Here is a 144,179-nt window from a genome sequence, read left to right as displayed (position 1 = left end):
TAGCAAGTATAAGGCAGAGAATAATGGCTCCCATTGAGGTCATTGAAAAAAGTAATACATTTTTCTTAATGTCTCAAAGATGGAAAAATTATGTGCCTTAAAGCTTAGTGTCAGAGGAAATCTGAAATCCAGAAAAAAGATTTTTGAGACTTCTCAAAGAACAAGCAAATGCACAGTTCTGCTGACTATTGCTGGCTGTGGGTGGTAATACTAATGAAGCATGATTGGCTGACCTTGGTCACAGCATAGCTGGAAACCCAGGAAAGATGCACAATGAAATAGAGCAGTGATGAGTTTGTTGTCCTAGAAGTTGCAGAGGATGCAGTAGACTCTCCTGTGTCAGGTTGTGTCGCTGGGAAGAAAGAAAAGACCAGAGCGGAGCAGGAACACAAATCTTTATTCATGCAGACACCCCAGAAATGGGTGAGAGCTGGGTGGTTTAGGCCATGTGGAGCTAGCAAAAGGGCTGCCTCCCACTATGCCTAACAGTCCTTCTCTGGGTTGCCTAAGAGAGGAAAAAAGCAAGAGAGAGAAAGGTGGAATCAGGAGGGCTTTTATGGGAGAATTTCTGGAAGTGGCAAGTCGGGACAGGATTGGCTAGAAAAGGGGGTGGAGAAAACAAGCCACTCTGGGAAGGTAGAAAGCTTCCATAGCAATTGTTGCTAGGGTTGCAGCTCTCCCGGGAATGGGCGATACCCTGAGGGGGCAACTGTGGTGTATATCTGTAAATAAAACCTGCATGGAAATATAATGTTTTGTGGGCCCTGCCAATGTTCTACCACATCTACACAATATCCCAACACTCCTGCCTCCTGTAGGCTCTGCTTCTGCCACCATGACATGTGACCTACCTCACCCAGTCACACTCTGTTCCTGTAGAGATATTTTTTAAAAGCGTTGTCTTTTTTTTTTTATTTATATTTATTTTCCCTTTTGTTGTCCTTGTTGTTTAACACTGTTGTGGATGTTGATGTTGTTGTTGTTGGATAGGACAGAAATGGAGAGAGGAGGGGAAGACAGAGAGGGGGATAGAAAGACAGACACCTGCAGACCTGCTTCACTGCTTGTGAAACAACTCCCCGGTAGGTGGGGAGCCGGGGGCCAGAACTGGGGTCCTTATGCTGGTCCTTGCGATTTGCACCAAGTATGCTTAACCTGCTGTGCCACTGCCTGACTCCCCAAAACATTATCTTATAAGAGTTTGTATCATTCTGGAATATGTGGAGTGAGGTTAGGACTCAGGACCTCACATAGACAAGACTGCATTTTGTTAGCTCTGCTATCTTCCTAACTATCACTCTGTAAGACCTTCTTACAGTGTGGTGTGGGAACCCAAACACAACTAGCTTGTGGCAGCCAGCAGCCAGCAAAGCCTGTTAGAGATGAGAGTAGTTTCAATACTAACTAGAAATAGAGGATCTTGAGAAACTTGTCTTCAGTGTTCCCAAACCTTATTGTGCACATATATCTCCACCAGGTCTGGGGTGGAGCCTGTGGGTTAGCATTTCTAATTTGTGATGATAAAATTTTGCTCTCACATGCACACCTAAGGCAATACGGATGCAGACATAGAATGATGGACTAGAAGTGGAGTCAAGATGGTGACTTGGAGACGGCACCTGGTGTGAGCTCTGAAAAATATGCAGCTTTCAACCTGGTACTCACAGGAGAGGGAAGTTATTTCTGACCATCAGTGGTAAGGGAGAGCAGGGGTGGACAGGGTGACATAAAAAAAGAGTCCTATAACCCACTCTTGGGCTGGCAGACAGAGGTTAAAAGGACAAAGGAAAGGAAAATCCTTGGCTTGACTATTTCTGAATTCACTTGCTGGGCTAGCTTTGCAGCCGGGAGACAGATGACCAGGGACTCACGGCTGAGCTAGGAAGCAGTATCTCTTTATTCATGTGGAACGCAGCACAATATAAGCTATCTCTAATCACAATCTTGTCCTTATATATCCTGGGGCTGCCAGTGCAGATCAGCTTATAGGCTCTTTCCAGAGCCTGATAGAGAAGAAGTCCTGGTGAAGTGCTTCTGATGATTCTGGTGACAGAGCAGCTATATATATACTTGTCAAGTAGGGTGGAAACAGGATGTGAAATAGAGAGGGTGGAGCAAAAAGAGATTGGTGGAAATCAGGGTGTGACAAGGAGGGGGGCAGAGCAAAAAGAGAGTATGAACCAGCGGGATTAAACCAATGCCCTGGAGGCATGGCGGTGCTTAGTTAACAGTGGTTTATGTAAACAGAATACAGTGTTAAGCAGGCGGGATTAAACCAATGAAACAGAAGGGATCTCAGAAGCAGAATTTAGAAGCATACCAACATTCACTGTGCCCCCTCTCCCCAAAACCAGCCCCCACAGGCTGGCCAATTGCTCCTAGCAGGCTTCCTGTGTAGCTACTTTCTTTACCAAGATTCCTAGCCCAGCAGGGGTAGGGTGTCATTCCAAGCCTTTTTCTTTTTCTTTTTCTCTTTCTTTTTCTTTTTGAAGAGGACTGGAACTCTATTTGATTGACAGAATACCTGACTAATCATGGCTTCAGCTCTGCTTGGGAAAAACTAACTGGAGCCTTTCTTTCTTTCTTTCTTTCTTTCTTTCTTTCTTTCTTTCTTTCTTTCATATATACTTCTTATAATTGGTTGTCTTTGCTTTGCTTTCTTTAGTAAGGGCACCAGACTGTGTGCAGACAGTATGTAGTAGTCCAAGCTGCAGATTGATTTTAAGTGTTTTTTACTTTATTTGATTTTATTATTACTTTTATTATATACACGTGTCTTTTTCCTCCTACTCAGGTTGAACAAAATTAACTGTTGTTGCTTATTCCATCACAAGTATTTTCTCAGACCACAGTGGAGTAAAGCTAATATTCAACAGCATAGAGAAAAGTACTAAAAGTCATAAAATTTGGAATCTCAACAATAGCTGGAGAGGTTGTGCAGACAAAGGAACCCTTCTGCAGTGCTGGCGGTAATGTAAATTGGTTCAACCTCTGTGGATAGCAGTCTGAAGAACTCTTACAAGGTTAGACATGGACCTTCCATATGACCCAGTAATTCCTTTCCTAGGGATATACGCCTCTGACTCCATAATGCACAACCAAAAAGAAATGTGTACACCTATGTTCATAGCAGCACAATTCATAATAGCTAAATCCTGGAAGCAACTCAGGTGCCCAACAACAGATGAATGGCTGAGAAAGCTGTGGTATATATACACAATGGAATATTACGCAGCTATGAAGAACAATGAATCCACCTTCTCTGACTCATCTTGGAGCAAGAAGCAATTATGTTAAGTTAGCTATGTCAGAAAGACAAAGATAAGTATGGGATGATCCCACCTATAAACTGAAGTTGAGAAAGAATAACAGAAAGGGAAACTCAAAGCAGAATTTGACTGAGTGTGGAGGGTGTTGTCAGTGTTTCCTTTTTATAAATAAAAATTATATAAAATAAAAGAATGATGGACTAATCCTCTATGGGATTTTGGGGTGACACCAATGAGTTGGCCACCTTATTCAAGTATTCATGCACTGGGTTTAGAGAAGAGACTTTTGATGGTAAGACTAGAATTCCATCAACCTGTTCCTGTTCATCACAGCTGTAGTGATTTCTTTGATTCTTCTGTTCATACTGACATCTTCCCTATCAGTCCTCCCTTGCTTTCTTTAGTGATTGTGCTGCATGGAGGTCCTCTGCTCTTTAATCCTTCAGAGCATGAGTGCAGGGTTTTACAATGTCTGACTAAGCAGATATAATGAATTTTCAGTATAAGAGATATGAATGCTTTATTTTAGTGACAACCACACATTGATCCTAACAATTCAGTACATAGAATCTCAGGAGATAAGAGTGCGGGAAAATGGTGGACTGAGAAGCTGCTAACAGCGAGTGCTCCGATCGCATCGTCGGAAACGGTAGGATTTTCTGCCTTTAGCAGGCCAGTCAATAAGGGGTGACACCAAAGAGGTGATTATAATTTAATTTGGGTTAAGAATTAGAGTAAAGGTGACATGGACTAGCGGGGCTCCAGACTTCCCAGGCGCCGGACAAGGCGAGTGCGCCGGGCATTGTCCTCCGCCCGAGAAGGCGGCTCCTCCGCCGGTTGCAGAGCGGGGCGGGCAGAGGACCCGGAGAGAGCACTTTAGCTCGGGGGCTTTCTCTTGGGAGTCTCCAGGGTCCACCGCGACCCTGAGGGCGGATCCAAAGACTTCTTGAGTATAGCTCTCATTGGATCAAAGGACTTGGAGCTAGTTTCCATTTTCGAGAAATCCTTTAAAAAAGTCTGGAGGGGGGGGTTTCCCGGAAGCTGCTAGCCTCTGAGCTCCGAATGCACTCACCTGGAGACAATAAGATTTTCTGCCTTTAGCAGGCCAGCCAATAAGGTGTCCTTAGACACCAAGGAGGCTACTATAACTTAATTTGGGTTAAGAATTAAAGTAGGGAAAAAAATTCTTTTTTTTTCCTTTTAATTTTCAAGCATACATCCTTCCCGCCACCCCTCCCCCCCATAAGCAGTCCCTGGGACCAGTTACTAGCAGGATACCCCATACCACCAAACAGGGTTTTTTTTTTTTTTTTTTTTAACTCACTGATACGCATTTGGGAAGTTCTTTACACTGCTCTTTAATTACAACTCTTCTTCTTATCTTCTCCCTTTTCTCTCTCTTATCTCTCTCTCTCTTTTTTTTTTCCTTTAATCTTGTCATACACTTCTTTCTTCTCTGCCTTTCTGAATTTGTGAATTACTTTGGGGAAGAAATATGACTCAGAGTGGACTCTCTATGTGTGTATCTCTGCTCTAGTTCCCTTTCCCCTTTTGTTACACCTAGAATATAAACTGTATAGTAGATTTGCATAACTGTCTATTCTTGCTGTCCTCTCTTTCTTTTCTCTTTCTTCACCGGGATTTGGTTACTATTTTTTCACGGACTGGAGAAATTGTTTGGCTAACTGGTAACGATTAAACTACTTCAATACTTACTTCAGTTGCTACTGTAATTCCGGAGGTTGGTGAGAGCAATTGTCGTAAAGGTATTTAGTACAGTGTTACTTGTACGCAAGACACAACAACTGAGGAACAACAGAGCATAAAAAAAAGAGAAACACATAAATAAAAAAAATGGGTAGATTAAAAACAAATAAAACTGCTACTCCAATGAATGAAGACAAGAGCCCAGAAGAAACCACAAATCAGTCAGAAGTAACCATAGATAAGAAAAGTATGCAAGCAATAATAAACTTATTAATCACAGAAATGAAAACAACACTGGAGGAAAGGAATGGCAGTATTAGGGAAACAACAGTTGAGACCCCCAAGGAAAATACTGATTATCTTGAGGCAATTAGAGAACTGAAAGCTGAAATAGCTGTAATGAAGAAAGAAGCTGAGGCAAGGGAAAGCAGACTAACAGAAGCAGAAAACAGAATTAGTCAGACAAAGGATGAGTTAGAGAAAACTAAGAAAGAGGTGAAAGAGCTTAAAAAGAGATTGAGAGACACTGAAAACAACAACAGAGACATATGGGATGACCTCAAAAGAAGTAACATTCGTATAATTGGCCTGCCAGAGGAAGAAAGAGAGGAAGGGGAAGCAAACATTCTAGAGGAAATAATAGAAGAAAACTTCCCAGACCTGAATAACAGAAAGGATATCAAGGTTCAAGAGGCCCAGAGAGTACCAAACAGAATCAACCCAGACCTGAAGACACCAAGACACATCATAGTCACAATGAGAAGAAGTAAGGATAAAGAAAGGATCCTAAAGGCTGAAAGAGAGAAACAAAAAGTCACATACAAGGGAAAACCCATAAGACTATCTGCAGATTTCTCCACTCAAACTCTAAAAGCCAGAAGGGAGTGGCAAGATATCTATCGAACCCTGAATGAAAAAGGGTTTCAACCAAGGATAATATATCCTGCTAGACTTTCATTCAAGCTAGATGAAGGGATCAAAACCTTCTTAGACAAACAACAGTTAAAGGAGGCAACCATCACCAAGCCGGCCCTGAAAGAGGTACTAAAAGACCTCTTATAAACAAGAACATCACTATAATACTTGCAATATATCAGAGCAAACAGTTTTTTAGAACAATGGCACTACAATACATTAAATCCATAATATCAATAAATGTCAATGGCTTAAACTCACCCATAAAAAAGGCACAGGGTGGGGGGATGGATCAGAAAACATAACCCAACCATATGCTGCTTGCAAGAATCCCATCTGTCACAACAAGATAAACACAGACTTAAAGTGAAAGGATGGAAAACTATCATACAGGCTAACGGTCCACAAAAAAGGGCAGGAACAGCCATTCTCATCTCAGACACGATAGATTTTAAATTAAATAAAGAAATAAAAGATAGGCAAGGACATTACATAATGATTAGAGGATCAATCAGCCAAGAAGACTTAACAATTATTGACATCTATGCACCCAACGAGGGACCATCTAAATACATTAAGCATCTACTGAAAGAATTTCAAAAGTACATCAATAGTAATACAATAATAGTGGGAGACTTCAATACCCCACTCTCACACTTAGACAGATCTACAAAGCAGAGAACCAATAAAGATCCAAGAGAATTGAATGAAGAGATTGACAGACTAGACCTCTTGGACATTTTCAGACTCCTCCACCCCAAAAAACTGGAATACACCTTCTTTTCAAACCCACATAACACATACTCAAGGATAGACCACATGTTAGGCCACAATGACAGCATCAATAAATTCAAGAGCATTGAAATCATCCCAAGTATCTTCTCAGACCACAGTGGAGTAAAACTAACATTTAACAACAAACGGAAAATTATTAAAAGACATAGAATTTGGAAACTAAACAACATGCTCCTTAAGAACCACTGGGTCAGAGACTCACTCAAACAGGAAATTCAAATGTTCCTGGAAACTAATGAAAATGAAGACACAACCTATCAAAATATTTGGGACACAGCTAAAGCAGTACTGAGAGGGAAATTTATAGCCATACAATCACATATTAAACACCAAGAAGAAGCCCAAATGAACGACCTTACTGCACACCTCAAGGACCTAGAGGAAGAGGAACAAAGGAACCCTAAAGCAACCAGAAGGACAGAAATCACTAAAGTTAGAGCAGAAATAAACAACATCGAAAATAAAAGAACCATACAAAAGATCAATGAAGCCAAATGTTGGTTCTTCGAAATATTAAACAAAATTGACAAACCCCTAGCCAGACTCACCAAACAAAAAAGAGAGAAGACTCAAATTAATAGAATTGTAAACGATGCAGGAGATATCACAACTGACACCACAGAAATCCAGAGAATCCTGCAAAACTTCTATAAAGAACTATATGCCACCAAGCTAGAGAATCTGGAAGAAATGGAACAATTCCTAGAAACCTATGCACTTCCAAAACTGAACCAAGAAGAACTACAAAATCTAAATGCACCAATCACAGACAAAGAAATTGAAACCGTTATTAAGAATCTCCCCAACAACAAAAGTCCTGGACCAGATGGCTTCACAAACGAATTCTACAAAACTTTCAGGAAACAGTTAATACCCATACTTCTTAAGCTATTCCATAAGATTGAAGAAACAGGAATACTCCCTTCCACCTTTTATGAAGCCAACATCACCCTGATACCAAAAGCTGATAGGGACAGAACAAAAAAGGAAAACTACAGACCAATATCGCTGATGAACATAGATGCCAAAATATTAAACAAGATCTTGGCCAACCGGATACAGCAACACATCAAAAAGATTGTTCATCATGACCAAGTGGGATTCATCCCAGGAATGCAAGGCTGGTTCAACATCTGTAAGTCAATCAATGTCATTCAACACATCAATAAAAGCAAAGCCAAAAACCACATGATTATCTCAATAGATGCAGAGAAAGCCTTTGACAAAATCCAACACCCATTCATGCTCAAAACTCTACAAAAAATGGGAGTAGATGGGAAATTCCTCAAGATAGTGGAGTCTATATATAGCAAACCTACAGCCAACATAATACTCAATGGACAGTGTTGTTAAATTTTCGGAAGGCTCTGGCCGGGCTGGCTTGTAAGTAAGTTGCAGCCAGCTGCCTGTGGGACTCTAGGCCATTCCCCGCCCCCATGCAATTGCCCGTCGAGGCAAGTAGCCCCCCAGAGGCAAGAAATGTTTTTTTTTTTCAGATATGGCCCCCTCAGGCCTTCCCTTGGCAACATGCTGGTTTTTGTTACATATGTTTCTGTTCACCCCACACCCTTGATACTATAGTCATTTAGTTAAAAAGAAAAGGGGGAATTGTCGTATGCTTTACATTGGTTTGTTCGAGCCCTCCCCCGCCAAGAGAATTGGATGAGTCCTGTTAATTTCGCGGGCCTGCTTGGCCCTGCCCCAAGGAACCCCGGGAGAGGGTTCCTGAGTTCGAGAGTTGGAGAGTTCCTGAGTTCCTGAGTTCGAGAGTTTCAGAGTTACAGAGTAAGAGAGAGTTCCACAGTGGAAGAGTTTCAGGGGGTTCCCCAGTATGAGAGTTCCAGAGTTCCAGAGTTGGAAAGTTCCTGAGTTCCAGAGTAAGAGAGAGTGCTTGCGCCGCCGCAAAGAGACAGCAGAGTTCTGTTTGGTGATTAGTTTGTCTTATTTTATGAATCGTTGTTCCTGAATAAAGAAATAAAGCTTCCCTGCCCAGCCGTTGTTTCCACGTCTCAGTTACCCACCTGTGAAGCTAGACCAGCCCGGCCAGCAAGAGCCTCCGAAAATTTAACAACAGGACAGAAGCTAAAAGCATTCCCCCTCAGATCGGGGACTAGACAGGGCTGTCCACTGTCACCATTACTCTTCAACATAGTATTGGAAGTTCTTGCCATAGCAATCAGGCAAGAGAAAGAAATCAAAGGGATACAGATTGGAAGGGAAGAAATCAAGCTCTCACTATTTGTAGATGCTATGATAGTATACATAGAAAGACCTAAAGAATCCAGTAGAAAATTACTGGAAGTTATTAGGCAATATAGCAAGGTATCAGGCTACAAAATCTATGTACAAAAATCAGTGGCATTTCTTTATGCAAACACTAAATCTGAAGAAGAAGACATCCAGAAATCACTACCATTTACTGTTTCAGCAAAATCAATCAAATACCTAGGAATAAAGTTGACCAAAGAAGTGAAAGACTTGTATACTGAAAACTATGAGTCGCTACTCAAGGAAATAGAAACTGATACCAAGAAATGGAAAGATATCCCATGCTCATGGATTGGAAGAATAAATATCATCAAAATGAATATTCTCCCCAGAGCCATATACAAGTTTAATGCAATACCCATCAAAGTTCCACCAAGCTTGTTTAAGAGAATAGAACAAACACTAGAATCGTTTATCTGGAACATGAAAACACCTAGAATTGCCAAAACCATCTTAAGGAAAAGAAACAGAAATGGAGGCATCACACTCCCAGACCTTAAACAATATTATAAAGCCATCATCATCAAAACAGCATGGTACTGGAACAAAAATAGGCATACAGACCAGTGGAACAGAATTGAAAGCCCAGAAGTAAATCCCAACACCTATGGGCATCTAATCTTTGATAAGGGGGCACAAAGGATTAAATGGAAAAAGGAGGCTCTCTTCAATAAATGGTGCTGGGAAAACTGGGTTGAAACATGCAGAAGAATGAAATTGAACCACTTTATCTCACCAGAAACAAAAATCAACTCCAAATGGATCAAAGACCTAGATGTCAGACCAGAAACAATCAAATACTTAGAAGAAAACATTGGTAAAACACTTTCCCACATACACCTCAAGGACATCTTTGATGAATCAAACCCAATTGCAAGGAAGACTAAAGCAGAAACAAACCAATGGGACTACATCAAATTGAAAAGCTTCTGCACATCCAAAGAAACTATTAAACAGAGAGACCCCTCACAGAATGGGAGAAGATCTTCACATGCCAGACATCAGACAAGAAACTAATCACCAAAATATATAAAGAGCTCAGCAAACTTAGCCGCAAAAAAGCAAATGACCCCATCCAAAAATGGGCAGAGGAAATGAACAAAACATTCACCACAGAGGAGATACAAAAGGCTAACAAACATATGAAAAACTGCTCTAGGTCACTGATCGTCAGAGAAATGCAAATTAAGACAACACTAAGAAACCATCTCACTCCTGTAAGAATGGCATACATCAAAAAGGACAGCAGCAACAAATGCTGGAGAGGATGTGGGGACAGAGGAACCCTTTTACATTGCTGGTGGCAATGTAAATTGGTACAGCCTCTGTGGAGAGCAGTCTGGAAAACTCTCAGAAGACTAGACATGGACCTTCCATATGACCCAGTAATTCCTCTCCTGGGGTTATACCCCAAGGACTCCATAACACCCAACCAAAAAGAGGTGTGTACTCCTATGTTCATAGCAGCACAATTCATAATAGCTAAAACCTGGATGCAACCCAGGTGCCCAACAACAGATGAGTGGCTGAGAAAGCTGTGGTATATATACACAATGGAATACTATGCAGCTATCAAGAACAATGAACCCACCTTCTCTGACCCATCTTGGACAGAGCTAGAAGGAATTATGTTAAGTGAACTAAGTCAGAAAGATAAAGATGAGTATGGGATGATCCCACTCATCAACAGAAGCTGACTAAGAAGATCTGAAAGGGAAACTAAAAGCAGAACCTGATCAAATTGTAAGTAGGGCACCAAAGTAAAAACCCAGTGGTGAGGGGTAGACATGTAGCTTCCTGGGACAGTGGGGGGTGGGAGTGGGCGGGAGGGATAGGTCACAGCCCTTTGGTGGTGGGAATGGTGTTTATGTATACTCCTAGCAAAATGTAGACATATAAATCAGTAGTTAATTAATATGAGAGGGGGAAATCAATTGTATGTCTCAAAGTTTCTCAAAAGACAAACCGAATCTTTTTAATATATAGGCTGTGTATTTGATATGCGGACTCTCTCAAAAGCCTAGACCAAGTAGATTAGAAGCATCCAATAGCACAGCTATATACAAGATACTGGGTACTGTACAGCAAACCATAACAAAGGGACTTTTTAAAGTTAACCCAATTAACAAATAAAGTGATGATAATATTAACTATCGATTGTCTTTTTGAACCCTAAGACAGCAGGAACCTCACATCTTTACTATAGAGCCCCTACTTCCCCCAGTCCTGGAACCCTTGGATAGGGCCCACTTTCCCGTATGCATCTCCCAATCCAAACCAAATAATATTGCATCCGCCGATCACAACCTAACCAAAGCAACGATTGCCACCTCAATATGCTTCACCTCAGACTGTATCCAGAGACTTCACGTGTGGAATGACAACCCTTCATCTTCATTACTCGGGTGAGATCTTTCCTTTTATCGTACACTCTAATTTCATCTTAGGTAGTTCACTTTCTAACAAAGTCCCATAACCTAGATATACACCAGTTTCTGTGAGAGAGAGCATATGTTCACACATATCCATAAACTACTGCAAAATATATACCTGAAAGCAGAAGTACACTAGAGTTTGCAGTGAGTACCTCCCTAACACTTCCTCTCCACTATTCCAAGCTTGGGATCCATGATTGCTCAACAAATTGTTTGGCCTCATATGTTAACTCTCTTTTCAATCACCAAGTTCCAGATGCCACCTGGATGCTGGCTAGGCTTCCCTGGATTGAAGACCCCACCAATGTGTCCTGGAGCTCAGCTTCCCCAGAGACACACCTTACTAGGGAAAGAGAGAGGCAGACTGGGAGTATGGACCGACCAGTCAACGCCCATGTTCAGCGGGGAAGCAGTTACAGAAGCCAGACCTTCTACCTTCTGCAACCCACAATGACCCTGTGTCCATGCTCCCAGAGGGCTAGAGAACGGGAAAGCTACCATGGGAGGGGGGGGCTTATGGGGATTGGGTGGTGGGAATTGTGTGGAGTTGTACCCCTTCTACCTTATGTTTTTGTTCACTAATCCTTTCTTAAATAAAAAATTAAAAAAAAAAAGAATCTCAGGAAAGCACAAACTTGTATGCCCCACAATTTCCCTTTGATTAATCCCTGTTTCTTTTTTTGGTAGACATTAAGTGAATTTGTCTGCTAAATTTGTGAATGCTTTTTTAAGTATTTGAAATCCTCATGCATGTAGAATTTGTGTTCTGCGGTTTCACAAAGATTATAATAGAAACATTTTTTTCTTTTAAAAAATTTTTAAAAATATTTACTTATTTTCCCTTTTGTTGCCCTTATTGTTTTATTGTTGTAGATATTAACGCCATCATTGTTGGATAGGACAGAGAAATGGAGAGAGGAAGGGAAGACAGAGAAGAGGAAAGAAAGACACCTGCAGACCTGCTGCACAGCCTGTGAAGGGACCCCCCTGCAGGTGGGGAGCCGGGGGCTTAAACTGGTATCCTTATGCCGGTCCTTGAGCTTTATGCCACCTGCGCTTAACCTGCTGCGCTACCGCCTGACTCCCAGCATTTTTTAAAGTAATCCAGAATCTACAGATTCAGTAGATGTTTATTATATGTGTCAGAATTCTAGGCTGTGAGTGCAAATCTTCTGTGCTTCAAATGAACACCTTAAAATAATCACAAAAATCTACCCCTGTCACTGTCGTCAACATCACTTTTGAGTTCCAAGTACTTGCTGTTTAAGTTTTACTTCATGTCATGCAGTCTCAATATTAAAACAAGAGACAGCACATTGTAAATAATTCTTAATTTACAATGGTGAAAACTGGTCTAGATCACTTAGCAGTCTACACGGAGAAAGCAAACCTGTACTTTCTCCTATTCCCTGACAGTTCTGCTATTTAGTAATTGACAATCTTCTGTTATTGACTGCTTTATGTAGAAAGTTTTATTTTAACATCTCTGTCTTAGTTTCCTGGGGAGCAAAACCTCTGCATTACATGAGTTCTGTATTTCCTAAACTGCCCTGTATAGAACTATTTACCTAGGGAAGAAGAGATTTAATGAAGCAATTGACCAGGTTCAAAAACTAAGACAGTGATCTTACCTTATTGTGCCTTAAATGGACACTACTCACCCTGCCTCCTGCCACAGTTTCATTGACCGGTTGGCCTTCTAGAAATGAAAATACCACTCTCAGCAATTTAACATCATATTAGCTTTCAAACACATGGGAATCGCAGAGAATACATGCTCTATTTTAAACCACTGCATTGATTCACTGCATTTTGAATTCCTGCTGCATTGTGAGCAGTTTGTAAGAAGTGTAACATTCAGAACACATTTTACTTTCTTTTTTAAAAAAGTATTTATTTATTTATTCCCTTTTGTTGCCTTGTTATTTTTTATTGTTTTGGTTATAATTGTTGTTGTTATTGATGTCATCATTGTTTGATAGGGGAGAGAGAAATGGAGAGAGAAGGAAAAAACAGAGTGAGGTAGAGAAAGATAGACACTTGCAGACGTGCTTCACTGCCTTGAAGCAACTCCCCTGCAGATGGGGAGCTGGGGACTTGAACCGGGGTCCTTATGGCGGTCTTTGAGCTTTGCGCCACCCCCACTTAACCTGCTGTGCTACCACTTGACTCCCCACATTTTACTTTCTATGTGCCAAAGCAATTCTGATCACTCTAGTGTGGTTCTTGGGGCCTTTGCTCCAGGCTAATTGTCAATGACAAAAGCAGTATCTTTCTCACAGCCACTCAGGGAGAACACTGCACAGCGTGTTTTAGATTCACTTCTGGAAGATGTTGTTTAGGGTGGTCTGGTGGATTCTCTGGGGATTGATAAAATACAGGCAGAGTAAAAGGAACCCTGGAGAAACTGAGAGAAATCATCAGGTGCATGTCATGAAGACAATTGCTTTTGATCTTATTCCAGCTATCTTATTGGGTTGAAGGAAGATTATTTCACTTGTTATTGATAAAGCTGGGCAGAGGAGAAAGTGCACCAGTATGTAGGCTTGGCTGAGTTCCATTGCATTGTGAGCATCTTTGCCAACACCTGAGAAACCTTGCCAATAGAAAAAGGTTGGTATTAGTTAGCACAGCCATATGCTTTCATTACAAAGATAACTGATGCTTTTTGTAATACCCAGAGGAACTATAAGATCAAGAAATACTTTTTTAATCATAATGTAAAATTAAATTGGAATCTTTATAATCTTGATATACTTTTGTGATCAGTGAAAATTGCTTACACATATATCCATGCATTAATTCTCTAGTGAATAGGAGTCTGTATTTCTTTTTAAAAAATATTCATTTCATGTGAGTAAGGACAAAGAGACCAACTATTGCTCTGGCATATGAAGTATAGTGGATTGAACCTGGAGACTGAGGTATGCAAGTCCTGCCCTCTACTGTTACATTTCTTTGTATGACAAGAACATTTAGACACCCATCAGTGAAAAGTCTTCTAAGGAAGCAACATGTCTGCCATTGCAGGCATAGGTCTGAGTCAGTGTTTTGTTGTCTGTGCCTGATTTCATGATGATTTGATTTTTAATATTCATTTATTTATTTATTCCCTTTTGTTGCCCTTGTTGTTTTATTGTTTTAGTTATTATTATTGTTGTTATTGATGCCATTGTTGTTAGATAGGACAGGGAGAAATGGAGAGAGGAGGGGAAGACAGAGAGGGGGAGAGAAAGACACCTGCAGACCTACTTCACTGCCTGTGAAGCGACTCCACCTGTAGGTGGGGAGTCAACTCTCTAACCAACCAGGATCCTTATGCGGTTCCTTTCGCTGTGCGCTACCCGTGCTTAACCCGCTGCACTACCATCAGACTTTCGATGATTTGATTTTAAGCTTCACATTTCTGACTCTTGACATTCATTCTATCTTTACTTTTCCCCAAAATTATGTTCTTCAAATTTGTGATGAAACAAATTTCTTTTATTTATCTAATTACTTATTATTATTATTATTGCCACTGGGGTTGTCACTGGGGCTCAGTCCCTGCACAGTGAATCTACCACTCCTGGTGATCAGTTTTTTCTTCCTTCCTTCCTTCCTTCCTTCCTTCCTTCCTTCCTTCCTTCCTTCCTTCCTTCTCTTTCTTTCTTTCTTTCTCTCTTTCTTTTTTAATTAATTGTTCAGAGAGATAATGAGAGGAAAGAGGGGATTGAGAGGGGAGGAGAGAGACACCTGCTACTCTGATCATCCTCCCATAGCAAGGCCTGGAGGAAGAGGGAGCCATTTGCTTGGGATCTCAGAGTATGGTTAAAAGAAAGGCTGTGTGTATAAGCAGATATGTATTTTGGGACAGGAGGGGGGAAATCCCAGAACTAAATATCAAGGGGAATGTTGTAATGCTAGAAAAGTTTTTTCAATTGTATATTCATCATAAGGGTTTGGCATTGGAATCAGAGAGGGCATAGAAGTCATAAGGGTGTAGGGATCTGAGAAAGGTATACTGGAAGGTGGTCTAAGGAGCAGGTTAGGATCCTGGTTGTACTGTCTTTGTCATAAACATTCAGATTAGTGATTTTGTAGCTAGACATCAGCCATAAGCAATACATAAATGCACTGATATGTCTGTATTTCAATAACTGTTATTTACAAAAACAACATGCAGTTGGATTTAGCCTAGTAATAGTAAGAGGTTTCAAAACTTTCTGATTTTGATAAAATAGTTTGTTGTTGAAAGCATGTTGGAACCTCTATGTTGATGGGGTGAGATTATGCTTTGCTTGATAATCCCCAAATTCCAATAACTAGAGGTCTTTGTCATAAGTCATCTTTTTTTTCTTTTTCTTTCCCTCAGCAGAAAATGCTGCTGACCCCTATGAATGATGAAGACCATCTATGGGCTTGATGTCCCATCTGGGGGGCCTCTTTCTGTCTTTTTCTTTACTGTCTTCTATTTATTTGTCTTAGATCTCTATGTCCCTCTGCAAAAATTATTTATCTTATATAATCAAAGCTTGCTGGGCTCCTAATCCCGAACTACTGCATTAAAATATCAGAGGATAAATCGAGTTTAGAAAACTGGTAAAAATCATTGTAGGTGGTTCTTATGAGCAGACAGTAAAAAAAAATTACAGCTCTCTGAGGATGGCTGATTTCCAGAGGTTTTGGATTTAAAATTTAGAGAGTTTGATGCCTGGTAGCAGAAACATGTTACAAATTTTGATCACAGAAACATTCATTCCAAATTAAAATACCATATTAAAAATTAGAGAGAAAAATTCATGGCAGAAAATAGAAGTCACATGAATTCTGGAAGTTAGATTCTTGCCAAATTACGTGAATGGTAAGAAGGGAGTGAGTCAGGGAATACTATTACCTATTTAATTGTGGGTCCAAATATTTCAGAGCTGCTATTCCCAAGTCAAGAAACACAAAATCAAACCAAGCAAGCAAGCAAGCAAACAAACAAACAAAAAACAATACAGAAACAACTGCAATATAATCTTTTAAGGACAAAATAAAGCAACTATACAAAACAATAGCTTCTAAATACTGTCTAAAAATTCAAATCATTTTACACACCAGCTCTTTCAGATCTATCTTTTTTAATTTTTATTTATAAAAAGGAAACACTGGAAAAAAAACCACAGGATAAGAGGGGTACAACTCCACCCAATTCCCACCACCAGAACTCCATATCCTATACCATCCCCTCTCCTGATAGCTTTCTATTCTTTATCCCTCTGGGAGAGATATAATGACTCTAGCGTCATTATGAGGTGCAGAAGATGGAAGGTTTGGCTTCTGTAATAGTTTCCCTATTGAACAAGGGTGTTGGCAGGTTGATCCATACTCCCAGCCTGTCTCTCTTTCTTTCTAGTGGGGCAGGCTCTAAGGGACCGGAGCTCCAGGACACATCAGTGGGGTCATCTGTCTAGGGAAGTACAGTTGGCATCACGTTAGCATCTGGAACCTGGTGACTGAAGAAAGAGTTAACATATACAGCCAAACAAATTGTTGACTAATCATGAACCTAAAAGCTGGACGAGTTCAGATGAAGAGTTGGGGGAGTGGTCTCCGTTTTGTAGATAGTTAGCAAGCCTATTTTAGTTATATTCCAAAGGGCCCATGACTATATTATCTTTTTTTTTCCTTAGCCTGACATCTGATATGCAGATGGACCCAGGTTATTATCTGGGGAGATGATGTCATGGCTGGAAAAAGGACCAGAAACCTGGATCAGGGAAGAGAGTAGCTCCCAAATATGGCTAACATTTTCATGTCATTAATTACTGCTCATTTTGTCTTTTACCATTGTCTTTTTGAAGATATTCTCATATTTTTTAAAATTGTCATTCAGTAGGCAATTTTACATATTTTAAGCAATACACTAGAACCATTTTTAAGCAAATATATATACATGTCATTAAAAGTATAAGTTTTATGTGGAAAGCAGTCTGTAGAATTCTCAGAATGCTAGAAATGGACCTACCTATGATCTGGAAATTCCTCTCTCAGGGGTATATTTTAATAAAACAAACATAGCTATCCAGAGATCTATATACACTTATATTTATAACAGCACAATTTCTAATAGCTCAATCTTAGAAGCAACCCAAGTATCCAACATCAGGTTAGTAGCTAAGAAAATTGTGATATATATACACAATGGAATATCATTCAGCTGTTAAGGATGATGGAATCATCTTTTTCACCTCATCTAAAATGGAGCTTGAAGGAATCATATTAAATGAAATAATCCAAATAAGAGAAGGATCAATATTGTATAGTCTCATTCATAAGCAGAACTTAAGGAATAAGAACACAAAGGTAAAATACCCAGCAAAACTTGGACTGTCCACTGGTATATTGCATCAAAACAAAAGACATGGGGAAGAAGGGGAGAGGCTGAGGGTTGGGGGAAATCTGGGGTCCTGGTGCATGATGTTGGAGAAGGGCCTAAATTGGAGGCAAGTGCGTTTTGCAGACAGGGGAGGTAAGAAATTGTACCCATACTCCCAGAGGGTTAAAGAATAAGAAAGTTATCAAGGGGGGGGGATGAAATATAGAGTTCTGGTGGTGGGAATTGTGTGGAGTGTACCCCTATTATCCTATGGTTTTGTCAGTGTTTATTTTTTATAAATAAAAAAAGAAAAGAAATTGTACCCGTGTCAATAGCTGTATTGTAAAGTATTAACTGCTCCCCCCAATAAAATGATAAAAATTATAAGTTTACTATAGGCATACTATATAGATTGAAAAAATGCTATGCCTAAGGAAAGGGTAGACTTCTAAGATTAATGCTTGTATTATACTTATGTCATTTCTTGAGCATTTAAGAAATATATGTTTTGTTACATGGATGAATGTTGACTATATTAAAATACCTTTTGAAAAAATGGATAGGCTATTTTACTGATAGGTTCAGGATGATATAAGAGTTATTTAAACTTCCTAGATATTGGTCCAGGAAGTGTACTGTTGTCTAGAGAAGACTAGATTTTTCAGTGTGAAATGAAAACTTCATTTAACAAGTTTCCCTCATGTGTTTTGATGTTTGATGATCCTTTCTTTTCTTATTTATTTGAAATTTCTTTTTTTTTCTTTTGTTTCTTATCAATAATGAGAATGCAATTCTAAAGATAATTGTGCTTTTGGGTACCTCTCAAAATAAAATGGAAGCAGGATACTTCCAAGTATCAAGACTAAGAACTGCATATGGCCCAATACAGCTTAAGAATAATGTTGTCAATCATTTTCCTTAAAGTCTAGCTGATAAGCGGCTGACAGATTCAGGTTTAAATCCAATGTTATGTTTGTGCCTTCGTTTTATGACATTGTATCTATGAATGCTGTTGAAATTCTTTCCAATTTACTTTTTTTTTTTTTTTTTTTTGCCTCCAGGGTTATCGCTGGGGCTCAGTGTCTGCACTAGAAATTCACTGCTCCTGGAGGCTACTTTTTTCCTTTTGTTGCCCTTGTTGTTTATTATTGTTGTTATTATTATTGTTGTTATTGCTGCAGTTGTTGTTGGGTAGGGCAGAGAGAAATGTAGAGAGGAGGGGAAGACAGAGAGAGATAGAGAAAGATAGACTTTACTTCTGTCACTTGTGAAGTGACACCCCTGCAGGTACGGAACTGGGGGCTCAACTGGGATCCTTAGGATGGTCTTTGTGCCATGTGCTCTTAACCCATGGTGCTAACACCCAGCCCCCTCCAATTTACATTTTAATAGATCTCTTTTAAGTTTAATATTTTCTCCCTTCCTTACTTCTTTCCTTCCTTCCTTCCTTCCTTCCTTCCTTCCTTTTTCTTCCTGTTAATTTACATTTATTTGCATAGTTATGTGTTTTAAGTTCTTTTTCTTTTCATTTCTTTTATTATTATTATTATTTATAAAAAGGAAGCATTGACAGCCTTCCTTTATTTCTTTTCCCCTCCAGTATTATGGTTGAGGCTTGGTGCTGGCATGATGAATCCACTGTTCCTGGTGGCCACTTTTTTTCCATTTTGTTGGACAGGACAGAGAGAAATTAAGAGGGGAGAGGGAAAAACAGATGGAGAAAGAAAGATAGACACCTGCACATCTGCTTCACCACTTGTAAAGTGTCCCCTCTGTAGGTAGAGAGCAGGAAGTTTGAACCCTGATTCTGTACTTTTTACTGTGTGTGCTTAACCAGGTTTAACACATATATACACATCTGTGTATATCTATGTTCATAGCAGCACAATTTGTAATAACCAAAATCCAGAAGCACCCCAGGTGTCCATCAACAGATGAGTGACTGACAAAGTTGTGCCATATATATATATATATATATATATATATATATATATATATATATATACAACAGAATACTACCTAGCTATTAAAAATGATGAATTCACCTTCTTCACCTCTTGGATGGAGCTGAAGGAAGCACGATAAGTGAGATAAGCTAGAAAGAGGATGAATGTGGGATGATCTTGCTCGTAGGAGTTGAGAAATGGGAACAGAAATGGAAATACAAAGCAGAACATGGACTGGGTTTGGTGTATTGCACTAAAGTAAAGGACCTGGTGGAGGTGGTGGTGGTGGTGGTAGTGGTGTGTGTGTGTGTGTGTGTGTGTGTGTGTGTATGTGTGTGTGTGTGTGTGTGTGTGTGTGTGTGTATGGGTGTTGGTATGTTTCATATTGGTTTGCTCCCCTTCCCCCCAACCTCTGAGAGAATTGGTTTGGCCCTTGCTAGTTTCACGCCTGGCTTTCTCCCCGCCCTCTATGCTAAGGAGGTCCAGAGTCCCAGCAGCAACCGGGGAGGGAGAATGATGGAGAAGCACATGGTGTGGTGATTTGCCAGTTCGAGAATAAAGACTAAATTGCAGCTTCTCAGCCCAGCTGTGTGTCCTCGAGTCTCTGTCTCTGTCTACTGCCGCGTCGCTAGCCCGGCCTGCTGGAGCCCCCGAACTTAACAACAAATAAATTCCAGTGCTTTAAATTTTTCCATCATCTTTTTTACCCATCCAGTTATCATAGTAAATAAGTAATTCATGTAACTACTACACTATGGGAGATGTCGTTAGGGGAAAAAAATATACCAAGTCCTATGGAAACTGAAAATGGAGTAGAATTCCTCTTTGAAGTACATTGAATACTCATATAACAATTCTTACATATGGGAGGTGTTTCATTTCCTGGAGCACAATAGTGTTATGCGGAAAACTGAGAAATTTTAGATATGTATCAACGTCTGTACTAGCTATCAACTATAAACCATTAATCCCCCCCCCCAAAAGAAAACCAACAAAATACCTAGATTTTACTTTTACAATCATTTGGAAAAAATGAATTTTTACCCAGGGAAACCCCTAAAATATCACATATGTCCTTCACTACCCTCCCTGGTTCAGATGTGGGTCTCAGACTCTAGAAAGTTCTCGGGATTACAATGGAATCTTAAAAGCTCTGCTATTATTGCATTAGGAGCTATATTGTACCTACTCGAGGTATGTATTTAACACTATAGGTGAAAATGTTGTCTATCTCTTTGAAGAAACTGCCTAACAAATAGGTCCAGAATTAGTCATCAGTGAACACCATATATGTATATCTTTTTCTGGCTAGACTTGCAGTTTTGGTCATTTTTAACATAAGTCTCTACTCCAAACTTCTTCAAGTTATTTGGGAAAAACTAACTTACTTATGCTCATTATACAGACTGCTTGTCATATTAGAACTGTTTATTCTGGGCAATGGAGATAACAAAGTAAAGTCCTAGGTTGAATCCCTGAAGGCACTGTTGAGAAATGGTCTGGCCTGAAAAACATAACATTAATTGTAACAATTTTTAAATTCTATTTAATGGAATCACAAGGACGGAATGTTGGTATGCTTTAGGAAAGAGAAGCATTGGGCACACATACATATTTTATGCCCAAGCACAGGCACAAAAGTGACATTGATTATTAGAAAAAGAGATCCAGATAGTGATACATCGTCATACAGAAATAACAGTTAAGAATGTATAGATATAGAGATAGAGTTATCTAGATTATGATGGAAAAAATCTTGGTGTGAGGCCAGGTGGTGGCACAACTGGTTGAGTGCACATATTATACTGTGCAAGAACCTGGGCTTAAGCCTCCGGTCACCACCTGCAGAGGGGAGCTTCATTAATTGATGAGGCAGTGAAAAAGATCTTATTAAAGTATGTCTAATGTCAGAGTATTAGAAAAGTGACTTTTTAAAATAGAAAGGACAAGAAAATATGAAACTGGGGACTGGGCATAACACTCTATTGTGTTCCAGGAAATGAAACACCCCCCTCGCCACCCCACCACCAGGTCTTTTACTTTGGTTCAATACACCAAGCCCAGTCCAAGTTCTGCTTTGTATTTCCCTTTCTGTTCTTATTTCTCAGCTCCTATGAGCGAGATCATCCCACTTTCATCCTCTTTCTAGTTTATCTCACTTAACATGATTCTTTTAAGTTCCATCCAAGATGAGATGAAAAAGGTGAATTCATCATTTTTAATAGCAGGGTAGTATTCCATTGTGTATATATACCACAACTTTGTCAGTCACTCATCTATTGATGGGCACCTGAGATGCTTCTGGGTTTTGGCTATTACAAATTGTGGGAAGCTGGGTGGTAGCATAGCAGGTTAAGCGCAAGGGCAGATGTAAGGATCCTGTTTTGAGCCCCCAGCTCCACACTTGTAGGAGGTCGCTTTGCAAGCGGTGAAGCAGGTCTACATGTGTCTTTTTCTCCTCCTGTCTTCCCCTCCTCTCTCCATTTCTCTCTGTCCTATCCAAAAAGAACAACAGCTATGACAACAGTAACAACTACAACAAGCAGACAACAAGGGCAACAAAATGGGAAAAATAGCCTCCAGGAGCAGTGGATTCGTAGTGCAGACATCAAACCCCGGCAATAACCCTGAAGGCAAAAATGAAAATATATAAACAAGTTGTGCTGCTATGAACATAGATATACACTGATGTGTATGGGTGTGTACTTGGGATATATCCTGTTGGTATGCATGAGACCCCTTCTGTTTCATTTGGTTTAAATCCCCCCTGCTTAACACTATTCTATTTACATAACCACTTCATTCTATTTACATAACCTCTGTTAACAAGCACCACCCTCCCTCCAGGGCATTGGTGGTTCAGTGATAGGATTCTCGCCTGCTCCGCCCCCTCCTTGTCACACTCTGATTTTCACCAGTCACTTTTCTCTCCACCCTCTCTATGTCACATCCTGTTTCCACCCTACTTGGCAAGTATATATAAAGACAGCATTGTGAGTTTTAGGGTACTTTAGTTTAGTTTAGCTTAGCTCAGCTTAGATTGTGCTGCGTCCTGCATGAATAAAGAGATACTGCCTACAGCTCAACCATGAGTCCCTGGTCGTCTGTTACCCGCCCGTGAAGCCAGCCCGGCGAAAACAACATAGCCCGGCGTAAACAACAATATCTCCAGAAGAGGAATTGCAGGTCCACTTCTAGCCTTCTGATAGTTTTCCAGACTGCTCTTTACAGGTGTGGGGCCGATTTACATTCACATCTGCTGGGATAGCCCGAGGGTGCTTCTTCCCGAGCAAGTGCTCTCTGGGTTGGAGAGAACTCAACTGGAGCCAACCTAGCCTGCTGCGTGGGAGAGGGATCAGGAACTCGTGCTGGGCTAGTGTAGCAGGAGAGAGACTCTGGGACTCTTGGAACCAGAAGGCAATCCCCAGTGTGTTCAAACAGAAGAGCAGCTGTATATATACTCACCAAGTAGGGTGGAAACAGGATGTGACATAGAGAGGGTGGAGTGAAGAGAATGGTGGAAATCAGGGTGTGTCTAGGAGAGGGGGAAGAGCAAAAAGGGAGTATGAACCAGTGGGGATTAAACCAATGCCCTGCAGGCAGGGCAGTTCCAGTGGTCATGTAAACAGACTGCAGGGTTAAGTAGGGGGAAGCTGGCGTACTGCCCAACACACATCAGTAGTGCAAGAAAGATTATTGTTTTGCTCCCCCCTACAACCTCTCCAACATTTGTTGATTTTATCCTTTCTGCTGTATGACATGAATGAAGTGGTGTCTCATTGTTGTCTTTATTTGCATTTTGTCATTGATCTGACAATCAATGACTTCGAGCATTTTTTAAATAATATATTTGTTGGTCTTTTGGAGGTCTTCTCTGATAAAAACTCTGTTCATAGACTCTTCTCATTTTTGGATGGGGTCATTCTGTTTGTTTCTGAGTTTGGTGAGATTTTTATATACTTTGGTTATTACCCTTTTGTCTGATGTGTGTCATATAAAGGTCTCCCATTCTGTAAAGTGTCTCTGCTTGGGTGGTAGATTCCTTTGCTGTTGGTTTTTTTCTTTTCCTTTTGCATTTTACTTAATTAATTAAATTTTCTTTTTTTATTAGTTATTCAATATTGACCTCCAAATTCATAAGATAATAGGGGTATAATTCCATAGGGTTCCCACCAGCATAGTTCTGTGTTCCATCTCCTCCACTGGAAATTACAGTAGTTCTCTCAACATCACTGATAAGGGCTAATTTTATAACTATTTATGTCTATCTATACCTATATTCCCCTTTTTTTTCCCAATGGTTCTGCCTTTACTTCCTTTCTAATTCACTGCTACATCTATTACTACTTCCAAGTGTCTTTGCTGTTTTCTCCTCTCCTCTCTCAGATGAGTGAAATACCTCTGGTGTTTTCCAGATTCATTTGCCTTTCACTGACTGTATAAAAATAAGATTCCTGGTGACAAATGCTTAGGATTCTGGTGGAATGAGGTTACAGTGCCCTCTGGTTTACTTTCTCTATTGTTTACCTGACTGGGAGTAAGGGCCAAAATTCTTTTTGTGAGGCAGAAGGTGGGAGTTCTGGATTCTGTAATTATTTCTTTACTGAACATGGGTATTGGCAGGTTGATCTATAACCGCATCCTGTTTCTATCTTTCTCTAGTTGGGTAGAACTCTGGTGATGTGAAGTTCCAAGAAACACTGGTGCAGTGACCTGCTCAGGAAAACCAGGATGGAAAATTATGATAGCTTCTGCAACTTGGTGGCTAAAGAAAAACAAAATGTTATTAAACAGGAACCAAAAAGTAGGAAAGAGAGAGAGAGCTGTAGCACTGCTTCACCACTTGCAAACATTTCCCTTTGCAGGTGGGGGCCATGGGCTGGAACCTGGGTCCTTGTGCATTGTAACATGTATATGCAACCAAGTTCACCATCACTTGACCGCCTTGTAGTCACTTCTTTATTTGACAAGATTAGATTTTCTCCAGTTGTTATAGTGTTGCGTGTCATTTTTTATATCCAAACCAGTATTAGGTTTATGGGGTCTGGCCTCATATTTAGGAGGAAATAGACCTAGGAATTTAATTTAAGCCTCAAGTTTTTCACATTTGCTTGTTTGGTAATTTTAATAAAGGTTGTAATTACTTCTTCACTGAACATGATTGTTGGCAGGTTGATCCATACCTCATTTTTTTTTTTTTCTGTCTTTCTAGTGAGGTAGGGCTCTGGAGATGTGAGGTTCCAGGAAGCACTGGTGAGGTGATCTGTTTGGGGAAGTCAGGATGGTATCATGATAGCATCTGCAACTTGGTGGCTGGAATACAGTAAGATGGAAAGCAGGTCAAAATGTTTACTAAACATGAACCAAAAAGTAGGAAAGAGAAGCTGACATATAGTTTTGGCCAATACATCTCATTGCCAGTTGTATAGTGTTCATTCTAAAGCTTATCAAGGTGTAACAATAATGCTGATGCTCTGTCAGAAAAGATTAAAAAAGACAAAAAAAAATATGCCTTATTTCCTTCTGTGGTATGTTGTTAAAATTCGGAGGCTCTAGCCGGCCAGGTAGCTTCACGGGCGGGTAACAGAGACGCAGAGACAACGGCTGGGCAGGGCAGCTGTAATTATTTATTCAGGAACAACAATTCATAAACTAAACCAAACTAATCACCAAACAGAACTCTGCTGTCTCTTTGCGGCGGTGCAAGTACTCTCTCTTACTCTTGAACTCAGGAACCCTCTCTCACTCTCGAACTCTGCAACTCTTCAACTCTCGAACTCTGAAACTCTTCCACTCTGGAACTCAGGAACCCTCTCTCGGGGTTCCTTGGGGCGGGGCCAAGCGGGCCCGTGAAATTAGCAGGACTGATCCAATTCTCTTGGCGGGGGAGAACTAGAACCCAATGTAAAGCATACAACAGTGGTAGGAAAGGAGGGTGTTTAGGCATAAATAATAAATACATGATTAGAGAATTTATGGTGCCTTCTTTAGGCATTCTACTAGCATGCCAGGCTTATTAGGTCAAAGTCTATTCAGGGAGGGCTATTAAGCACTTTTACTTTGAGGTATGAAATTGTTCTCTGCTTATGGATACATGTACACATGTAACCAATACTTTTTTTGTAAGCTCATGTGAAAGATAATGTTTAAATAAAGTAATAAAGTATTGTTTAACTGCACATTTTATACAGCTAGTAGCTACACATTGACAATTCATTAGCTACTTTACAAAAACACATTTCAGGTCATTAAAGCATTTCTAATTTAAATGTCTGGAGGGCTTTTACTCATCCCAGTAAGAGCTTAATTCTAGCATAAGATCATCTGGTTTCCTGGATGTGGATATCAGCTCTAGGAGTGTTGATCTCTGATATAGAAGAAGTGAAAGTTTGAGACTGAAGCCATTCTAAACTGGCTTAGAGTTTAGGATATTTGGAGTCTGTTTTTTGTACACAGGGACACTTAGGTGTCTCATTTTCTCATCTATAAAGTAGAGATATCACATGATTAATACCTTCATCACTGGGTGTTAGGAGAATTAATCAAAGCCAAAGATTTGTTATACATGAGATATAGTTAATACTCTGTCAGTGTTAGCTATTATTATTTAGGTTTTAGCTGGGTCAAATTAACACCTTACCATGAATACAGAAAAAAAAAAAAACACAAACAAACATGAGCCAGTGAGTCATATACATAAAAAAGTGACTTAAGGGAGTTATGTCCTGAGAATTTGAGAATTCCTGAAACTCCAGTGGGGAATGGGCAACTTTATAGGGTGTTTTTTTTTTAATATTTTATTTTATTTATTTATTCCCTTTTGTTGCCCTTGTTGTTTTATTGTTGTAGTTATTATTATTGTTGTCGTCCTTGTTGGATAGGACAGAGAGAAATGGAGAGAGGAGGGGAAGACAGAGAGGAGGAGAGAAAGATAGACACCTGCAGACCTGCTTCACCGCCTGTGAAGCGACTCCCCTGCAGGTGGGGAGCCGGGGTTCGAACCGGGATCCTTATGCCGGTCCTTGCGCTTTGCGCCACCTGCGCTTAACCCGCTGCGCTACAGCCCGACTCCCCTTTATAGGGTTTTTAAAGGTGAACTTGACAGGCCAAGTGATGGTACACCTGGTTGAGCATACATGTTACAATGTACAAGGGCCCAGGTTCTAGCCCCTGGTCCTAGTCCCCACCTGCAGGGGAAAAAATTCTTCATAAATGGTGAAGCAGTGCTGCAGGTCTCTCTTTCTCTTTTTTCTTCCCCTCTTCCTTTCCCTCTCCCTCTCCTTCTCCCTCTCTCTCTCTCCTAGCCCTTCTACCACCCTTTCCCTCTAAATTTCTCTCTGCTTGTCAAATAATAGAACGCTGGGTGGTAGCACAGCAGGTTAAGCGCACATGGCGCAAAGCACAAGGACAGGATCAAGGATCCCAGTTCAAGTCCCCAGGTCCCCACCTTTAGGGGGGTTGCTTCGCAATCTTTATCTCCCCCTCTCTGTCTCTCTCTATTTATTTCTGTTCTATCCAGCAACAACAAAAGCTATAACAGCAATAACAATCACAGGGGCAACAACAAGGGCAACAAAATGGGAAAAACAGCCTCCAGGAGCAGTGGATTTGTAGTGCTGGCACCTCACCCCAGTGATACCCTGGAGGCAAAAATTAAATTAATTAATTTAGAAAAGGCTAACTTGAATATCGCAAGTGACATTATGAATTTTGGTCAGAAAACTAGTGCTGTATCTGTTTTTTTTCTTTTATAGCTAAGAGTATGTAGTGTTATCAAGGACTATAAATTTTACAAATCCTTTTTTATTTTTAAAGGTAAAAAACCAGGGAAGTTGGAGAGGAGACTGATTTCATAATCCAAATGTGAAGTGATTATGTTGGGTCCTCACTCGGGGCCAGATTTTTAAGGTAGAGTGATAGATAGGTGAAAGCCAGTTTAAACATCTCAGAGGAAGGAGAATGTAGATATAACTTGCAGTTGGCATTTATTATTGGTTACTTTTTAATAAAAGACTTGATGCTTTTTTGCAATGTTTAGGTTGAGAGAATTTTTTATATGTAGAAACAGTTAAAACTGTTGGGTTGTCTGAAAAGTCATGACATTTTTTTTTGCAGAGAATATTAAGTGAATATAAGTGAATATTTGCTTAGTATCATGTACTTTCTCTTTAATTATCTTTTAAATAATTTTGTGGTATATGAAAAGCATTAGAAATATGACCTTCATGCGATGACTTGCTATAACATAGCAAACACTCTTTCACCTATCTCATATAGCACTTACTTTGATTTCTATCCCCCATCCTAGTCCATTCTCCTGCTATCCTTTGGAGATGCCTTTTAATTGTGTTTTTATCACCCACTAGCTCTTTTTCAAAAGCTATTTGTTTTTTTTTCAGTACCTTTATTTTATTTATTTATTTCTAACTTTTCATTTATAAAAAAGGAAACATTGACAAAACCATAGGATAAGAGGGGTACAAATCCACACAGTTCCTGCCACCAGATCTTCGTATCCCATCCCCTCCCTTGATAGCTTTCCTGTACTTTATCCCTCTGGGAGTATGGACCCAGGGTCATTATGGGGTGTAGAAGGTGGAAGGTCTGGCTTCTGTAATTGCTTCCCTGCTGAACATGGGTGTTGACAGGTCGATCCATACTCCCAGCCTGTCTTTCTCTTTCCCTAGCTGGAAGGGGCTCTGGGGAAGCAGGGCTTCAGGACACATTGGTGGGGTTGCCTGTCCAGGTAAGTCTGGTTGGTCATGGTAGCGTCTGGAACTTGGTGGCTGAAGAGAGTTAACATATAAAGCCAAAGAAGTTGTTGACTAGTCATGAACCTAAAATCTGGAATGGTGAAGAAGAGTTAGGGGCCTCTGTTTTGTAGATAGCTAGTAGGCCTATTTTAGTTAAATTTCAAAGGGCCTGTGGCTATACTAGTTTTTTATTTTTTCTTCCCCTGAGCCTGACATCTGATATGCAGGTGGATCCAAGTTATTGTCTAGGGAGATGATATCATGGCTGGAAAAAAGGACCAGAAAGCTGGATCAGGGAAGCAAGTAGCTCCCAAATATGGGAAAAGTGTATAAATATTGTTGACTGTAAATCCCATTGATTTGATCTGATCTAGAGTCAGGGATGCAGAGGTCACATAGGATCCTAAGCTGAATATTTGTTATTTTTTATTATTGATTTAATAATGATCAAAAAGATTTTAGGATAAGAGGGGTACAATTTCATACAATTCCCACCACCAGAGCCCCATATCCCATCACATCCATTGGAAGCTATCCTATTCTTTATCTCTCTGGGAGCATGGACCCAGGATTATTATGGGGTGCAGAAGGTTGAAGGTCTGGCTTCTGTAATTGCCTCTCCACTGGACATGGACAATGGCTTGTCAATCCATACTCCCAGCCTGTCTCTCTTTCCCTAATGAGGCAGGGCTCTGGAGAGGCAGGGTTCCAGGACACATTGGTGAGGTTGTTTGCCCAGGTAAGTCAGGTTACTGTCATGGTAGCTTCTGAAACTTGGTGACTAAAAAGCATTAAGATATAAAGCAGAACAAATTGTTTAATAATCAGAAACCTAAGGTGAGAATAAAGCAAGGTGAAATTTGGGGTCTCCATTTTGGAAAAAGCTATAAAGTTTATTTTAGGTATATTGTAAGGGACCCATGATTTTACTAATTTTTTCCTGAGTCCAATATGTTACACACATGTTTAACACACACACATGCACACACACACTATAGATTGAACTTTGTCCTCTCCCCCAAATTCACTAGGTAGAGTCCTCAATTTTAATGTCATGGGATTTATTTGAACATAGTCTTTTTAAAAAGATTTTATTTACTTAAGAAAGGTAGGAGAAAGGAAAGAATCAGACATCACTCTGTTACGTGTGCTGCTGGGGATTGAACTTGGAACATCATGCTTTTCTCACAGTGCTTTATCCACGTTGAGAAGCTAAAAATTAGTAATGAGAGGCTGAAAATTATGTTTTGATGAATTTAGTATGGAATGGCTTAAATATAGGCTATGAATTATATTTCTTTAAACCCAATTAATCTAACAAGTGTTTCATCTTCTCAAAATATGAATTTCTCAGGACATGCTATCAAGTCTTCAGATGTTTGTGTGGATCTGATTTTGAGAGTAAGGATCACTTGTATTATATGCTATTGCTCATGATATTCACTGGGTGCTGGGCACCACACTAAGCATATTATACAAGTTGACCCATTTGACTGTCTCAAAAATTCACCAAGTTATACAGCATTTATTGCAGAGGAAATGAACAGCAGTTGAGATGATGATGACTACATAAAAGTAACCAGTAGAGATGGGGTTTGGACCCACATCGTTATCCCACTGTGACTCCATTCCACAGTAACATTCTGGCCTAGTTTTGCATCCTTCTAGTTCTTAGTTTTAGGGCAAATTCCATGTACAGTGAGAACCTCAAGATTTTATCTGTAATAAGAAATCACATTGTATGACTCACTATGCTTACAACATAGCCTAATAGTTTCTGTGTAGTTTCTTCAATCCAGCAGACTTGGGTCCTTTCTTTATCTGTGAAATGCTACACAAACATAAGGAGCTATTATTAATTGGCTTGCCCTTTCTTATTCTTAGGTCTTTTGGTCTGGGACCAGTCAATTAGACTATTGGACTGTGAATCCTGAAGCTCCATTGCTTGTAATTCTGAGCCCTGGCTATTTGTACTTTCCCTGGCAATTACCCAAGACCCAGCCCTGCAAAGTTCAGTCACAGTGGACAGCTTTTCATTCAATTAAGTAGTCACCTATAGAAAGAGGGTAAGTGCATAATTCCACTTGGGGATTTATTTAAGGGATCTATACTCTCATGCTTTTAGGTTTAAACTAGTAAAAAAAAATTGTAAACAGAAATTCACTTTATAAATGCAGTACAGGTACATATTTAAGCATATATCTAGCTTAATTGTGATATATTCCTAAAAATAAGTATTCATGTTATGAAATATAGCTACACATTAAGATTGTGTACACTTAAATGTCATCACCACATGAAAAATCTCTTTTTCGTTATAATTTACTTTGATACTTAAATTTTCTGTATATGGATAGTTTTTTATGAATGAGTGACCAAATCAATCTAAAGTTATTTTGTACAGGAATATGTCCAATAAGTGAGTTTTATTTATGCTTTATTTATATATTAAATATAAACACACACACATTACTCTCTTGCACACAGTAAATGCATATTTATCTGATTCCTACTATCTAAGTCCCTACACCTTATGTCTCATTAACTAAAATAAGTACCTTGCTTTCTAAAAATGTAGTTGTTCATAATCTGAAATGTGTATTTATTCTCATGAAGGCCACTGATTGCCATTAGAGTGAAGCCTGTTAGAGTTTCTGTTTTCTACAGTTTTATTTATTTGTTTTGGTTTCCATTAAATACTGCTGTTTGAAAAATCTTTGACATCTGAATTGCATGGTTTCAGCAGATTTTAACTAGTCAGAAGAAAAACAGCTCATGTGTAAATTTTCTTAGTAAAGAAAATGTGGGAACACCAGCTTGGGGCACTTGAACTGGGAAAGCAAACCAAATGCTATTTAGTCTGGATATGTGTGTGGCAGGGAGGAGAAGGAGGGGATTAATGGCATACTCAGATGGATTATAAAAAGTGAAGCATTAAGTATTGGAAAGGTCTAGCAATCAGTGTTCAAAAGTAAAGTCGTCTCACTCTAAGCAGGCATGAGACCAGTCAGTGCTTGTGGGAGAGACCACCCAGGAGAAGCAGACAGAGGTTGTGGTAGCTCAGGGAGCTCAGCATTGCAAATGCACCGGAGGGGCTGTCTTCATGCCCTATGCCTTTGAAGGCTGAGATTTAGGTTTGGAGGTCCTCTTTGTCTGGGAGATATGCCCTACCACTACCCAGAATATTTTTGTGCCTGGATAGAAGAGAAAGCTTTGCATTTTATTCCCCTGTGATTATTTCCATCCCCCAGCAGAAACTGCATAAAGACTTAGAGACTGTGTCTGAAATAAGATGGACATGTTCTATTTAACTTTTCCAAGAAATAAAGAGGGGGCATAGTGATTATTAATTATTATTAACATTTATTTGAAAATACTGAATTGTTACAACTTACTGTAGTTACTGCACATAGTAATATAGATTATTAAAATTGCATGTTCTATATTAACCTTTAATATAGATGATGTATAATAATACTTGTCCATCAACAGACCATGTGTTATATGTATTGATATTGCATATGCTATCAATATCTTATATAGCTCAATATTGCCTATACTAATATACACATATGAACATGTAATTATAATTAATTGAGTTATTATAATTAACTATTAGTCTTATTTAATCATATTCATTATTGAATTTCTTTATTTAAGAAATCTTGATAAAGCAAAACAGAAAAAGATAGTTATACTTCAGATTTTTAAAAGTCACTTTATTGGAGGGAGGATTAATGGTTTAGAGAACAGTTGTTGGAACAACTTCTCATCCCTTTGTGATAGGTATCTACAAAGTACTCTCACACTCAGGTTAGTTCCTTTTTCTCATCTGGGCCGGTTCACCCCTCCTTAGGCAACCTGATGGTCTCTGGATCCTGGGAGGTCACCATATTGATGCCGAACTTAGTGCAGACATGCGATAGGCATAGCGCACTAAAGCCCAGAACTCCTGGGCTCAAGCGATCCTCCAGCCTCAGCCTCCCAAGTAGCTGAGACTACAGGCGTGCGCCACCATGCCTGGCGTTAACTCCTTTTCAACAACATGTACCAGAACACCAACCCTCCTGCCCCTCAACCCACTTCCCTTCTTTGCTTTGGTGCAAGTCATCAAATCTTAGCTGTGCTGTTCCTTTTTGTCTTTGTTTCTTAATCTCTGCTTACTTGTGAGATCAACTAGTAGTCATCCTCTTTTTTTGGTTTATCTCACTTAACACGATTCTTTAAAAAATCCATTCAAGATGAGGCAGAGGAGATGGCCTCATCATTCTTAACTGCTAAGTAGTATTCCATTGTGTATATAACCACAACTTTCTTAGCCACTCATCTGTCATTGGATACCTGGGATGCTATTTACTTTACTAATGGGTCCTTAGAGCTAGTGAAAGTAGTTAGAAGAAAAAAAAATGAGCTACACAGCTGAAATAATGACTCCAACAGCTATTGAAGATTATGTAGTGAGACAAATCATATCTAAACAAAAATATAAATAGATCATTAGATGTTATAAAATGATGTAGACATGTATTTGTAGATGCCTTCTGTCTTATAAGACAGTGCAAAATGGTGGAAAGGGCACAGAACTGAGAGCTCAGAAAACTTAACTCTAGGCCCTGACTGGGCAGCACCTGCTATAGGTCTTTGAATGTCAGACTCACTTCCCTGGCCTGTGTCAAGTTCAATGATACTAGAACCTCATCTAACAATATCTACTCTGTCCTTTGCCACAAACCTGGTACTATGTGTACATGTCAGATTTGTGGGTGGTTACTAGGTCATGGTTCTGTAATTACGACAATATAGGTCCTTTTTGTTTCATTTTGACACCTCTCTCTTTTTTTTTCCTTTTTCATTTTGCTCCTGAGCCTGAAATCTGATATGCCAGTGGATCCAAGTTGTTGTCTGGGGAGATGATGTCATGGCTGGGAAAAGGACCAGAAAGCTGGATCAGGGAAGAGAGTAGCTCCCTAATATGGGAAAGGAGTATAAATATTGTTGACTGAAAACTCTATCAATTTGATGTGATATGGGGCCCATATTCAGCTTAGGAGCCTGTGTGTCCTCTGCATCCCTGTAGATCTGAGCTCACATTCTGTGGTCATGAGTAGGAACATTCCATGCTGCCCCAATATCGATCCATCTTCCTCAGGTGTAGCATAGAGTATGTTGTCCATCCTCCTTTTGGAGGATGGAACATTCTCTACCATTGTTAATCCAAGTTGAGGGCAAGGTCCTGTGGGGGTCCCAAAAGGGGGTTATTTTGTTGTTACTGATAGAAGTGACAGGTAACAATGGAGAGAGGGATTTATTGGAGTTTTAGGCCCATCAGATCTGTTTGGAAATCTCAGCATTACCTGATTAGGGCCCCAGCTACAGAATGGCTTGATAGTGACTAAAGAGTCATCATTAAAGTATGCCAGTCTCTTGCCCTTATTCAGCTTTTGCAGTCCTTGCTTTGATAAGGTTAGCTTTGGAGTGAGTGAGAGAACTAGAATAGGAAGTAGGTGAGGAGGGTATCTAAGTCTAAGTAGACACTATTTCATTATGAGTTTGATACTAACTCACTATAGACTATTGTGTATTTTTGCTTTCAGGTATATATTTGGCCCTGATTTATGGATACATGTATACATATGCTCTATCTCATGGGACATGGTCTATATATAGGTTTTGGGACTTTGTTAGAAAGTGAACCTCCTGGAATGCAATTAGAGAATACCATGAAAGTTAAGGTCTCACCCGAGTAATGAGGATGAAGGGTTGGCATTCCATGCCTGACATCTTTGGACACAATCTGATGTGAAGCATGCTGAGGTGGTACTCGTTGCATTGATTAAGTTGGGATCAGTGGATAAAATATCATTTGTTATGACTTGAGAGAAGCATGCAGAAAAGTAAGTCCCATCCTAGAGGTTCCAGGACAGGGGAAAATATAGGCTCTATAGAGGAAGCAGGAGGTACCTGCTGTCTTAAGGTTCAAGAAGACAATAGATAGTTATTGCTATAATAACATTGTTTGGCAATTGGGTTAACTATGAAAAATCCATTTGTTAGGATTTGCTGTATCATACACACCATCACCATATTTTATGTCCTTTGACATTATTTGTATATAGTTATGTCACCTATTGCTTCTGTTCTCCCTGGACGAAGCTTTTAAGAGAGTCAACATATCAAAGACTCAGCCTATGTATTAAAAAGAGTCTGTGTTTTAAAAAGTTTGAGACATACAATCAGTTTTTCCCCTCTCATATTACTTAAGTAGAGATTTATATGACTGCAAATTAATAGGAGTGTACATAAACACCATTCCCACCACCAAAAGACTGTGTCCCATCCCCTCCCCTCTGGATTTCTTTGGTGTCATTTGTGATATCTCCTCTATCCTTTACAATACTACTTATTTGAGTCTTCTCCCCCTTTTTTAGTGAGTCTGTTAGGGGTTTGTCAATCTTGTTTAATTTTTGAAAGAATCAACATTTGATCTTTTATATGGTTCTCTTATTTTCGATGTTGTTTATTTATGCTCTAATTTTAATGATTTATGTCCTTTTGGTTGCTTTACTGTTCCTTTATTACTCTTCCTTTAAGTCCTTAAGGTGTGCAGTAAGATAGTTTATTTGAGCTTTTTCTTGTTTTTTCATATGTGATAGTATGGCTATGAGTTTCCTTCTCAGTACTGCTTTAGCTGTGTCCCAAATATTTTGATAGTTTGTGTCTTCATTTTTAATTTGTTTAGAGGAACATTTGAATTTCTTGCTTGAGTGTCTCTCTGACCCAGTGGTTCTTCAGCAGTATGTTGTTTAGTTTCCAAATTCTTTAACTTTTAGTAATTTTCTGTTTGTTATTAAATGTTACCTTTACTCCACTGTGGTCTTAGAAGATACTTGGGATGATTTCAATGCTCTTCAATTTGTTGATGCTTTCTTTGTGGGATAACATGTGGTCTATCCTTGAGGATGTGCTGTGTGGATTTGAAAAGAATGTGTATTTCCATAATTGGGGTGAAGAGCTCTGAAAATGTCCAGAAGGTCTAGTCTGTCCATCTCTTTATTTAATTCTCTTGTTTCTTTATTGATTATCTGCTTTGTTGATCTGTCTAAGTGTGAGAGTGGGTTGTTGAAGTATCCCACTATAATTGTATTACTACTGATGTATTTTTGTAGTTCTTTCAGTAGGTAGTTGATGTATTTAGATGGTCCCTAATTAGGTGCATAGATGATAATAATTTTTAAATCTTCTTGGTTGATTGATCCTCTAATCATTATGTAATGGTCTTGCCTATCTTTTATTACTTTATTTAATTTAAAGTCTATTGTATCAGAGATGAGAATGGCTGTTTCTGCCTTTTTTTTTTTTTGTGGTCCATTAGCCTGTATGATAGTTTTCCATCCTTTCACTTTAAGTCTGTGTTTGCCTTGTTGGGTCAGATAGGATTCTTGCAAGTAACATATGGTTGTGTTGTGTTTTCTGGTTCATCCTGCCACTCTGTGCCTTTCTATGGGTGAGTTTAAGCCATTGACATTTATTGATACTATGCATTTAATGTATTGTAGTGCCATTATTCAACAAATTTTTTCTTTGCTCTGATATATGGCAAGTATTATGGTGATGTTGTTGTTTATAAGAGGTCTTTTAGAACTTCTTTCAGGGCAGGCTTGGTAATGGTTACCTCCTTTAACTGTTGTCTGTCTGAGAAAGTTTTGATCCCACCACCTAGCTTGAATGAAAGTTTAGCAGGATATATTATCCTTTGTTGAAACCCTTTTTCATTGAGGGCTTGATAGATAGCTTGCCATTATCTTCTGGCTTTTAGAGTTTGAATAGAGAAGTCTGCTGATAATCTTATGGGTTTCCCCATGTATGTGACTTTTCCTTTTTCTCTTGAAGCTTTTAGGATCCTTTATTTATCTTTACTTCTTTTCATTGTAACTATGATGTGTCTTCATGTCTTCCGGTCTGGGTTGATTCTCTTTGGGACTCTCTGGGTCTCTGGAATCTTAATGTCCTTTTTGTTGTCTAGGTCTGGGAAGTTTTCTTTTATTATTTCCTCTGGAATGTTTACTTCCCCTTCCTCTCTTTCTTCCTCTGGCAGGCCAATCCTACTAATGTTACTTCTTTTGAGATCATCCCACATGACTCTGTTGTAGTTTTCTTTGTCTCTCAATCTCTTTTTGAGCTCTTTTCCCTCTTTCTTAGTTTTCTCTAGCTCATCCTCTGTCTGGATAATTCTGTTTTCTGCTTTCCCTTTCCTCAGCTTCTTTATTCAGTTCGGTTATATATTAGCTTGTGCTGCTAATTGACTTTTTAGTTCAACTGTCTCAGCTTTCAGTTCTCTAATTACCTCATGGTAGCTAGTATTTTTCTTTGAGGGTCTTATAGGTTGTGTCCCTAATTCTGATAGCCCTTTCCTCCATAGTTGTCTTCATTTCTGTGATTATTACGTCTACTCTTGCTTGCAAAATTTTCTTATCTATGGTTACTTATGACTGATTGGGAGTTTCTTCTGGGATCCTGTCTTGATTTATTGTGGTAGTAGTTTTATTTGCTCTTGATTTAACCATTTTTTAATTGATTTTTTTTTATTTTTCTGTTCTGTCATTCTTCAGTTGTTCTGTTTTGAGTACAAGCCACTCTGTACTAAATACCTTTATGACAAATGCAGTCACCAACCTCAGAAATTACAATAATAGTAACTGAAACAAGGATTGATGCAGTTTAACCAATACCAGTTAGCCAAACAACACCTCCAGTCCAAGAAAAAATAGCAACCAAATCCAAAAGAATATGCAAGAGACAGGAAAAAAAGGGAAAGCAAGAATAGACAATTATGCAAATATACTGCCCACTGTAAATTCTAGGGATAGCGAAAGAGAAAGGGAAGTAGAGAAGAGAGAGACACTCAGAGAGTCCACTCTGAGTCAGATTTCTTTCCCAAAATAATTCACAAATGACTATCAGTGAATTCAGAAATCAGAAGGAGGAAGGAAGAAAAAAAGACAAGAACAAGGAAATAAAAAGCAATTAAAGTGTTTTTTTTTTTTTTAATTAGCTAGGAGGAGGGAAAAAAGGGAGAGTTTATGGAAGAGGTACAATTAAACAAGTTCTTCTCACAATGAATAGGACACCCAGTCACCTAGCAGTGAAAAAAACAGTAACAGTTAATTGTGGTCAACTTGAAGGAGGAGGGAAAAGGGACACACACACACACACACACACACACACACACACATATATATATATATTAATAATAATAAAATAGAATAGAGTAAAAAACACTAATAGTCAGTTTGCAGTTTGGATGGCTCTGGATTGGCTCAGGCAGCCTGAGCAAAGACAGCCAATTGTAAGAAGTATCCAAAAAAAAAACAAATAACAAAAAAAAAAAAAAAGAAAAGAAAAAAAAAACACCTCCAGGTAGTTTTTGCCAGGCAGCAGTGAGGCTCTGATTGGCCATCTATTTTGTCACTCACATGGAGCCAGCCACTTAGATAAATAAGAGAAGGAAATCAAAAAGTAAAAGGATTGGAATGACACCCCTGGTGAGCCAGGAATCTTGGTAAAGAAAAAAGCTCAGCGGGAAGCCTGCTAGGAGTGGCTGTCCAGCCCCTGGGGTCTGGTTCTGGGGTGGGCAGGAAGGGTGAGCTTCAGAAATAATCAAAAGATTTCCTTTCTTTTCCCTCTGTTTTCTAACCCAATAGTGAACTATAGGACCTCTCCTTGGTGTCACACTTAGGACCCTTTATTCACCCTCCTGCTGAAGGCCCAGTATACTATTCAGTGAATCCTAGGTCATGAGCTGCTGCTTGTTGGAGCTCATGCCAGCAGCTGCCTCCAAGTCACCATCTTGGCTTCATTACCCAACACCTCTTTTTTATTCAACAAAAGCATCTATTATCATCTCTGAATAAGAGTTGTTTCTGATGAGAACTTACTTCATATTTTAAAGTAGTCACATAAAACCTATACAGGTTTCTCACTGCTGACTTTTACTCTCAATTCCAATGAGCCTCTTAGCTCTAAAAACTCTACATTTCTTTTCTTCTTTTTCTTTCTTATTTATTTTTTGTTTTGTTTTGTTCTTTTTGATAGAGACAAAGAAGGCAGAGAGAGTGAAAGAAATTGTAGCATGGAAACTTCCTTCAATGAGGTTGGGGCTGGGCTGGTTCACATGGCAAAACTGTGTAGTATCCAGCTGGGGTATTTCCTCAGTCCTGTCATTGTTGCTTTTAAATGGAACCTGTGCTCTTTTTATTATATAAAGTAAATATCTATTATTCAAAATTTATAGAAATAACTGCAAAATAAAAAAAATTGGCTGAATGGGGCATCTTTATCCACACATGAAAAGTAAAATAATTATTTAATTATTTGCAGATCAAAAACTGCAATATATGGGTTTCAGAAGGAGGAAGGTCTGGCTTCTGTAATTGCTTCCCTGCTGAACATGGTCATTGACTGGTCTATCTATACTCCCAGTAGGCCTCTCTCTTTCCCTAGTAGGGTGGGTCTCTGGGGAAGTGGAGCTCCAGTACACATTGGTGGGGTTGCCTGTCCAGGGAAGTCTGGTCAGCATTGTGCTGGCATCTGGAACCTGGTGGCTGAAAAGAGAGTTAACATAAAAAGCCAAACAAATTGTTGAACAATCATGGTTCTAAAGACTAGAATAATGCAGATGAAGTGTTGGGGGGTATTCCCTGCAGGCCCTTGTGTTCTTCTGCTTTCAGGTATGGGTCCATACTTCCAGAGAGATAGAGAATGGGAAAGCTATCAGGGGAGGGGATGGGATATGGAGATTGGGTGGTGGGAATTGTGTGGAACTGTACCCCTCTTATCCTATGGTTTTGTTAATGTCTCCTTTCTTAAATAAAAAAAAAACAAGAAAAAAAACTGTATTATATAAAGATGACTGTGGTGAAAGTGATGTCATAGGTTGAATATTTAAGAAAAAAATGGCCTCCAACTTCCTGGCCTACATGTAGACCAACTAAGTGGGGCCTCTGTAATTGTGTGAACATTCAATTTCCCTCCACATGAATAGAAAGATAAACTAGGCATAAAAGTTCTAGCCTTTACTAAGTGTTCTAAATTCTAAGTACTCTGAGTCATTTAGGCAGGCATCAGGAAATGCAAGCAGATTACCTGTGGTGCTGTTAAGACCCTGGATGGGAGCCCAGACCTCTGAGCTTGGTGGCTGCTTCCCTACAACATTGACTTTTGCTTGGTTGCTCCTCAAGTGAGAGTGTTAAGATTTTATGGCCTAACTCTGAAAGTGCTCTTTCACTCTTCAATTTAAATCATTCTCATTCTTAATAAAAACAATCATAATTCAATTTTATATGCCAGGCTTTCCTCCCACAATTGATAGAATCCAGTGGAGCTATTTCTTGTCTCACAGAACCATTTATTAACAACTGAATTACATACCACAGTGCCGAGGGCCTCTTTTATCCACCATGCAACATATTTTAATTATTACTTCAAGTTGCTACAGGAAAAGAGAATAAATGAAATGAACTTCTGATGTTAATTAAATAAAGACTGTGTGTTGGAACTTTAAAAGGAAAATCTAGTAATCTGACTACAAGAATGTTAAACAATCTAATGTATTTCTAATAAGTTCTTTCCCTCCATAAGATAACAAAGAGGAACAACTTAAGGTATAAAACAGATTTCTATCTAAAGTAAATTTATAAAAATGATGCAGTATCTTGGCATAAAATTATGCCTATCCTTAACAACCCCGTTATCACAGACTGTAAAATGCTCTAGAGTTTTATGTCATTTTAATAAATTATAATGTTATCCAAAATTTTATGTACATAATAGATAATGATCTCTCAATGATATTAAAACCTCTCCCTGGGTTTTATTTCTAGTTCCTGTACATACAATAAAACTAATGATACTTTGACAAAGGTACACTACTATTGTATGCTTTACTTTGTAAATTTCAAATCTCTTAAAACTTTATTATACTAGCATATCAAATTATCTTAAATCTTCAGTGGATCTATCTAATAGTTACAAATGTATGAAGTCTGAATTCATCAAGCTGGTTGGGTCCAGAAGGTAAAGAATCAGGAAACACTTGCTGCATTTGGTGGGATGAACAAAAGCATACCACTGAATCTTTTCAGATGGGATATAGTATTGTCAGTTGTACCCCATAGCTTTAATCATGTATCCCATGACCCTGGGTATTGTGTGCCTGGGTACAGTCCTGGCTATAGCTGGATTATATGGGTGGAGTAAAAATAAGGAGATACATCAGCAGGTCACATTAGAGTGGAAGCCAAGTCACTGATAAAGAAGTGAGATTCAGAGAAAGGATCAGGTTCAAGAGTAATTTTATTATTAATATGATCAATAGGGGGAGGATTGTTAAAAAAATATTCTACTGAGCTGTACGGAGACCAACAGTAGCTGGTATGGAGAACAGGGCAGTGCAGGTGCCGGTATTCCTGCTCCCGGCTTCCCCCACCCCATAAACTGCCCTGAATCTTTCTGCTGAGCCTCACTTCCTTCTGTCTAAACCTAAAACAATTTCCATTGGAGAAAGTGCAGTCCTGGTACCATGCTTTCCGATCAGCTTTATATAAGAATAAATGGCAAACAAATCAATAACTTCTGAACAAGTTGAATATGCAAATATTTGAAGTGGCGGTTATTAAAACTCGTAATTCAGTCTCTGCAGTCTGCCATGGTTTTTATTAAAGAAGTTTCTCAATTCCTCAGTCAGTGTATATATAATGTAATGGAGGTAATGATATTCATTGCTAGCTCTGAGAACATTCCCCTTCACTTGAAGGATATAAACATTGAATATTTATATTTTAAAGAAAGTGATGAGTTATGCTATATTACTTTTCAATAATTTTATATGAATTCAATAAGCAGATTATGAATATCATAAATCTCCACTTATTAAAATAATGACATCTGCTGGGCAAAGTGACAGGCCATTCAATCAAATAAAGAAAAATACCAATGTTTGATACATACAGCACCTGTTTATTGATCATTGGTTTCCATTTGTACTAGTATCTGTGGACCTAATTTTCTGAGCATCTATCTGAAGCACACAGGAGAGAGCAATGAACCAGTAAGCAGCCAGCCCACATTCACTGGGAACTGGAAGTGAGGCAGAGGGAAGAGATGGTGACAAAGGGTAAAGTGAATGATCAAGGATTGAGGAAACCTTGTTCACAGATGGAATTGTGCCTCTATGGGCCAAAGGCTAAGAGGTTGATTGTCCTCAGGAATCATTTTACTCCCACCTAATACCACTGCACTCTCACAATTTGGTTTATGTGTTGATGCTGTATCACAACATATTTCATTTCTTATGATTGTCTGATGAAGGTGTTGAGGGAAGTAGGGTAAAGGTATTTTATTTTTTTAACAAGCCATTTTTTTTAAATATTTGTAATTAGTAGTGACTCACATGATTATAAGATTACAGAGTAAAGTTCCACATAGCACCCACTGCCAAAGTTCTGTGCTCTTCATCCTTTCAGTGATAACTAATATAATTCTTACAAGGTCTTAGAGACAATTTATTTCTGGTTTTGTCTCCTTTTGTTTTGCTGGTTCATGTATTTCAGTTCTCTAGATTCTACATATAAATGAAACTATCCAGTAGTTGTCATTCATCTCTTTAATCACCTCCAGTTTATCCATTTTGTCCCAAGAACACTATATCAGCTTTTTATTGATTGTGGAGTAATATTTCATGGAGTACATATCCAAGAACCTCTTTATCCAGTCATTGGTTGATGGTCTTTAGTCTGCTTCCATCATTGACTATTGTGACTAATGCAGCTGTGAATTTATGCCCCTATAAACTAATGTTTTAATGTCCTCTGAATAAATTCCAGAAGATACTGTCACTGGATCATAATTTTTACTTGCTTAAGGACTCTCCATACAGTTTTTTCAAAGGAACTGCACCAGTTTGCATTACCACCAACAATGTAACAGAGTGTCTTTTTCTCCTCAGTTTTGCTAACACATGTCATTTCCTGGTTTGTTGATGTAAGCCATTTTCAAGGGTATGATATGGGATCTCAGTGTAGTTGTAACTTGAACTTCTCTAATGATAATAAGAGATGTGGAACATTTCTTCATATATTTGTTGTCCATGTGCATTTCTTCTTTTGAAAACTGTCTATCCATTTTTCCTCACACTCTTTTATTGGGCTATTTTTTTCTTGTTGAGCTCTATAAGTACTGCATAGATGATTGATATTAATCATTTCTGGGATGTGATGTGCAAATATCTTCTTCTAATTACTGGATTTCCCTGCTATTCTTACATAGTTTGCTTTCAATGTGTAGAAACCTTTTAGTTTAATGTAGTATCATTTATTTAATTTTGTTTTTATTTCACTTGCCTACAAGGTCAAGTCTTCAGATATATATTTGATGTTGAGATAATGTCTTAGTATATACAATTCACTCTATAACAGAACTGTTAAACATTTCAGACCATAGCACTGGCTGAAGGTATACTTTTAGTCCTTTGAGAAAAAGAGAGAGAGAGAGAGAAAGAAGGAACATCTTTTACTGTATTATTTGAATTTTATTCTATTTGGTAGCATCACTTAATATGAGATCTACTTTATTAACAAATTTTAAGTTTAAAATACAGTACTGTTAACATAGGCATCAGGTTGTACCTTAGAACTTACTCATGCTGTGTTATTGAAAGTTCACACCTGTTGAACATATTCCCGTTTTTTCCTCCTCTCAGCTGTTGGCAACCATCACTCTACTCTGCTTCTATTAACAAAAGGGTCCATAAAAAGTCTACTAAAATTTTTTAGATTACATACAAAAAGGATACATACCATATTTGTTTAGATTCATCTGACTTATTGCACATAGCATATGCCCTCAAATTAAATCCATTATGATTTTTCTTTATATATATATATATTCATATACATAGATAGATAACCCATTTCCCTTACACATGCATCTATAATAGTACTTCAATGTGGTGTAGCTTGAATCTGGGCTGTATGGATGGCAAGGCACAAATCCTGTCTCTAACCCCCAAAGGGGAAAAAAGCTTTTAATTTCACAGTAGTTGCCACCAATCCTTTATGGCAACTACTGTGATGGATTTAGTGCTGGGAAGTCCACTGGGGCTTCCCTAAGAGCTTTTACACTCGGTTGGATCTGGAAATCTACCTTACCCCAATATCCCATTTAGGTTTTAAGCTATAAAATTCCACTAAACCTGGGAATTCGCTTCCTCTGTAACATTTTGATAACCCCAAAGGGATCACCAGTCATCACATAACACGAACTTCTTTGTAGGAGATGAAAGCAAGAGAGGTGAAAAGATGTGCAGAACACCACAGACTGTGACAGCTTCCTAAGACAAAGTATCTGTAGAGGCTGTTTGTGGACTTAAATGGGAGAAGGTCAGTCCTTTCTGCTATTGGTAGCTGCAGTCTGCCACCAGCCATTGGTCATTTTAATTGCCTTATTTGCCTAGGAACATATCACAAAACACCCCATAACAGTTCTTTTTGTCCTGAGTAGGGTTGAACTTCCTGCCAGTAGAAATTATACTTTATCCAGGCTCACTAAAAAAAAAAATTGAATAAATAGGATTGTAAATTAAAGAGGAGATATCACAACAGACACCACAGAACTCCAAAGTATCATGAGAGATTTCTATGAACAACTATATGCCACCAAGCTAGAGATCTTGAAAGAAATGATTTCCTAGATACATACAAACTTCCAAAATTAAACAAAGAGGAACTAGAAAATATGAACAAGCCAATCACAGCCAAAGAAATTTAAACAGTTATCAAAAACTTTCCCAGTAAAAGTCCTGGAACAGATGTATTTCCAAATGAATTCTACAAAACCTTCAAGAAAAACTTACTTAATACCTCTACTTTTGAAGCTCTCTCAAATTATTGAAGACACAGGAATACTCCCTCCCAGCTTCTATGAAGCCAACATTATCCTGATATCAAAAGCAGACAGAGATATAACAACAACAGCAAAACTATAGACCAATATCTCTGATGAACATAAATGATAACAATGAACAAAATTCTAGCCAACCAGATACCGCAGTATATTAAAAAGATTGTTCATCATGACCAAGTGGAGTTCATCCCAGGGTTGCAAGGTTGGTTTAATATACATAAATCAATCAGTGTGATCCTCCACATCAATTAAAGCAAGGCCAAAAAAAAAAAAAAAAAAAGACATTGTATCTGATAGACTACATTTTTCTTCTTTCTTCTTGCTTCCTTTTCCTTCTTTCTTCTTCTTCCCCCTTTCGCCTCCCTTCCCTTACTCTCTCCCCTTCTCCTTCTTTCCCTTCTACTTCTCCTCCTTCTCCAATTTCTTCTTACCCTTACCTTCCCTGTTCCTCTCTTCCAGTAAGAATATGTTGTTCTTTTCAAGTAGAAAAAAAGTAATAAATATATTATCTCAGCCTATCTTTTACCATTTTTCTTTGTATCTGAAACTTCAGATAGAATGAAATCACTTGTTGCCTGTCTTCTTGAAACCTGGCAATCATATTTTTTGTCCTGTTTGTTGATTCAAGTTAAGAGACACCTTAGCAAACTGCTTTATTTTTTTAAAATATTTTTATTATCTTTATTTATTTATTGGATAGAGACAGCCATAAATTGAGAGGGAAGGGGGTGGTAAAGATGGGAGAGAGACAGAGAAACACCTGAAACACTGCTTCACCACTTGTGAAGTTTTCTCCCTGCAGGTGGGGACTAGGGGCTCAAACCCAGGTCGTTGTACATTATGACATGTGCTGTCAACCAGATGCACCACCCCTTGGAGCCCTACCAAACTGTTTCCTTAGCATTCTTTGATTTGGCAAAGAACTATACTATGTAGTTCATGTCCTGATAACTGAATAGCCTAATGATATTGATGCTGTAGTGATAACTCCTCAGAGGTCAGAATGCATACTCAATTGATCGAATTCATTTTTTTACTCTTTTAAGTAAATGTGACTTAGGTTGACAGGCATAATTTTTCAGTATAAAGAGAATTCAAGATAAGAGAATACTCTGAGTGGTTTGGGAATAATTTAACCTTGTAAATCTGATTTAACTGAATAGTCTTTGAAAACATTAAACAAACAGAATACTTTCTACTGGAGCTTTGCCTGAATTAAAGAGTGTAAGAAGTATTGACTTTGCAGAACTCAATAGAACTATTATTTGTGATTGAAAGCCAGATTAAATGTCTGGAGGACAGCCAAATACTGGGTTGTAAATATGTAAAGATCAGGAGTTAGAGAGAGCTCTCTTCTAATCACCTGCTGTTCCATTCAGTTCAACTGAATGTCCTCATTCTTCTTTCCCTCAGTTTCTCAATTTCTTTTTAGATGTAACCAACCAGTCTCCTTTTTCTGACAACTTGAGAAGAACAATGCTATCTTCAAAATTTTTCGATGAAAAGATGAAACAGCTCACAAATCTGCAAAGATTATCTTTTGGCTTCCTTTATCTAATTCCCTGATCTCATTACGGGGCTCTTAGGAATGTCTACCAGTGATTCTTCATTTTCTAATGTCTGGATTGCAAGAGGCAATTGTTAGCAGAAACTAAGCAAGGACTTAAAGTTAGAGACACTTTTCTTTTCAGAATACTAGTAAAGGCACACAACTAATCCTGCACTGAGAAAAAAAAAATGACACAAACAATGCTATTCTAGATATCTTTTCTTTGAAAAGCCAAATAGTTTTCCATTTTATTCTGTCCTTCAAAAGTGACTATCATTATAATTTTACAGGTAAACAGCACTTGTGGTGTGCTTTCTGACTTGTAAATTATACTTCATGTGTATTCTTTACCTTAATACTGGCTACAGTCCTTTTTATCACCCATTTTTAGCATTCCCATTTAACTTATGAGAAAACTAGAAGATAGGCTACTATAACTATTATCAAAAGTTCAAATTAATCTTTCTTATTCTTGGAGCTTTGTAACCCTTGTTCTCAACAAGTGCTGACTCACACTTAAAAGTCTAGGAACTTATTGTAAATGCTTAAGCATCTCAGAAGTTAGGCTTAAACTGAAGACTTCAAAATCTATTTTTTTCTTGTTTCAACTAGAGTAATGTTCAGCTATAGTCTATGGTGTTGCCTGGAGTTGCACTTGGGACCTCTTGTGCCTCAAGCGTGAAAGTTTGGTGTTATTAATGGTACTATCTCTTTAGCACCAAAAATTTTATTATCTAAGTGATCTTGCTTATAGTGGGAAATCTTTATTTTTTAAAAATAATATTTTATTTATTATTTGATAGAGATAGAGAAATTGAGAGGGGTGTGGGGAGATAGAAAGATGGAAAGAGAGAGACACACCTGCAGGCCTACTTCATCCCACATGAAGCTTTCATCCTGCAGGTGGGAACCAGATGATGAGACTGATGCACTATAATGTGCATTTAACCTGCTGCAATAACTCCTGGCCCCATAATCGGGAGTCTTTATCAGTTATGTTGAAATCAAACAAGCCAGATCAATTTACATAGATATTTCATCAAATCTGAAACATAATTTTTGATAGAATATTCTTTTTGGGGGGTTCAGGCAGTAGTGCACCAGATTAAGTGTACATAGTACAAAGCAAGAGGACACACACAAGGATAGCAGTGCTACCCCACCTGCAGGGGCAGTCACTTCACAATTGGTGAAGCAGGTCTGCAAGTGTTTTTCTTTCTCTCCCCCTATTTTCCCTTCCTCACTCAATTTCCCTCTGTCTTATCCAATAAAAATGGAAAAAATGGCATTATGAACAGTGGATTCTTAGTGCAGGTGCTTAATCCCAGGGATAACGCTGGAGAAAAAAATTGTTTTTTTTCCCTCTAAAGTAGTGGTTTACATGACCACACAACTACATAAGTATGATTCCCTGCCACACCCACCAGCGCAATCCTCTTCTTTCTTATCCTCCAAGAATAACCACCATAGTTGTCACAAAATCTTAGACAATCTGGCTATTTTCTTTTATTTTTTCTTTTCTTTTTTCTTTTCTTTTCTTTCCCTTTCTCTCTTTCTTTCTTTCTTTCTTTCTTTCTTTCCTTTTTTTTTTTTTTTCCTCCAGGGTTATTGCTGTGGCTTGGAGCTTGCACTGCACGACAAATCTACTACTCCTTGAAGCTATTTTGTTGCCCTTGTTATTTATCGTTATTATTACTGATGTTACTGAATAGGACAGAGAGAGAAATGCAGAGAGGAGGGGAAGACGGGGGGGGGCGGGGCGAAGATAGACACCTGTAGACCTTCTTCACTGCTTGTGAAGTTACCTCCTGCATGTGGGAAGCCGGAGGCTCGAACCGGTATCATTACGCTGGTCCTTGTGCTTTGCGCCGTGTACGCTTAACCCACTGGCCCCAATCTGGCTATTTTTTTCACAAGCTTATATGTTTTAACTCTTTATATTGCACATATATAAAAATCTAGTTGTCTTTCAGAAAAATGCAGGTCATTTGGTAACAGGTATAAACTATCACAATAAGAATGCTTAAGCACACAAAAAAAATGAAGGTTAAAATTCCTTGACTTCACCTCCACCATTTTTTAAAATGCAGAGCCGGGGGTCCTGATGGTGGTTCACCTTATTAAAGACAAGGACTTGGTTTCAAGTCTGTGGTCTCTATCTGCAAGAGGGAAAGCTTCACAGATGGTTAAGCGCTTCTGGTGTCTTACATTCTCTTCTATCTTCCTCTTCCCTCTCAATTTCTCTATGCAAAAAAAATTTCATACCTGAGGCTCCAGGGAACTCAGGTTCAGTCCCTAACACCATCATCAATTAGAGCTTTGGTAAAATAAAATAAAGAAGGAAAAAGTGGGAGGGGAAGAGAAAGAAAGGAAGATAGAGAAAAGGGATTATTATTGATATAGTTACCCTTATATTATCTACATGATCTGTGAGAAATTTATATCAATCTTATTAAAAATTTTGCAATGACTAGGTTGAGATGATAAAATTCATCTCAGGACAGTAACATTACATTTGAGAACCTATGGGCAGAGAGAATGAGTGTCCCAAACCTCTTGGGAAAGTGCTCAGAGGTTAGAGAGGCCATTATATGGATGTCACTTCCTGCTGTTGAAAACTCTCATTAGGAGGCTCACATACATGCTAAACAACCTGGAAGATAAGAGAAGCCTCTAGGGTATTCTACATATTGAAGCCCTTGTCAGCAACAACCATTTACTAATGCGAGTGAAGTGTTTTGGAGATGGAAGGGACTGTTACGGTAAGTGTCAGATGTTATTATTATAAAATTCCATGAGGACACTGCCAGAACATGTGCCTTGATATTCCATTTTTTCCCATGACTAATATATTTTTAATAAAAATGTTTTACTCCATTTAATAAAGAAAATATTATTATTACTTAGCAAAACCATAGGAGAACTGCTTCCTTTGAGCCAATTGTATTAGTTCAGCAACTTGAGAGATCTTTATCTACAGTGACTATTCAGCTAACTTTAGACTCTTTGTTTACAGAACCAGATAAACATTTTATTAGTGAACTAAGGTATGATTTGGAATTGTCTCAAGAAATTCTCTATCCAAAATGCAAACGATTCCATTGGTTTCATTCCAAATCTAATTTGCTGTTCAAAAAATTAAATATTTCTGTGTAGGGTGCTTGATTATTGACCAAAACATGTGCATGTTTGCATGCATTGTTTAGCATTTTGTAATTTTTCTCTAAAAAAATATTTTGTGTCTATATAAACTATGATTGTCTTTCAAAGAAGTCTTTTTTTTTTTTTTTGTAAAAGCTGCTAAGATCAACTTGAGTTCATTATCTTGAGATGAAAGAGTGTCAATAGATACCCAGAATAGATCTACCTTATGAATATTTTAGCAGATGTAAGGCAATTTGGTAGAGTAAGGAGTTAGAGTGATACATGTTTATGTCCACTTTGCAATGGGACTTTTCACAGAGATGGAATTCTGCTGTTTTCTGAGACTATAGTGGTTATTACAGGTTTTGTGTGGAATCAGGAACTTTATTAAGGTGATTTTGTGTATATGTAAATAGATGGAAGAGCAAGGGAGTAAGTTTGGTTGAGAAATCGATCATTTTCTCATATCATCCCTAGGAAAATCACTGGTTCTGGCAGACCTTCAACTCACATTCCCAAGTGATTTCTAATGACTAAAGTAACCTATGATCATATACTAAATGTTTGATGGCAAAAACACACAACTCGGGTAGGTATGTAACTAAACAGAGATCAGATTTCTATAATTACGTATAGTATCCCATCTTCTTTTTCCCATCTTCTTTTACAAACTGGGGTGTATAGGCTAAGATTGACCAAAGATAAATTATTTTTTTAAAAAAATCACAGAAACATTTTACTTTGCTTCCTTCCCATTCTTGTCCCTAAAAGTCCTAAGAGTGCTTCAAACTATTTTATATATCTATGTGATAAAATATGAATGAAAAAGGAAATTGCCAGCAAGCACAAGTATAAATAGATGACTAGGAGAGAAAGCATGCATGTGACTGGGTTTTCAACACTGTACGTTACTACTGTTTGTTTTTAAGTTGGTGTATAGCGAAAGGGGGCAAAAAACCATGACAAATGACAGTGTCAGATACACTGCAGAGAAGAATGTAAAGAAGTCAAGTGGTGGTTGTTTGTGTAGTCTCATGTTCACTAAAACCTGGCTCTGGTCTTGTATAGCATTCTGGATGGTCTAGTATTTCAGAAGTCAGCAACTGAAAACTTCATTTTGTCTTTTTGGTTTGATTTAAAAACATACTATATTATATTAGTTATGTCTATTTATTTTAGATAGAGGCACTGAGGAATTGAGAAGGAAGGGGGAGGTAGGAGAGAGAGAGAGAGAGAGAGAGAGAGAGAGAAAGATACACCCCTACAAGTGGGGACTAGGGCTTGAACCTGGGATGGTTTGGCTTTTAAGCAAGTCTGTGTTCCCAGTAGGGTGCACTTTCAATTCAAGTACATCCATCCTGAACCCATCCATCTCAAAGGTAAGCCAGATCCTTTCACAGAAGTGCTGTCCTGGGAATGTAAATTGGTACGGCCTCTGTGGAGAGCAGTCTGGAAAACTCTCAGAAGGTTAGACATGGACCTTCCATATGATCCAGTAATTCCTCTCCTGGGGTTATACCCCAAGGACTCCATAACACCCAACCAAAAAGAGGTATGTACTCCTATGTTATTGCAGCAGAATTCATAATAGCTAAAACCTGGGAAGCTACCCAGGTTCCCAACAACAGATGAGTGGCTGAGAAAGCTGTGGTATATATACACAATGGAATACTATGCAGCTATCAAGAACAATGAACCCATTTTCTCTGACCCATCTTGGACAGAGATAGAAGGAATTATGTTAAGTGAGCTAAGTCAGAAAGATAAAGATGAGTATGGGATGATCCCACTCATCAACAGAAGTTGACTAAGAAGCTCTGAAAGGGAAACTAAAATCAGGACCTGATCAAATTGTAAGTAGGGCACCAAAGTAAAAACCCTGTGGTGAGGGGTAGACATGCAGCTTCCTGGGACAGTGGGGGGTGGGAATGGGTGGGAGGGATGGGTCACAGTCTTTTGGTGGTGGGAATGGTGTTTATGTACACTCCTAGCAAAATGTAGACATATAAATCAGTAGTTAATCAATATGAGAGGGGGAAAATCAATTGTATGTCTCAAAGTTTTTCAAAACACAAACTGAATCTTTTTTAATATATAGGCTGTGTATTTGATATGCGGACTCTCTCAAAAGCCTAGACCAAGTAGATTAGAAGCATCCAATAGCACAGCTATATACAAGATACTGGATACTGTACTGCAAACCCTAACAAAAGGACTTTTCAAAGTTAACCCAATTACCAAAGAATGTGATGATAACAGTAACTATCCATTGTCTTTTTGAACCCTAAGACAGCAGGAACCTCACATCTCTACTATAGAGCCCCTACTTCCCCCAGTCCTGGAACCCGTGGATAGGGCCCACTTTCCCGTATGCCTCTCCCAATCCATACCAAATAATATTGTATCCGCCGATCACAACCTAATCAATGCAACAATTGCCACCTCAACATGCTTCACCTCAGACTGTGTCCAGAGACTTCATGTGTGGAATGACAACCCTTCAGCTTCATTACTCAGTTACAGTTTCATTACAGTTTCATTACAGTTTCTTGTCTGATGTATGGCATGTGAAGATCTTCTCCCATTCTGTGAGGGGTCTCTTTGTTTGTTTAATAGTTTCTTTGGATGTGTAGAAGCTTTTCAATTTGATGTAGTCCCATTGGTTTGTTTCTGATTTAGTCTTCCTTTCAATTGGGTTTGATTCATCAGAGATGTTCTTGAGGTGTAGGTAGGAAACTGTTTTACCAATGTTTTCCTCTAAGTATTTGATTATTTCTGGTCTGACATCTAGGTCTTTGATCCATTTGGAACTGATTTTTATTTCTGGTGAGATAAAGTGGTTCAATTTCATTCTTCTGCGTGTTACAACCCAGTTTTCCCAGCACCATTTATTGAAGAGAGCCTCCTTTTTCCATTTAATCCTTTGGGCCACCTTATCAAAGATTAGATGTCCATACGTGTGGGGATTTATTTCTGGGCTTTCAATTCTGTTCCACTGATCTGTGTGCCTATTTTTGTTCTAGTACCATGCTGTTTTGATGATGATGGCTTTATAATATAGTTGAAGGTCTGGGAGTGTGATGCCTCCATTTCTGTTTTCTTTCCTTAAGATTATTTTGGCAATTCTAGGTGTTTTCATGTTCCAGATAAACGATTCTAGTGTTTGTTCTATTCTCTTAAAGAAGCCTGGTGGAACTTTGATGGGTATTGCATTAAATTTGTATATGGCTCGGGGGGGGGGGGGATATTCATTTTGATGATATTTATTCTTCCAATCCATGAGCATGGGATATCTTTCCATTTCTTGGTATCAGTTTCCATTTCCTTGAGTAGCGACTCATAGTTTTCAGCATACAAGTCTTTCACTTCTTTGGTCAACTTTATTCCTAGGTATTTGATTGATTTTGCTGAAACAGTAAATGGGAGTGATTTCTGGATGTCTTCTTCTTCAGATTTAGTGTTTGCATAAAGAAATGCCACTGATTTTTGTACATTGATTTTGTAGCCTGATACTTTGCTATATTGCCTAATAAATTCCAGTAGTTTTCCGCTGGATTCTTTAGGTTTTTCTATGTATACTATCATATCATCTGCAAATAGTGAGAGCTTGACTTCTTCCCTTCCAATCTATAATCCTTTGATTCCTTTGTCTTGCCTGATTGCTATGGCAAGAACTTCCAATACTATGTTGAAGAGTAACGGTGACAGTGGACAGCCCTGTCTAGTCCCCGATCTGAGGGGGAATGCTTTCAGCTTCTTTCCATTGAGTATGATGTTGGCTGTAAGTTTGCTATATATATACTCCACCATCTTGAGGATTTTCACATCTATTCCCATTTTTTGTAGAGTTTTGATCATGAATGGGTGTTGGATTTTGTCAAAGCCTTTCTCTACATCTATTGAGATAATCATGTGGTTTTTGGCTTTGCTTTTATTGATGTGGTGATTGACATTGATTGACTTAACAGGTGTTGAACCAGCCTTGCATTCCTGGGATGAATCCCACTTGGTCGTGATGAACAATCTTTTTGATATGTTGCTGTATCCGGTTGGCCAAGATCTTGTTTAATATTTTGGCATCTAAGTTCATCAAAGATATTGGCCTGTAGTTTTACTTTTTTGTTCTGTCCCTATCAGCTTTTGGTATCAGGGTGATATTGGCTTCATAGAAGGTGGAAGGGAGTATTCCTGTTTCATCAATTTTATGGAAATGCTTCAGAAGTATGGGTACTAACTGTTTCCTGAAAGTTTTGTAGAATTCATTTGTAAAGCCATCTGGTCCAGGACTTTTGTTGTTGGGTAGGTTCTTAATAACGGTTTCAATTTCTTTGTCTGTGATTGATGCATTTAGATTTTGTAGTTCTTCTTGGTTCAGTTTTGGAAATGCATAGGTGTCTAGGAATTGTTCCATTTCTTCCAGATTCTCTAGCTTGGTGGCGTATAGTTCTTTATAGAAGTTTTGCAGGATTCTCTGGATTTCTGTGGAGTCAGTTGTGATATCTACTCCATCGTTTACGATTCTATTAATTTGAGTCTTCTCTCTTTTTTGTTTGGTGAATCTGGTTTGTCAATTTTGTTTAATCTTTCAAAGAACCAACATTTGACTTCATTGATCTTTTGTATGGTTCTTTTATTTTCGATGTTGTTTATTTCTGCTCTGACTTTAGTGATTTCTGTCCTTCTGGTTGCTTTAGGGTTCATTTGTTCCTCTTCCTCTAAGTCCTTGAGGTGTGCAGTAAGGTCGTTCATTTGAGCTTCTTCTTGGTGTTTAATATGTGATTGTATGGCTATAAGTTTCCCTCTCAGTACTGCTTTCGCTGTGTCCCAAATATTTTGATAGGTTGTGTCTTCATATTCATTTGTTTCCAGGAACATTTGAATTTCCTGCTTAAGTGAATCTCTAACCTAGTGGTTCTTAAGGAGTATGTTGTTTAGTTTCCAAAATCTGTGACTTTTAATAATTGTCTGTTTGTTGTTAAATGTTAGTTTTACTACACTGTGTTCTTAGAAGATACTTGGGATGATTTCAATGTTCTTGAATTTATTGATGCTGTCTTTGTTCCCTAACATGTGGTCTATCCTTGAATATGTGTTATGTGTATTTGAAAAGAAGGTGTATTCCAGTTTTTTCGGGTGAAGGACTCTGAAAATATCCAAGAGGTCTAGTCTGTCAATATCTTCATTCAATTCTCTTGTATCTTTGTTGGTTCTCTGCTTTGTTGATCTGTCTAAGTGTGAGAGGGGGATGTATTTAGATGGTCCCTCATTGGGTGCATAGATGTTAATGATTGTTAAGTCTTCTTGGTTGATTGATCCTCTAATCATTATGTAACGTCCTTGCCTATCTTTTATTACTTTATTTAATTTAAAATCTATCGTGTCTGAGGTGAGAATGGCTGTTCCTGTCCTTTTTTGTGGTCGTTAGGCTGTATGATAGTTTTCCATCCTTTCACATTAAATCTGTGTGTATCTTGTTGTGACAGATGGGATTCTTGCAAGCAGCATATGGTTGGATTATATTTTCTCATCCATCCCCCCACCCTGTGCCTTTTGATGGGTGAGTTTAAGCCATTGACACTTATTGATATTATGGATTTAATGTATTGTAGTGCCATTGTTCAAAAAAAATTTTTTTGTTTGTTCTGATATATTGCCAGTATTATAATGATGTTCTTCTTTATAAGAGGTCTTTTAGAACCTCTTTCATGGCTGGTTTGGTGATGGCTGCCTCCTTTAACTGTTGTTTGTCTAAGAAGGCTTTGATCCCTAGTTTTGATTCTAGTTTGAATGAAAACCTAGCAGGATATATTATCCTTGGTTGAAACCCTTTTTCATTCAGGGTTCGATAGATATCTTGCCATTCTCTTCTGGCTTTTAGAGTTTGAGTGGAGAAGTCTGCAGATAATCTTATGGGTTTTTCCTTGTATGTGACTTTTTGTTTTCTCTCTTGCAGCCTTTAGGATCCTTTCTTTATCCTTACTTCTTCTCATTGGACTATGATGTGTCTTGGTGTCTTCAGGTCTGGGTTGATTCTGTCTGGTACTCTCTGGGCCTCTTGAATCTTGATGTCTTCTCTCTTATTCAGTTCTGGGAAGTTTTATTCTATTATTTCCTCTAGAATGTTTGCTTCCCCTTCCTCTTTCTTCCTCTGGCAGGCCAATTATACGTATGTTACTTCTTTTGAGATCATCCCATATGTCTCTGTTGTTGTTTTCAGTGTCTCTCAATCTCTTTTTAAGCTCTTTCACCTCTTTCTTAGTTTTCTCTAACGCATCCTCTGTCTGACTTATTCTGTTTTCTGCTTCTGTTAGTCTGATTTCCCTTGCCTCAGCTTCTTTCTTCATTACAGCTATTTCAGCTTTCAGTTCTCTAATTGCCTCAAGATAATCAGTATTTTCTTTGGGGGTCTCAACTGTTGTTTCCCTAATACTGCCATTCCTTTCCTCCAATGTTGTTTTCATTTCTGTGATTAATAAGTTTATTATTGCTTGCATACTTTTTTATCTATGGTTACTTCTGGCTGATTTGTAGTTTCTTCTGGGCTCTTGTCTTCATTCATTGGAGGAGCAGTTTTATTTGTTTTTGATCTGCCCATTTTTTTATTAATGTGTTTCTTTTTTTATGCTCTGTTGTTCCTCAGCTGTTGTGTCTTGAGTACAACTATCACTGTACTAAATACCTTTATGACAATTGCACTCACCAACCTCAGGATTTACAGTAGTAACTGAAGCAAGTATTTAAGCAGTTTAATCACTATCAGTTAGCCAAACAATTTCTCCAGTCGAGCAGAGACACTCACAGTGAGAGTCCACACTGAGCCAGAATTCTTCCCCAAAATAATTCCCAAATGTGTATCAGTGAATTCAAAAAAGCACACTGTTTGGTGGTGTGGGTGCTGGGGCCTGTTGCTTTGGAGCTCTAGGATTAAGGAAGGAAGGATGACAAGAATGAGAAAAAGAAAAAAAAAAAGAAAGAGAGAGAGAAAAATGAAAAAGATAAGAAAAAATAGTCATAAAAAAGTTTTATTTATTTATTTATTTTTAATTATTTTATTAGCTATGTGGGGTGAGGTGGGGGGGGGTTGGCTACTTAGAAAGAAAAAAGGCCAGAGGTTTCAGAAGGGTATAGACTTAGAATGAATGATACTCCCTGGTGGGATAGGAATTTGGTAAAGACAGAAGCTCAGCAGGGGAGTCTGCTAGGAGCTGGTCCCCAGGGACTGGTTATGGGGGTGGTGGGGGAGTAGGTATGCTTAATAATTAAAAAAAATTATTTTCTCTTTTTTTATACTCTATTTCTTTTTTTATATTTATTTTATTTATTTATTCCCTTTTGTTGCCCTTATACTCTATTTCTTAACCCAAATTAAGTTATAGTCACCTCCTTGGTGTTATCGCTAGGACCCCTTATTGACTGGCCTACTAAAGACAGAAAATCCTACCATTTCCAGAAGATGTGGTCCGAGCTGAAGCCACTAGCAGCTTCTCAGTCCGCCATCTTCCGGGAACTCTGAATTTATCAGAAGTCTTACAAACTTGATCCCATTTAGGCTAGGGTGGGTGAAAAGTAGACTTAAAAATATATAATGATTTGAACACAATATAATTTAATTTAATTTATTTTCTAAATTTCTTATTATATTTATTTAGTGGATAGAGACAGCCAGAAATCAAGATGGAAGGGGGTGATAGAGAGGGAGAGAGACAGAGAGACACCTGCAGCCCTGCTTCACTACTTGCAAAGCATAGCCCCTGCAGGTGGGGATCGGGACTTAAATCTGGGTCCTTACACACTGTAACATGTCACTCAATCAGGTGCTCCACTAACTGGCTCCCTAATTTTATTTTTTGTTCACTGAATGCCTTTGTATATTTATCAATGAATCTAGAATGTGTCTGACCTATCATCTTCAATAAGTGGCTTCAAAATTGCTCTAGGTTTGTTTTCCTTCTACCTCCCTAGATGTGCATAATGGAGATAGTTATGGCTATTCCTATAGGCTTGTCAAGAAGGGCCACATTGTACTTCTATTCCCATTTTATGGATCAAAGTCATTTGTACAATCTACTGAACATACAGTAAAACAGGGTTTAGGACAAATTGATGAGGTCGTGGGAAATTGGTGATGCCAGGGAATTTGACATTATGGTAGTATCTGCAACTTAGTGGCTGACCTGAGACCTGTCTCACTGGGTGGGGATTGGGGTGAGACAGGTTGGTGGTAAAGGTTGACCTTTAGAAATCCATGTTCAGCCAAGGAGCCACTGTGGGGGCCACACTTTCCACCTTCTGTGCCCCATGGAGAAAATTGGTCCATGCTACCACAGGAATGAAAAGTTGGGAGGGCTTCTGGTGGAGGGGATGGGATGTGGAGCTCTGGTACTGGGAAACGTTGAGTTTTACCCCTCGTATCTTACAGTCTTGTCAGTCATGATTGAATCACTAATGAAAAAGAAAACATGGCTAGGGTCCAATTATATATTCAGAAGAGGAAGAATGTATGGTCTTGGATAACTAGAGAGATATTTACCAAATTATATTCCAGGCTTTTTTGAAAGAACCAATGAGTTTGTTTGGAAGAACCAATTTAACTCTTGGGAAACCTGCTGATAAATAGTGAGTGGTTTGTAAATGTTATCTATCATTATGTATACTCATAATATATCATTATGAATTAATAATATATTAATTATAATATATTATTCATAATATATTATTGAAGTAAGATTCATTTAAAGATATAAATTCTATTTAAAGATTTTATTTTATTTAATTTATTATTTTTAACTTATTTTTTGTTTAAGAAAGGATAAATTAACAAAACCATAGGGTAGGAGGAGTACAACTCCGCACAATTCCCACCACCAGATATCCATATCCCATCCCCTCCCCTGATAGTTTTCCCATTGTCTATCCCTATGGGAACATGGACCCAGGATCGTTGTGGGTTGCAGAAGGTGGAAGGTCTGGCTTCTGTAATTGCTTCCCCGCTGAACATGGACGTTGACTGGTTGGTCCATACTCCCAGTCTGCCTCTCTCTTTCCCTAGTAGGGTGGGTCTCTGGGGAAGCAGAGCTCCAGGACACATTGGTGGGGTGGTCTTCAGTCCAGGGAAGCCTGGCCGGCATCATGATGGCATCTGAAACCTGGTGGCTGAAAAGAGAGTTAACATACGAAGCCAAACAAATTGTTGAGCAATCATGGACCCAAAGCTTGGAATAGTGGAGAGGAAGTGTTAGGGAGGTATTCACTGCAAACTCTAGTGTACTTCTGCTTTCAGGTATATATTTTGCACTAGTTTACGGATACATATGAACATATGCTCTCTCTCACAGAACCTGGTCTATATCTAGATGTTGGGACTTTGTTAGAAAGTGATCCACCTGAGATGGAACTAGAGTATACTATGAAAGGAAAGGTCTCACCCGAGTAATGAAGCTGAAGGGTTGTCATTCCACACGTGAAGTCTCTGGACACAGTCTGACCTGAAGCTTGTTGAGGTGGCAATCGTTGCGTTGATTAGGTCGTGATCGGCAGATGCAATATTATTTGATATGGATTGGGAGTGGCATGCGGGAAAGTGGGCCCCACCCTTAGGTTCCAGGACTGGGGGAAATATAGGCTCTATTGTGGCAATGTGAGGTTCCTGCTGTCTTAGGGTTCAAAAAGACAATGGATAGTTAATGTTATCATCACATTATTTGGTAATTGGGTTAACTTTGAAAAGTCCTTTTGTTAGGGTTTGCTGTATAGTACCCAGTATCTGTATATAGCTGTGCCATAGGTTTCTTCTGATCTACTTGGTCTAGGCTTTTGAGAGAGTCCGCATATCAAATACACAACCTATATATTAAAAAGACTCAGTCTGTGTTTTAAAAACTTCGAGACATACAATTAATTTTCCCCCTCTCATATTAATTAACTAGTGATTTATATGACTACACTTTACTAGGAGTGTACATAAACATCATTCCCACCACCAAAAGACTGTGTCCCATCCCGCCCACCCACCCCCATCCCCACCCCCACCCCCCACCGGCCCAGGAACCTGCATGTCTACCCCTCAACACAGGGTTTTTACTTTGGTGCCCTACTTTCAATTTAGTCAGATCCTGCTTTTAGTTTCCCTTTCAGATCTTCTTTCTCAACTTCTTTTGATGAGTGGGATCATTTAAAGATTCATTTAAAGATATAAATTCATTTAAAGATATAAATTCTATTCAAAGATTTTAAATAGTGGTCCAGGAGGTGGCACAGTGGATAAAGCACTGGATTCTCAACCATGAGGTTCCCCAGTTCAATCCCCGGCAGCACATGTACCAGAGTGATGTCTGGTTCTCTCTCTTTCTCTGCCTATCTTTCTCATGAATAAATAAATAAATTCTTTCCCAAAAAGATTTTAAATATTTTAGACAAATATTTAAAGATTTTAATTCTATTAGACAAGTAAACATAGAGTCTGAAATAATAAAAATCCTAACATCTGCATGTTTAGTCCTAGTTTCCTAACAGATTTTCCCATCTCTATTTGATGTTTTCGGACTCCTTGTTGAAAATTAGAAGAACATAGGCATGGGGGATTATTTTTAGGCCTTCAAATCTTCTGCATGGTTCTGTTGGTCTCCTTTGGTTCCAGATTACAGTTTTAATCACAGTACTTCTACAGTATGTCTTGAAATCAGTAAGCTTGATTCCTCTATGCTTGCTCTTTTTTTCTTAGGATTGCTTTGGCAATCCTAGGAGTTTTCTGGCTCCAGGTAAACTTTTGTTCTAATCTGTTATAGAACTTTATTGGAAACTTGAGAAGGATTACATTTAATTTAATGACTTTGGGTAGAACAGTCATTTTGACATAGGTGGCAGAGAGTCTCTTGCAGACACTATACAGGAAAATAAGAGGTTTTACCTATGTGAATACAAGTATACTTAAAGTCAATCCCCCAATTAAAAAAAAAGCTAACAGCATGCAGCTGAAGGGAGAGGCTAATTGTGACTGAATTCAGTTTACTAAAGTCAGTTGTGTTTCCCACCCATCACTGCTAATGTGGAGCTGATATTTAAATAGTCTTTTGTGAAATCTATTTCTTGCAGGGCCTAGAATACATTGAAAAATATAGTTAACCATAAATAGATGCTATTAAGAGTAAACTTCCTTATATTTTTGGTTACTTTCTGAAATAGAGGGATGGTATTCATCTTTGATTAAACTAAAATAGGATTAGAAATATAGGATATCTCAGGGCCAGTGAAATAGCTCATTTGGATAGTGTACTTACTTTATCATGTTTATGGCCCAGGTTGGAGCCTGATTCTGCCTCACTAAAGAAAACTTGAATGTCTTTCTCCCTTTTTCTCTATCTTATCCCTGCTTATATTAAAAAAAAAGGGGGGGGAGGGGAGTTGGGTGGTAGAGCAGTGCGTTAAGCACACATGGCGCAAAGTGCAAGGACTAACATAAGGATCCTAGTTGGAGCCCTGGGCCCCCACCTGCAGGGGAGTTGCTTCACAGATGGTGATGCAGGTCTGCAGGTGTCTTTCTTTCCCCCTCTGTCTTCCTCTCCTCTCTCCATTTCTGTCTGTCCTATCTAACAACAAGGACATCAATAGCAACAACAAGGGCAACAAAAGGGAAAAGAAAAAAAAAAAGCAGGCTGTAACTGTACAAGCCCAGTGAAGAGAAAAAAATCTGTGTCTGTGGTAATAATGCTTAACATTACTTGTTTTGCTTTAAATGTGTTTTACACACTCCCTAGCACACAGTGAATTTACTCAGTAACCATTTAGTTCCTTTTCTTGCCATATTGTAATTTATGTTGTTCTGACATACAGCATACCAAGAAAAATACATGTTGGAAAAATTCTCCCCAAAGGCAGTGAACATTTTCCAACATACTATCAATCAGAGTAGGAGGCACTCCAGTCTTCACTCAGGCTTTTTACCTTGTTCATCATCTTTTGAGGTGACTCCTCTCTTTCTTGGGTGGAATGCAGACACTAGATTATGTATAGCACTGAGGTCCTTTATCCTTAGTTTCTAAGAAAGACAGCACCTGTATATTCTAGTTTGTGTCTGAATATTTTATAGGAACAACGGTCTTTATTGTGTTCTACATATGTATTATCATCTCAAGTTCTTGGTATATATTTTTGTTGACAAGGAAATATATGTTGGTGTGATTAAACTTGACAACTGTGTGAAAGCATGCTTTTCTTTGTCTTTTAGTCTTGTCATGTTTTAAATGCTCTCTCTGTTCTGCTGGAGTGCTTTTGTCTTTTCATGGCAAACATAGTGAACAATGAGTTTTAAGCACATGAAGTTTGTGTTAGAGTGTCTTGCCTGCTTAATCAACTGAGGGGGAGGTGAGTATAACAGGCCCTCTTATGAAAGGATACAGGATCTCCATTCAGTACTAAGCAGAACTTTTTGCAGTGCCCTTATTTATAATATTTCACCCCAGAATTTGAGGAAGAGTTAAGTGCTCTAGATGTGACACCTCTACTGAGATTATTAGGGTAATAAATTAATAGTATCCCTCATCACTCTGAGATTTTTAGATAAATTATTGGTATACATAATGATTTATATTAGGTGTGATCATGACTTTGGGCCATCCTTATATAGCATTATTTTATTTCCTAGAATTAACTTGAAAGAAATACATCTATTATTGAGTTTATAACTTTCAGTTATTACCAAAGTGATAAAGCAAGAATAGACAAGGTCCTTGAAAATCCATGAATCTTTATAAGTCATTCTTTTTTCTAAACCTTTAAGCATGTGAGGGATAATTATAAAGAAGAAAGCAAATCATCTTCCACTAAAGATGGAAAAAAATACACAAAATGATAAATGATGTTTCCCATAGATACAGTCAAGCCAGATATATAATTTGACACTTACACAGACCTTTTGAGTAGGCAGGACATGTCTCCATTGCAAAATTTGAAGTCCAAAGATGTCAAGTAGCAAACATGGAACTGACTTTATTTCTTGATCTTTACATCCAGAACAACTATTTATTCTGCCCTCCCTGCCTCAACTCCAGTATCACTATACTAAGGAAATGTTGATTTATAAGACTTTTTTTGGTCACAAGGGTATATACTTCCACATTTTTCCAAAATAGGTATTGGTACATTTCAGCCCCAACTAAACCACACATGTAGAATGCTAATCAGTACCAACTTGGTGTACCCTAGTAGTTACTATACTTCACAATACTGGTGTGAAAAATACTTTAAGTAAATTATTATTTTAACTTTCAGTATGAAAGAATAGTAGACATAACTTGGTATTATCTGAAAACATTATTTTAAAACAAGTAGGATCTTCATGATCTTTCAAGGCATTTTTCCTGGCACACAATTAATCATTTGAAGATATGTTTTATTTTATTTTATAAGCATACTTTATGTGTTAATCTAATTAAACTCACAAACATAGTGTATATTTATTATTAAGTTGTGAACAGGATAATGATTGACACTGCATACACTGAACCAGAAAGTTATATTTAACCAGAAGGAAAACATACATTTAACCAGAATGGAAACCAACTTTATTCCTGAAGATGCTTATGTAAAAAAAAAATAGAGGCATAATAAAAACAAAAAAATAAATAAAAACAGAATTCCTAACATAGGTCAAGCACCTAAACTTCATTCTAGGAGAAACTGCACTCATTTTACAAATGAGGAAACTGAAGCTCAATGTAGTTAGATATCTTGACCAAGGTCTGTTTTAGGTATATTCCAGAGGGCCCATGACTTTACTAGTTTTGTCCTGAGCCTGACATCTAATATGCAGGTGGACTAGGACCCCACCATGTGTCTTGGAACCCCACCTCCTAAGATCCCTGCCCCACTAGGGAAAGAGACAGGCTGGGAGTATGGAATAACCTGCCAATGACCATGTTCAGTGGGGAAGCAGTTACAGAAGCCAGACCTTCTAACTTCTGTACCCCAATATGATCCTGGGTCCATACTCCCAGAGGGGTAAAGAATAGGAAACCTATCAAGGGAGGGGATTGAGTATGGAGTTGTGGGGGTGAGCAACGTGTGGAAATGTACCCCTCTTATCCTATGGTCTTGTCAGTGTTTTCATTTTATAAATAAATAAATAATTTTAAAAAGGATACTGAAAAAGGAACTATGTTGGGGGTGAGGGTATTCTGCAGACATCTATAATGTGGAGATGAGAAATTGTATCTACACATCAATAACTGGACTATAATCCACTCCCCCCACCCTAATAAAATAAAAAAAAAAGAAAGAAAATTTCAAGATTCAGATATATGCTTGCATTGGCTTATCTGAACCACATGTTTGCTCTTCCCACACTTGCTTTTGAGCCTGTGATGACTCTTATTTTTAGTCAAGATTTCTGCTCTTTGAGTATGTATGAATAAATTAAACAAAGACGGGGTGGAGCCAAGATGGTGACTTAGAAATAACAACAACAAAAAAGCATCTTACAATCTGGGATTCTCTGGAGAGGGTAGAATAACTGGCACACCCATGAAAGGGTGTATAAGGGGTGGTCATGGTGACACCAAAAAAAGAGTCCTATAACCCACTCTTGGGCTGGCAAACAGAGGCCTAAAGGAAAATCTTTGGCTTGACTATTTTTGAACTTACCCTTTTTCCCCACCCCAGAAGCAATCCCATGGGCTGGCCAGCTGCTCCTAGCAGACTTCCTGTGGAGCTATTTTCTTTACCAAGATTCCTAGCTCATCAAGGCTGTCATCGCAAGCTTTTAATTTTTTTTCTCCTTTCTCCCTCTCTCTCTGTCTCTTTCTTTCTTTCTTTCTTTCTTTCTTTCTTTCTTTCTTTCTTTCTTTCTTTTCTTTTCTTTCTTTTTTTTTATTAGGTGGCTGGAGCTCTATGTGAGTGACAAAATACCTTACCAGTCAGAGGTTCAGCCCTGCCTGGGAAAGACTACCTGGAGTTTTTTTCATTTTCTTTTTTTGATACTTCTTATAATTGGTTGTCTTTGCTCAGGCTGCGTGCAGCCAATCTGGAGCGGTCCAAGCTAGAGTGACTGTTAGGGCCTTTACTCTATTTTATTTTATTATTACTATTATTATATATGCATGTCCCTTTTCCATCCTCTTCAGGTTGACCAAAATTAAAATTAACTGTTGTTGCTTTTTACATTGAATGGTGACTGGGTGTCCTATCCTCTGTCATAGGAACTTGTTTCTCTATCCTTCTTCCCTCTACCCTCCATTTTCTCACCTCCTAGATAATTTATAAAATAAATAAAACTCTTTCCTTTCACTGTTATTTTTCTTTTTTTCTTCCTTCTTTTGCTTTCTGAATTCACTGACACTCATTTGTGAATTATTTTGTGCAAGAAATATGACTCAGAATGAACTCTGTATGTGTGTCTGTGTGTGTGAGAGAGAGAGAGTACATGTGTGTGAGAGAGCATGTGTGTGTGTGAATCTTTTCTACTTTCTTTTCTCCTCTTGCTACCCCTAGAACTTATAGTGGACATTAGATTTGCATAAATGTCTACTCTTGCTTCCATATTTTTTTTTTCTTGGACTGGTGGTTTTGTTTGGCTAAATGGTATTAGTTGAACTGCATCAATCTTCACTTCAATTGTTATTGTAATTTCTGAGGTTTATGACCATATTTGTGAAAAGTCTCTAGTATAGTGTGGCTATTACTCAAAACACAACAACAGAAGAATACAAACTACATCAATAAAAAAAGGTTAAACCAAGAGCAAATAAAAATGCTACCAAAATTAATCAGTACAGGAGCCTAGAAAAAAAACTCCAAATCAGGAGTCAGGCTGTAGCGCAGTGGGTTAAGCGCAGGTGGTGCAAAGCACAAGGACCGGCATTAGGGTCCCGGTTTGAACCCTGGCTTCCCAACTGCAGGGGAGTCGCTTCACAGGCGGTGAAGCAGGTCTGCAGGTGTCTGTCTTTCTCTCCTCCTCTCTGTCTTCCCCTCCCCTCTCCATTTCTCTCTGTCCTATCCAACAACGACAACAACAATAATAACTACAACAATAAAAAAAACAACAAGGGCAACAAAAGGGAATAAATAAATAAAATTAAATTAAAAAAAAAATAACTCCAAATCAGTAAGAAGTAACAATAGATAAGAAAAGTATGCAAGTAATAGTAAACCTAATGATCTCAGAAATGAAGACAACTATGGAGGAAAGGGCTATAAGAATTAGGGAAACAATAGATGAGATGCTCAAGGAAAATACTAGCTACCTTAGGTAGAACTGAAAGCTGAAATAGCTGAGCTAAAAGGCCAATTAGGAGAACAAGCTAATACCATAACTGAACTGAAGAAAGAAGCTGAGGGAAGGAAAAGTAGATTAACAGAAGCAGAAAACAGAATCAGCCAGACAGAAGGTAAACCATAGAAAAGAGGTAAAGGAGCTCAAAAAGTGATTGAGAAACACTGAAAACAATGTAACAGAGACATATAGAATAATCTCAAAAGAAGTACTATTTGTATGATTGTCCTGCCAGAGGAAAAAAGAGAGGAAGGGGAAGTAAGCACCCTAGAGAAAATAATAGAAGAAAAATTCTATTAAAAACAAAATAAAGGACATTAAGATTCAAGAGGCCCAGAGAGTCCCAAACAGAATCAACCCAGACCGGAACACAAAGAGAAATCATAGTTACAATGAAAAGACGCAAGGATAAAGAAAAGATCCTAAAGGCTTCAAGAGAAAAACAAAAAGTCACATACAGGGGGAAAACAATAAGACTATCAGGAGACTTCTAGAAGAGAATGGCAAGATATCTTCTTTTTTAAAAATTTTTTATCTGTAAAAATGAAACATTGACTAAACCATAGGATAAAGGGGTACAACTTCACATAATTCCCACCACCAGAACTCTATATCCCATCCTTTTCCCTGATAGCTTTCCTATTCTTTAACCCTCTGGGATTATGGAACCAAGGTCATTGTGGGATGCAGAAGGTTGAAGGTCTGACTTCTGTAATTACTTCCCCATTGAACGTGGGCATTGACAGGTCAATCCATACTCCCAGACTCCCAGCCTGTCTCTCTCTTTCCCTAATGGAGAAGGGCCCTGGGGAAGTGTATCTCCAGGACACATTGGTAGGGTTGTCTGTCCAGAGAAGTCTGTTAGGCATCATGCTAGCATCTAGAGCCTGGTGGATGAAAATAGAGTTAACATACAAAGCCAATCAAATTATTGAACAATCATGGACCTAAAGGCTGGAATAGTGCAGATGAAGTGTTGGGGGTTACTCCATTTTGTGGATAGCTAGTAGGCATATTTTACTTATATTTACATATTTTAGTTATATATATTATATATATTTTAGTTATATTTATATATATTTATTTATTTTAGCCTCTGAGCCTGAAATTTGATATGCCAGTGGATTCAAATTATTGTCTGGGGAGATGATGTCATGGTTGGAAAAAGGACGAGAAAGCTGGATCAGGGAAGAGAGTAGCTCCCTAATATGGGAAAGGTGTATAAATATTATTGACTGTAAAAACCATCAATTTTATGTGATCTGGGGCCCATATTCAGATAGACTATGTGACACCCTACAACCCTCCAGATATGAGCTCAAATTCTGTGGTCATGAGTAGGAACATTCCAGGCTGCTCTAATATAGACCCATCTTCCTCAGGTGTAGCATAGAGTATGTTGTCCATCCTCCCTTGGAGGATGGAACATCTACTACAATTGTCGATCCAAGTTGAGGGCAAGGTCCTATGAGGGCCCACAAAGGGGTCTATTGCATTATTCCTGATAGAGATGACTGGTGGTATTGGGGATAGGGGATAGGGATTTATTCAATGTCTAGGACCATCAAGTCTGTTTGGGAATATCAGGACTCCCTGATTAGAGACCCAGCTAATGGGGTGGCCTGATAGTGACTAAAGAGTTAGCATTAAAGTAGAGAATGGCAAGATATCTATCAAGCCCTCAACGAAAGAGGGTTTCAACCAAATATAATATATATTGCTAGACTTTCATTCAAACTAGATGGAGGGATCAAAACCTTCTCAGACACACAACATTTAAGGAGGCAACCATCACCAAGCCTGCCCTGAAAGAGGTTCCTGGAAAGAAATGAAAATGAAGACACAAGGTATCAAAATATTTGAAACACAGCTAAAGCAGTACTGAGAGGGACACTCATTGCCATACAAGCACACATCAAAGAAAAAGAAATAGCTCCAATAAACGTCCTTACTGCACCCCTTAAGGACTTAGAGGAAGAGGAACAAAGGAACACTAAGAAAACCAGACAGTTGGAAATCACTAAAATTAGATCAGAAATAAACAACATAAAAAATAAGAGAACATACAAAAGATCAATCAATGTTTGAAAGATTAAACAAGATTGACAACCCCCTAGCCAGACTCACTAAAAAAAAGGAAGAAGACTCAAATAGAATTGTAAACAATAGAAGAGATATCACAACTGACACCACAGAAATTCAGAAAATCATGTGAAACTTCTACGAAGAATTTTATGCCACCAAGCTAGAGAATCTTGAAAAAATGGAAGAATTCCTAGAAACATATACCCTTCCAAAACTGAACCAAGAAGAACTACAAAACCTAAATGCACCAATCAAAGACAAAGAAATTAAAACAGTTATTTAAAATCTTCCCAACAACAAAAGTGCTAGACCAGATGGCTTCACAAACTAATTCTACAAAACCTTCATGAAACAGTTAATACCTATACTTATAAAGCTCTTCCATAAGATCAAAGAAACAGGAACACACCCTTCCACCTTATATGAAGCCAACATCATCCTGATACCAAAAGCAGATAGGGACACAACAAAAAAGGAAAACTACAGACCAATATCTCTGATGAACATAGATTCCAAAATATTGAACAAGATCCTGGCCAACCGGATACAGCAGTATATCAAAAAGATTGTTCATCACGACCAAGTGGGATTTATCCCAGGAATGCAATTGTGGTTCACTATAAGTAAGTCAATCAATGTCATTCACCTCATCAATAAAAGCAAAACCCAATACCACATGATTGTCTCAATAGATGCAGAGAAAGCCTTTGACAAAACCCAATGCCCATTCATGATCAAAACACCACAAAAAATGAGAATAGATGAGAAATTCCTCAAGATAGTGGAGTCCATATACAGCAAACCTATAGCCAACACCATACTTAAAGGACAGAAGCTGAAAGCATTCCCCCCTCAGATTGGGGACTAGACTGTCCACAATGAACATTGTTATTCAACATAGTATTGGAAGTTCTTGCCATAACAATCAGGCAAGATAAAGAAATCAAAGAAATACAGATTGGAAGGAAAGAAGTCAAGCTCTCACTACTTGCAGATGATATGTTAGTATACATAAAAAAAAAAACCCTGAAGAATCCAGCAGAAAACTACTGGAAGTTATTAGGCAATAAAGCAAGGTGTCAAGCTACAAAATCAATGCAGAAAAATCAGTGGCATTTCTTTATGCCAACATTAAATCTGAAGAAGAGGATATTCAGAAATCACTCCCATTCACTGTTGCAGCAAAATCAACAAAATACCTAGGAAAAAACCTGACCAAGTCTTTCAAAGAAGCAAAAGACCTGAATACTGAAAACTATGAGTTATTATTCAAGGAAATAGAAAATGATACCAATAAATGGAAAGACATCTCATGCTCATGGATTAGAAGAATAAATATCATCAAAATGAATATTCTCCACAGAACCATATACAAATCTAATGTGATACCCATCAAAGTTCTACCAAGCTTCTTTAAGGGAATAGAACAAAATTTCCAATCATTTATCTGGAACCAAAAAAAACCTAGAGTCTCCAAAACAATCTAGAGGAAAAGAAACAGAAATAGAGGAATCACACTCCCAGATCTCAGACTATTTATAAGGCCACAATCATCAAAACCGCCTGGTACTGGAACAAAAATAGGCACACAGACCAGTGGAACAGAATTTAAAACCCAGAACTAATTCCCCACAATTATGGACATCTAATCTTTGATAAGGTGGCCCAAAGGATTAAATGGAGGAAGGAGGCTCTCTTCAATAAATGGTGCTGGGAAAACTGGGTTGAAACATGCAGAAGAATGAAACTGAACCACTTTATCTCACTAGAAACAAAAATAAACTCCAAATGGATCAAGAACCTGGGTGTTAGACCAGAAATGATAAAATACCTAGAGGAAATCATTGGTGGAACACTAAACCTCAAGATTAAGCCCAATTGCAAGGAAGACTAAAGGAGAAACAAATCAATGGAACTAAGTTAAGTTGAAAAGCTCCTGCACAGCCAAAGGAACTATGACACAAAGAGATGCTTCACAGAATGGGAGAAGATCTTCGCACGCCATACATCAGACAAGAGGCTAATAAATAAAATATACAAATAGCTCAGCAAACTTAGCAACAAAAAAGGAAATGACCCCATCCAAAAGTGGGCAGTGGATATGAACAGAATATTCACTACAGAGAGTCAGGCTATAGAGCAGCAGGTTAAGTACAAGTGTCCCAAAGCACAAGGACCAGGCATGAGGATTCCAGTTCAAGCTCCCGGCTCCTTGCCTTCAGGGGAGTCACTTCACAGGTCGTGAAACAAGTCTGCAGGTGTCCGTCTTTCTCTACCCCTCTCTATCTTCCCCTTCTTTCTCCATTTCTCTCTGTCCTATACAACAATGATGACATCAACAATAATAATAACTACAACAATAAAAACAACAAAAGCAACAAAAAGGAAATAAATAAATATTAAAAGACAATATTCACTACAGAAATGATCCAAAAGGCTAACAAGCACATGAAAAATTGCTCCACATCACTGATTGTCAGAGAAATGCAAATAAAGGTGAGGGGTAGACATGTAGCTTCCTGGGCCAGTGGGGGGGTGGGAGTGGGCGGGAGGGATGGGTCACAGTCCTTTGGTGGTGGGAATGGTGTTTATGTACACTCCTAGCAAAATGTAGACATATAAATCAGTAGTTAATTAATATGAGAGGGGGAAATCAATTGTATGTCTCAAAGTTTCTCAAAAGACAAACTGAATCTTTTTAATATATAGGCTACGTATTTGATATGCGGACTCTCTCAAAAGCCTAGACCAAGTAGATTAGAAGCTTCCAATAGCATAGCTATATACAAGATACTGGGTACTGTACAGCAAACCATAACAAAGGGACTTTTCAAAGTTAACCCAATTAACAAATAATGTGATAATAATATTAACTATTGATTGTCTTTTTGAACCCTAAGACAGCAGGAACCTCAGATCTTCACTATAGAGCCCCTACTTCCCCCAGTCCTGGCACCCTTGGATAGGGCCCACTTTCCCGTATGCATCTCCCAATCCAAACCAAATAATATTGCATCCGCCGATCACAACCTAACTAAAGCAACGATTGCCATCTCAACATGCTTCACCTCAGACTGTATCCAGAGACTTCACGTGTGGAATGAAAACCCTTCAGCTTCATTACTCGGGTGAGACCTTTCCTTTAATAGTACACTCTAATTTCATCTCAGGTAGTTCACTTTCTAACAAAGTCCCATAACCTAGATATACACCAGTTTCTGTGAGAGAGAGCTTATGTGCACACGTATCCATAAACTACTGCAAAATATATACCTGAAAGCAGGATTACACTAGAGTTTGCAGTGAGTACCTCCCTAACACTTCCTCTCCACTATTCCAAGCTTGGGATCCATGATTGCTCAACAAATTGTTTGGCTTCATATGTTAACTCTCTTTTCAATCACCAGGTTCCAGATGCCACCAGGATGCTGGCTAGGCTTCCCTGGATTGAAGACCCCACCAATATGTCCTGGAGCTCAGCTTCCCCAGAGACACACCCTACTAGGGAAAGAGAGAGGCAGACTGGGGGTATGGACCGACCAGTCAACGCCCATGTTCAGCGGGGAAGCAATTACAGAAGCCAGACCTTCTACCTTCTGCAACCCTCAACAACCCTGGGTCCATGCTCCCAGAGGGATAGAGAATGGGAAAGCTACCATGGGAGGGGGTGGGTTATGGGGATTGGGTGGTGGGAATTGTTTGGAGTTGTACCCCTCCTACCTTATGCTTTTGTTCACTAATCCTTTCTTAAATAAAAAATTTAAAAATAAAAAAAAAAGAAATGCAAATAAAGACAACATAGAGAATCCATGAATTGTGATATTATTATGACCTTAGTTCACCAATGACTGACCATCAGTGCTAAAAAATATTAGGGCTTCATACAACCCCCAAAATATTGGGTTCACTCTTACAGAACTACATGAAATTTTAGTGGAATGGAAATATTTTGAATATACTTATTGGGATTTAAAATCACTTATTTGTGCAATTGCTTCAATAACATACAGTCTTGGATTACTAGGGTATGAGGTTCATGTAGATCCCTAATTACAGCTGAGTTAATCTCATAAGCTATGGCCTGACTCTTTGTTGAGCATCAATTATTACACTTTAATTATAGCTTTAGAAGTTTATGTTTCTCCTATCCAATGAAGTGGTTTAGTTTCACAGAGATTCACTTTATTAAAAAGACAGCCAATATACGTACAAGCACACAAAATATATATACCCAGTGTTTATGCCCAATTTTAGGGTTATCAATGGTATTCAGGAGTATTTAGACTCTTAGGGTTTTCTATGCCCCAGGAAAGCTCCCCAGAAAAAAGCAGGAATGAAAGACAGGTAGTCATAACTCTATGATAAGTGTCCCACCAAAAGGTGTGCAAAATTCTGAAAGATCATACATTTTGGAGTCAGTTGTGATGTCTTCAGTGTTAGATCTTTCAAGAAAGACTTCTTTTGAATTGGAGCCTACAGGTTGAAAGTGCTTCTTGACACTGATGTGCAGGTATGAAAAGGAAGATCTAGAAAGATGAGACTGATAAGTTCATTGTTTCCTTCATAGCTAAGGATTTTATTTTTTTTCTTCTGTATATGGCAGAGAATTTAGAAATATTTAAGTCTGTGGAGAATTTGATAAAATATATTTTCTTTATTTGTTTTGGATAGAAATGGAGATAGATTGAGAAGGAAGGCAGAGGTAGGGAGAGATACAGTTGAGTCTGTTTCACCCCATAAGTGTTTCACAGCCCCGTAGGTGGGAATCAGGACTTGAATCTGGGTCCTTGTGCACCGTAAATTGTGTACTCAGCCAGGTGTGACACCAGTCAGCCTCTGATAAAATATATTTTGAAAAGCATGTCTAGCACTAGTTTGAGAATGAACTGATACTAAATATCTTGGGCAGTTAAAATGCAGATTGAAAGGGGCTGGGTGGTTGCATTCCAGGTTAAATGAACACATTACAGTGCACAAGGACCTGGGTTCAAACTGCAGGTTCCCATCTACAGGGGAAAACATCAAGGGTGGAGAAGTAGTGTTGCAGGTGTCTCCCTATCTTTCTTCCTATCTATTCCCTTTCTCTCTAAATTTATTTATTTCCTATAAAATGGAATTAATTTTAAATATATATATATATATAAACTGGGGAGAAAGGGGTTGAAACAATGATGTGACATTGCCAGGCTAGAGTAGCCGGAGAGAGAAGAGACCAGGAACTCATGGCGGAGCAGAACGTAAATCTTTATTCACACAGACGCTCCAGAGTTGGGTGTGAGCATAGCGAGTTTAGACCACGTGGAGCTAGCAAAATGGTCGCCTCCCACTATGCACACCAGCCCTACTCCAGGTAGGGAAGCTGAAGAGAAAAGGAGAGAGAGTGGAAACAGGAGTGACTTTTATAGGAGAATTCCAGAAGTGGCAAGTCGGGATGGAATTGAGTAGGAAGGGGGGTGGAGAAAACAAAGCACTCTGGGAAGGTAGAAAGCTTCCATAGCAATGGTTGCTATCATTTTTTAGCTCATGGGAATGGGTGATACCTTGAGGGGGTAATTTGATGGTGGAGAAGTCATTTTAAAATGAGGCAGAAGATTGACATGTAAATAATAATACTCGCATGGAAATATGGTGGTTTGTGCATCCTGCCTAACTCAGTCACATTTGTGCAATATCCCAACATGACATTAAACACAGAATGGAGACAAATGTGATTCCTGAAGGATAGTGGCCAGGGATGCTGCTGGTGATCTGGAAATGTACAATGGTAAGGGAATTTTCAACTGTGTGATAATGAAATAAAAAGTCTCTGAGAGGAAGAATTTGGAGAAGGAATTTTGGGTCTTTGTGGAGAGGAAGCTTTGTTTTGTACACATTAAATCTGAGGTGCCTATAGGACATTTCCTTACAAATATCTTTTTTGTTAGATTTATGTGACAGGGGCCTGTGATGGCACCAGATAGTTTGCACATCATCAATTGGACAGTGATAGATGTTCTGGGAAAACAAACCTCAGCTTCCAAATATGCTTTTTTAAGAATGACATATCTGCCTCCTTGACTCTGCAGTTCACCATACCTCCTCCTAACTGCCTCTCACCTTATATGGGCTGCTCACCTCACCCAACTAGGGATGCATATAATTTTGCCCACAGCTATCACTATCTCCTCTTCACAAATGAGACCTTTTTGGACTTTAGCTCATCCATATACTCTCTAACTTTACCTTGCTGACCCTATTAATATGAAAAATTGTTTTTTCTCTAACCATTCCTTCATTCTCTTGATAAACATAAAGATTTAGATTTTCTTTTTTTTTTTTTTAAGGAATACCTATTCTTTTTTTTTTTTTTTTTAATTTTTTATTTAAGAAAGGATTAGTGAACAAAAGCATAAGGTAGGAGGGGTACAACTCCAAACAATTCCCACCACCCAATCCCCATAACCCACCCCCTCCCATGGTAGCTTTCCCATTCATACTATCCCTCTGGGAGCATGGACCCAGGGTTGTTGAGGGTTGCAGAAGGTAGAAGGTCTGGCTTCTGTAATTGCTTCCCCGCTGAACATGGGCGTTGACTGGTCGGTCCATACCCCCAGTCTGCCTCTCTCTTTCCCTAGTAGGGTGTGTCTCTGGGGAAGCTGAGCTCCAGGACATATTGGTGGGGTCTTCAATCCAGGGAAGCCTAGCCAGCATCCTGGTGGCATCTGGAACCTGGTGATTGAAAAGAGAGTTAACATATGAAGCCAAACAATTTGTTGAGCAATCATGGATCCCAAGCTTGGAATAGTGGAGAGGAAGTGTTAGGGAGGTACTCACTGCAAACTCTAGTGTAATCCTGCTTTCAGGTATATATTTTGCAGTAGTTTATGGATACGTGTGCACATAAGCTCTCTCTCACAGAAACTGGTGTATATCTAGGTTATGGGACTTTGTTAGAAAGTGAACTACCTGAGATGAAATTAGAGTGTACTATTAAAGGAAAGGTCTCACCCAAGTAATGAAGCTGAAGGGTTTTCATTCCACACGTGAAGTCTCTGGATACAGTCTGAGGTGAAGCATGTTGAGATGGCAATCGTTGCTTTAGTTAGGTTGTGATCGGCGGATGCAATATTATTTGGTTTGGATTGGGAGATGCATACGGGAAAGTGGGCCCTATCCAAGGGTGCCAGGACTGGGGGAAGTAGGGGCTCTATAGTGAAGATCTGAGGTTCCTGCTGTCTTAGGGTTCAAAAAGACAATCAATAGTTAATATTATTATCACATTATTTGTTAATTGGGTTAACTTTGAAAAGTCCCTTTGTTATGGTTTGCTGTACAGTACCCAGTATCTTGTATATAGCTGTGCTATTGGAAGCTTCTAATCTACTTGGTCTAGGCTTTTGAGAGAGTCCGCATATCAAATACGTAGCCTATATATTAAAAAGATTCAGTTTGTCTTTTGAGAAACTTTGAGACATACAATTGATTTCCCCCTCTCATATTAATTAACTACTGATTTATATGTCTACATTTTGCTAGGAGTGTACATAAACACCATTCCCACCACCAAAGGACTGTGCCATCCCTCCCGCCCACTCCCACCGCCCACTGGCCCAGGAAGCTACATGTCTACCCCTCACCACTGGGTTTTTACTTTGGTGCCCTACTTACAATTTGATCAGGTCCTGCTTTTAGTTTCCCTTTCAGATCTTCTAAGTCAGCTTCTGTTGATGAGTGGGATCATCCCATACTCATCTTTATCTTTCTGACTTAGCTCACTTAACATAATTCCTTCTAGCTCTGTCTAAGATGGGTCAGAGAAGGTGGGTTCATTGTTCTTGATAGCTGCATTGTATTCCATTGTGTATATATACCACAGCTTTCTCAGCCACTCATCTGGTGTTGGGCACCTGGGTTGCTTCCAGGTTTTAGCTACTACGAATTGTGCTGCTGTGAACATAGGAGTACACACCTCTTTTTGGTTGGGTGTTATGGAGTCCTTGGGGTATAACCCCAGGAGAGGAATTATTGGGTCATATGGAAGGTCCATGTCTAGCCTTCTGCGAGTTTTCCAGACTGCTCTCCACAGAGGCTGTACCAATTTACATTCCCAACAGCAATGTAAAAGGGTTCCTCTGTCCCCACATCCTCTCCAGCATTTGTTGCTGCTGTCCTTTTTGATGTATGCCATTCTTACAGGAGTGAGGTGGTATCTTAGTGTTGTCTTAATTTGCATTTCTCTGACAATCAGTGACCTAGAGCAGTTTTTCATATGTTTGTTAGCCTTTTGGATCTCCTCTGTGGTGAATGTTTTGTTCATTTCCTCTACCCATTTTTGGATGGGGTCATTTGCTTTTTTGCGGCTAAGTTTGCTGAGCTCTTTATATATTTTGGTGATTAGTTTCTTGTCTGATGTCTGGCACGTGAAGATCTTCTCCCATTCTGTGAGGGGTCTCTCTGTTTGTTTAATAGTTTCTTTGGATGTGCAGAAGCTTTTCAATTTGATGTAGTCCCATTGGTTTGTTTCTGCTTTGGTCTTCCTTGCAATTGGGTTTGATTCATCAAAGATGTCCTTGAGGTGTATGTGGGAAAGTGTTTTACCAATGTTTTCCTCTAAGTATTTGATTGTTTCTGGTCTGACATCTAGGTCTTTGATCCATTTGGAGTTGATTTTAGTTTCTGGTGAGATAAAGTGGTTCAGTTTCATTCTTCTGTATGTTTCAACCCAGTTTTCCCAGCACCATTTATTGAAGAGAGCCTCCTTTTTCCATTTAATCCTTTGTGCCCCCTTATCAAAGATTAGATGCCCATAGGTGTTGGGATTTACTTCTGGGCTTTCAATTCTGTTCCACTGGTCTGTGTGCCTATTTTTGTTCCAGTACCATGCTGTTTTGAGTGTGATGCCTCCATTTCTGTTTCTTTTCCTTAAGATGGTTTTGGCAATTCTAGGTGTTTTCAGGTTCCAGATAAATGATTGTAGTGTTTGTTCTATTCTCTTAAAGAAGCCTGGTGGAACTTTGATGGGTATTGCATTAAATTTGTATATGGCTCTAGGGAGAATATTGATTTTGATGATATTTATTCTTCCAATCCATGAGCATGGGATATCTTTCTATTTCTTGGTATCAGTTTCTATCTCCTTGAGTAGCGACTCATAGTTTTCAGCATACAAGTCTTTCACTTCTTTGGTCAACTTTATTCCTAGGTATTTGATTGATTTTGCTGAAACAGTAAATGGGAGTGATTTCTGGATGTCTTCTTCTTCAGATTTAGTGTTTGCATAAAGAAATGCCACTGATTTTTGTACATTGATTTTGTAGCCTGATACCTTGCTATATTGCCAAACAACTTCCAGTAATTTTCTACTGGATTCTTTAGGTTTTTCTATGTATACTATCATATCATCAGCAAATAGTGAGAGCTTGACTTCTTCCCTTCCAATCTGTATCCCTTTGATTCCTTTGTCTTGCCTGATTGCTATGGCAAGAACTTCCAATACTATGTTGAAGAGTAATGGTGACAGTGGACAGCCCTGTCTAGTCCCCGATCTGAGGGGGAATGCTTTCAGCTTCTGTCCATTGAGTATGATGTTGGCTGTAGGTTTGCTATATATAGACTCCACTATCTTGAGGAATTTCCCATCTATTCCCATTTTTTGTAGAGTTTTGAGCATGAATGGGTGTTGGATTTTGTCAAAGGCTTTCTCTGCATCTATTGAGATAATCATGTGGTTTTTGGCTTTGCTTTTATTGATGTGATGAATGACATTGATTGATTTACGGATGTTGAACCAGCCTTGCATTCCTGGGATGATTCCCACTTGGTCATGATGAACAATCTTTTTGATGTGTTGCTGTATACAGTTGGCCAAGATCTTGTTTAATATTTTGGCATCTATGTTCATCAGAGATATTGGTCTGTAGTTTTCCTTTTTTGTTCTGTCCCTATCAGCTTTTGGTATCAGGGTGATGTTGGCTTCATAAAAGGTGGAAGGGAGTATTCCTGTTTCTTCAATCTTATGGAATAGCTTAAGAAGTATGGGTATTAACTGTTTCCTGAAAGTTTTGTAGAATTCGTTTGTGAAGCCATCTGGTCCAGGACTTTTGTTGTTAGGGAGATTCTTAATAACGGTTTCAATTTCTTTGTCTGTGATTGGTGCATTTAGATTTTGTAGTTCTTCTTGGTTCAGTTTTGGAAATGCATAGGTTTCTAGGAATTGTTCCATTTCTTCCAGATTCTCTAACTTTGTGGCATATAGTTCTTTATAGAAGTTTCGCAGAATTCTCTGGATTTCTGTGGTGTCAGTTGTGATATTTCCTGTATCGTTTACAATTCTATTAATTTGAGTCTTCTCTCTTTTTTGTTTGGTGAGTCTGGCTAGGGGTTTGTCAATTTTGTTTAATCTTTCAAAGAACCAACATTTGGCTTCATTGATCTTTTGTATGGTTCTTTTATTTTCGATGTTGTTTATTTCTGCTCTAACTTTAGTGATTTCTGTCCTTCTGGTTGCTTTAGGGTTCCTTTGTTCCTCTTCCTCTAAGTCCTTGAGGTGTGTAGTAAGGTCGTTCATTTGGGCTTCTTCTTAGTGTTTAATATGTGATTGTATGGCTATAAGTTTCCCTCTCAGTACTGCTTTCGCTGTGTCCCAAATATTTTGATAGGTTGTGTCTTCATTTTCATTAGTTTCCAGGAACATTTGAATTTCCTGTTTGAGTGAGTCTCTGACCCAGTGGTTCTTAAGGAGCATGTTGTTTAGTTTCCAAATTCTATGTCTTTTAATAATTTTCCGTTTGTTGTTAAAAGTTAGTTTTACTCCACTGTGGTCTGAGAAGATACTTGGGATGATTTCAATGCTCTTGAATTTATTGATGCTGTCTTTGTGGCCTAACATGTGGTCTATCCTTGAGTATGTGTTATGTGGGTTTGAAAAGAAGGTGTATTCCAGTTTTTTGGGGTGGAGGAGTCTGAAAATGTCCAAGAGGTCTAGTCTGTCATTCTCTTCATTCAATTCTCTTGTATCTTTATTGGTTCTCTGCTTTGTTGATCTGTCTAAGTGTGAGAGTGGGGTATTGAAGTCTCGCACTATTATTGTATTACTATTGATGTATTTTTGAAATTCTTTCAGTAGATGCTTAATGTATTTAGATGGTCCCTCGTTGGGTGCATAGATGTTAATAATTGTTAAGTCTTCTTGGCTGATTGATCCTATAATCATTATGTAATGTCCTTGCCTATCTTTTATTACTTTATTTAATTTAAAATCTATGGTGTCTGAGATGAGAATGGCTGTTCCTGCCCTTTTTTGTGGACCGTTAGCCTGTATGATAGTTTTCCATCCTTTCACTTTAAGTCTGTGTTTATCTTGTTGTGACAGATGGGATTCTTGCAAGCAGCATATGGTTGGGTTATGTTTTCTGATCCATCCCCCCACCCTGTGCCTTTTGATGGGTGAGTTTAAGCCATTGACATTTATTGATATTATGGATTTAATGTATTGTAGTGCCATTGTTCTAAAAAACAATTTGTTTACTCTGATATATTGCAAGTATTATAGCGATGTTCTTGTTTATAAGAGGTCTTTTAGTACCTCTTTCAGGGCCGGCTTGGTGATAGTTGCCTCCTTTTACTGTTGTTTGTCTACGAAGGTTTTGATCCCTCCATCTAGCTTGAATGAAAGTCTATCAGGATATATTATCCTTGGTTGAAACCCTTTTTCATTCAGGGCTCGATAGATATCCTGCCACTCCCTTCTGGCTTTTAGAGTTTGAGTGGAGAAATCTGCAGATAGTCTTATGGGTTTTCCCCTGTATGTGACTTTTTGTTTCTCTCTTGCAGCCTTTAGGATCCTTTCTTTATCCTTACTTCTTCTCATTGTGACTATGATGTGTCTTGGTGTCTTCAGATCTGGGTTGATTCTGTTTGGTACTCTCTGGGCCTCTTGAACCTTGATATCCTTTCTGTTATTCAGGTCTGGAAGTTTTCTTGTATTATTTCCTCTAGAATTTTTTCTTCCCCTTCCTCTCTTTCTTCCTCTGGCAGGCCAATTATACGAGTGTTACTTCTTTTGAGATCATCCTATATGTCTCTGTTGTTGTTTTCAGTGTCTCTCACTTTTAAGCTCTTTCACCTCTTTCTTAGTTTTCTCTAACTCATCCTCTGTCTGACTAATTCTGTTTTCTGCTTCTGTTAGTCTGCTTTCCCTTGCCTCAGCTTCTTTCTTCATTACAGCTATTTCAGCTTTCAGTTCTCTAATTGTCTCAAGATAATCAGTATTTTCCTTGGGGGTCTCAACTGTTGTTTCCCTAATACTGCCATTCCTTTCCTCCAATGTTGTTTTCATTTCTGTGATTAATAAGTTTATTATTGCTTGCATACTTTTCTTATCTATGGTTACTTCTGACTGATTTGTGGTTTCTTCTGGGCTCTTGTCTTCATTCATTGGGGTAGCAGTTTTATTTGTTTTTAATCTACCCATTTTTTTTATGTGTTTCTCTCTTTTTTTTTATGCTCTGTTGTTCCTCAGTTGTTGTGTTCTGAGCACAGGTAACACTGTACTAAATACCTTTATGACAATTGCACTCACCAACCTCCTGAATAACAGTAGCAACTGAAGTAAGTATTGAAGGAGTTTAATCATTACCAGTTAGCCAAACAATTTCTCCAGTCCGTGAAAAAATAGTAACCAAATCCCAGTGAAGAAAGAGAAAAGAAAGAGAGGATAGCAAGAATAGACAGTTATGCAAATCTACTATCCAGTGTATATCCTAGGGGTAACAAGAGTGTAAAGGGAACTAGAGCAGAGATACACACATAGAGAGTCCACTCTGGGTCAGATTTCTTCCCCAAAGTAATTCACAAATTCAGAAAGGCAAAGAAGAAAGAAGTGTATGACAATATTTAAAAAAAAAAAGAGATAGAGAGAGATAAGAGAGAGAAAAGGGAGAAGATAAGAAGAAGAGTTGTAATTAAAGAGCAGTGTGAGGAACTTCCCAAATGTGTATCAGTGAATTAAAAAAAAAAAACACAAAAAAGAAACCACCCTGTTTGGTGGTATGGGGTATCCTGCTAATAGCTGGTCCCAGGCACTGCTTATGGGGGGGGGGGGCGGTGGGAAGGATGTATGCTTGAAAATTAAAAGGAAGAAAAAAGAATTTTTTTCCCCTACTCTAATTCTTAACCCAAATTAAGTTATAGACACCTCCTTGTTGTCACCGCTATGGCCCCTTATTGGCTGGCCTGCTAAAGGCAGAAAATCCTATTGTTTATACGAGATGTGTCCGGAGCTCCAAGGCTAGCCGCTTCTCAGTCCGCCATCTTCCGGAAAACCCCCCCTCCAGACTTTTTTAAAGGATTTCTCAAAAATGAAAACTAGCTCCAAGTCCTTTGATCCAATGAGAGCTATACTCAAGAAGTCTTTGGATCCGCCCTCAGGGTCGCGGTGGACCCTGGAGACTCCCAAGAGGAAGCCCCCAAGCTAAAGTGCTCTCTCCGGGTCCTCTGCCCGCCGCGCTCTGCAACCGTCGGAGGAGCCGCCTTCCTATGCTGGCGGAGGACAATGCCCGGCGCACTCGCCTTGCCCGGCGCTCTGGGAATTCTGGCGCCCCGCTAGTCCGTGTCACCTTTACTCTAATTCTTAACCCAAATTAAATTGTAATCACTTCTTTGGTGTCCCCCCTTATTGACTGGCCTGCTAAAGGCAGAAAATCCTACCGTTGCCGACGATGCGATCAGAGCACTCGCTGTTAGCGACTTCTCAGGCCGCCATCTTCCTAACTCAAGGAGATTTACATTTTCAAGTGGAAGATTAGAATTCATTATATTTTCAAGTTTAAGCTTGAGTTTTGTGTTTGCATCCTGTCATATGACTAGTTGGATAACTAGGATGAGCTACCTAATCTTTTATCCTGCAGTTTTCTCATCAGCAAGATGGTAATGATACTTCCTATATTTTGTTATCTGAACTAAATAAAGGGATGTGCAAATAAATTGCGCAATTTGACTATATGGTTATCCTTCAATTGATGCCATTTTTATTTTTAGCCATTAGATATTAGTAATCTCTCTGACTAAAGACCTACTCCAGATGATAATTTTAAATCTCATAGTGACACTTAAATGGTTATGCATTCTCTGTAAAACAAAAGCTCTTTTCCTGAGCTCTCTGTGAGCTCTGATCTTAATTGGAGAGTTAAAGGATTATGTAGTCAAATTTTATGTTTTCTTTGTCTTCTGAAAGGATTTTCTATGACTGGGTTTTTGGGATATGCCTGCTTTAGATGACAGTTATATAGCAACTAATGTTCAAAATAGCTTTACCAGTATAGGAAAGTGGTCTGTCCTCATGATTATGTTTGAATTCTTTCTCTGAGGAAGAGAGGGGAATGCAATTCTACCTTGATGTTATGGCCATAGCATTAGGCTCCCTCTGGTGCACATTCCCCACTTGTTTCTAATTTTAGGGTAGTGTGGAGGTACATAAAGAAAGATGAACTATTATGATTTCACTCAAGGATGTTTGGAAGTAGTAAGTTGGGAAGAACTCTTTGCCTTCTTCAATAATTGCTTTCAGAGTCTCATGTTGTCTTTAGGAAACCTGTTCTTGCTCAGGACACACAGAGTACAAAGCAAGGCTAGGCTAAAGGGTGAGCAATCAGAGTAGATAATGACTGATCACAAAGAGATGGCTTCCTGGAATTCAATCAGAGGATAGATGCTATTTTCTTGGGCTGGAAGAACAGCAGGAACATTCACATTAGTACCTTTCATTGAGGGTTGGTTATGTTTTTATCCAGTAACATTAATGCAATTATGCAATTATGTCTTCACAAAAGAGATATTCACTTAAGAGTTGTAGCAGCCCATGTTGCAAAAAAGAGACTTGTTCTGACACTTAAACACTGTGTTATCTTGAACTGAATTAAAAAAAAATCAATGTAATTTGTATTTAGTTTAACTGAGCTCTCCCGTCGTCATGGTTACACCTTGAGGTATTGATCCTTCCTGAGAGATTCTAAGCTTGGAAGGGATCTTGACAGAGTTAGGGATATTGTCCTCTGCAGAAACAAACCAGATTGATAGGTCTGACTAAAGATAAGAACAGAGTAAATTCTGTGCTCATACTGTTCTCAACTAATGCTGTAGGTAATCTCCTTAGGAGGGCTAGGGTACAGCCTGGAGCATCCTCAGCAGAAGAGGCTCTCTGTAAAAGGTTTGGTCATGTGACAGCAAGATGAGGTGCAAGATGAACAGAATACCCTGGGAATAGTTTAGGAAATAAATCAATGAAAGGCAAATACACTGAAGTAATGCCAGTCAGCAATGTTATGAGGATCTACTCTTAAAGATATAAAACTATCAGCTCAAAAGCATGTTAACAAATAAAAAAGTTTGGAAGATGTTTAAAAATGCATATGTACTAAGTATAGTAGCTCTGGAGATCTGTGACTATTATTTTATTTTTTATATGTGTATCTTCAAAAGTGATGTTTGTTTGTTTTTCAAAAATGGCTTCCAACTGATTGAATGAAATACGTTGTAATAGCTGGATCAGCAAAGGAACAGCCAGTCTGGTTTCTGGATTTTATGCCATCACCAATGCTGGTTGTATCTAATGTGTCATTTTGAAGTCTGCTTCTAGAGTGAATTAGAATGGAAGTCATTTTGCACAGAAAAAAGACAAGTGGAAAAATGAACATAATCTAGGAGAAATAGAACTAGATTGAGATGAGATAAGATGACTAGAAAAGACAGAGTAATTGAAAGGTAGGGACATTGGCAGACCACCCATCTCTTACCATGACTTTACAACAGGGTTTTCACATCACTGTGAACAGAAGCATACTTTTGTGTCACTTTGGTCACATAGTAGCCCACGTTTTGATCTTGAGTTTATTTTGTCTATTTATTGACTGCACTCTAGTTAGCTAACTTGGTTTTTATAAAATGCTAGAGTCAATATTATTTTTCAATGATTTCCACAAATCTTGAAAAATATAAGGAATCACACCACTTTATAACTGTTCAGAAATTATTGTCTATCTCAAGAGAAACAAGTATATACCCAAGTAACAGAGGCTAGAGGGCCATAGTTATTTATCTGTGGTCCAGGTGAATAGGGAATAATAATAAATTCAGATAAATTATCCCTGTTTGAGTATATATGCTCCTTGGATGATGGTGGCATATAGAATTCTACCCGTTGCAGAGATTCATAGGAACAGACATTACTGATAACACTAAGGTCATATGTTTTTTTATTAGAAATTGCAAGATTTTCACTCAGGCTCACTTTTGGAGAAATCTAAGTGGAGTCTAGAATATTAATGTGGCTGTTATGACCATAGAATTTCTAGCTGATGGGCAAATCCCAGACAGCTATTCTTTGTTTCACTTCATGAATATAAATAAAAATCACTCTTTGAAACCAGGTGGCTAACACAATCTGGCTCCTAAAAGCAGAATGTTTTCTCCAGTGGCTCCAACAGTCTACTTCCTGGGAGTAAATATTTTATATTTGGTTACATTTTTTAAAAGAATTCTGCCCTGATATTTATGAGTTGTATCTTTAAAATTCAGATAGTGAGGAAACAAGTAAGATTTCCAGATCAAAATGCTTCTCTATATATTGTGCATGGTGTGGGTGAGGTCAGACAGTAGTTCTGTGCACTGACAGTTGTAGAATATACAAGGAAAGATGCTGAAATTTATCTTGGTAACCCTGAGATCGAGAAATCTAAATATCAGGGCAAAAGTCATAACATATGTTCTTGTTTCCTGAAAAGAATCCATTTGACTTTGTTTTGTTTTCTGTCTGTGTGGATTTTATTGCATCTATCCCTCTAAGATTCCTGCAGGCAGATTGTGCTTCCTCTCCTCTCAGTGAAGCATAGGAAGACTGTTTTTGTTCTCAAGGCATCTCATGATAGCACTGACTTTACAGTTTTCAGAGATCTTGTTTCATTCATAGTGTTAATTTTATTCCATCATTTCAAGAAGTGGAAAAACAAGTAGGATTATCATTATTTGCAGGGCTAGGTAGTGTTGCATTGGGTAGTGCACACATGTCAACATGTGTGAGGACCTGATTTCAAGCCTCTGGTTCTCACCTGCATGAGATAATTTTACACCTGGTGGAACAATGCTTCAGGTGTCTATTTGTTTGCTCCCTCTCACTACCCCCTCTCTATTTATCTCTGTTTTTATCAGCAAGAAAAGAAAGCAAAAAAAAAAAAAAAGAGTGAGGCCACTGGGAACTGTGTAGTCATCATGGAGGAACTGAGTGCTGTTGATATCTCCGGTGGCAAAAAAAAAATTATGAAAGATTTGTCATTGTTTTCATGTCTAAGGGATTGGAGCTCAAAAAGTGTACTTTAAAATAACTCTAAAATCAGAACCCAAGAGATTTTATTTCCAACTTCTTCCTTTAGCTACATTATGAATCTGCTTTTAATAAGAATGAAGATACCAATTTGGAGTCTTCTATTATTGTCAGTATAGTAGCTTGTATTGTAGGCAGCATTGGCATAAAGTGCATATGGTGTAGAAGTACTGGATTTGGAGCTGGGCAGGTAAGGCTGAAATCTTAGTTACTTATAGTTACTAGTACTATTTTTTTGAGGAACAAAATGATCCACTTATTTTGTGATTCATAAACTTTGGCTACTTATATCTATTTTGTAGGTTCATGGTGGTGATTATATAAGACATTTTCTTTAAAAAAAAAACACTTAACCCTGTGTTGGGAAATCATTAACACTTAGTGTATAATCTAATATATCTTTGAGTCTAAATCAGGGATGGGAGCTTTCCTGAATATATTTGGTTTATTCTTGGTTGTGGCACTGACACATATCTTCCTGAGGATTTGTTCAAAGTAGATGGGATGACCTATGGGCAATGGGGGAAAGAGATAATGAAGGAGAACATGGAAAAACTATTAAAGTTTTTGTCTATGGACTTCTCTCCTGAGAAAATGGTAAGTGATCCTATTCAAGAATCTGGAAAAAAAAGAACGTGAACCTCACAACCTCAGTATTTGGTGATAGAGGGCACAACAGGATAGAGTGCAAACATACTTATTTTAATTCTGTGAAGAAAATTTTCCTCTTCTCAGCTCCACTAGAGATTAATGTTTGCCATTAAATTTTGACCCCTTCAGTATCTATAGCTTTAGAAGCATTCAGAGAAAACTCTCACCGTTGATACATAAGTTTTTTTTAAATTTTTTATTATATTTATTTATTTACCTATTGGTTAGAAACAGACAGAAATTGAGAGGGAAGGAGGAGATAGGGACAGACAGGACACCTGCAGACCTGCTTTACCACTTGTCAAGCTTTCCCCCTGTAGGTGGGGACCAGGAGCTTGAACCTGGGTCCTTACACACTATAATATGTGCACTCAACCAGGTGCACCACCACCTGACCCCATACATAAGTTTTCATGGAATTTTCTGGAGCAGAGAGATGTGGGGTAAAGAGGAAATCCTTGCTGGTGGATTTGTGGATTGGAATGGAGAATCCTGAGAAGTTTGATAATTTCTAATAGCTCCAAACTTACAATAGCTTTGAAAATTCATGAAAATTTTTATTCCCTTCAGGAACCCAAGTATCTGCTGAGAGTTTTGTAGGTTGGAAGAAAGGAAACCTATTATTTAGAAGGCTGAACATTTTTATAGGTGGAAGTATGAGCCAGTAAAGATTGAATTGTAAAGATTGTTTGTGACCAGGATCACTGCTGGGTGAGTACTTGGAATTTCAGTCATATCATTTTTAGAAGAATGTCTTCAGTTTGCAACTTGAAGGACTAAATTAATTTAAGCACCACAGAAACAGATAAAGGGGAACTCATCTAGTGGAAGTAGACGAATAAGCACACCTGACAAGGCAGATGCTATGGTAGACAAGTGCAGGAAGAGCTGTGGAAGCATAGAAGAGGTGATGTGTGTGTTGGGGGGGGATCAGCTACAGATATAGATCTGTAGGGTACAGACATTGATGCCTGTGGACAGAAATACAGGACTGGGAATCATATGTGAGTCACTACAGCTGACAAATACCAGAGACATATAGCAGCCCACGTGTTCTCCCAGCCTGGTACAGTGGTAGGAGAAATGAACCATGAGGCTTTTCACCAAAGCAGATTTTGGCCAAGTAGCAAAGGTAGCTAGTGTGGAACATCAAGGACAGAGAAATCACAACAGGAAACAAAGGAGTCTAATTCTGTACTATAGTTATCTAGGATTCACTGCATGTTTCCTGATCAGAGTTCTGGCTCTGCCCCAAGGGGCTATCTCTGCACACATGGTTACTATTCTATAGGATTGTTGTCTTTACTTTTTGTATACGGAGGACTTATACTTCTAGAATTCAAAGAGATAAGCACTTTATCAAGGAAATATTGATGCCTGTCAGTATTGTTGACAATCTGTTCTCTTCCTTCTATCCCATAAGGCTCTCAACATATTATAGGATTGTTGTCATGAGGACAGAGCTCCAATTTTCCAAATATCTGCACACCATATCCTCTACCTAACCCCCATATTCTTCTTTTATAGGTACTGTATCCTCAATCCCAGTGAAGCCCCCACACTCCCCAAAATTTCTACCCTCTGAGCCTCCAACTCTGTTGTGAAAGATGATAGCCCAATGAAGTTTCATGCTGTGTGATTTCTAGCTTTGTTTCACATATGTGAATATGTGAGTGATATTATCCATTATTAACCCTCTCCTGACTTATTTTGCTTAACATGATCCCAATTTGTTTGTACTTTATTGAGGAAATGCTAATTTATAAGACTGTTGTCATGAGGGAACATTTCTACACTTCACCAACATAGGTGGCCATACATATCACCTTCCATCAAATCTTCATCCATTCAGATCAATTTTTTTAATGAGTAACACTGTCTACTTCTCTGATAGATGGCAGAGAATTCAGTTCCAGAAATATTATGAATTGCAGTTAAAAATGCAAAGAAAACAATTATCTAATTTTTATTTACTTCAAATAGAAATCTCTGGTGTGATTGCTTGTGGCTGGCTCTTCATTACTCTTTTTTAACTGGTACCCTAATTAAACCTTCTCCCCAGAACTTTTACACTTTTCATTGAAATTGGGATGAATGAATAAAAAAATGAAGATTCTAATTAGCACTTCCTGAATATTAAAATAATTACTCTTCCTCCTTGCTGAAAGAAATGTTACTGGAAAGGAATAAATGAACTTTAAGATGTAATTTTTCTTTTAAGATAAGTGATGATTTTTAGCAAGAGCATGGATACAAATGACAGACGTGTCCACGGGCTAAAGTGTACTGGAAAAGTCTGAGTGATAAAGGAACTTCTCAGAGTAGTAGTTATATTTATGGAAAGGAAAATAAAATTCATGCAATAAACATTTTTATAGGAAACTATGCATGGATGCATTTGTTAAATTGTTTTAAATAACTCCAGCACCTAGTGAAAATAGGATTTGAAGGGAACCTAAAGTTCCATTTCAGGATATGGTAACATCTGCATTTGTTGAATGATTTATATTTGTGACATTAACTGAGCATTATTGAAAAAAAAATACTGTTTGACCTCAGGCAAGCTGGCATGAGACATTAGCTTGTTCCAGGTTGAAATTTCTCTCTTAAATTTTTCATGAAACACTCCCAGCAGGGTCACTGTGGGGTTCTGAAAAGATTTTCAGCATCAGAATTGCTACAGCTCAGCCATCAGAAAAGCATTTATTTCATTAGCACTTCCTCCCCTTCATTTTAATGCCACATAATAACATACAATAGGTTTAAGGTCCATCAATTGTAAAATTATCATTTTTCACCAAACCAACATTATATTAAACACTTAATTATTCATTACTAATGCTTGTCATGGTGAAATATTGGCCTCACTAATTTTGAAAGCAGTAGGCCCAGCTTCTCTTCCTTGAAGGTTAATGGCTGAGCTCCTGGTTTCATTAGATTTCCTAAATGCAGCACACCTCATATGTCATTGTATGACTGTCCTGACCCCCCAACCAATTTAGCAAGTAAAATCCACACTGTACAGAGTGGACTTTCTTGATGTTGTTATCTATGAGGATGAGAAGCTCATTTCAGGGGCAGTTGTGGGGAGAGTAGAATTTGTGAAATCCTATAAATTGAATGACTTTTTCCATAAGATATGTGTTCCTTGAATCATTGTCATTATCATCATCATTATCAGTACTTCCTGGTACCCAGGACCTCATTAGAATATGAAAGAAGGACACATCTCTTGATTTATATTAGGCATTCACTTTTTATACAGATCTATTTAATGTCTTAGAATTATGCATCAAAATGGATCTATGTTAATGATAACCTGATTATTTGAATTCAGTCACATCACTCAGGATTTCAGCACTGCAGTCTTGGATACTTATATTCCAGGATTCTTACTGTGGAACATGTGTGCTGCATAATTTTATAGACGGTGAAAAAAAAAAGAGTGCTATACTTCACATCTAATTTTGATTTTTAAATATTTCTCTATCATACTAAGTCTGCTGTCAGAAAAGTCTCAGTCTGCTTTCCACTTAGTAGCTAGAGAACATAGAATCTGGAAACATGAACCTGATCCCTTGTTCTTGCTCTACTTATTCCTGCAGGAAGAATTTCTGGAGGAAAATAAAGAATAAGGCAGAATAGAAGTTGATTATTTCCATTTTCTTTGTTGATGCTTAAATATTGTGATTCTTTTTTCCCCATTTGACTAGGACATTAATGGTTTATAGTACAGATGCTCATACACAGGCACATGAAGACCCCAAGATCCTCTTCACCCTTTTCCAGTCTCTCCCTCCCCAGGGTCTTTTGTTTTGGTGCAGTACATCCCTCCACCAATTTAAATTTCACTTTGTATTTTCTTTTTGTTCTTCTTTATTATGTTCCATCTATGTCAGGTCATCTGATATTTATCCTTCTCTCTTTTTTCTTTATCTCACTTAACATGACACTGACTTTTAATATAACTTGGTAACCAAGAGGTCAATTTCATGGGACGCCATAGCACTATTGATTGTTCATGGTCACTTCTGTCCTTTTCCTCTCTGCTCAGGTTTGCCTCTAGAACTTACTCAAATGGGTTTCCACCAGTTCTATTTTCTCTCTCTCTCTCTCTCTCTCTCTCTCTCTCTCTCTCTCTCTCCTTTTTAAGCACCTTCCTGCAGATTCCTCCTCACACAGTCCTCACATCCTCATCTGTAAAAGTCATACCAGGACAACAAAGATTGAGATGATTTATGGAAAGTTCCAGCAGCTTCCAAAATTATCATAAAAATAAAAAAAACTTGCTCACATAAAGGAAAACAGATATGTCTGCTTTATTTTAGAGAACTATTTCCCCTTGTTCTGTTTAACTTAGGTCATTTTCTTTTGTCATATATAAGAGTGACTTTAGTTAGGTTATGATGGGCTTTTCTGAATTCTTACTTTATTATGGTTTACATCCCATATGCTATTGGTTGAATTATATCCTCTTATATTCAGTGTAACTTTTAGTACTTTGAAATGTGATCACATTGTCTTACAGGGTTTTTAGAAAGGTAAAGAAGGTGAAATGTGAGCAGTTTCAGGAGAAATCAACCCCTAGATACCTTGGCCTTGGACTTTTGATCTCAAGAGCTATAAGACAATCAGTTTTTGTAGCATGCAGTAAGTGCACGTGTTACCATGGACAAGGACCCAGACTCAAACACCCACCTACTCCCTTCCTACAATGTGGAAGCTGAATGAGTAATGAAGCAGTGCTACAAGTATCTATCTCCCTTTCCTCTCAGTTTCTCTTAGGACATTCAGGCCCTGGTATGAACCCTAACTGAATGAGCCTCAAACACTATTGTGACAGTGTTAAAAGGAGTCCAGAGGGGCTACAACTGTATATGAACCATGTAATGGAATTTCACTGAGTATAGACCTCAAGACCCTCAAAGCCAGTTATTTTATTGAGCACCTGTGGCTACATAAAAGAGAAAGCAGATTTTCAAAACTACTATGGCAACTATAAATATTTTGAGTAAATATATTTTTGAGTAATCACTCCCCCATTTTGCAGATCAATCTACCTAAGTTGATATCTCCAGTTTTAGTGATTACATCAATTTTCATACCTATGCTGCAACTCCTAACTACATCCTAAGGATGCAAGTACAATTCAGGGACATCAGATAATGCTCTTTGCCTTTGGGGGCCCTTCAGTTTGAGTCTGTGCTTTCTCTGATAGTGGCCAGCCATCTCTGAGGGATGGGAGTAGGAAAATCAGGAGAATAGAGTATTACCGACATAACTAACAGCAAGTAGGCAGAGTTCTGCTTGGATCAGAAGATTGCAGACAAGCAACCAATAGCACAGCTATATACAAGATACTGGGTACTGTACAGCAAACCCTAACAAAAGTACTTTTCAAAGTTAACCCAATTACCAAATAATGTGATGATAACATTAACTATCGATTATCTTTTTGAACCCTAAGACAGCAGGAATCTCACATCTCCACTATAGAGCCTCTACTTCCCCCAGTCATGGAACCCTTGGATAGGGCCCACTTTCCCGTATGCCTCTCCCAATCCATATCAAATAATATTGCATCTGCCGATCACAACCTAACCAACACAACGATTGCCACCTCAACATGCTTCACTTCAGACTGTGTCCAGAGACTTCACGTGTGGAATGACAACCCTTCAGCTTCATTACTCGGGTGAGACCTTTCCTTTCATAGTATACTCTAATTCTATCTCAGGTGGTTCACTTTCTAACAAAGTCCCAAAACCTAGATATACACCAGTTTCTGTGAGAGAGAGAGAATATGTTCACACGTATCCATAAACTACTGCAAAATATATACCTGAAAGCAGAAGTACACTAGAGTTTGCAGTGAGTACCTCCCTAACACTTCCTCTCCACTATTCCAAGCTTTGGGTCCATGACTGCTTAACAATTTGTTTGGCTTCGTATGTTAACTCTCTTTTCAGTCACCAGGTTCCAGATGTCATCAGGATGCTGGCCAGGCTTCCCTGGACTGAAGACCCAACCAATGTGTCCTGGAGCTCAGCTTCCCCAGAGACCCACCCTACTAGGGAGAGAGGCAGACTGGGAGTATGGACCGACCAGTCAATGCCCATTTTCAGCGGGGAAGCAATTACAGAAGCCGGACCTTCTACCTTCTGCAACCCACAATGACGCTGGGTCCTTGCTCCCAGAGGGATAGAGAATGGGGAATCTATCAGGGGAGGTGGTGGGAAATGGAGATTGAGTGGTGGGAATTGTGTTGAGTTGTACCCCTCCTATCCTATGGTTTTGTTAATTAATCCTTTCTTAAATAAAAAAGAAAAAAAAAAGAAGTATAGGTATTAACTGTTTCCTGAAAAAAAAAAGAAATTTTTATTTATTTTTTAATTATTTTCTATTTTGGTAGTCTCTCTGAATTACTTTAGGAAAGACATTGCTCCTGTAATTTTGATGTGCTAACATTTAATTCTTCCCATTCATTTTGAATAAAATAATGTTTATTATTGCACCATCCAATATATAAATCTTTGCAAGGACTTAATATCAACTCTATCTTAAGCATTTATAGCAACATTTAACTGGACAAATTGCCTTTGTTGTTAATACAACTCTTTAAATTCTTGTTCTGAGATTATACCATTTACATGCTCCAATGTGTGTGCTCTTTCTTTCTATCTTTCTTTCTTTCTTTTTTTCCTTTGGTTCTATTTCTAAAATCTCCTAATTTTCATATGTTAACTCAGAAAGCAGTACTACAGTACTACTTCCAGGCCAAGAAAACCCTGATTTCCAATACTTGGAATAAGGGTTAATTGTTTTGACCTGTGAACACATTTAATTTCACTTAACTCTTAAAGAATATCTCTGAGAAGCTGAATATGCTACATACATGTAAAGTATCATTGGCCTCAAATGTTAAAAACATAAAAATCTTTACCAATAAGATGATACTATTATTAACTCTGATAAGAATCCAATAGAATTCAGTCATGAGATAGAGAGGACCCTTAGTAATATTAGTTTTTCTTCCAACAGTCAAACCAGGCTATCCCAGTAAATATAAAATAATTTTCTGATATCAACAGGGAAAGGGAAAATAAATAATTTAAAATTATTTGGAACACTCTATTATTATCAAGGTTTGTGCTCAGAGGAGGTTAGTTAACTAGTACCTAATCTGATGAATAGTTATCAGAGATTAATTCACCTAAGGAGGAGAAATATTTAATTTAAGTATATCCTAGTCATCCTATGTCATATACTAGGAGATAAAACTGAGAAATTTTTGTTAAATTCACAGTCCAGAAGAAGTCTTCCAGTAAGCAAATATGTAAATAAACTGTGCTACATCCCAATAATGGAATACTATAAAATTATGAACATGGGAGAAATGTAATTACATGTTATTAGTGAAAGATGTCAGTCTGAAAAGGCTATATACTTCATGATTACAATTATATTGCATTCTAAAAAAGAGAGTACTATAGTCCATAAAAATATTAATGATTGTCAAAAGTAAGTGTTGTAAACTCTGCCTTATTTATGCTGAACAAAATGGATTATGGGATATGAATGTAATTAGCATATGGTTGACACCAGGCTGATGTCAGCAGCATATGTATGTAAACTCACAAAGGACTGTGGGTACAAGAAGTTACTGAGGGGGCTGGGTAGTCACACTGGTGCTCCCAGCTCTCCATCTGCAGGGGAGTCGCTTCACAAATGGCGAAGCAGGTCAGCAGGTGTCTATCTTTCTCTTTCCCTCTCTGTCTTCACCTCCTCTCTCTGTCCTATTTGGCAACAGTAATACAACAACAAGAAGGGCAACACAATGGGGAAAAAAAGTCCTTCAGGAGCAGTGGACTTGTCTTGCAGGCACTGAGCCCTAGCAATAACCCTGGAGGAAAAAAGAAGTTATTGAAACAAGTGTCTGGTGGAAACCACTTTTTTTTTTCCTGCTTGATCCTCACCTGGTAACTTCAACTTTTTCCCTGTCTATGCTGCTTCCCCCAGGGACCAGTAGCTGAATATTGGAGTCATGGTAGTATTTTTCAACTTCTGTCTGTGAATGAGATCTCCCCATATTCATCCTTCTCTTTCTGGTTGATCTCACTTAACATGATTCTTTCAAGCTCTATCCAAGATGAGGAGAATAAAGTGAAATCACCATTTTTAATAGCTGAGTTGTATTTTATTATGTATATATAGCACAACTTTCTCAATCACTCATCTGTTGTTGGATACCTGCATTGCTTCCAGGTTTTTTCTATTACAAATTGTGCTGCTATGATCATAGGTATACACAAATTTTGGGGGGTAGTTGTGTTTAGTTCTTTGGGATATATATCCTGGAGAGGAATTGAAGGGTCATATGGAAGGTCCACTGCTTTCTTTCTTTCTTTAAAAAAAATTTTTTTTATTAATTTTATTTTTGAGAGAGATGGAGAGAGAGAGAGAGAGAGAGAGAGAGAGAGAGAGAGAGAGAGAGGGAAACACCAGAGCACTGCTCAGCTCAGGCTTATGGTGGTGCGGGGGATTGAACCTGGGACTTAGGAGCCTCAGGAATGAGAGTCTGTTTGCATAACCATTATGCTGTCACCCCTGCCTCACTGCTTGCTTTCTGAGAGTTCTCTGCACTGCTCTCTGCAGGGGTTGGACCAATTTACATTCCCACCAGTGGTGCAGGAGGGTTCCTTTGTCCCTACAACCTCTTCAATATTTGTTGCTGCTACTTTTTTCTGCTGTATGACATTTTCACAGGAGTGAAGTGGTATCTCCTTGTTGTCTTTATTTGCATTTCTCTGACCATCAATGACTTGGAGCATTTTTTTTTTTTTTGCCTTTTATATCTCTTCTTTGGTGACTATTCTGTTCATATCTCCTCCTTATTTTTGGATGGGGTTATTTGTTTTCTTGTTGCTGAGTTTAGTGAGTTTTTTATATATTTTGGTTATTGGCCTCTTGTCTGATACATATCATATAAAGATCTTCCATTCTGTAAGGGGTTTCTTTGGATGGTGGTTACTTTTGCTGTGAAGAAGCTTTTTAATTTGATGTAGTTCCATTGGTTTATTTTTGCTTTAATCTTTTTTTGTAATTGGATTTATAAATACACCATGCTTTCCACTCTTATTGGATATATTGGTAATGGGGAGGACAGTGCACATGTGAAGCAAAGGATATGTGGGGTCATTTCAATAACTCTCTCAGTATTGCTATAAGTTAAACTCTAAAAATATGGAGTCTTTTGAGAATGTGTGTATGCCCTTTAAAATTCTTAATTATGAGAGAGAATGAAAGGGAGGGAGGGAGAGAGGGAGAGAGCAAGCTAGAGCATTGCTCAGCTCTGGTTTATGGTGCTACAGGAAAGTGAATTTGGGACTTTGGATCCTTGAGCATACAAGTTGGAGCTCTAACAAATTGAGCTATTTCCCTAGCTTTTGTGTGTGATCTTTTATAAAATTTAGGTGAACAACAAAGATAGTCTTTAACTAGTATGTTATTGTTAAAACTATTTGAAGTTTTATAAATACATGTACATAAAATTATAGACTTTTCTCAAAATAATGGATATTTTGATATGGGAAATGTGCATTTTATAGCTTGAGGTGTAACTTTTGTATCTTACCTTTTTATCAAAGTAGAATGCTAGCTCTATGGCCCTTAGTTTGTTCTTCATCTTAGTAAAATCTCATAATTTTGTTATACACTAAGCTGTGATGACAACTACATGTAGACAGAAATAGAAAATTTGTTATTAATGAATGAAGATGTTGCCAGGCTGAAATCTCTTATAGACCTCAGTGGTTAACACCATGGCAGTCTTCCATGACTGACAATAGTTGAAATTTGACATACGGTCAATGTTGTGTGGGTGTTTGAGTTCATTTTCTGTAATGAATTACAGGGTGTTATTGAATAATAACTGCCTTTGTATTTACTTTTTTATTGCCACCAGGGTTATCACTGGGGCTCAGTGCCTGCATGATGAACCCATCACTCCCAGGGTTTCTTTCTTTTTCTTTTAAAAATTTTATTTATTATTGAATAGAGACAGAGAGAAACTGAGGAAGTACAGAATGAGAGGAACAGAAGGACACCTACAGCCCTGTTTTAACATTCCTGAAGCTTTCCTCTTACAGAAGGGGATCAGGGGTTTGAACCTGGGTCCTTTCACACTGTAATGTGTGCTTAACCATTTACACTAAAGCATGGGCCTCTTTCTTTCTTTCTTTTTTAAAATTATGTTTGATAGAACAAAAAAATTGAGACGGGAGACAGATAGGGAGAGAGAGACACCTGCAGTACTGCTTCATTGCTTGTGATGCTTCCCCCTGCAGGTGGGGACAAGGGGCTTGAACCTTGGTCCTTGCACATATGTGCACTCAGCTAGTCTTTGTATTCCTTTACATTACACAAATTGTAATTCCTTTTTTCTTAGGATAGAGAAAATTCAGTGAGAAATATTAACCACACATTAATGAAAAACAAAAATGACTATTCATTAAAGTCAGCAATTCCATACATAATAGAATAATGAATTAGCAGACAGAATGAGGGAAGATGTAATTATCACTGCATGTTGCATTATATTTAATCAGCCACGCTCAGTGATAACGCTTTCCTGAGACATACCAAGTTGGAGAATTGTACTGCAATCTCTCATTGAAATAATAGGAAGAGAGAAAATTCTTTACTGAGTGTAGCTTTTTTTAAAAAAGGTTTTTTCCATCTCTAGATTAGAAATAGCACAACAGATAAATATTCATGGAGTGTTAATATAGTCACAAATTCTAGACACCATAAGAGAGAAAAAGCAGGGAGTCGGGGCGGTAGTGCAGGGGGTTAAGCAAGTGGCTCAAAGCAGAAGGACAGGCATAAAGATTCTGGCTTGAGCCCCTGACTCCCCACCTGCAGGGGAGTTGCTTCACAGGCAGTGAAGCAGGTCTGCAGGTGTCTATCTTTCTCTCCTTCTCTCTGTTTTCCTTTCCTCTCTCCATTTCTCTCCTATCCAACAATGACATCAACAACAATAATAGTAACTACAACAATGACATCAACAACAATAATAGTAACTATAACAATAAAACAAGTGCAACAAAAGGAAATAAATAAATATTAAAAAAAAAAGATAGATAAAGCAGATACAATTTCTAAGGCACTACTGGTGAGTGAAACTGAGTAAGAGAGAAGAGTTCTCTGCATTAAAAATTAAAAAAAAATTAAAAACTTTTGACTATAGGAGTAACACTGCTTGTAGTGGAGACCAGAGGGTGACTCTAAGAAGGGCCTGAATGAAGGAGAGACCTGAAATGGACAGAGATGGGTTTGTAGATAAGGGTGAGCATAGTTTGAGTAGACTGGATATAAATAGGAAGTAGGTTTAGGACTAATTGTAGCTTTCCAGCCAAACAGGGAGGTGTGGGGACACAAAACCAAAAATCAGAAAAACAAACAAACAAAAACCATGGATGTGTTAGTTCTGGCCAGTAAGACATATGAAGGAAGAGAGTTTTTTGGGAGGTTCTGGAGAATTCTGGCTGATTTTCAAAGAAGAAGTTCTGTCTTTTTCCCTAAGATTTATGCTAGGGTCACCCACAGGTACAGTTTAAAGAAGAGAAATGCAGTTAAGCTGTTTGCAGACAGCAGGAACTGAAATAAGTAGAAGTCTGGCTTATGACTGGTCGTCTTCTAAACTTTTGCTTAGGTCACTTTGTTGATACAGAAACTAACCATTTTAAGGGACTGAGAATCTAGGCATCCTAGCCTTTTGTCTCACTTCCTCAAGTAGGATTTTTGTCTAGCATAATACCTGAAACATAATAACCACTATGAAGAATAGGTGTCTTGTAATCCAATTTGCTCTCCTAAAATTTAGTGTGAGTTTTAAATACTCATTAATTTGCAAAGTATGGATTTATTTATGGTCTTATTCCATTCAATCTGCTATAATAAAATAGTATAAACTGGGTAGCTTCTAAACAACAAGCATTATTTTTTTTAAGTTCCAGAGATGACAAATTCAAGATCAAGCTCAATTTAGTGTTTGCTGAGGACTGACTTCCTAGATCACAGCTGAACTTTTGCTGTTTCCTTCAGATAGAGAAAGAGTAGAAGGACTTCTCTGGTGTCTCTTTTATAAGGACACTACCGTCACTCATTGAGGTCCACTTCTTAGCACTATCACTTTGGGGTGCTAGGATTTTAACATAGGAACTTGGGGCCCATAGTAGTCACCATGTTCATTTCCCAAGGGTATGAGAAAAAACAAATAAATAAAAATGCATAATAGTGCTGCTACAGTTAAGGAATTACTCATCAGGGAAAAGACTATGAAATGAGCATTCCAGCACCTGGGGAGGAATAATCTGTCAGATTTCTCAAAAATAGAAGCATTACAGAACAAGCGATGGATTAATTTATTGCAATGAAAGTTTTGGCCTGTTAAATACCTTTTAAAGGGACTTAGTGACAACAGGGAGAGAAAATACTTTCCAGTCTCTGGTGGGGGTTGTCTTTTATTTCCCTCAGAATGGCTCCTGGAAGCATATGCTTATATTACTTGGCACTGATAAACCCAGCAAGGTTCAGTGAAAGTGTTAAGCTTTTAACTTGGCTGAACCTGCATTGCTAGACTTGTGTGCATGGGCAGAGACTTAAATCAGGCCTGTATACCGAATCTATTTCTTTTGCTCAGTGTTTCTCATATTTATTTCCTCTATGCAGATCTGCTGGTCAAGCTGGTATTTTCTGGGAAGGGTCTAGGAGTGTGCTCTGGCATTTTCTTATTATTTCTTAGAGTATCTGTCTCTATTTTGTATCTGTTTATATGTATGCCCCTTGCCTTGACAATTGGTGTTCTGAGAAACATATCTGCAGTGCTCCTTCTAGGTAAGGTATCTTTGATGGCCCTTAGAAACTTTCCTTATAAAAGACTGTTTATTTTTGAATAGATGTAGCACTTTGATGTACATTAGGTAGGATGAGGACCTGATTCATGGGAAGATATTCTAGGAAGCCCCATGAAGAAGGATGGGTGTAAGGTAGGCAGGACAATCAGGAGAAGGCAGGTGGGTGATCAGTGATTGCTGCAGGAACTAACCCTAAATGACACTGAGTCTTTGAGGAAATGTATGGAGGATGTCTCTGCTCTGCTACCACTGAAGGCCTGGATGTAGATGAGATCATTTCATTGCTTCTTGAGGGGAAGAATAATTCTAACCCTTTTTCACCCAACGTTCATATTTCAGCCTATAGAAGGAAGGCAAAGATTTGTGACTCCACAGGTCTTCTCTCCAGATGACATTGTGCAAATCCAGGGAAAAGGAGAAAAATACCTATTCTGTTCTCACCTTTACTCTAGTTCTTCTTCCTCTCCCACTTTTAATGTATCTTCTCTATGGCACATAACATGGGTCTTAACTTTTCTTTATATCACTCTGTAGGTGTGCTCTACAGAACAATATACTATTTTCACTGGAACTCATATCTTGGAGAAAAGACTACTTACATTTATATTATTTCTACTATAGATCAGGTATTTTACATATGTGATCCTTATTTAAAAAAAACAGAATCCTTATAAAAAAACAAACATTTTTGGTTGTCTCTCAGACTTCACCATTTTGGAATTTTTCAGATTAAAAAAAAATAAGTTGACAAAGGAAGGAAAAACAAATATATCTGGGGAGAGAGAGAGAGAGATTGACTACACACCTAAGTTTTCTTCAGTGTTGTGTGGACCAGACTTGTACCTAGATCAGACACATGGCAAAGCAGTGTACAAAAATCTTCTAAAGTTGGTAGGTATATGAGAAAATTTGAACTCAAAAAACAATATTTCTTTCTTCCTTCCCCAAGTAACATAGCAGGCAAGTGGAGGAGTGGTTATTAGAGCAAATTCTCTGTCATGCCAGACTCTGTGTTTCTTCTAGTGTCCAAGGTTGGTGATCCTGGGGTAGGGGGTAGGGGGTGGGGGGCGGGGGGGAAGGGATGAAGGACTAATTGGGAGAGAAGAGAGCTCTTGTCTATTTCTGACAGAGCCAACCAAATCAATTTGATTTAAAATCTTTCCCTGGTTTTCACATTTTGTAGTAAATTGGATATCAAATATACACATTATTGAATATCATGTTCTGAATGTCTAATTCTTCTCCAAGTGTCACATAATTAGCTATTTGTTACACAAATTGCTTTCATTACTTACATAAATTGTTTTCATTAGTGGTTCATTCTAAATGGGTGAGTAGCATTAGTACATAATAAATACAAGTTGTGCTGTAGCAAGAAAAGTCAGTAATAAGATAGGTAGCAGTTAGTCCCAGAGCTAAGCATTAGGATCTTTTTTTTTTCTTTCTTTCTTTTTAATTTTTACTTTAAAAATGGAAACACTGATAAGACCACAGGGTAAGAGGGGTATAGTTCCACACAATTTTTATCATCAGAACTCTAGCCCATCGCCTCCCCTGATAGCTTTCCTATTCTTTAACCCTCTGGGAGTATGGACCCAGGGTCATTATGGGGTGCAGAAGGTGGAAGGTCTGGCTTCTGTAATTGTTTCCCTGCTGAACATGGGCATTGACAGGTTGATCCATATTCCCAGCCTCTCTCTCTCTTTCCCTAGTGGGGCAGAGCTCTGGGGAAGTAAGGCTCCAGGACATATTGGTGGGGTTGTCTGTCCAGCAATGTCAGGTTATCATCATGGTAGCATCTGGAACCTGGTGGCTGAAAAAGAGGTAGAATATAAAGCAGAGAAAATTGTTTACTAATCATGAACCTAAAGGCTGGAATATTTGGGATGAATATTAGGGGGTCTCCTTTTTGGAAAAAGCTAGTAGGTCTGTTTTAGGTATATTCCAAGGGGCCCATGACCTAACTAGTTTTTGCTTGTGCCTGACATCTAATATGCAGGTGACCAAAGTTATTGTCTGGGGGGATAGTGTCATAGTTGAAAAAAGTCCTAGAAAGCTGGATCAGAGAAGAGAGTGGCTCCCAAATATGGGAAAAGTGTATAAATATTGTTAACTGTAACCCCCATTGATTTGATCTGGGGTCCATATTCAGTACAGGATCATATGTAACCTCTGCATTCCTGTAGGTCTGAGAACACATTCCACAGACACAGCTAGGAACATGCCAGTTTCAGGACCCATCATCCTCAACTGAGGGTCGTGCAACAGAAGGTAGGTGAGAAGCATATCTAGGTGACATTTATTTATCCAGCCAAGATATAGCCCCAGAAACTCCAATCCATACATCCACTTTGGTATTTCCTCTTGGACATCTAAATGGATGCACTTGTACATAAGTAAATAATAGTCAACCTTTCAAGGGCTCATGATAAAAATCATCTAGTTCCTTCCTCTGTTTTATCTTACCCATAATTCACTTGTTAGCATATGCCATTATGCATGTTTTCTAAATATATTTAGATCTGGTTGCATCTCTTGCTTTTTTAGCTGCTGTTGAAGTCCAAACAACCACTGTCTCTCCTAGAAATTTGGAACAGTCTCTCAATTGGTTCCTTGCCTTGCCTCTTTTCTCCTTCACTCTATTCTCAAATTGGCCTATAGATGGATTCTTTGAAATATAAATTATCATGTTGCTTCTCTGTTCAAAACTCAATGACAGTTTTCCATCACATCTGAATCAAAGTCAAAGTTGTTGGATTCTGCCATTACTGAGCAGAGCTTCTGCTATGTATATTTTGGCTCATTCTCAAGAAGCCAAATGGTCTGCCTCCATTCCAAGAACACGTCAGGCATTCTTTTTGGAACCTTTGCTGGCCGTTCCCTCCCTCTGGAACATCGTCACTGCAGATAAGCATGACTTGTTCCCTCATTATATTCAGAATTTTGTTAAATACTATAGTCACTATTTGCATGTCTTCTATCACTCATGGCTATTAATAATCCCCATTCTGATCTTTGCTTTGATTTTCTTTTTTATTATTTTTTATATTTAATTATTTTCCCTTTTGTTGACCTTGTTTTTAAATTGTTGTTGTAGTTATTATTATTGTTATTGATGTTGTCATTGTTAGATAGGACAGAGAGAAATGGAGAGAGGAGGGGGAGAAAAGGAGGGGGAGATAAAGATAGACACCTGCAGACCTGCTTCACTACCTGTGAAGCGACTCCCCTACAGGTGGGGAGCCAAAGGCTCCAAAACAGGATCCTTCCTCGGTCCTTCCACTTAGTGCCACATTCACTTAGCCCGCTGTGCTACTGCTCGACTCCCTGCTTTGATTTTCTTTTTTTTTTAAATTTTTTATTTTTAAAAAGGGAACATTGACAAAACCATAGCATAAGAGGGGTACAGATTTGCACAATTCCTACCACCAGACTTCCGTATACTAACCTCTCCGCTGATAGCTTTCCTACTCTTTAACCCTCTGGGAATATGTACCCAAGATCCTTGTGGGATGTAGAAGGTTGAAGGTCTGGCTTCTGTAATTGCTTCCCCGCTGAACATGGGCGTTGATTTTCTTATTATACTTATCACCCTCTAAAGTATCTGAAATTGAGAGAAAGAGAAAGAGAGAGAGAGAGAGAAATATGTGAGAATATATATATATATTCTTATTATATATATATATATTCATTTATTTTTATAAACTGTCTGGGATAGAGAGTGGTTTGTTATACTGATTAAAGAAAAAAATGGGTGGAGAAAAAATGCAAAAGATCGTTGAACATACTAAATCAATGCCAAATCCTAGTGCTATAATTTATGTGCTTAACTTAGAGGAAAGCTTCTCTTGACCTATTTACTCTAATTTAATGTCTCTCAAATCTCAAACAAGCTTGTCTATTTGATTTCCTAGATTACAATAAGGAGTGAGTGGACACAAGACCAGCTAATAACCTTCTGATAGCTAAAGAGAGTGTGGCAGAGGAGCTCTCAGAGCAAGAGCTAAGAATTATTACATCCCAAACTTATGGATTATACAATTTAACTCCCTACTCTTCCCTATCAATTCTTGAGGAAATCACTGCATACAAGAACATAGTGAGTGATCTTCATCAGGATGACCTTGAAGCAAGGGGAAAAGAATAAATACTTTCCAGTTCTCTTTAAGACAATTAGTCACACTTGTATCACCTTTTAGAAATATTGCCATACCATATGGTTGTTTTTCTTTTTAAGTTTCAGTTTTTAAAGAAGTAGCATATGCAATTTGAACTGCCTACTGATGGAAAGTTTATCTAATTCCTCAAAAGACCAGATGAATTCTTTCCGGAATAGTACATAATTCTTTAGGGATAATTTCCAAGTGAGCTGAGGGAATAGATATAAACAAAAGGTACAATTAAAGAGCAATTAAGTGCCAGCTGTGCAACACCAACTCTGTGTAATAGGCGTACATATGCTAAGGAATTCTTATGGACTGGTCCAGACAGAAAGAATTCAAAGAAAGTATTGCACAGCTGCAAGTTGATTGCAGATATATACCTGATACTAGTTGTGTTTGAGTTTCCTCAGCATGTAATTTGTAAAATGCTTATCTCATAGGAGAGACTTTAAAAAGATTTTACGGCTACACATGCAGAGTTGAGCTGTCATAGGAAGGTAAATATAGCAAGTGCTTATTTTGAAACAGTAAGAGAATCTAGATGAAATGAAATTGGACTGGATAATGTGAATCAGCTGTACTAATTCATTTTAAATGAGAAACTATAGTTTGCTTGAGTCCACATGTTATAGGGTAAATACTACAACAGACATCTATTTTGGGTGTCAGCACTGCATTCCAGAAAACAGTTTCATTTTTACCTAGACTGGGATGACTCCATGTTTTGATTTCTTTTTTATATTATTTATCATATAAAACTATAGCTCAGTAGCTGAAATTAATCTGTCAAATCATGTGCACTGTAAGATTTTAAGGAACCAAAATAAACTGTTGAGTTGAAGATTGTGAGATTTCAATGTGATGTGAAAGGCATACAGGACTTGAATATAAATCACAGCTCTATTGCTGAACTTTTGGTATGTATCTTGCTTTCTCTATTCTCTTTGTCATCCTATATATAAGTTTGTTATTGCTTTTTAGAAATTATGACAGTGATATTAGAAATACTGAGATATTGAAAAAGTTTATGTGTGTATGCATATATCCATACATATATGCTAGGTACCATACAAATCTTCAACTGAAGTAGAACATGCAATGACAGTGAAGTATTTTGAAAGTCATTTTGTCCAAGACAAGACAATTAATAAAGGAAGAAGACAAAAATTACTAAACTAAAATATACTTCCTGCAATAGTACCTTACTATAAATAAGTGGCTGATTATTTTATGCACCATATTATATATTTCCAAACATGAAATTTAAAAACAAAAACAAAATTCAGTTGAGATAAATTATGAATGATTTCTGAAGATTCTAATTTGTGGAAGACAACAAAACATAAACTCATGTAAGCATCTGGCTTTTGTAGTAAAAGAGACAGGATCCATTTCTAGACTTCACTGAGAGTCTAGGTAGTTATGACAACATAACTAAAAATGTTGGCTTTCTCTTCCTGAGTATCAGGGGTCATAATTGATCCAGAGATACTACTTAGCAGGCAGAGCTGTTCATGCTCATAAATGCCATTTTCAATTCATAGTCCTGCTCTGTTTTACTGCAAGAGCTTTTCCTGCTATTATTGGAAAAGTAAGGACACTGATTCAGCCAGATACTTGCTTTACTAACTCCACTCAAGCAACACAAGAGAATGGTTTCACCTGGGCAGGACTGTTGTTTTCCCTTTCATCTGCAGTAAATAATGTTTAGCTTGGTTCTTTACTGAAAGGTTATTAAGGTACAATCATTTCAGACAGGTAGATTCAGGTAGCCTATAATTTCAATTATTTTCAGCAAGCAGTAAGGTTAAAAATGTGAGCAAAACAAAAATAATTTAAAATAAAACCCTTTAAAATTCAATGACCTTGTCATCAAATCTCCTCTGCAATTTTTGCATACACTTATTTTTTATACTGTTTTCCTTTTACTGTTCTGAATTCCTAGGTGATCTGAACTATGGGTTTAAGGTTTGAGTAGGAGGATAACAAATTACCTAAGGTCATTTATTATTAAATACTTAGGGAAGGTGGGGTTGTAGATTAATATTTCTTTTTGTCTTTCTATTTAATTTCTATATAATGGAAACAATTTAAATATGCCCTTCCAAGGATTGAGTTTGACTAAAAAAGTAATAAGGGATGGCTGACAGAATGGTAAAGTCTCTGTCGGGATTTCCTTATACAGATACAGTCTGCTTTTTTAATTATTATTTAATAACACAAGTAATTTTTTTGTGTATATAAATATGAGAAAAAAATTAGACTTACCTTAAAATACTGTGTCCAGATGTTAGGTGATAACATATCAGGTAGGACTCAGACCTCATAGTGCATAAGTCTGGGGTTTTTGCCCTGCTACTACATGGAAACACCCTAACCGTAGGGAAAGTGCCAATTTGATGCAGAAATACTGTAGTCTCTCTCTCTCTCTCTCTCTCTCTTCCTCCTCTCTCTATAGATCTAAACTATTAAAGGGAATGAAAGAATTGCCTGGGAATAAAATTGTACATGGGAGAGACCCTGTTAAATAAATAAATGAATAAATAAATGTTTTCATTCTTATTTACATGTTTTGTTCAACTTGACTTCTCAGTGATTGACTTTTGCCCACACAGCCCTTAGATCACTGATAAGGGGCACGATTTAGACTACATTTCTCTATTTCACCATAAATTTCCTAGATTTGTGCTTGCAAAGCTGATGAACACAACACAGTTTGCATCCTTAAGTCAATGTGGAATATAAAAATATTACTCTAGTTATAAGGAAATTAAGACAGTATCACACCTAAACATATCCTCAGGTTGCTGGGATCTGGTTAATAAACAAACCACAATTGAACTAGTTGTTTTAAGAGTAATTTATTAGAGAAACATTGGTATTCCACAACTGTTATTACAGGGGTACAGTTGCACTTCTCCCTATGACAGGTTTCAACATACCCAATACTTCAACACATTGCCTTCTCTCTCTCTCCCTCTCTCTCTCTCTCTCTCTCTCTCACCCTCCCTCTCTCTTTCCCTCTCTTTTAGAAGAGATAGGGATGATAGATATATAGAGATTATAGGTAGACATATAAAGATAGATGGATGTTAGATGTTAGATGCTAGACTGACCAGAATACTGAAGGTTCCTTCAAGGCATTGGAGGGCAAGGCTCAAATCTTAGCTATGCAATGGCAAAGTAACACAATATTCTAGTCAGCTATTTCACTGGGCCCTTACAACATATTATTATTTCCCTCCACCATAGGACACCTTTTCAGTACCTTCACATATTTTCCCTTCAGAGTCTTTGGATTTTCTGCAGTAGACAATATAGTTTTTTAAACTTTCACCCTATATTTTCCCTTTCTCAATTTCTTTTTTTTTTTAATTTATAAAAAGGAAACACGGACAAAAAAACATAAGATAAGAGGGGTACAACTCCACACAATTCCCACCACAAGAACTCCATATCCTCTCCCCTCCCCTGATAGCTTTCCAATCTTTTATCCCTCTGGGAATATGGGCCCAGGGTCATTATGGGTTGCAGAAGGTGGAAGGTCTGGCTTCTGTAATTGCTTCCCCGCTGAACATGGGCATTGTCAGGTTGATCCATACTCCCAGCCTGTCTCTTTCTTTCCCTAGTGGCGTAGGGCTCTAGGAAAGTGGGTCTCCCGGACACATTGGTGGAGTTGTCTGCCCAGGGAAGTTCAGTTGGCATCATGTTAGCATCTGGAACATAATGGCTGAAAAAAAAGAGTTAACATATAAAGCCAAAATATTTTTGACTAATCATGAACCTAAAGGCTGGAATAATGTAGATGAATAGTTGGGGGGGTCTCCATTTTGTCGATAGTAGGCCTATTTTAATTATTTATATATTTTTCTCTGAGCCTGATATCTTATATGCAAATGGATCCAATTTATGGTCTGGGGAGATGATGTCATGGCTGGAAAAAGAACCAGAAAACTGGATCAGGGAAGAGAGTAGCTCCCAACTATGAGAAAGGTATATAAATATTGTTGACTGTAAACCCAATCAATTTGATGTGATTTGGGGCTTAAATTCAGCTTAGGAGCCTATGTGACCTCTGTATCCCTGTAGATATGAACTCACATTCTATGGTCATGAGTAGGAATATTTCAAGCTTCCCTAATTTCAGGACCCATCATTCTTAGGTGGAACACAGAGTATGTTGTCTAGCTTCTCTTCAGAGGATGGAACATTCTCTACCGTTGTTGATCCATATTGAGGGCAAGGCCCCATGGGGTCTACAAAGGGATCTGTTGTGTTGTTCCTCATAGAGGTGATAGGTAACAATGAAGAGAGGGATTTATTTGAGTTCTAGGCCCACCATGTCTGTTTAGGAATCTCAGGACTCCAGGACTAGGGCCCCAGCTAATGGGGTGGCCTGATAGTAACTAAAGGGATCTAGAAGACATTATGTTAAGTGAGCTACATCAGAAAGACAAAGATGAGTATGGGAAGATCCCATTCGTAAACAAAATTTGAGAAAGAAGAATAGAATGGAAAACTCAAAGCAGGATTTGACTGAGTTTGGAGTAGGGCACCAAAGTAAAAATCTCTGTGTTGAGGGTGAAGATGGATGTTCATCTTTTAAATTTAAGTCCCACCTATGAGTAAGGTCATCTAATATTTGTCCTTCTTCTGGTATTTTTCTCATGATATGGTCATTTGACAGTTTTGTGTTTGGGATTTTTTTTCTGGGGTCTGATCCATTGCCAGGATAACTTTGGCTAGGTGGAGAGGGAGAAGCAATGGAATAAAGAAGAATAATCTGAGGTTTCCTTTTTTTTCCTTTCATTAAAATTTTTCCAAAAAAAATGCAGTATGCAACAAATGCACTTTGTGCCATGTGAGCTTAACTAGTGGTGCTACCACCTGACTCCCCTACAATTATTTATATAGTTTCCTTTATCGAAAGTTTTATTTGACATTCAAAGTCATAAATATTACTACCTTTCTGCCCCAGGACATTCTTAAAATGGAAATGTGTTGTTTCTCTGTTTTATTCAACTGAAATATTTTGAAATAAATAATGATCCTAACAGTTTTATATCATGCCATCTGTGCAAGATAAAATTTGGTAAAGGTCTACTAGGTTAAAGTTTTAAAGCATTTGTTGCATACTGCAATGGGAATTAAATGCTGCTTCAAAGAATTAAGTAATGTCACATATTTTAATTTTCTTTCTATAAGCAAATATATTAGACTAAATTATTAACTCACTACTTTCTGATTAAAGTTGCATTTCAAGACTTCCAGAATATACAAAGCCAAACAAATTGTTGAGCAATTGCCGGTCCCTGTTTGGGGCACCAGATGCCAGTCTAGCTTTGTGGGCGGGAGAAGGCCAGGGACTCATGGCTGAGCTTGGAAGCAGTTCAATCTTTATTGATGAGTGGGCATGCAGTTCAACAATCTAATCTCTATTCATTAGAAAATACTGTCCTTTATATCTCCTGAGGTGGAAGTGTCAGGAAGAGGAAGTACTTAGGATAGGGGGCAGGGAGAAGAAAAAAGCACATGAACCAGTGGGGATTAAACCAATGAAAACAATGATTATGTAAATAGACCACAGCATTAAGCTATACAAGCGAACCTAATGTGATGATCAAAACAGAAGGTCTTATAAGCAGAATTTAGAAGCACACCAATAAGCAATCATGGACCTAAGGGTCAGAATAATGCAGATGAAGGATTGTGGGATCCACTATTTTGTAGATAGATAGTAGGCATGTTTTAGTTAAATTCTAAAGGGCCTGTGGCGGTACTAGTTTTCTTTTTCTTTTTTCCCATGAGCCTGAAATCTGATATGCCAGTGGATCCAATTTATTGTCTGGGGAGATGATGTCATGGCTTGAAAAAGGACCAGAAAACTGGATCAAGGAATGAGTAGCTCCCTAATATGGGAAAGGGGTACAAATATTGTTGACTGGAAACCCCATTAATTTGATGTGACCTGGGGCCCATTATTAGCTTAGGAGCCTATGTGACCTCTGCATCCCTCTAGACCTGAGCTCACATTCTGTGGTCATGAGTAGGAACATTTCATGCTGCCCCAGTATCAACCCATCTTCCTCAGGTGTAGCATAGAGTATGTTGTCCATCCTCACTTCAGAGGATGGAACATTCTCTACCATTGTTGATATAAGTTGAGAGCAAGGTCCTATGGGGGCTCACAAGGGGTCAATTTTATTGTTCACGATAGAAATGACCAGTAAAAATTGAGAGAGGGATTTATTCAAGTTCTAGTCCCACCATGTCTGTTTGGGAATCTCAGGACTCCCCGATTAGGGCCCCAGCTCATGGAATGGCCTGATAGTGACCAAAGTATCATCGTTAAAGTATGCCAGACTCTTGCCTTTTTTCAGCTTTTGCAGTCCTTGCTTTGGTAAGGTTAGCCTTGTAGTGAGTGAGAGAACTGTAATAGGAAGTAGGTGAGGAGGGTATCAAGTCTAAGTAGACACTATTTTATTATGAACTTGATACTGACTCACTACAGACTAGTGTGTATTTTTGCTTTCAGGTATATATTTGGCCCTAATCTATGGATACATGTGAACATACGCTTCATTTTACAGGACCTAGTCTATATCTAGGTTTGGAGACTTTATTAGGAAGTGAACCTCCTGGAATGGAATTGGAGAATACCATAAAAGATAAGGTCTCACCAGAGTGATGAGGGTGAAGGGGTGGCGTTCCATGCCTGATGTCTGTGTACACAGTCTGAAATGGAGCATGCTGAGATGGTACTCGTTGCGTTGATTAGGCTGGGATTGACAGATGCAATATCATTTGGTATGACTTGAGAGAAGCGTGCAGGAAAATAAGCCCCACCACAGAGGCTCCAGGATTGGTGGAAATATAGGCTCTATAAAGGAAGTGGGAGGTTCCTGCTGTCTTAGGGTTCAAGAAGACAATAGATAGCTATTGCTATAATCACATTGTTTGGCAATTGGGTTAACTTTGAAATATCCCTTTGATAGGATTTCCTGTTTCACACACCATCACCATATTTTGTCTTTTGACATTATTTGTATATAGCTATGCCATTGGTTGCTTCTTTTCTCCCTGGATTAAGCTTTTAAGAGAGTCAACATACCAAAGATTCAGCCTATGTATTAAAAAATACATACTCAGTCTGTGCTTTAAAAAGTTTGAGAAATTCAATCAGTTTTTCCCCTCTCATATTACTGAAAAAGATTTATATGACTACAAATTAATAGGAGTGTACATAAACACCATTCCCACCTCCAAAAGACTGTGTCCCATCCCGTCCCCCTCCCCTCAAACCCCCCCCCCCCCGCACAAGGCCCATGAAGCTGAACATCCACCCTCACCCTAAACCCAGTGTTTTCACTTTGGTGCCCTACTACAAATTTAGTCAGATCCTGCTTTGAGTTTCCCTTTCTGGTGCTCTTTCTCAACTTCTGTTTATGAGTGGGGTCATCCCATACTTGTCTTTATCTTTCTGACATAGCTCACTTAACATAATTCCTTCTAGCTCCATCCAAGATGGGTCAAAGAAGGTGGGTTCATTGTTCTTAATAGCTGCATAGTGTTCCACTGTTATAGATACCACAGCTTTCTCAGCCACTCATCTGTTGTTGGGCACCTGGGTTCCTTCCAGGTTATAGCTATTATGAATTATGCTGCTATGAACATAGGTGTACACATATATTTGTGGTTGAGTGTTATGGAGTTCTTGGGGTATATCCCCAGGAAAGGAACTACTGGATCATATTGAAGGTCCATGTCTAGCCTTGTGAGAGTTCTCCAGACTGCTCTCCAGAGAGGCTGGACCTCAATTTACATTCCCAACAGCAGTGCAGAAGGGTTCCTCTGTCCCCACAGCCTCTCCAACATTTGTTGCTGCTGTCCATTTTGATGTATGCCATTCTCATAGGAGGGAGGTGGTATCTCAGTGTTATCTTTATTTGCATTTTTCTGACAATCAGCGACCTGGAGCAATTTTTCATATGTTTGTTAGCTTTTTGGATCTCCTCTGAAGTGAATGTTTTGTTCATATTCTGTGCCCATTTTTAGATGGTGTCATTTGCTTCTATGTTGCTAAAATATTTGTGTATTTTGGTGATTAGTCTCTTGTCTGATGTATGGCATGTGAAGATCTTCTATCACTCTGTGAGTGGTCTTTTTGTTTGTGTGATAGTTTCTTTGGCTGTGCAGAAACTTTCAATTTGATGTAGTCCTGTTGGTATGCTTCTAGTTCTGCTTTTGGGGTCCCTTCTGTTACATTGCTTGATGTTGTGGTCTATTTACATGGTCATTCTGTTACATTGGTTTGGTCGCACTCCCCCTGCCTCCGGGAGATTTTGGTTTAGTCCTTGCTAGTTCGCGGTTCTTCCTTCTCCCCGCCCCTTATTGTATGTACTTCCTTGGCTCCTGACTCTTCTGCCAGAAGAGAGAGAGGAAAGATAGAGAAGGAGAATATTATGATTAGAGACAGCTTAGATTGTGCTGTGTTCCACGTCAATAAAGAAATACTGCTCTCCACTTAGCCATGAGTCCCTGATTGTCTGTTTCCTGCCCACGAAGCTAGCCTAGCATAGTCCCATTGGTTTGTTTCTGGCTTAGTTTTCCTTGCAGTTGGGTTTGTTTCATCAAAGAGGTCCTTGAGTTTTAGGTGGGAAAGTGTTCCACCAATGTTTCCTCTAAGTATTTGATAGTTTCTGGTCTCACATCCATGTCCTTGATCCATTTGGAGTTCATTTTTATTTCTGGTGAGATAAGGTGGTTCAGTTTCATTCTTCTGGATGTGTCAACCCAGTTTTCCCAGCATCATTTATTGAAGAGAGCCTCCTTCCTCCATTTTATCCTTTGGGCCCCCTTACCAAAGATTAGATGTCCATAGGTGTGGGGGTTTAGTTCTGGGTTTTCAATTCTATTCCACTGGTCTGTTTGCCTATTTTTGTTCCAGTAACAGGCTGTTTTGATGATGATGTCCTTATAATATAGTTTGAGATCTGGGAGTGTGATGCCTCCATTTCTGTTTCTTTCCTTCGAGATTGTTTTGGTAATTCTAGGTGTTTTCTGGTTCCAGATAAATGACTGGATTTTGTTCTATTTTCTTAAAGAAGCTTGGTGGGACTTTCATAGATATCAAGTTAAATTTGTATATGGCTCTGGGGAGAATATACATTTTGATGATATTTATTCTTCCAATCCATGAAGGTGTGATGTCTTTCCATTTCTTGGTATAATGTTCTATTTCTTTGAATAGTGACTCATAGTTTTCAGTATAGAAGTCTTTCACTTCTTTGGTCAGCTTCATTCCTAGGTATTTTATTGATTTTGCTGCAACAGTGAATGGAAGCGATTTCTGGATGTTTACTTCTTCAAATTTAGTGTTTGCATAAAGAAATGCCACTGATTTTTGAATGTTGATTTTGTAGCCTAACACCTTGTTATATTGCTTAATAAATTCCAATCGTTTTCTGCTGAATTCTTTAAGTTTTCTATGTATACTATCATATCATCTGTAAATAGTGAGAGCTTGACTTCTTCCCTTACAATCTGTATTCCTTTGATTCCTTTCTCTTACCTGATTGCTATGGCAAGAACTTTCAATATGGTGTTGAATTTAATGGTGATAGTGGGTAGCCCTGTCTAGTTCCTGATATGAGGGGGAGTGCTTTCAGTTTCTGTCTACTGAGTATGATGTTGGCTGTAGGTTTGCTATATAAGCCCTCCACTATCTTGAGTAATTTCCCATCTAGTCCCATTTTTTTTAGTGTTTTGAGCATGAATGGGTGTTGGATTTTGTCAAAGGTTTTCTCTGCATCTAATGAGATAATCATGTGGTGTTTCGTTGTGATTTTACTGATGTGGTGAATGACACTGATTGACTTATGTATGTTGAACCAACCTTGCATTCCCAGGATAAATCCCACTTGGTCTTGATGAATCTGTTTGATATACTGCTCTATTCAGTTGGCCAGGATCTTCTTTAATATTTTGACTACTATGTTCATCAAATATATTGGTCTGTAGTTTTCCTTTTTTGTTGTGCCCCTACCTGCTTTTGTTATCAGAGTGATTTTGTCTTCATAGAAGGTGGAAGGGAGTGTTCTTGTTTCATTGATCTCGTAAAAAATCTTTATAAGTCTATGTTTGTTGTTGTTTTAACTGGGCTGGCTTCACGGGCGGGTAACAGAGACGACTAGAGACACACGGCTGAGCTGAGAATGCAGTTTAATCTTTATTCACGAGCGGGCAAACATGTGCTCTTCTGTCTTTCTCTTCCAGTGGCAGAGAGGGACTCTCTCAGTACATAGGGTAGGGGGCGGGGAGAAAGAGAAGCACGAAACTAGCAGGGGATAAACCACAATCTCCCAGAGGCAGGGAGGTGAGACCAAACCAATGTGAAGCATACAACAATTCCCCCTTTTCTTTTTAACTAATTGAGCAGAGTATCAGGAGTGTGGGGTGAACAGAAACCTATATCATACAGGCATTTTTTAAAAAGAAACTGGCACAAACATGGAGGAACATGTAAGCGAGCAACAAGAACCAGTGTGCTGCCAAGGGAAGGCCTGAGGGAGCCATTTTTTTTTTGCCTCTGTGGGCAAAGCTTTATCAGCTAAAGAACCTTTGCTGCCTCTGTGGGCGTTTGCCTAGATGGGCATTTTTTTTTTCTCTGTGGGCATTACCTAGCATGGGGGGGGGGGTATGGCCTAGAGTCCCAAGGCAGCTGGCTGCAGTCAGTCTTTGAGAAACCCAGCATCATAAAGGGAAGCTGCTGTCGAGTTGTGTAAAGTGTCCAAGAGGTGTACCAGTGAGTCTGATAGAAGTGTCTGTCTAAAGCAAATGTCCACTGAAGAATGACAGGGGGTGGAACATTGTATGAGGAAGGTCAGCTGTTGGAATTCCACTTTTCTGTAGATAACTTGACAGCTGCAATTCCATTTACTTATGAAACAAAACTTGTAGCAGGTTAGAAGTTTACCACAATTGATAACTCTATTACAATTGGAAGTCATTTTTAGTATGATTATAAGGTTGTTTAAAGTTTAAACAATAAAATGTGGAAAGGTAAACACAAGAACCATGAAAAAAAAAACCTAAGGCATGAGAATCATTAGCATAGCCATTGTGCAATCTACCATTTCTAATTGAGGATTCAAGAGTTTTACATATCAACAAGTCTATTTAACCTTTTGTTACACCTATTGAAGACGGAGACACACCCTAGGTGTGCACAGGTTTTTTTTTTTTTTTTGGACTAAATTAGTTAAAATATATTGATTTTTAACTAATTTTTAACTCAGACTTAAATGTAAGTTAATTTTACCTTTATGAGAACTATGTTTAAAACCTTTTTCACTTAGCCTTAAAGTTACATTTTTTAACCTTAAAGTTAATGTTTACCAAACTTTAAACACACACGTAAACATGGTCTTCAATACACAAGGAGGAAAACTTTTGTTATGAAGACATGTCATTTTAAACACGAGTTTAGATCTATACTGTCTTAGCTGTTCGGGGAGTGCGTTGTCCAGCAGTGGCTTCTTGTACAACTTCAGCTCCAGGAATTGTAGGTAGCGATCTCTGCAGGAATCTCTGTGTATTCTAGCTTTTCTGACTTCAGAGCCGAGTTGGGGGTCTCAGCCATGGGGCCCAGTTTTGGCAGGGAGCCCATGGTCTCCGGGTGGTCCAGGGTCTTTCCAGACTTCATAGGAGGAGAGCGGGCAGGCCGGCAGTGCAGAAGGCACAAACTGACGTGCCCTGGGGTGGTGGCCAGGATGGGCTGCAGCCCAGCCCATCATGTCTGCTGCCCTGCTCTCAGCAGCCAAGCAGCATGGGGGGAGCCCATGCCCAATGCCCTGCGCCATGCAGTGGAAAGCCGGCTCATGTGGGCTGGTGTTGGGCTCCTGCAGGCTGGCATTGGGCGGAAACCACAGAGTGGTCCAGAGATAAATGTTCCAGAAACAGTGAAACAGTCTCGTGAAAAAAGGGCAGAGGCCTCTGGAGATCTCTTCACAAGCAGAAGAGAAGGCCATAGTGCATAGGTAGCCAAATTGTCACTTACCTGGGCAATGGGCAGGTCGTCACGTCCCATGTTGTAGGTGCCATATGTTGTTTTAACCAGGTTGGCTCTACGGGCGGTTAACAGAGATGACCAGAGACATACGGCTGAGCTGAGAATGCAGTTTAATCTTTATTTATGAGAGGGCAAACATGTGCTCTTCCATCTTTCTCCTCTGGCGGCAGAGAGGGACTCCCCCAGTTCGTAGTGTAGGGGGTGGGGAGAAAGAGAAGTGCGAAACTAGCAGGGGCTAAACCACAATCTCCCAGAGGCGGGGGGTGGTGGTGGTGGTGAGACCAAACCAATGTGAAACATACAACAGTTTTTCTTGTTGGGTCAGATGGGATTCTTGCAATCAGTTGTGTTTTCTGATCCACCCTCCCACTCTTTGCCTTTTAATGGGTGAGTTTAAGCCATTTACCTTTATTGATATTTTGGATTTAATGTATTGCAGTGCCATTATTCAACAACTTTTTCTTTGCTCTGATATATGGCAAGTATTATGGTGATGTTCTTTTTTTATAAAAGGTTTTTCAGAACCTATTTCAGGACAGGCTTGGTGATGGTTGCCTTCTTTAACTGTTGTCTATCTGAGAAGGTTTTGATCCTCCATTGAGTTTGAATGAATGTCTAGTAGGATATATTATTCTTAGTTGAAACCCTTTTTCATTGAGGACTTGGTAGATATCTTGCCATGATCTTCTGGCTTTTAGAGTTTGAGTGGATGAATCTGCTGGTAATCTTATGGGTTTTTCCTTGTATGTGGCATTTTGTTTTTCTCTTGCAGCATTTATGATCCTTTCTTTAATCTTACTTCTTTTCATTGTAACTATGATGTGTCTTGGTGTCTACAGGTCTGGGCTGATTCTTTTTGGAACTCACTGGGCCTCTTGAATCTTAATGTACTTTCTGTTGTTTAGGTCTAGGAAGTTTTCTTTTATTATTTCCTCTAGAATTTTTACTTCACTTTCTTCTCTTTCTTCCCCTGGCAGGCCAATCATAGGAATGTTACTTCTTTTGAGATCATCCCATATGTCTCTGTTGTTGTATTCAGAGTCTCTCAATCTCTTTTTGAGTTCTTTTACCTCTTAGTTTTCTCCAGCTCATCCTCTGTCTGACTAATTATGTTTTCTGCTTTTGTTAATCTACTTTCCTTTCCCTCAGCTTCTTTCTTCAGTTCAGTTATATATTATCTTTTTCTGCTAATTGACCTTTTAGTTCAGCTATTTCAGCTTCCATTTCTCTATATCATGGTAGCTAATATTTTTCCTTGAGCATCTCATCTGTTGTTTCCCTAATTCAGATAGCCCTTTACTCCATAATTGTCTTCATTTCTGTGTTTATTAGGTCTACTCTTGCTGGCATACTTTTATTATCTATTACTTCTGACTTATTTGGAGTTTCTTCTGGGATCCTGTCTTGATTCATTGTGGTAGTAGTTTTATTTGCTCTTGATTTAAACATTTTTATTGATTTTTTTAATTATTCTGTTCTGTTGTTCTTCACTTGTGTTTTGAGTACAAGCCACACTTTACTAAATACATTTATGACCAATGCAGTCATCAACTTCAGAAATTACAGCAATATAACTGAAGCAAGGATTGATGCAGTTTAACCAATATCAGTTCGCCAAACAACAGCTCTAGTCCAAGAAAAAATAGCAACCAAATCCAAAAGTAAAAGAAAGAGAAAGAAAAAAATGGAAAGCAAGAATAAATGATTATACAAATATACTGTCCATTGTAAATTCTAGGGATAGCAAGAGAAGAAAGGTAAATACAGAATAGAGACACATAGAGAAAGTCCACTCTGAGTCAGATTTCTTTCCCAGAATAATTCACAAAGGAGTATCAGTGAGTTCAGAAAGCAGAAGAAGGAGGAAGGAAGAAAAAAAGACAAGAACAAAAAAAAAGAGAAAGAAAGTGAAAGGAAAGAGTTTTTTTTTTTTAATTTGCTAGGAGGAGGGGAAAAAAGGGGAATGGAGGGAAGAGGTAGAATGAAACAATGGATAGGATACCCAATCACCTGGCAATGGATGAAACAATAACAGTTAATTTTGTTCAACCTTAAGAAGGAGGGGGAAAAAGGGACACACATATATATATAATAGTAATAATAAAACAGAATAGATTAAAAAACCCTAACAGTCAGTCTGCAGCTTGGACAGCTCCAGATTGGCTCTGGTAGCCTGAGCAAAACAGCCAATTGTAAGAAGTATCCAAAAAACAAAATCAAAAACAAAAAAACCCTTCAGGTAGTCTTTCCCAGGCAGATATTTTGTCACTCAAATAGAGCTCTAGCCACTTAGAAAAAAAGAGAAGGAAATCAAAAAGGAAAAGGATTGGAATGATACCCCTGGTAAGCCAGGAATTTTGCTAAAGAAGAATGCTCAGTGGGAAGCCAGCTAGGAGCAGTTGTCCAGCCCCTGGGGTCTGGTTCTGGGGTGTGGAGGAGGGGTGAGCTTACGAAATAATCAAAATATTTCCTTTCTTTTTTCTCTGATTTCTAAGAGTGAACTATAGGACCCTTCCTTGGTATCTCACTTAGGACCCCTTATTCACCCTCCTGCTGATGGCCCAGTATCCTACCCTATCCATTGAATCCTAGGTCATGAGCTGCTGCTTGTTGGAACTCATGCCAGCAGCTGCCTCCAAGTCGCCATCTTGGTTCCACCTCTGGTAATTTTTATTCTAACAATTAACAGTTTCCTTTAGAATTTCCTTTAGAATTAAAACAATGCAAGTGTCAATTTTCTCAAGATACTGGTGTGAATAAAATCATATTATTGCTTAAATGATTTGGGTTTGTTTTGTTTTTTCTTTACTAAAACAACCTCCTGAAGCCTCTTTTAAAGAACCAGTCTATTTCTTCCTCAGATCAGTTTTAATCACTTTGCTTCTGTCTTTTACCTTAGTTTTAAAAAATATTTCTCTAGGTCATTATACAACTAAGCCTCCTACTTTGTAGTCAGATAGAACCCATGCTGCTAACTGGGTTGTAAGCTCATTTGTTGTCTTACTCCAGAATGGTGCATGGATGCCATTTTAACATGGCCTTTGGTTGACAGATGTGCTGTTGTGCAAGTCTATTTATTAACTAGTTCTCTGCTGTGTCTGATGCTTTCATCACCTATGTCAGAGGTTCAAATGAAGCATCTTTGAACTATGACTTTTGTATTGTAGAGTATTTTGGAACTCAATTTATAGTATCTGGACCACATTATTTATCACTACCTATATACAGTGAAAGATTTGGGACATGTATTTTCAGTCATGGCTGTAGCTGAAGCAATGGCAGATTCTTTTATAATTGTCTGTCACATTTTTAGACCTTTTATTTCTGTCCCTACTCCTCTCAGATGAAATACTATCATACTGCCCCTTGATAGAACAGTGATTTTATCTTCACACCTGGTTTTTTTTGATGTCTCTGATATTTTCACAGAAATAGCCTTGTAGGATCCAGTCATTGAGCCAGCAGATGGAATCCAGCTTACACATAAAAGATATAGAATTCCTATTCATTCTTTCCTTCTCTGGCTAATTCTCTTTAAAATGAATCATCCAGTTAAAGGACTGAAAAAAACACTCTTACAGTGCTTGTAATGTAAGTTGGTTTAGCCACTGTGAAAAAACAGTATCAAGATTCCTTATAATATTAAAAATGGATTTACTATATGGCCTGACACTTCTTTTTCTATGTATGTATTCAAAAAGCACAAACAGTTATCTCAAGAGTTTAATGAAATCTATGTTAATTGTAGTATTATTTGTAATAACCAACTTAGGGAAAGTCCTAAAGGTCCAAAGACAGATGAGTGATTAAGGTAGTTGTGGTATATATACACAACAGCATACTACTCATATGTATTAAATGATAAAATATTTTTTGCTACATATTGGATGGAATTTGAAGGAATAATTTCAAGTGAAATAAGTCAGAAGAAAGGGATGAATACTAGGTAATCTCATTTATAGTTTGGGCTTAAGAAAACAAAGGAAAATACTGGGTGAAATTTAATTATGGTCTGTTGCAGCAAATCACTGTAAAGGGTGTCACCTATCATGAGAAAATGTCAAATTGGACTCATATGACAATAGTTTTGTTAATTGACATTTCCCTAGTAAATTGATACAAATAATAATAAAATGAGGGAGAAACTGATTAAACACATTTGAACTGATTAAACATGTATTTAAACTGATTAAACATGTTTAAACTGATTAAACATGTATTGCAACATAGTTGGAAAATATATCAACTTTCTACCAACTGCCTAAATTCAACTGCCTAAATTCAATCACAGGCATGTGTGATTGAATCAGTTGTATGACTTTGGACAAGTTACTTAGCCTTTCTTTTTTTCTATTTTCTCAGCTGTAAACTGAAATATTAACATTAGTCCTGAGTTTCACAGTGATGCAACATGCACCACCTCGGCATGCTTCACTTCGGACTGTGTCCATAGATGTCAGGTGTGGAATGTCAACCCTTCAGCTTCATTACTCAGGTGGGACCTTCCCCTTTCTCATAGGACTCCTTAGTTGCAGTTTGGGTGGCACACTTCTTAACAAAACCTCAAAACCTAGATATAGACCAGGGCCCATTAGATAGGATATATATATTCACACAGTCTGAAATGAAGCATGCTGGAGTGGAACATGTTGCATGGATTAGGCTGGGATCAGCAGAGGCTGTATCAGTTGGTATGAATTGAGAAAAGCATGCAGGAAAGTAAGCCCCAACCTAGAGGTTCCAGGACTGGGAGTAATATGGACTTTATAGAGAAGGGGAAGGTTCTTACTGTATAAGGGTTTAAGAAGGCAATATACAGTTACTACTATTATCAAATTATTTGGCAATTGGGTTAACTTTGAAAATCCCATCATTAGGATTTACTGTATCATGCAAGATCTCACCATACTTTATGTCCTTTTATGCTGTTTACAAATAGCTGTATCTTTTACAGTAATGCCAGCAGTTGCTTCTGTTCTCCCTGGTCTTAGTTTTTAGGAGATTTAATATTTCAAAGCACAAGTCATTATAGAGATGTATTAACAATTTGAGCCCACTGTTAAAAGTCAATCTGATTACCAATTTGTAGTTTTAAGTAGACGGAAGGAACATATACTCATATATGCATATACTCTATGCATCAAAAAGTTTGAGACATTCTATCCATTTTTCCCCTCTCATATTAGTTAAATAGTGATTTATGAGACTATGAGTTAATAGATGTGTGTATTACCACCATTCCCACCACCAAATGTCTGTGTCCCTTCCATTTTAAATGACATACTTTCTAATAAAGTTATAGACCCTAGATATAAGCTAGGACCTAGGGGACTGGGCACATGTATACATGTATCCATAAATTAGGGGCAAATGCATTCCTCAAAAAAAGTGATTAACAGTCCTCTGTGATAAGACTCAGGCCTAATGAGCTCTGTAATTATGTAGAAAGTGATAAAATTACCTAATCAAATAATTACTGCTTATGACTAGACACTTTACACTCATACCCCCTACTTCACTTCCCTTAAACACTCTTATCTACTCATTAATTGCACAAAAGAAAGTAAGATATATTTCCTAACCTCTCCTGAAAGCATTAGCATCTTTGTCATCCCTTGATCATCTTTATCTTTTATAAATTTTATTACCTTTATTTTATTATAGAGACAGCCAGAAATTGAGAAGAGGGGGGTGATAGAGAGGAAGAGGGACAATGAGACACATGCTGAACTGCTTCATCTCCTGTGAAGCTTTCCCCCTGAAGGTGAGGACTGGGGGATTGAACCTGGGTCCTTGTGATATTTTTAAAACATCAGTCTAATTTTTAAATCTCACTAAGGAATGAATGCCATTTTATTAGCAGCTAAACTCACTAAGATAGAAAATACTCTTCTGCCTCCAATTCTCCTCATTCTCTTGCATGGTGTTATTTTGGGGAATGTGTAACTCACTACTTAATTGCAGAATTTACTGCATCAAGACATTCTCCTTTCTGTATAGCATCAATGGCAGTGATAGAAAAGTATTTACTATGCATCCAAGCGTCACATATTTGTCCACTAAATACTTTATGAATTCTAGTGGAAGTGTTGTGGTTACTTTTGTAAAATGAAAAAACTGGGCCACAACACTTTATTCTAATTTGCCCTACAGTAATTGCCATGCCTGGTCTATATTATGGTTGGTGTTTTATTTTTGATCTGTCAAAACAAACAAGGTATTTGAATGCCTGAAACACATAGCTTTGAAAAGAATATGAAAAGGAAATGGCACTCCAGGAGGTTACTCAACAGACAGAGACCATATTATGAGGCCTGAGTTTCTAAGTGTGTGATAATTGGTTTATGTGTGATTTGGAAAGGAAGAATGGCAAAGGTGGGGGGCAATTATATACAAACATAGACAGACTTGTAGAAATAATATCTGCAACCTTAGGAAAGCTGCTTTAGCTTAAAATAGAGCAATAGGAGATTCAGATATTAAATCACTAATAAAAACCCCCACAAAATTCAGAGCTTCCTTTTCTCCTCAACCTAGCATATCTTGTTTTGTTGATTGAGGACATTATTTTTTTTTGAGGGGTGTTATTTCTTTTTTATTTTATTTATAAAAAGAAAACATGGACTTGAAATCAGTGAAGCAGAACATTTTAAAGCTACATGGAAAATACAGTGTTACTATTTTTGAAGTGGAACTAGGTAGTCTCATGTGCTAGGAAAGGTATCACTAGATTATTGATGTTAGAAAGTTGACATCTCAGACTTGGCATCTCTGGATATAGTCTGAAGTGAAGAGGCATTGGCATGGTGCCATTGGTTGCATTAATTTAGTTGAGGTCATCAGAGGTAGTATAATAAAGTAGGGGATCAAGAAGAGAGCTATCAAGAAGTACTATAATGTCTCAGAGGTTCCAGGACTGGGATAAACACAATTTTTTTGAAGATAATGTTGAATGTTCCTTGCTGTCTTAGAGTTAAGAAAGAAGTAGATAATTATTATTATAACCAAGTTATCTGGAAGCTTAGTTTACTTTGAAAATCCTATGGTTAGGATTTACTGTACCGTATTTGATCTCATCATGATTTATGTCATAGTATGCTATCTACAAAACACTGTGTCTTGGATAATGACAGGACCAATTGATTCTGTACTATCTGGTCTAATGTTGTAAGTATCTTAGTACTACTTGAAAAATAAATAAATAAGTAAAAGTTATTTTAGAAATGTTTTAACAATTTAATCCTAGTGTCAGTATTCAATTGATTTACAATTTTGAAACATTAAGTTGCCAGGCTAGCATGGGGGTGCCTTTTCCCTGGGCGTGTGCTCTCTGGGTTGGAGAGAAATTGACCAGACTCAGCCTGGGCTGCTCCTCACTCAGCGATGAGGGAGATAGATGACTTAGGAACTCATGGCAGTGTGGTAATACAAAAGGATCTATTGATCAGAGAGCCAATACTTTTATAGGATAAAACCGGAAGTGGCAAGTCAGAAATGGAAATGGCTAGGAAAGGGGGTGGAGAAAGGCAAAAGCACATTGGGAAGGTAGAAACTTCCTTAGCAATTGTCGTGAGGGTTTTAACCAGTGGGATTAATGTTACCCTGCAGGCAGGGTGGGCCTTGAGGTAGAAAGAAGATAGATCAATGGGTGGGGATCTTTCAGGCAAAACAATGATTATGTAAATAGGCCATAGTATCAGCAATGCAGGATGGGGGGGGCTGGCTTAATGCCCGACATTAAGTGCTTAGACTAAATAAATATATATTCAGAACTGAAATCTAGACAGTTAAATAACTTGAAACATTCCATCTACTCCCCCCCAACATATTGAATAGTAATTTATATGATTATAAGTTAATAGGAGTGTAGTTTAACACCGTTCCCACCACCAAACTTCTGTGTCCCTAATCTAACTCCCCTAAGGTAGACCTGATAATCCACTGTCCTCCCAGACTTGGAGAGAAGGAGTGGGCAGAACCATGGAACAAATGGACAAATATATAAATATATAGATAGATAGTTATAGAAATAGCAGTTGACCCATGCTTGTGACCTTGGGAGGGCTACTGCAATTTACAGTGCAGGGAATGGGGACTTGGAGTTCTGATGGTGGCAATGGTGTAGAATTAATTATATCCTTGTTGTCCCATAATTTAGTGAATCAATATTAATCACTAATAAAATAAAATAAAAAATTTAAAAAACACAAAAAAGACATTACAAATGACCTCTAATTTATCTTGACTACAAAACTCGTAAGTTTTCATCTATGCTTCTGGGAAGAAGAAAAAATGATTTTAGAAGTGTGGTTAAAACTGCAGCACTCTAATGTGGAAAAATGAAAAAAGGATGTGTAGGGGCATGGAGCTGAGTGTGGGGAATGAGTATTCTAGACACCATACTAATCTAGATATATCTGGCAGCCTCCCATGGGATAACATCTCAGAAGAATTACTTGGTTTTACTTGGATGCACAAGTACTTGGTTGTGCTAATTGCCTTTGTTCTTCAATATTAAGTGATGTTTATCTGTAACAATTAATATTTAGTCACCAGGAAATATTTCTGACTCTCTAGCATGCCCTTATAATAATAAATGGGCAAATTGCCTAACTTTCAAGCTATTAGGAAGTGAATGAAGCATGTTTCTGTGTAGCTATCTTTTAGGCTCCCAAACTCATATATAGGACTATATATTTTGACACTTTTCTTGCTAAACTTGAAATCAGTGTAGCAGAACATTTTAAAGCTACATGGAAAATGCAGTATTACTATTTTTGCAGCAATGACCACTTCAAAAGGCTCCTCCAAGTTATCTCTGCATGACCTATCCTTCCCCATCACTTTAATCCAACTGCCACTTCCAGTCAAGGACTCTTCAGCTTCCTAGGCAGCTATTGTTAAACTTTCATATTGGAGACATTTCGTGGCTAGTTTTGCTCTTTTAAAAATAATGACATTGTCTTGTCCTCTTTCTAATCCCTCATGAATCTATTGAACTTTTCAAAATGTCAGAGAGAGTGAGAGACAAAGCTTGATGAGTTAATTTTTTTCTCTTTCACTAGAATTCTGATACACATTACTAAGTGCTAAAAGTTTGTCTTCTCTGAATTTATTATTAAAGAAGTTCTGTTACATACATTTTTGTCTAATTGCTCTTTAGCCTCTTCTAGGTCATTTCTTTTCTTCCAAAGATGGATGACAGCATTTTACTCATAATAGGAAGGTAGAGGCTGAGGGGTGATTGAAGATCTGGGTTTTCTTTTTAGTGTGGTGATATTCATTAAGTGACTCCTTAAGACTGCTTCTTCTCTTGCTCCAACTAACAACTTTGACTGAAGATTGTGAACAGAAACAGGAGAAATAAACTTGCCTCTAACACTGTGTTGTCTTTTAAGTAAACAAATGGACCTGAAGACTTCTTTATCTTTTCTTTTTTTTTAATTTGACTGGGATTTACAAGTTAACATATTTATTTAGAATACTTTACAATGAAATTGTCTTTATCATGTTAATGCTACCAGAAATAATTTTAAGACATAGAGTTAGTTGTGGTTTGACTCCATGTTTTAAAGCAGGAAAATGTATACCAGAATGAACCATAAATTTGATTCTAGATACATCTATCCTCCTTTGTTGCAATTGTAGGTTGTCTATTTACACCTAGCATGACCATCAATATACTTTGATCTAGTGTTACTGTATTTCTACCTGTTTTTATTTGAGGTGTTACCATTTTCCCTATTGTCTTTTAGGATGACAAAAGCGGTTTTAGATTCCATTATCATCTTATCATTTAATTTTAGTTTATGCATACTTTACATTTTTAGTATTTACTTTAGGAATACTAAATTTAGAAATTCTATTCATGTTTACTTAGATTAAGTATTCATTTCTATTTAAAATTTAAAAAAATTCTAATTTTTATTTGATTTAGGCCGGCATGTATTCTTTTTTAAAAAACTTCTTTATTGGGGGATTAATGTTTTACAGTCAACAGTAAATACAATAGTTTGTACATGCATAACATTTCTCAGTTTTCCATATAATAATACAATTCCCACTAGGTCCTCTGTCATCCTTTTCCAGGACCTGTACTCTCCCCACCCCAACCCCAAAGTCCTTTACTTTGGTGCAATACACCAATTCCAGTTCAGGTTCTACTGTGTTTTCTCTTCTGATCTTGTTTTTCAACTTCTGCTTGAGAGTGAGATTGTTCCATATTCACCCTTCTGTTCCTGACTCGTTTCACTTAACATGATTTCTTCAAGCTCCATCCAAGATGGGCTGAAAACAGTGAAATCACTATTTTTAATAGCTGAGTAGTATTCCATTGTGTATATATACCACACTTTCTCAGCTATTCATCTGTTTTTGAACACCAGATTTTGTCTATTACAAATTGTGCTGCTATGAACATAGGTATACAAAAATATTTTTAGCATGTATTCTTTAAGTCTACTGTAGATGTTTGACTTCTATATTTCTTTTTTTAGAATGAGGAAACCATTTCTCTTTGCATAGTGACTTCATGTTTATGATATTATTTATTTTTTGCAGTTGTTTTGAAGATTTATTTCTATGGATATAATTGTTGTGTGTGAATGTCTGATTTCTCTCTTTAAATATGATGTCTCTACTCACTGATAACCCCCTACTTTTTCCATCAGCGTTGGGTTCATTGTTTGGATGGGAACAGCTGAGAAGCCTGAGTTATATATAAAATAATCATTTTTATAATTTTGATCTTCACTAGGACTGAGCACTTGAAGAGCAAGGAGCAAAGTCATGTCTTGTTAACTGTTTAATTCCTGGCATCTAGTATAACCCATTGAAGGACCCTACTAATGTTTGTTAAATTCATACCCAAATCATAAAATGACTCTTACCTAACCACTTCCAACAAATTGATACTAGGTATCTACTTGTTCAATAAATTCAGAAAGCTGCTCTATCAGACATGTATATTTTCCCTGATTTACAAGATGCATGATTGTTCTCAACTCTTCAACGGCACTAAATTAATTTCAGTGTTGATTTGAGTAAAGCAGATACTACCTCTCCTTCAAATGCTGAGATGTATTTCCTTTCATGCTGCTTATTTGTTATAGCCTACTCATTTATTCTCTCTTGTAAATCCCTGCAGCTGCTATCACAGATATTCACCATGTCAGTGGTCTTTCTTGTTTTTCTGTAAACTGGGCTTTTTTGATTACCTTCCCTCCTGGAGACTGGGTTGTTATTATGTCTTCTTTATATTTGGTTAAAAAAGAAAAAAAAAGTCTCTTTTGCAGAGGTGTTTCCTTAATTTTTTAAATTTTTTATTTATAAAAAGGAAACATTGACAAAACCATAGTATAAGAGGGGTACAACTCCATACATTTCCCACCACAAGAACTACATATCCCATCTCCTCTCCTGATAGCTTTCCTAGTCTCTAACCCACTGGGAGTATGGACTCAAGGTCATTGTGGGATGCAGAAGGTGGAAGGTCTGGCTTCTATAATTGCTTCACCAATGAACATGCGGATCGACAGGTTGATCCATACTCCTAGCCTGTCTCTCTCTTTCCCTAGTGGGGAACGGCTCTGGGTAAGTGGAGCTCCAGGACACATTGGTGGGGTTGTCTGTCTGAGGAAGTCTGTTTGGCATCATGCTAGCATCTGGAATCTGGTAGTTGACAAGAAAGTGAACATATAAAGCCAAACAAATTGTTGTTTTCGCTGGGCTAGGTTGTTTTCGCTGGGCTGGCTTCACGGGCGGGTAACAGATGACCAGGGACTCATGGTTGAGCTGTAGGCAGTATCTTTTTATTCATGCAGGGCGCAGCACAACCTAAGACGAGCTAAGCTAAACTCAAGTACTGTACTGTAAAACTCACAATGCTGTCTTTATATATACTTGCCAAGTAAGGTGGAAACAGGATGTGACATAGAGAGGGTGGAGAGAAAAGTGACTGGTGAAAATCAGAGTGTGACAAAGAGGGGGCAGATTAGGCGAGAATCCTATCACTGAACCACAAATGCCCTGGAGGGAGGGTGGAACTTGTTAACAGTGGTTATGTAAATAGAATGAAGTGGTTATGTAAATAGAATAGTGTTAAGCAGGGGGGATTTAAACCAAATGAAACAGAAGGGGTCTCATGCATACCAACAGACCAATTGTAGGCCTAAAGGCTGGAATAGTGCAGATAAAGAGTTGAGGGGGTCTCCGTTTGGTAGATAGCTAGTAAGCATATTTTAGTTATAATCCAAAGGGCCTGTGGTTATACTAGCTTTTTTTTTTTTTTGCCTGAGCCTGAAATCTGATATGCAGGCAGATCCAGGTTATTGTCTGGGGAGATGATATCATGGCTGGAAGAAGGACCAGAAAACTAGATCAGGGAAGACAGTAGCTCCTTAATATGGGAAAGGGATATAAATATTGTTTATTGTAAACCCCATCGATTTGATGTGATCTGGGGCAGATATTCAGCTTAGGAGCCTATGTGACCTCTGCATCCCTGTAGATCTAAGCTCATATTCTGTGGTCATAGGTAGGAACATTCCAAGCTGCCCCACTATCAGGACCCATCTTCCTCAGGAAGAGAGTAGCTCCTTAATATGGGAAAGGTGTGTAAATATTGTTGATTGTAAACCCCATCGATTTGATATGATCTGGGGCCAATATTCAGTTTAGGAGCCTATGTGACCTCTGCATCCCTGAAGATCTAAGCTCATATTCTGTGGTCATTAAGTAGGAACATTCCAAGCTGCCCCACTATCAGGACTCATCTTCCTCAGGTGTAGCATAGAGTATATTGTTTAGCCTCCCCTTGGAGGATGGACCATTCTCTACCATTGTTGATCCAAGTTGAGGGCAACATCCTATGGGAGCCCACAAAGGGGTAATTGACATTTTGTGTGTGTGTGTGTGTGTGTGTGTTGAAGAATTGAAAAGTCTGTTTGCCCACCCCTCCCCCTTTCACTATGGCTCCCACCTGACCTGTGATTATACATCTAATTCTTATCATCAAAATAACTTCATTCCTTGTAGTTGAATTTTATTCTAATTCAGAGACTTCAGAGTTCACAGCTCATTGAAAAACAATTTACACAGCCCAGGAGTTTACATAATATCTGAACTGTATCAGAGATATTTTAGCCCATTTGAAAAATAAATGACTTTTACGTAACAGAGGAGAAAGAGGTTATGTACAAGAATGCCACATTCCCATAAAGTAGCTTTCTGATTAGGAAAAAAAAAATCCCAAAGAGTGTGAAACTACACATTGATTTGATATAGCAAGGCCTGGAGTAAGACAGCCATGAAAATGATGTCCTTTTGGGGCTCAGACTTAATTCACCTATTGAAACCCATTGCTATGGTGATTTTAATGAGAACAGGGTGAGGTTGACCCTCCATCAAATTGATAAAATTTGTAAACTCCAGTGGTTTTCTTCAGAATAAGCTTCTTTATCCTTTATATCATTATTATTTCCTAAACAAATTTCAAAAACTTTTGAATTATTGAGTGCTGAAAGATGATTAAGCAGAAGAGTACGTCAAAAATGTGTCTTGGGTTTTTAAAAAAAAAAAAAAATTTTATTTATTCTGGATGGAGACATAAATTGTGGAGGAAGGGGAGAGAGAGAATGGGTGAAAAAAAAAAAAACCTTGCAGTACTGCTTCACCATTTGTGAAGCTTTGGGGCTTAAACCCACATATAGTCAGGTGTTCAACCAGCTAGCCCCAGTATGTCTTGGGTCTTATGCTTTGGTAATGAAGATAACTTTGAATGGTGGACAGAATTCATTGCAGAGAAAAGGCACTCAGTATTAGCTGAGTTGTGAATGGTAACTATTTATATTGTGTACTGCTGCTTTTTGTCTGTTGATGTTTTAAAAGAATGTGCTTTTGAATTCCTTATAGTAAAACAATTTAACACATTTTCGATGTTTTTTTAATGTTTGTTCCTTTCTCAAGTCATTTGTTAAAATACAGGGGATATTTTTTCCCCTAGGAAATCTAAAAACTCTACCAGACTGGTAGTAAGATAGATTGTTGATGAATTAGTTATAGAGAAGACTGTAGGTTTGCTTACTGGTTATAACACATTTATCTAGGGATATTACTTACACAGGATCAGCAGTGAACATCATAGAAAGGAGTGTTGGTATGACTCCAATGTAGTACTTTCTAACTCAGAAGTTCTATAAGCTTCCTTTCAGCCTCTTTGAAGGCACTCATTAGGTGGCAGTGGAGTGTAAAGTGAGATGGGATTATTGATTTAGTAATTTTTATTGAGTTCTATGACATTCCAAGCATTCTGGAATAAATAATACAATTATTTTGGTCAAAAAAGGTTTGAAGAGAATGTAGGATAAAATAAATATTTGGCAAAGTAATGGACATAGGATAGAAGAAGTTCATGTCAGGAAACCTTTCATTAAAATTGGTATATAATACAGCTATGATAAAATTAAATAAGAACAATATAGAAAATATCAAACTGCTAAAAGTTATATAAGAATAATGTCTCAAGTTATCCTTTTATATGGAGAATGGGATCACTGTAGCTAGGCATGCATGTGTCCTTAATATGTCTATACATTATAGAAGATGAACACCTAATCAGAAAATATTTTCTCTCATGATTGAAAATCAGTTATTCTTTCATTCCATCTCTTCATTCAATTCATTTTTAAAATTAAAAATGTTTGATAAGACACTGAGAAATTAAGAGGGGGGAAGATACCTGCAGTAATACTTCACTGCTTATGAAGCTTCCCTCCTGCAGGCAGAGACTAGAGGTTTGAACCCTGGTGTTTGTGCACAGAAATATTTGCTCTGAACCTGGTGCACCATGACCTCATCCTCTTCATTCATTTCTTTGTTTATCTCTGTCCCCTCTTATTTTTCTCTATTTTTGCCAACGACATTTTTTATTCCTTGGAGGTGAAGTATGACCTATTAATTGTGACTAGTGTCAGTCTTTCCTGAAGTAGGCATTATGTCATTTTTCCCCTCTGTATTATTAATTTATATGCCTTCCACTCCTAGGACAGAATCTGGCTTAATATAGAAGGCACTCAGAAATACGTATTGAATGAGTGAGCCTATATGTTCACAGTACCGGGGAAGAAACTATTGAATATGTTTGCAGGGAGAATGACCTTGAGCTTCTTTAGCTCAGGAGCATCAAGTGAAAATATAAATTAGAACAATGGTGTAAGTTCTGTCCAAGTGTTAGGGACAAAGTCATTGGAATTGGATCGATGCAGTTTCCAATGTAAATTCCAAACTCTGTCCCTTTACTAGCTATGGAAACTCAGTTGCGGTGCTCATATTCTTTAAAACTCAGAAACTATATCTGCATAACTAGGTGATAATCTCTACTTTGTAGGAGAAACAAAGATACAGCTATATACAAATAATAATGAAAAGAAGCTATAGTACAATGAGTATTACAAGACAATTAAAGAAGTAATAATGAGAATGAAGTAGGTGGTGCTATTAGTTAAATGACAAAGGTCCCAGATCAAGGTATTTACATTGCCTGATCCTCACTGAGCGGCCATGCTTGCTTTTTAGCTAATTCCTGAGCAATTGTCCAGATCTTTATTGAGAAGGGTGAAGCATATTGATTGGCTATAAAGTGAGAGAGATAATCTCTCTATATATGATTTTGATTGCTTTAGTTTCATTGCTACACTCTGTGTCAATGTTATTTTTAACAGACTGTGATATGCACCTAGAATGTTGCCATGTGCCTGATTGATAGGATATTATAAAGCTTTATCTTTGAGCCTACCACTTTTATTTCACTTTCTTTAAATGATATATTATGTTTTCAGGCTTGGGACTATGCTGACACTGGTTTAAAGTATCTGAGAAAGAAATTTGCAATTATATTGGCCACAAGTATAGCATGTAACATTGTCAAAGCATCTTAAAAACTTGGCTCTATGCTCACTACATGCCTGTGAGGCTGGTGCTATTTCTGAATGAGTGAGCTGGGTCAGGAATGTTCTAGCTTGAACAACAAGACAATATTACAGTAAATTAAATGACAAAATCAAGGATCTTAGCTTTGGGAAAGTGAGGCTTTGGTGCTGACTTAGTCACACCAAATTTAGTGTGTGTTTGGTGGGGAGGCGGTGTCTACCCAGTGGCTATTATGGTAAATACATTAAAAAATTCAAGGTAAAATTATAGTGTGTTATGTCAATGTCATTTTTGTTTTGACTTACTGAATACACAGACTATTTAAGAATGTTTTTAACCAAATGTTTTCAATTCAATTATACTGAAATGACTAGAGTGTGCATGTGTGCAGGTATGTGTGTGACTTCTGTTTGAGATCCTTAAAACCTATAGTGATTTATTTATAGCCCCATTCCTGTCTCTTCACATAAATACAGTGTAACCATTTTCCAAAGGCAAATTAGTTCTATCCTGAGAGCTGAATTTTACACAGGGAATTTACAGAATTTCACAATTTTGCTGGAAATAACTTCAGTCCTATCTGAAAGTCACACTGAGAGAAAAAGGAGTATCTCTCTTTATAGACGTGTTCCAGGTAAAATCCTTCAGTTTCCTTCTCATTGTTCCCAGATGGCAGAACTACACAGCAGCTAACTCCTTAATGAAAGAAGTATATAACCTCTATTACAAATATTAAATTCTCAGGTTTACGTCTATTTCTCCCTGTTAAAGGGAATTTCCTGTGCTCTCTCTTATTCCCCTGTTCTTCCTTTTCACTTGATCCCTTTTAAAAAATTTTTTTATAAAATAAAAATATCATTGACCTTCTTACAGTATGCCATTAGATGCTGCCAATATGTAAAAACCGCTTGGCGAGTACAGGGAGAGAGCTCAATGTTAGAGCACTGGGTTTCATTTACTTGTGTTCTCAGAGGCACTGGGTTCAATCCCTGAAGCCATCCTAAACCAGAGATGAGCATATTTTTTACTTCTCTCTCAATATACATACACACACACATGCACACACACTCATACACACAGTAAAAAACAAAACAAAACAAACTACTGGAACCTCTCGGGGATACATTTACACTGCTGGGATCATGTTCACATTATCTTTTGCTCAATTTTTTTTTTGTTACCCTTGTTTTATTGTTGTTGTGGTTATTGTTGTTGTTATTGATGTCACTATTGGATAGAACAGAGGGAAATGGAGAGGGGAAGGGAAGACAGAAAGGAAGAGAGAAAGATAGACACCTGCAGACCTGCTTAACTACTGCTTGTGAAGCAACTCCCCTGCAAGTGGGGAGCCAGGGCTCTGACTGGGATCCTCATTCCGGTCCTTGCACTTTGTACCACATGAGCTTAGCCTGCTGCCCTACCTCCGACTCCCTTTTGCTCAATTTTTAAGTGTCTCTTTTACATCTGCAAGACTGAAAAACAACATGCACAAATACAAACATCTCTTTGCCTGAGTACAGATCCACTGTTCCCTAGTTGAAATGTGCTTTGATTGATGGTGAAAGGCAGCTTAGGGGTATCTTTCAAGGGCAGTAAGTTTGCTTCTGGTAACTTGAGCTGAAGGAGTAGACTGAATTTCTCTGATTCTTTGGTTGTGAAGGTCCAAGGCTAAAAGTTAGTCTCTAAAGTCCATTTATAGTTCAAACCTCTCCGACCAATGCTGATGAGGTATGCAACCTGAGAGAGTTATGCTGACCTACTGCATAGGGCTCTTCACTTGGAAAACAAATTCCGGTGAGGATAGTCACCTTGAGGGACATAAGAACACATATCGCTAGGACCACAGAGGCTAGCAGAGAGGTAGTAGGTGTATGTTAGATTTTTTTTGAAGAATGCTTTGTTCCCCTCCCTCTCTTTCTTCCTCTGGTAAGCCAATAATACATTTATCATTTCTTTCGAAGCCATCCCATAGATTTCTGTTATTGCTTTCAGTATCTCTTAATCTCTTTCTGAGGTCTCTTACTTCTTTTTTAGTCCTCTCTAATTCATCCTCACTATTGATAATTCTGTCTTCGACCTCATTTATTATATTTTCTCTCCCCTCTACTGTTTTCTGGAGTTCATCTATTTTGTTACCCTGTTCTGATACTGTTTTAGCTTGTTCAGCTAGTTGTGTTCTTAGCTCATCTATATCAGCTTTCAGCTCTCTAATAACTTTGAGATAATTAGTGTTCTCTTCCAGAGTCTAATTTGTTGTTTCTGCATTTCTGATGATAATTCTTTCAAACTCTTTACTAAATCCTGTGACTATTTTTTTTATTTTTTTATTTTTTATTTAAGAAAGGATACATTAACAAAACCATAGGGTAGGAGGGGTACAGCTCCACACAATTCCCACCACCTCCCCTGATAGCTTTCCCACTCTCTATCCCTCTAGGAGCATGGACCCAGGGTCATTGTGGGTTATAGAAGGTGGAAGGTCTGGCTTCTGTAATTGCTTCCCTGCTGAAAATGGGCGTTGACTGGTCGGTCCATACGCCCAGTCTGCCTCTCTCTTTCCCTATTAGGGTGGGTCTCTGGGGAAGCAGAGCTCCAGGACACATGGGTGGGGTCTTCAGTCCAGGGAAGCCTGGCTGGCATCCTGATGACATCTGGAACCTGGTGACTGAAAAGAGAGTTAACATACAAAGCCAAACAAATTGTTGAGCAATCGTGGACCCAAAGCTTGGAATAGTAGAGAGGAAGTGTTAGGGGGACACTCACTGCAAACTCTAGTGTACTTCTGCTATCAGGTATATATTTTGCAGTAGTTTATGGATACATGTGAACATATGCTCTCTCTCACAGAAACTAGTGTATATCTAGGTTTTGGGACTTTGTTAGAAAGTGAACCACCTGAGATGGAATTAGAGTATACTATGAAAGGATAGGTCTCACCTGAGTAATGAAGCTGAAGGGTTGTCATTCCACAGTCTGAAGTGAAACATGTTGAGGTGGCCATCGTTGCGTTGATTAGGTTGTGATTGGCAGATACAATATTATTTGATATGCATTGGGAGAGGCATACAGGAAAGTGGGCCCTATCCAAGGGTTCCATGACTGGGGGAAGTAGAGGCTCTATAGTGGAGATGTGAGGTTCCTGCTGTCTTAGGGTTCAAAAAGACAATCGATAGTTAATGTTATCATCACATTATTTGGTAACTGGGTTAACTTTGAAATGTCCTTTTGTTAGGGTTTGCTGTGCAGTACCCAGTATCTTATATATAGCTGTGCTATTGGTTGCTTCTGATCTACTTGGTCAAGGCTTTTGAGAGAGTCTGCATATCAATTACACAACCTATATATTAAAAAGATTCAGTTTGTGTTTTGAAAAACTTTGAGACATACAATTAATTTTCCCCCTCTCATATTAATTAACTAGTGATTTATATGACTACATTTTACTAGGTGTGTACATAAACACCATTCCCACCACCAAAAGACTGTGACCCATCCCTCCCACCCACTCCCACCCCCACTGTCCCAGGAAGCTGCATGTCTACCCCTCACCACAGCGCTTTTACTTTGATGCCCTACTTACAATTTGGTCAGGTCCTGCTTTTAGTTTCTCTTTCAGATCTTCTTTATCTTTATCTTTCTGACTTAGCTCACTTAACATAATTCCTTCTAGCTCTGTCCAAGATGGGTCAGAGAAGGTGGGTTCATTGTTCTTGATAGCTGCAAAGTATTCCATTGTGTATATATACCACAGCTTTCTCAGCCACTCATCTGTTGTTGGGCACCTGGGTTGCTTCCAGGTTTTAGCTACTACGAATTGTGCTGCTGTGAACATAGGAGTACACACCTCTTTTTGGTTGGGTGTTATGGAGTCCTTGGGGTATAACCCCAGGAGAGGAATTACTGGATCATATGGAAGGTCCATGTGTAGCCTTCTGAGAGTTTTCCAGACTGCTCTCCACAGATGCTGTACCAATTTACATTCCCACCAACAATGTAAAAGGGTTCCTCTGTCCCCACAACCTCTCCAGCATTTGTTGCTGCTGTCCTTTTTGATGTATGCCTTCTTCTTCTAGCGTTTGCCCTTCTTCCGTAGCCAGTCAACAGCGTCAGGTTGAGCCTGATGTAAAGTTTTGAGACCTCCTTTGAATCTGGAGAGGTGGCAGTCATTGACTATGTGGGTCATAGTCTGTCTGTAGCTGCAGGGGCAGTTCGGGTCGTCTCTGGCTCCCCAGTGATGGAACATAGCGGTGCACCGGCCATGGCCTGTTCGATAGCGATTGAGGAGGGCCCAATCATAATGTGCTAGGTCAAAGGCGGGTTGACGCTTGCAGGGGTCTGTGATGAGGTGTTTGTTCTTTACCTCAGCTGACTGCCAACTCTGTTTCCAAGAGTCTGGAACAGAGAAGTTCAGTGTAGGAGTAGGAGACCAGATTGGATGACGAGACGTCAAGCGTTGGACAGGGTGGGCGAAGATATCCGCGTATATTGGCAGGTCCGGTCGAGCATAGACGTGGGAAATGAACTTAGATGATGCCGCATCCCGACGAATATCTGGCGGGGTGATGTTGCTGAGAACTGGCAGCCAGCCATGGAACCGGGGTGGAATGGATGGTTCCAGAAATTATCCTCATGGAGGAATATAATTTGGAATCGACCAAGTGGACCTGGGGGCTACGGAACCATACTGGAGCACAGTATTCTGCAGTGGAATAGCATAATGCCAGAGATGATTATCGCAGTGTGGAAGCGCTCGCGCCCCATGAGGAGCTTTCCAGTCTTGCAATGATGTTGTTCCTCGCACCCACCTTTGCTGCAGTTTTTATGAGATGATTGTGAAATGACAGGGTGCGATTGACAGTAACGCCAAGATAGACTGGCTGGGCTTCATGCCGGATTCTCGTATCGTCAAGCTGCACATTAAGCTCACGCGAGGCCGAGGCATGGTGTAGATGGAAAACAGATGATACCGTTTTTGCAGTGCTAGGGAGTAGTCGCCATTTTTTACAGTGATCAGATATCAGAGACATGTCTTTCGTGAGTGTTTCCTCGAGGATGTCAAACTTGGATGCCTGAGTTGCACAGCAGATGTCATCGGCGTAGATGAACTTCCTTGAAGAAGTTTCTGGAAGGTCATTGATGTAAATATTAAATAGCGTAGAAGCCAGAGCAGAGCCCTGGGGGAGGCCACTTGAAACAAGTCTCCATCTGCTAGACTTGTCACCCAGATGCACCCGGAATCTTCTGTTTTGGAGAAGAAACGATATAGTGTTGGCCACCCATGGAGGCAGGCATGTTGAGATCTTGACTAGGAGACCACGGTGCCAGACCGTGTCATAGGCTGCTGTGAGATCAACAAAGACAGCACCCGTCTTTAAATTCTTCTGGAATCCATTTTCAATGTAAGTTGAGAGGGCCAGGACTTGTTCGCAGGTAGACCTTCCTGGGCGGAAACCAGCTGGGTGGTTGATAGGAAGTTCTCTGTAAGAGGAGAAATTTGTGACAGAAGCAGCCTCTCAAGGAGTTTGTAACACACGTAGAGGAGAGAAATTGGTCTATAGCTGGCAGCCAGTGTTGGGTCTTTCTTTGGTTTCAAAACTGCTATTATCTTTGTACGACGCCAAATTTTGGGCATAGATTCAGTTTCCAAGATGTGGGACAGGAATGTAGTGATCCACTTCTTTGCCGCGGGGCCCAAGTTAAGAATGAGTTCTGGGGTGATGTTATCATAGCCAGCAGCTGTTCCCAGTTTAACCCTCTTCAAAGAGTCTTCCCGTTCAGACAATGTAAAGGGAGAGAGTTTTGGAGATGGACAAGATAAACAGAAGTGGGAGGACCACTCATGGGAAATTTCTCTTTTCCAGACTGGGTCGATCTTAGCACGTCCAACTTGAGTTAGGTGACAGGCCACTGAGTTTAGAGATATGGGAGGATGGGAGATGGGAGAGGGTTGGCTACCGGCACCTAGACTATGAAGAAGCTTCCAGGCCTTCCTACTTGAGTGGGTGAAGTTCAGACTTTCCGTGAGTTGTTGCCAGCAGGCTTGGCGTGCTGCATCCAGGGAGGCAATGAGATGGTCGACTACATCTGGGTCGCCTGACTCATCGTACTACTTTAGTAGTTGCTCACATTCAGCATCAGAACAGGCGTATAGTTAGCACGTCTCCCACGAGGAATAGCTTGGGAAGCTGCTTTGAAGATGGGTTGGTGGAAGCACCTGTAGGAGTCTTCAGAGGGGATAGAGTTAATTGGAATTGCAGGAATAAATTTGTTGGTAAGATCACTGAGCAGACGCCAGTTTGCTTTCCGAAAGTTCCATTTTAGTTTCTCTGAGCACAGAATCAGTGGGAGCTGGAGACCAATGTGGATGATAGCTGGGCGGTGATGACTGTGCGGGAAGACCTTGAGAACTTGTCTGGTAGCGGGAAAGGTTTGGCCGTGGACTGTGCTAATCCAGCACAGGTCGGGTGATGAGTCTTTATTCCATCTAGCACTGAGAAAAGAGCCTGGCTGTTTGGGAATGTATAATAGGGAGAGGTCATTCGCTGAAGCCCAGTCGGCTAAGATAGAGTCGTCAGCACGAGTGGAGGAATATCCCCAGTTTTGGTGATGACTATTAAAGTCTCCAACGTAAACGGCTAGGTGATTCGGGCTAGGCAGTACCTCATTATCCCATGAGGCACTGGGAGGCTTATATACGTTGACGAGCTGAATAGTTCCAATAGTAATGGAGTCGTAGAAGGTTGAAGAAGCCGTATGGTAAAAGTCCGCAAGATACGATTTGGTGTAGATGGCTCTGCCGTGTTTAGGATGGAGATTATAGCATATTAAATTGAATCCAATTATGGTGAATCGAGCAGCTTCATTGACTGCTATATGTGTTTCTTATGGGCAAATAACATCTGCCTGATGCTGTATCGCCAATTGACCAATAAGAACGCGTTTGGCAAAGGACAGCCCCTCAACATTAAGTTGGAGGATTCGAAGAGCAGGACCAACAGCTTGAAAGCTCTCAGGAGCTGCTTGTTGCTGGCTTTGAAAGTGACTGGGATCCATGTAGATTCAGTGAGCTAGGAAGGATCGTCAGTTTCCCCAATGAATGGGTACTCACCGGATGCACCACGGGAAGGTCGATCCAATGCATCCAGTGTATGCCATTCTTATAGGAGTGAGGTGGTATCTTAGCGTTGTCTTAATTTGCATTTCTCTGACAATCAGTGACCTAGAGCAGCTTTTCATATGTTTGTTAGCCTTTTGGATCTCCTCTGTAGTGAATGTTTTGTTCATATCCTCTGCCCATTTTTGGATGGGGTCATTTGCTTTTTTGTACTAAGTTTGCTGAGCTCTTTATATATTTTGGTGATTAGTTTCTTGTCTGATGTATGGCATGTGAAGAACTTCTCCCATTCTGTGAGGGGTCTCTTTGTTTGTTTAATTGTTTCTTTGGCTGTGCAGAAGCTTTTCAATTTGATGTAGTCCCATTGGTTTGTTTCTGCTTTAGTTTTCCTTGCAATTGGGTTTGATTCATCAAAGATGTCCTTGAGGTATAGGTGGGAAAGTGTTTTACCAATGTTTTCCTCTAAGTATTTGATTGTTTCTGGTCTGACATCTAGGTCTTTGATCCATTTGGAGTTGACTTTTGTTTCTGGTGAGATAAAGTGGTTCAATTTCATTCTTCTGCATCTTACAACCCAGTTTTCCCAGCACTATTTATTGAAGAGAGCCTTCTTTTTCCATTTAATCCTTTGGGCCCCCTTATCAAAGAATAGATGTCCATAGGTGTGGGGATTTATTTCTGGCTTTCATTTCTGTTCCACTAGTCTGTTTGCTTATTTTTGTTCCAGTACCATGCTGTTTTGATGATGATAGCTTTATAATATAGTTTAAGGTCTGGGAGTGTGATGCCTCCATTTCTGTTTCTTTTCCTCGAGATAGTTTTGGCAATTCTAGGTGTTTAAAGGTTCCAGATAAATGATTTTAGTGTTACTAACTCCTGTGACTATTTCTTTAACAAGCTTTTGGATGTTGACATCACTATTTTGTGTATCAACCTTTGGGGGGATTTTACCTGGGCTCTTGAAGTGGTTCATTTCTGCACCATTTCTTCTTGTTGGCTTAACCAGTCTATATAGTATGTTATGAGTTCCCTCTCTCAGTATTTTTCAAATTACTGATCACTCTTGCTTGGATTGACTTGTGTCTAAGTGAAGTACTTAAAGAGTTCACAGTTGTAGAACTTAACAGTTGTTTCAATATTATTTCAATCTCAGAGTTGTAGCATAGAGGCTGTTAAAAAATCTCTTTTGTTTTTTTTTTTTTTTTCCCTGTAGGCTATGGGAGTCAGAGGACTTTTAAACTACAAATAGGCTACTTAGCTTAATCACTCACTCGTGACTAAGGGATAAAGCAGTATGGGGGATAGATAGTACAGTTGTTATTCAAAGTGACTCTCACACTCCAAGGATCCAATCTGGGCTCAATTAAATTTCTCTTCCAAGCCTGGCAGCACTGCTGTGTCTGGTGAGTTTCTAAACAAGTCTGTAGGTTCTGAGGCAATTATTCACCATCTTCTCATCAGGAGAACAATGTAGAAAGGCTCCCACTCTACAGCCTCACTGGTAGACTACTGGGGTATACATCTTCTTCCAAGATTCCTGGTCAGTTCTCTGTTCCCAAATATTAGCACAGGACCTCCCCCCTGCTGCTCCTGTAGCAATGGAGACTCAACAGTTGCATTTGTTGAGTCTTAGGGCAGTCCTATCCTCCCTTCTGTAGTTTTTTTTGTTGATAAAACAGAATGGAGGTGGTGCCTGAAATGCTAAACTGCCAGACTGTTTCCAGCTGCTGAATCTCTCCTTACACTTCTCCCTGTCCATGAGCCACATGTGTTTGCACTCACCGGTGATTCTGTGGCTTCCTGAAGTCATTCTAGTCCTGCCTTGTTGTGGTCCCAGGTGGTCTCCTTTGGTATTCCCAGTTGACCCAGGAGAGGAGAGAAACTATTTCTGATAGCAAAAAAATAAGGACAAATCTAGAGAACTCTGCTTTTTTCTGTTTATTGGTGGGATTAATAGTTACAGTAAGTACAGTTGTTGACACCTGGGTAAAATTTTTCATCTCACCATAAGTGTCTGCAAAATGTTCTCATCCCTGGCTAGATCTTCTCCACTATCATGCACCAGGAACTGAAAGTCCCACCACAACCCTCCCCAGAGTCCCTTGCTTTGATTCAATACACTAAACACTGTCCAAGTTCTACTTTGTATTTCCCCTTTCTGATTTTATTTTTCAAGGTCTGTCCATTAATGAGATTTTTTTCATATTCATCTTTCTGTTTCATGTCACTTAACATGATTCCTTCAAGCTGCATCCAAGATGAAGTGAATAATGTGGATTCATTATCCTTGGTTGCTGAGTAGTGTTCCAGTGGTGTGTGTGTGTGTGTGTGTGTGTGTGTACTAACTTTCTTATCCACTCATCTGTTGCTAGATGCCTGAATTTCTTCTAAGTTTTGGCTATTATTGTGCTGCTATGAACATAGATATGTAGAGAAATCTAACCATTTTATTTGGTTAATATCTTAATGCTCAAAAGATGTGTACAATGAGTTGTAAATAAAATTGGTAAAAGCTATCATAAAAATAATTAAAATTTAAAAAGACAGGTAAATCTTAAAGCATTGTTTAAAAAAATCTACAAAGAGACCAAAAGTCTAGAGAAACACTTGAATATATGTACTAATGCTTCCCTTTATGTGGTAGAATTTAACATATATTTTGGTTGTATATATATATATATATATATATATATATATATATATAATTTGCTGAGATGTTTTACTTTTGGAAGCTGGAGTAGGGGTACAACATCTATTTAACTGATTTTTAAATTTGTATTTCATAAAATATTTTCCTCCTCTGTAGATCATTCAATGGTTATTCAGTAATTGGAAGAATGGTTTAATACAAGTAATTTTATCGTGACTGTCTAATATCAATTCAAGTCATAAATGAGAGTATTATCTACCCACATATCCAAGGCACTTGCTCATGCACACCATGATTAAAATTTAAAAATTTATTAAGCACAAAGACTGGCACATGCACACTTAATAAATATTTATTAAATAAATGAGTAATTGTATTAAAAATGAGATTTGTCTTTGAAGTAAGGTCTAATCCCTAGAATATTATGTGAGATTATAAGAGAAAAATGCCTGCAGGTCTACTATTTTAGCACAAAGAATATCGACCATTTCTGATAGCAAAAAAATAAGGGAAAGAAGTCTAGTGAAATCTAATTCATTTGGTTAATGTTTGAAAGCTGGAAAGATGTTTATATTGAATATTTCAGGTACTTTGGATTCTGTGAATGATAAGGATGATGTGGTTTGTTGCTTCACTCCCTCATCGGTATGATGAGTTGTTTACTTTAGATGTTTTATTTTATCTTTTCTGTACCTGTGATTCTAGCAATATGAATAAATGATAATGATGATTTACATAAGTTGAATGTGAGCATAGAGATCTTTGTGGGCTTGATATGGAATCTCATTATTTCTTGTTGCTTCTAGAATGAAGACAGACAGCCTTCATAGCACCTGCATGACAGACAAGGTCATGCCTCCTTTTCCCCCTCATTTCTACTCTTTACTCACGCAGTGCAGCAGGGGTACATACCACCATGATAATGTTCCCAGATAATTTCTTAGTCTCTCCTGTTTAAATAAGTTGGCATATCATGGTCAACTCTCCCTGCTTCGTACCTCACCCTGTCCATTCATCTCTAACCTGGTCAGTTTGAAAATCCTAGTCAAGTATCATATTTTTATGGATATACCTGCTACTTGCTTCCCAGACTGGACTCATTTCCTTCCTTTTTGCTCTTGGAGAATTAGACTTCCTTCTTTTGGAAAAATTGTCTTATCTTGCACTACTATTATTTATAGTGTCTGAGTCACTCTGTAATGACAATATATGCTTGGTAGTTTGGAAATTGCAGATACTACATTTTTCTTGAGTGAGTAGATATTGTGTAGATTAAGTCAAGAAAGAACATATTTATCTATGGTAGAAAAGAAAACAATGAAACTTAAAAATATGTGTTTTATTCATGTGCTGGGGCTCAAACCTGTGCTGCGTGCATGACAGTGTATGTATCCCACCTGGTTGACTCTCTGTCTAGCCCCAGACTTTCAAGATTTTGTATTTGTTTAACTGGGATGTGCCTAAATATTTGTCTATTTGTATTTTTTTCAGGTTTATTGCATGCATGATAAATTCACTGCTCCTTGTGGTCATTTTATTTTTCTTTTTTTCCTTTTATAGGATGGAGAGAAATTGATAGAGGTGGGGAAGATAAAGAGAGCTCTAGAGAGAAAGATATATGCCTGCAGAGTTGTTTCATGGCTTGTGAAGCATCCCTGCTGCAAGGGAGTAGTGGGGGTTTGAATCTGGGCCCTTGTTTGGGTCCTTTCATTGCACTATGTGCACTTAATGTGCTGCACTACTTTTAAGATATTTGTTGATGATGTTAGTTATTTTTTTCAGAGATTTTCAGATGATTGTTTTGGATTATTTTATTGCATTTACTATCCTTGCTTTATTTTTTTGTTGCGGGGGGGATAATGTTTGCTGACCTTTTTAGTCTTATAGAGTTTCAAATCACCAATTTTTATAATTTGTCATGGACATAATTGGATATTTTGATCAGGATAAAATCAAAATGAAAAAAAGAAATACTATAGGAGAAGGCAAGAATTCCTATACCGGACACACCTAGTATATTTTTGTTTTCTTTCTTTTTCTTAACTTGATAAAACAGAGAGAAATTGGGGGGTTAGAGAGGGAGAGAGATACCTGCCATTCTGCTTCAGCACACTTGAAGCTTCCCTCCTGAAGGTAGGGAATGGGGGCTTGAACCAGGACCCTTGTGTATGGTAATGCATGCACTTAACCAGGTGCGCCACCATCTGTTCCCTTTCATTTTCTTTTTTTTTTCTTTTTATTTATTTATTTATTTATTTTTATTTTTTTTAATTAAAATTTTTTTTTTAATATTTATTTTATTTATTTATTCCCTTTTGTTGCCCTTGTTGTTTTATTGTTGTAGTTATTATTGTTGTTGTCGTTGTTGGATAGGACAGAGAGAAATGGAGAGAGGAGGGGAAGACAGAGAGGAGGAGAGAAAGATAGATACCTGCAGACCTGCTTCACCGCCTGTGAAGCGAGTCCCCTGCAGGTGGGGAGCCGGGGTTCGAACCGGGATCCTTATGCCGGTCCTTGTGCTTTGCGCCACCTGTGCTTAGCCTGCTGCACTACAGCCCGACTCCCTTTCATTTTCTTTTTAATTTCACTCTATATTATGTTCTTTTCATAAGGGATGACAGCTATTTAGACACTTCTTTCCTTATGAAGACTTGAGTCCTGCTATACAAATAAAGAAGTGAAGGATTGAAGTTTATTCCATCCCATAAGCATAAACCAATCCTAACCTTCCTTAGCAGTGAAAAAAAAAAAATCCCAGGAAATGTATGATGAACGAGACTTTATTATGCCTTCTGCTCCTACCTCGTCTGAACTCTAAACACAAAGCTGAACTTGCAGATGAATTTTCCTTTAGCTCAAGACCTAATTTACATAGCTTGTTTGAGAATATGACAAGCCATCAAAATGTCTAGAACATGTGTAATATTAAACATTCTATGACACATTCTTTTTTCCTCTCCTCTCTCAGTCAGTCAATAGGTGTGTTTATGTTAATGAACTTGGGGAGAAGTGTGAGGCTGTCCCACTTGTAATGGCACCATAGACGCAGGGACACAAAGTGAATGACATTTCATAAATGAAGTGGACTCATTATCTAGTCATCTTCACAGCATTCATTTTCCACTGTAATCTAATTTTCTGACGAAAGGGGGATCATTTAAATTGGCCTAATCCTTCTTTCAACTCCTTGTCACAGCCCATCCTGGAGACCCAATTTCCTGGTGCAGCAGGGAGCATTTGTGTATGGCCAATTCCACAGCATCCCTGGACAAAAGACACTATATTGGACTCGCAGGTGGTTATAATGGCTTCAATTAAAGCAAACAGAGGCAGCTGGTCAGTTCTCATATGCACTTCAGCTCAGTAGTTCTGGCCAGTGGGTCTCAGTTTCTTTTAATTGACAGAAGCGATGTCAAGATCTCATGTAGGTGCCCAAGAGGCAAAGGGGAATTTGTGCCAACTGCTGTGGTTTTTAACATGTAATCTGTGCTGGCATTTGCTCCTGGATTAACTATAGGCTTGAATGTATGTTCTGATCAAGTAAACACTTGCTCTTTCTTTCTTTCTTTCTTTCTTTCTTTCTTTCTTTCTTTCACTTTTAGTTTCTTCTATCAGAACTTACTTTTTATTATGGGCAAATTAGCTATTAAGGATCTCAATTGCAGACTGTCTTTTGTAAATTACTTAGTCTTACAACCAGTGACAATTTCATTTCCTTGCTGAGAAAAACTGAGAAAAAGCAGCTCCCTTCCACTACACAAATCTTTGTAGCACCATGTATTAAAAATAAGAAAAAGGAGGAAAAGAAAAGAGCTGTGGAAACAGGAAGCTAGGCATTCTGTCTAATCCATAAGAATTGAAGCATTTGCCAATTACTAAGAGCCAAATATAGATTTCAGATAGA

Source organism: Erinaceus europaeus, chromosome 3 (genome assembly GCF_950295315.1).
Source record: "Erinaceus europaeus chromosome 3, mEriEur2.1, whole genome shotgun sequence".
In the NCBI taxonomy this organism is placed as follows: Eukaryota; Metazoa; Chordata; class Mammalia; order Eulipotyphla; family Erinaceidae; genus Erinaceus; species Erinaceus europaeus.
The sequence above is the reverse complement of the archived record's forward strand: the minus strand, read 5'-3'. Positions refer to the sequence as shown.